This window comes from Carassius carassius, chromosome 36 (genome assembly GCF_963082965.1).
Source record: "Carassius carassius chromosome 36, fCarCar2.1, whole genome shotgun sequence".
NCBI lineage: Eukaryota > Metazoa > Chordata > Actinopteri > Cypriniformes > Cyprinidae > Carassius > Carassius carassius.
Window position 1 is genome coordinate 2021324 of NC_081790.1, and position 105699 is coordinate 2127022.

Below are 105699 nucleotides of genomic sequence, written 5' to 3' on the forward strand. Positions count from 1 at the left end.
TCTCTCTCTCTCTCTCTCTCTCCGTCTCTCTCTCTCTCTCTCTCTCCCTCTCTCTCTCTCTCCAACTCTCCCACTCTCTCTCTCTCTCTCTCTCTCTCTCTCTCTCTCCCTCTGTCTCTCTCTCCAACTCTCCCACTCTCTCTCTCTCTCTCTCTCTCTCTCTCCCTCTCTCTCTCTCTCCAACTCTCCCACTCTCTCTCTCTCTCTCTCTCTCTCTCTCTCTCTCTCCAACTCTCCCACTCTCTCTCTCTCTCTCTCTCTCTCTCTCTCCAACTCTCCCACTCTCTCTCTCTCTCTCTCTCTCTCTCTCTGTGTCTCTCTCGCTCAGACAGCGTTTCCAAGGCCAGAAGCACACGAGCGCATCATTAAGAGGAACAGAACCGCTGGGCTATTTTAAACACATAAGACTAGCATCATTACTGGACACCTGACACCAGAACCCTTCCACACGGCTCCAGACTCTCACTGCAGAGCTCATAACATTAATAACATCATATAGATGCACACCAAATAGAGCCGTTTGCCTCTTAAACATGAATCTGGATTATCATCAGTTTATGTTACTGCTCACATCATCTTAATATTTTCATGCATTATAGTTGCATGTCGTCAGATTAGAGCTGGTCGATAATATACATTTGGCATCAATATAATCATTCGTGCAATACAGTACATATTGCTTTACGTGACTCTACAGTATGCTTGCGGATAGAGTAGATTGTAATATATTTCCAACTTAACACCATGAATCACAATGAATATGAAAAAGTGAAAAAATGTGCCACCATAGGCTGAAACAGTACAATGTGATTTACCAGCCAAACACAAACAAACACTGATGTTGTTATTATTATTTATCACTCCTACACCTCAAACATTAAAAGTCCTGTGCTCGATTCAGGATTGCATGAACAGATAACACGCAATGCATGTCACTTTGGATGAAAGCATCTGCCAAAAGCATGGACGTAATTGTAGTTTCAGCCAAATGATCAAAGATGAATCTGATAGCATGCATGGCATTATATCATTTAGTATTTTATAATCTGCATACAGCACAGTTGTCAAGCCTCTGAGAGCAGAGCTGGGATGGAGACACACTGCCCTCTAGAGGACACCAGAGCTGCTGCACAGAGACAGAAGCCTTTCTTTCCATCCCAGTATTAAACACAGCCGGACTGTGTGTTATTCCTGCTCTCATGTGTCCGTATGAGCAGATATCCAGAGCGTGAGTACTGTATTACAGACAGAGGGAAGTATTAACAGATTAGACAAAAAGAGTGAATAAAGAAGTGAATAAAGGATGGGATTGTTCTCATTACTGTCATGTTAAGAAGACTGCATGACTACAACTGCACACAATACAGTTTCATAATAACAGGCTGCCGTTCCAAACCTTCATTTATTCAACAAAAAAGAAGAAGAAGAGATGACCCATTGTGTACTGACGGGAAGATTTTCATTAATATTCTTAAGAGTTTTGCTTGGGTGGAAAAAATACATTATGTTCATCAAAATAATACCAAATATCCTTGCACCTAAATATAACGAATGATATTAAAATTATTTTTTTTTAATCTTCTTTACACTCACACATACACACATTAAAAACAAAAGTAAATATTAACAGAAAATAGAATATAAAACATTTTAAACTTATTTTTAGTTAGTTGTCAATGCAAAACTTTTAATTTAGTGTGGTTTATAAAAAAACAAAATAGACGTAAAAATGACTAAAACCTTAAAAATAAAATAATGTAAATAAATAATGAATTATATAATAAAAATATAATTAATATTAAAAATATAAAAATACTATATATATATATATATATATAATATAAAAACTACTGTAATATAACGTACATAATTTTATACATTTATATTTATTCATTCATTCACTGTTATATAGAGAAAGATACAGAGAGAGGAAGAAATACATTTCTCTCAAAATATCCCTCTCAGATTTTGAAGACAGGTTTGGAGGCACATTTAACCGTCAATAACAACTGAGAATCCATTTACAGACACAATATGTGTGTACAAATAAAGAAAACACACACAAACACACACACACACACACACACACCAAAAGAACAGCTAATGGTCTGAGATTAAAAACACTCAAAACTGCAATCATTAATAGTTGGTTTATATTATCTTAGGTACTGCCCTTCTTTGTATTGTATTATTATCTATTTTGTTAAATTGTTTTCTGTTTTACACGTATTTTTTATTTATTTATTATTTTTTTTGTATTATGATGCTGTGTCTACCTGCCTAGGGACTACAGATGAAAATTAGCTCTCTAGCTAACTCTGGCGCATTTACATTTTGAGTGTAAAACAAAAAAATGTTAATTAATGTGCATTGTCCCTTTTAAATAAACAATGAACAGCAAATATAAATGAGTCAAACTCAAACACACGGAGCAGAGGACGATTCAAATCACACAAAATCACCATCAGAATGATTCAAACTCCCACGAGACGTCCGTCCACATTCAACCAAACCAGAACAAAACCACGATCTGACACAAACACTGGGCGGCGCTGAATGAGTGTGCAGAGCAAGAGAAGCATTCTTACAAGAAAAATACAAATATAACATCAAAACCTTAAACCTTAAAAAACTAAATAAATAAATACATTAAATATTTGGAAATTATATTTTTTTTAAACAGTGCCGTCAAATGATTAATCGTGATTAATTTATATATATTATGTATATATAAATACACACAAATGCATGTATATATTTCAGAAAAAAAATATATTGAATATATTTATAATATGAATCATATAAATATAGACATGTAAATACATATTTTTTAAATATATACATGTATGCATTTGTATGTACAAAATAAATATACAAAGTACACAAACATAAATTATGTAAACAAAAACTTTTATTTTGGATGCGATTACACATGATATAAATATAAAATATAATATATTTAAATATATAATTAAATAGATATAAAATAGAAATATCATAAAAAATATTTTAAAAAATTAGAAAACTAAAACTAATTAAAATGACAAAAGTACATAACAAAGCTACTAAACTAGGGATGCACCGAATATTCGGCCACCGAAAATTTTCGGCCGAAAATGGCCAAAAAGTGCATTTTCGGTTTTCGGCCGAAACACTTTTATTACCGAAACAACACGGCCGAAATGTTATGATGACGCAAACAGAAACCGCGACCTGCACGTGCACCTGCATAGCGCAGACCACGAGCTCCCCGCGTCATTCACTTCACACCAGTGGGTCTTAATAGAGAACATTCTCTCTATTCTTATTCCTTTATTCGCAGCACTAAAGCGTCTCCTAACAAAGAGATTGAGACGGACCACGAAGTGAAAACAAAGAAAAGTACAGTCTTATAGAGTCTGTTAGCACACGTCTCACTGAGATCTTTTCGGATCCTCCGCACTTCATCGCGAATGTGCTTGATCCGCGTTATAAAGACCATTACTTGGACGCGGAAATAAGGCAGCGCGCACGAGAAATGATCCAGGCCGTGCTGGATGCGGAGAACCCGCGTGGAGACGGAGAAGCGCCAAGCGCCAAGCGCAGGAGACTGAGATCAGAGCGCAAAAAAAAAAAGACTCGTCTCTGCATATATAATACACACACATATACATATACATGCATAATATCAGATTGTAGCCATATTTCTGCTAGATTTTTTGCTAGATTTCTGCTTTAATTTGATAAAAATGTTTATTTATGCCCTGGCCCTATTTAAATACACTCTCTCAAATATTTCTCAAATGTCAGGCAGATGACAAGCTCAACTGCTCAACAGCTAGATGGTTATCTGTCTGAAGTCCCCATCCCCAGAAGTGATAACAGTCTTGCCTACTGGAGAAGTAATGCACTTTCTAGTACTACAGAGAAAAATTTCAAATGCTCTTCACCTAAATGCACTTTTTATGAGAGAACAGTTAATTTTAAAACCTTTCTGCAGGCCAGTAGGTCTGTACATTATTATTTAATATACAGATGAGTGGGATTAAATTTTAGTTTGAATTTTATTTTATACTGTGCATTGTTGCAATGTGCTTAATAAATATTTGCATAATTTGTAATTATGCATTTTTATGTTTTTTTATAATTTATGTAATTGTAATTATCTTTGAAACTTTAATATTAATTTATGCAATTGCAATGTTTTAATTTTAGTAAAGTTAGTACACGGTCATAGCAATAAATGCAATGGTACTAATAATTGGGATAATTTCTTTCGGTGTTTCGGTTTCGGTTTTCGGCCTTGGTTTTCTCTTTTTCGGTTTTCGGTTTCGGCCAAGAATTTTCATTTCGGTGCATCCCTATACTAAACCTTAAATTAAATCAAAGTGAATTGAAATTAAAAGTCAATTCAAAATGTTACTAAATAGTATATAAACAATACTCCAATAACATTATTTTAATAATATATCAAAATAATAATATCGAAATAAACAAAAATTAAATGTGAAACATACTAAAAGTACCCCAACTTAAATAATATAATATAAATATACATGGAAGTATAAAATGCCAATTCGAAGTATTACTAAATACTATTAATATAAATACTAAAACAAGAATATTTAAATAATATATAAACAATACCAAAATAAACAAAAAAAAAAAACTAAATGAGTTTAAGTACCAAAATTAGTCAAACTAAATCTGAAATCCATATATAATTAAAAGTTTCATCATTAAAATCCTGCCTGACCAAGTGAATTTCATCACAACATTGTGAAACAATGTACACAAATTTTTTTCAGATGTGCTGAATATTACATTTACATGTTTATTACATAATCCATGTTTTTAAATATTAACGTAAAACATTAATTTACTTTTGCAATTCTCTCATGTGTCCCTGGAGCACAAAAGCAGTCTTGAGTCTCTGGGGTATGTTTGTAGCAATAGCCAAAAATACATTGTATGAGTTAAAATTATAATTGTTTTAATTTAATGCCAAAAATCATTAGGATATTAAGTAAAGATCGTGTTCCATGAAGACATTTAGTAAATTTCCTACCGTAAATATATCAAAATATAATTTTTGATTAGTAATATGCATTGCTAAGAATTCATTTGGACAACTTTAAACGTGATTTTCTCAATATTTAGATTTTTTTGCTCCATCAGATTCCAGATTTTCAAATAGTTGCATCTCAGACAAATATTGTCCGATCCTAACAATTCTGTTGGTTCTTGAGGCATCTCACCTTGTCGGCGTTGTCGGCCGCGAGCAGGTTGGTGGCGAGCGTCTGCAGCTTGTGTTGGGCCATGTTCTTGAGCGCAGCCAGACTGCGGCGGGTCATGGCCTGCTTCAGGTTCACCGCGGGGTGATTGAGGGAGTCCATAGCTGCGGGAACAACCTCATCACACGCGTTCAGTATCTCCACCGCCGTTATTCCCATCACACAGCGGTCCAGCGCTCCTGAAACACACACACACACACATTTTGTTTATTTGAAAGGACTAAAAAAACTAAAACTGAAATGAAAATTAATTGTAAAAAAAATTGACATTTTTAAAAAACAAAAAGAGCAAAATGAATGAAACGTTAACTAAAATTACATACAAAATACAATTAAATAAGTTTAAGCACAAAAGTTACTAAAACTTCAATTGAAAATATATATATATATTTAATTAAGAGCTAAATAGAAACAAAAAACATAAAATTCCATGCAAAATTAATGTATAAATAAAAATATATAAAAAATAAATAATTTTAAGTATTGAAATGATCAAATTGAAATCTGAAATAATATAATTGAAGCTATAAATAATACAAATAAAATAAATTAAGAACAAATTACTAAAATGATAACTGAAAAAATTATAAAAAGCTTAATATTAAATCAATTTAACCGACAATTTAAAACTGAATTTTTTTTTAAATGAAAACATAAAAAATATTGTAAAACAAAATAAGTTCAAGCACTAGAATTCCAAAAACTAAAACTGAAATGAATATAATTAAAAGCTAAATAGAAATAAAAAAAACTAATAAAAATGACAGACACATAAAATTACACTAAAAAACACTTACTAAATTTTCAATGAGTTTTTAAGACATTTATAAAAATGTTGTTTAAGTACTAGAATGATAAGACTAAATCTGAAATAATATAATTAAAAGCTATAAATAACATAAACAAAACTAAAATGAATTTTAAGTACTAAAATAACTGAAAAATAATTAAAAGCTAAATAGAAATATATAAAAAAATTTAACTGACAAAATCACGACAAAATTACTACAACTTAAAAAAATAAAGTAAAACAAAATAATTAGGCACTAGAATTCCAAAAACTAAAATTTTAATAAATATAATTAAAAGCTAAATAACATTTAAAAAAAATATATATATATATAAAGGGATTACAGGTGCTGGTCCTATAATTAGAATATCATCAAAAAGTGGATTTATTTCACTAATTCCATTCAAAAAGTGAAACTTGTATATTATATTCATTCATTACACACAGATTGATATATTTCAAATGTTTATTTCATTTAATTGTGATGTTTATAACTGACAACTAAGGAAAATCCCAAATTCAGGATCTCAGAAAATTAGAGTATTACTTAAGACCAACACAAAGAAAGGATTTTTAGAAATCTTGGCCAATTGAAAAGTATGAACATGAAAAGCATGAGCATGTACAGCACTCAGTTGGGGCTCCTTTTGCCTGAATTACTGCAGCAATGCGGTGTGGCATGGAGTCGATCAGTCTGTGGCACTGCACAGGTGTTATGAGAGCCCAGGTTGCTCTGATAGTGGCCTTCAGCTCTTCTGCATTGTTGGGTCTGGCATATCACATCTTCCTCTTCACAATACCCCATAGATTTTCTATGGGGTTAAGGTCAGGCGAGTTTGCTGACCAATTAAGAACAGGGATACCATGTACCTTAAACCAGGTACTGGTAGCTTTGGCTCTGTGTGCAGGTGCCAAGTCCTGTTGGGAAATTAAATCTGCTTCTCCATAAATTTGGTCAGCAGCAGGAAGCATGAAGTGCTTTAAAACTTCCTGGTATACGGCTGTGTTGACCTTTGACCTCAGAAAACACAGTGGAACAACACCAGCAGATGACATGGCACCCCAAACCATCACTGACTGTGGAAACTTTACCCTGGACCTCAAGCAACGTGGATTGTGTGCCTCTCCTCTCTTCCTCTCTTCCTCCAGACCCTGATATCCAAGGCAAATGCAAAATGTACTTTCATCAGAGAACATAACTGTGGACCACTCAGCAGCAGTCCAGTCCTTTTTGAAGCGAGACGCTTCTGACGCTGTCTGATGTTCAAGAGTGGCTTGACACAAGGAATGCGACAGCTGAAACCCATGTCTTGCATACGTCTGTGTGTAGTGGTTCTTGAAGCACTGACTCCAGCTGCAGTCCACTCTTTGTGAATCTCCCCCACATTTTTGAAAGGGTTTTGTTTCACAATCCTCTCCAGGGTGCAGTTATCCCTATTGCTTGTACACTTTTTTTCTACCACATCTTTTCCTTCCCTTCGCCTCTCTATTAATGTGCTTGGACACAGAGCTCTGTGAACAGCCAGCCTCTTTTGCAATGACCTTTTGTGTCTTGCCCTCCTTGTGCAAGGTGTCGATGGTCGTCTTTTGGACAACTGTCAAGTCAGCAGTCTTCCCCATGATTGTGTAGCCTACAGAACTAGACTGAGAGACCATTTAAAGGCTTTACAGGTGTTTTGAGTTAATTAGCTGATTAGAGTGTGGCACCAGGTGTCTTCAATATTAAACCTTTTCACAATATTCTAATTTTCTGAGATACCGAATTTGGGATTTTCCTTAGTTCTGTGTGTAAGTAATGAATATAATATACAAGTTTCACTTTTTGAATGGAATTAGTGAAATCAACTTTTTGATGATATTCTCATTATATGATTAGCACCTGTATATAAAAATAAAACCGAATTCTAATTATTAATCTAAACTACATTAGTGCTCTATAATATCCAATAGCAACCAATGTAAAATAAATTGACAAATCTCTAATCAAGGATAAATGAATAACTCTTGTTGTGACATCAGTGCTGAACCGCTTCACATTACAAAACACTTGATTTCATATCAAGAAGACGTTATAAATCTGATCTGAAACATAGCCAATATATTTACACATTACCTGAATTCAATATTAATGAACCAAGATGCACCATTGCTAGGCAACCGTTAACATGACCTCTGACCCCCGGGCCCAGGCTCACCTGTGTCCATCTGCCAGACGTAGACGGAGCCGTCGGAGCAGCCCACCACCAGGTAATCATCACACGGCCTCCACTTGATGACCTGGATGGGGAAGAGATGTCTGGACGCCAGCATGATGCACTTCCTCTCCCTCAGACTGAGCAGACCGACGGAGTGATCGCTGGCCACCGAACACACACAGTGCTGCACGCGCGTCTGAAACACACACACACACACACCGGCATAACTGCACACTCACAGCACTAGCCCTAAACACATGGACAAGCAGACCAGGGAAGGCAGGGCTTAGCAATGCAGGTGCTGCTTCTGATTGGTCAAGAATTTTCATGGAAGTGTATTCATTTAGCCGATGTTTTTTATCCAGATAGATTCACAAATGAAGAACCAGGGTTACAAAATAAAATTAAATTATACAAATATATACTGATATATATATATAAAACGACAAAAAAAAACACACCATTACTAAAATTTTAACTAAATTTAAAATGGAAATAGTAAATTATAATTTAAATACAATAATAGTATTATTTAGATGATACTAAAATAACACTAAGAAACATTATAAGATATTTTTCAAAGAGCAAAATATATTAACAATACACAATGGCAGGTTATATATACATAAACACATACATAACTAGATTAGTAAATATGCAAGTAGAAGTAAAAACAATAATAATGGGAGTAATTAATATTTAAAGCATTTTAAACTTTTTACTCTGTACTATTTATTCTATTCCTATTAAAGTTTATTTCAAAGTTAGTAATGTCACATGTCAGCTAATTTATGATGACTTTCATTATTAGTCATTTTTTAATATAATTAGTGTAAAACACGATGACATCTACCCAAGAAAAGGCGGGGCTTAGCAATACAAATGTTGTCTCTGATTGGTCAATCATTTTTCAAGGATTATTTATTCATTTAGCTGCCGTTTCTATCCAAAGTGATTTTCAAAATGAAGAAAATTACAAGCAATTTTTATTTTATTTTACAAATATTCAGAATAATCAGGTTTAAATAAAATTAAATAAAAATAAATAAATAAAATCAACGAGATTATTAAACAAGCTAGAGCAGAGATGAAATGCACAAAACAGGAGAAAACACACCAGCTGATTTATGGGTCATGATTTTCATTTGTACGAAAACATTTGATAAAATTAGCATAAAATATAATGACAACTGATATGAAACTGTGGGATGTGAGAATGGGCGGGGCCTAGCAGCTCAAACGCTGTCTGTAATTGGTCAAGAATGAAGATTCTAATTAATATTAAGTTAACATTTTAAACGATTTACTCTGCACTCAAAAAAATAGGATTTAGAATTTTCACTCAAATTGTTAGTTAATTCCACTGATAATGAAATTACAAGCAAGATACTGAATTAAACATTTTTCTTGTATATATTTAAAAAAAATTTTTTTTTTACTTTTACATAAAAAAAAAAAAAAAAAAAAAAAGTTTTCTATTCAAAGTCTAATAAAGTTTATTTCAGGTCCATTGCGTTTATTAAAGGGTCAAAATGCACGACTTTCATTCGTGGTAAAAACAGTCTCTCCAATCGATCCTGTCTCGCTTTATTCACACCGAAAAAAAAACCCGGCGAATCATTAAATGCCAACAACATCGAAAAAACACCTCAGAGAAGTCAAAAGCTGCCAACAATGAAAGTAGAAATGATATCAGTGCGAATCAAATTAAACTGGACGTAAGGTCACTCAGGGTCTGCCTTACAATACAAATCCTGCAGCAAAGGTCAAGCAGGACTTAAGCTTTTCCATGACAACAGCGCGGCCGGTTCTTCTGACATTTAGTGCAGAAAGTCTGTCTAATTGGTCACCGAGGTGAGACTCAGAGATCAGAAATTCTGCGGCCGTCGAGAGCCGGATGAACTTTTCAGTGTCTGGAGAGGAACCTTTAGGAGCAGTGAAGAAAGCCTGAACGCTGTCTGTGGTTTATGTTCGTGAGTAATAATGACTGAAGACTCGTAGAGCAACCTCACAGAGGCACAATGACTAATCTGGCTGACACTGGGAATAAATAAACAAATCAATACATAATGTTTGAAATAAACATTATCTGAAATTATCTTTTTAACTTATTTTAATTCAGATAGTTGCAAAGGTAACATTTAGCATTCTTCGTTTAGTTTAACTTAAAGTTCTAAAATAACTACAACTGAATTAAAAATGGATAAAAACTATATACATTTAAAAAAAAAGATAAAAGATAAAGTAATAAAAATTACATAAAGATATTTAATTTCTTTTCTACATATTAGAAATTAATTTCTAAAAAAAAACTTTTACAAAAAAATAAGAAAACATACAAATAAAATCTATTATAATATAATATAAAAATAAAAATGAAAATTATTTAAAACTATAATAAGACAACAAAATTACTAAAACTGAAATTAAAATGAAAATTGACAATCATATAGATAATTATAAAAAATAGATATATCATATATAAATACAAGATTCATTATACAAATTTAAAATGATAATACAAATTAACTAGATCTAAAATGAAAATCTTTATCACATTTTGCATAATTTTTTTTAAAGCAAACAAAAGGTGCTTTACTGCATTTGCTCATGTAGGATTTATGATTATTAATAGCAAAACATTAAATTATGCCCGATTCCAAAAAGCTGCTAATTATTTTTTTTGTATTATGGATACTTATAATACGGCTGATAATTAATATTACGACTGATATAATGTTTTTATTTGCTTGGTTAATGAAAAATAAAGCACTAAAATAACATGAATATTTTATATAAATATATAAAACAGTTTTTATTAATTATTGTTATAAATAATAATAATGATACAAATAATAACATTAATAATAATTACTATCATAACCATCATCATCTTAATAAATTAAACCCTACCACCGATCTTAAATATTTATTTAATGAAATAGATTTTTTTTTTGCTTCGTCTTTTTATTGTTTATATATATAAACCTTGCTATGTGTACTGCATTAAGCTAACTGAGACTTATTACTATCATCATTATCATAATTTTTTGGATAAAAGCGTCTGCTAAATGACTAAATGTAAATGTAAATACTGAATATATCAGTTCTTAAACACTAATGTTCAAAGCAATGTTTCAGGGCTGACATAACTATAGCTCCAGGTCTCCTAACAGTTACAGGGCATTATACACACTACACATCACGCCAGCATCAACTAAAAGAGCTGTGATAGAGTCCACATACACACTTGACCAATCAGAGGGAGTATCTGGAGCAAGAAGCCCCGCCCACTGAGTGCTGACAGCTATTATACAGTCTTTAAGTGTGTGTTGAGGAAGCTTACGCTGCAGTTCTCCGGAGGCACGATCAGTTGTGTGATTTCTCCTCCGTGAATGCAGAAGATGTGCTTCATCTCTCCGGTGAAGATGTCCCAGATGATGACGGAGAAGTCGACGCCGCCGGACACCAGCGAGCGCTGATCGTAACGCGGAGAGACCTGGTGAGGGTACAGCAGACACGTCACCTTGTGCCTGTGACCTCTGAGAGTACGGTGGGGAGGCCAGCCTACACACACACACACACACACACACACACACACACACACACTGATCAGGGTTTCATTTGACATAACACTCAGAAATGTGCTGGTTATTGTCCTGGGAAATAAAAAAACATCATCCAGTCGAAAACACTGCTGCAGAATACTGTTATAATAATAATAATAATATACATTTAAAAAAAAAATGTATTTAAAAATATGCATTTATACATACAATCATATTAATCATATATAATAATTCAACAATAATAATTATGTATTTTTTATTATTATTTCATATATGCATAATAAATAATAATATAAAATTAGCAATATTAAAAGAAATAATAGTGTGCATAATACTGAGAGAGCACTGTAAAACAAAAATAAAAAATACTGGTTATTATTATTGTGTTGCTGTATAATCGTCTAAAAACTGTTGCAGATAATACTGTTATTATTAATAATAATAATAAAACATATACATATATAAAAAATGTAAACATTAATACATTATATATATATAAAATATAAATAAAAATATAATAATTATTATTATTATAATAATATTAATAGCAAAAATAGTGTGCTAAATCCTGAGAGCAATACAAAACAAAATATAAAAAATTTGATTGTTATGTTGTAATATAATCCTCTGGAAAACACTATTGCAGGTAATACTGTTGTTATTGTTATTAGTAATTATAATAGTAATTAAAGCTGCAAGCAGCATTTACCGGGGTTCAAGCATTTAAGGCCTCTGAGGTAGTCACAGTCAGACACATGCACTGAAATTAAATGATTAAACTAGTTTTTCAGAGTTTAGATGTCATTTTCAGGTTTCACTGTAATCATAATGTGGCAAACATTTAAAAACTGATATATATGTATAAACAAAATGGAAAACTTTAACTCAATGAGATTTAAAATTTTGTAACTGTGTTTTTTGATTGTTTAGGCATGAATTAATGAATCCTTTCAACAGTACTGTTTAACTTAGCTGAATGAGCCCATTATTGGTCTTCCGCTGCCATCTAGTGGTTATAAATTGCATTTACTCAAACAACAATGTGTTTTTAAACATAACTGTTATAGTGTTATTTTTTTTTTGCCAAATCTCTCTTAAATTTTGCATGCTTGTTTAGAATGAAATTATGCATTATTTTACAGTTTTGATAATTTGTGGGCTTTCTTGTTTGTATTAATAGGCCTTTGTGTACACTATGCAAATAACATATTATAAAATTACTGGTTTATAGTTGTCCAAATCCAATTGTTCAACATGTTTTTGATAATTATTGACCTTCAGAGTCTAGAGAATTGTACTTCAGTGGTGTTATTGATTTTCAGCTTAAACCCTATCACTAGTTTGCCAAAGTAACTTTTTAAAATAATCTTGAATATTTAATTAACAGCTTTATTGACAACATTGGTCCCAGAGGCAAAGTTGTTCAGAATGAGGAGATCTATCATATGATATGAAGATCTAGTGTTTTTGAGTGAATATATGAGCATTTTCAAACAATTTGAGGGCATTTACCATATAAATCTTGTGTTTTGAGACCTTTTCTACTGTTATAGCGCCACCTATGGTCCGATCTTCATGAAACTTTGCATGCTTGTTAAGAGTCACCTGTTACATGATTTCACCAAGTTTCATAAAGTTTTGAGTTTTCGTTTAGGTTTTATAGGCTTTGGGGTGTGTTTGGCCACACCCCTTTTCTAAATTACCCCTTTAAAGCCAACCAAAGTACAAAATTCAACATTTTTTTGATAATTATTGATCTAGAGAGTCCACAGAATATTACTGCAGTGGTTTGGTTCCAATCGGACAAAAAACCTAGGACTAGTTCGCAAAAGTAGCTTTTTAACATATTTGTGAATAACAATTGAACGATTTGATTGACAGCAATGGTTCTTGAGGCAAAGTTGTGCATTATGAGGAGATCTATCAAATGATATGCATATTGTGTTGATATGTGAAACACCACGTGATTACAGAGCCATAAAACTCGTTAGCGCCAACTAGTGGCCGATTTCTTTCAAAATTCTTACAGACCTTAAGGTTCATGAGTCGAACGTACCCAGCGAGTTTCGTTCCGATCAACATCTGTTAACCCTTTCAAATAGGTGCCTAAAATTTTTTGGCCAATGGCGGCCATGTTTTTTGAGATATGCAAATGTCCTCATAGGTACTTGTGCCCCTTCAGACCAAGACACTGCATACCAATTTTCAAGTCGATCAAGCCAACAGTTGCCTAGTTATAGCTGTTTATGTGTTTTTTTCTTTTTATAGCGCCCCCAAGTGGCAGAGGTCTGCAATTTTTTTTATTTGACCAAAGTTTTAGCTCATAAAAATGTTCAGCAAGTTTGGTTATGATATCTCATTTCATTCATGAGTTATAGCCTGTTGCGTAAAATTGGTCCTCGACTTTCGAACATTTTGGCATCCCATTACAACAGTGAGTCGAAATTTCTACTTTTTTTTTGATAATTATTGATATTCACTGGCCAGAGAACATTTCTGCAGTGGTTTGGTTCAGATTGGGCGAAAAACCTAGGACTAGTTCGCAAAAGTAGGTTTTGGACATACGTCAAATTTGCGAAAAAACGAGGCCTCCTAGACCCAAAATCAGAGTGACCGTTTTTCATTTCGCATGACCCAAGGATTCCAGAAATGTTAAATTTTTGGCTCTATCACAAGCGCTTTAGGAGCTATTAGCTAAAACGCATTTTCGATCACTGTAGCGCCCCCTATTGGCCAATTGGGCTGAGACTTTGATAGGTTCTCCCCAAATTGAGCTCTATCATCTGACCAAGTTTCAAGTCTCTAGGCCTTACGGTTTGGGCTGCACGTTCAGTTTTAGGGGAGAAGAATAATAATAATAATAATAAAAATCCTAACAAAAACAATAGGGTTTCAGCACTGCGTGCTTGAACCCCTAATAATAAAAATCCTAACAGAAACAATAGGGTTTCAGCACTTCGTGCTTGAACCCCTAATAAATAAAAATATATTCATAAACATAATATTAATATAATATTTATATTTAACAATTCTAATAATAATATAATGCATATATTATTATAAAATATATTCATAATAATAAAAGTAATATTAAAAGCAATAATAGTGTGCTAATACTTAGGGGAAAAAAATAAAAATATAAATGCATAATATGTATCGCAGATTGTTGCAGATAATGTAATATAATAAATATAATATTAATATAATGAATGCAACATTAATATAATACCAAAATACAATATTAAAAAATAATAAAATATAAAATAAATAATAAAATACTATAATTACTGGTGTTGTAAATAAACACAATCAAAAATATGCATGATATTATAATGACATTTAATATTAATACAAAATGTAACTTTAATAATAATAATTATTATTATTATTAGTATTATTATTGTAAATAAATCTAATAAATTAAGGCATGTTTATACATAATAAATAACAATAAAATAAATATATTTATATGAAACCTAATAGTTGTTACAAATGATATATATATATATATATGAGATTATTATGAAACAGTAATCGGAGTAAGAGTGATTCACCCCTGCGCAGCATGTGTTCTCCCTGCAGCAGCTGAACGATGGCCGTCTGTGTCGCAGGAACCAGAACGATGCTGCCGTCTTCTCGTCCACACACCAGTCGGCCCTGAGACGGGATGTACACGCTCGCCGTCACCTTAATGGGCTCGTTAGAGCCGTGCAGGACGCTCAGCTGGTCAATGATGCCGGCCGGAGACGGCAGTAACTTATCAAAGGCCTCCTGCAGACTGATGCTGGCTGACACCTGCAGCTCTGGAGGACACAGAGGAAAGCCTGTCATCAACATAAAGCAGGACATGCATGTGTTCCTGTGCTGTTTGAGACCTCTCTGATGCAGGAGGCAGAATCCACGAGTGCAGTGTGTGTGATGCAGTACTGAACACACACAGCAGAGGGCTTTCAGATGCAGAGTCACACTCAACAGATCTACACCAGCTTATTACATCAGGCACAGTTTATCATGAATACTACCTACAGTACTTTAGATGCCACTATGATTAACTGAATATCAAAGATTATTAAGCTTCAGTGTTATTACTTGTTCTTCTGTTTTTCATGCGACCTCATTTAAGCACGTTTAACGGTTAAAATAATGATGCAAGAGACTCGGTGTTGCAAACTTCAGGAAACCCCATAGCTGCTTTTCCACACTACCTCTGTTGAAATGTATTTATTTATTTCTTACAAATGTTAAAAAAGTGAGAAAATGTTACAAGCAAATAGTTTCAGCACTGTTTATATTCAGAGTTTGCAAAGACAAATGTTAAAAATAGTTACAATAGTATTTATAATATTCAGTTTATTAAAGAATAGATACAATATTTTTTATAACATTTAGTTTATTAAAAAAAAGTTACAAAATAATTACAATGGTGTATAAAATATCTAATATACATAATTTGTGGTAAAAATAAATATAATATTTATAATACTAATAATATAATTGTCAGGTTGTGAAAAATATTTATAATAATATAAAAAAATGTATAGTTACATTGATGGTTATAATATATAATATTTATTAGTTCATGAAAAGGCAAAATACAATGTCATTTATAATATTACATGTTTTATTTTGTTTACAATATTCACAATTTGTGCAGAAAAGCTTTAAGTAACAATACGGTTTTAAAATTGTTACATTGATATTTACAATATTCCATTTGTTATATTCCATTAAAGTATTGTTTAAAATAATCAGTTTATGCAAAAGAACACTGAAAATATAATAATCAGTTTTTTAAAGAAGCTGAAAAAATTGCTACATTGTTTTTAATATTCAGAACTTTTAAAAATAGTTACAATACTGTATTATAATATTCAATTAGTGAACAAATGAAAAATATTTACAATTATATTAAATATATATTATATGTATTATTTATATTTTAAATTATAATAAAGGATATAATAAAGGATTTGTAATGTGTGAGAAGTATAATTTTCAGTTTATTAAAAAAAAATTATGTTTTAGTAATGTGTGAGAAGTATACTATTTGGTTTATAAAATAATAAGATTTCTTTATGTTTGTTAAACAGTTAAAAATTTGCTCTTTGGTTTATTTTTTTGCAACGAGTAAGCATAAAAGCATAAGATTAAGTTAATGAAAAACTTTGTTTTGTTTTGTAGAAGTATAATATTCAGTTTTTATAAAATAATTCGTTTTTTTTTGTTGAACACAGTTGTACCCGAGTGAACGCGAGTGTACCTGCGGCGGAGGACAGCGGCTGTGAGGGGGACGTCTCGGGGATGCTCCACACCGTCAGTCGCCCCGCAGAGTCGCCCTGGATCAGCAGTTTGTGGAACGGCTCTCTCCGTCCGAAGAAGAAGCGCGTCACAGGAGGACAAATCAGGAGCTGCAGGAGACAGAAACATTAATGTCTCCAGACAGATCCTGCTGAAGCGTCTATGAGCCGCTGCTGAACTCTGAGCGATGTGTGCATGGAAGCTGTTAAACATGAGCGTCATCAGGGAAATCATCAGCTCATGCAGGATCATGGCTGAGGAACAGATGATACGCACATACTGACGCAGAATGGGCACAATATGGAGTTGGTTTTTCACCACAATGAGTTACAGCTGATTTAAAGGGTCTGGGGACCCTCAGGGGCCCACAACGGAGTGATGGGGTCTCTGAAAACGCTTAGAGGGAAAGTGAATAAAAAAAAAAAATTTTTTTTAATTTATTAAATAAATAAAACTGGTACAATAAATTAAAAGACGATAAAAAAATAATAAAAGGTGCATTGAAATAAATAAATGATAAATAAAAATGTCAAAAGCAAAAACTGCATTAATAATAAAAAGTAGATTAAAATAAATAATAAAAAATTGTAGATTAGACTAAATAAATAATAGATTAAAATAAACTAATTGCTTAAAATAAATGAAAAATAGATTAAAATATATAAATAATAAAATTGATAAAAGTGCATAATAAAAATGTATTAAAACAAGTATTTTAAAGTAAATAAAAATTACAATAAAATAAACATCTTAACATATTAGAATAAAATAAAAAAGATTTTTTTTTAAATATAATATACATTTTTTACAATATAAATAGATTTTTATACATTGAAAATATATAGTTGTCTTACCAATTTTAGGTCACTTGCATGAGCATGATAATAATTGGAGGTTTGTGCCATGTAAAAGATTTGTTTTAATAATCCCTTATATAAATCAAAAAACTTAAAATGTGAAAGGAATGCATCGAATAAAATCCCTGCTAATAAAAACATTCCCAACCTATAATATTACATTATATAAATAAAATTGATTGCTTTAAATTAAATTGTTTTATAAGCAACTCTTTTTTTAAACACTGGAAAATCAGTACTGCTGTTGAAACATTCAAAATCATTAAGCTAAATCACTTGTGATATATGCATGGTCACAAAAATATACTGTCAATTATTACTGCTAAAAGTAATAAAAAAAACAAAAACAAATCACAATAAGGTTCTGTGCAAATTATTCTGGTGTGAAAAACTGATTTTACATTAGTCCATACATGATGTTTCAATGTAAAATTCCTCTTGGTGTTGTGTCATGTCATGTGTCTGAAGTGGCATGAAAGATGACCATTTTTAACTGACCGATGCATCATATAAATCTGATATATGTCCTCTGAGTTCTCAAAGCTAAATCCTGTATTGAGAACAGTGCAAAGTTCCACCGCTGAGCTTTCACTGATAAACACACGCTCACGACACACACACACGTCCAAACCTTCACGCTAAAACATGCTGAATACACACCCAAAAACACACAGAGATCAGCTGAAGACAACCAGAGAGCAGCACACTTCACACAGCTCTAATAATATCACGTTTAAGAATATAAAAAGACCTACGGAAGCCCTTTTCTGCCATTGAATAGAAAATAAAAAGGTGATTGTGACTTTTCTTTTCACAGTTGGGAGTTTCCATCAGTTTTATCTCATAAATGCGAGTTATAAAGTTAGAATTGAGTGATATAAAGTTGCAATTCTGAGAAATCAAAATTGCAAGATAACTGCTTTATATATTTTTTTTCAACATGGCACTAAAACGCCATCGTAATATATATATATATATTCTCTTTATTCTCGTAGTACAACGACTTCATTTTCGTAACTTTTCGACTTCATTCTCGTAACTTTTCGACTTCATTCTCGTAACTTTTCGACTTTATTCTCGTAACTTTTCGACTTTATTCTCGTAACATTTCGACTTTATTCTCGTAACATTTCGACTTTATTCTCGTAACTTTTCGACTTTATTCTCGTTACTTTTCGACTTTATTCTCGTTACTTTTCGACTTTATTCTCGTTACTTTTCGACTTTATTCTCGTAACTTTTCGACTTTATTCTCGTAACTTTTCGACTTTATTCTCGTAACTTTTCGACTTTATTCTCGTAACATTTCGACTTTATTCTCGTAACATTTCGACTTTATTCTCGTAACATTTCGACTTTATTCTTGAAACATTTCGACTTTATTCTTGAAACATTTCGACTTTATTCTTGAAACATTTCGACTTTATTCTCGTAATATTTCGACTTTATTCTCGACATTATTCTCGTAGTAAAATGACTTTATTCTCTAAACATTTCGACTTTATTCTCGTAATATTTTGACTTTATTCTTGAAACATTTCGAATTTATTCTCATAGTATAACATCTTTATTCTCGACTTTATTCTCGTAGTAAAATGACTTTATTCTCTAAACATTTCGACTTTATTCTCGTAATATTTTGACTTTATTCTTGAAACATTTCGAATTTATTCTCATAGTATAACATCTTTATTCTCGACTTTATTCTCGTAGTAAAATGACTTTATTCTCTAAACATTTCGACTTTATTCTCGTAATATTTTGACTTTATTCTTGAAACATTTCGAATTTATTCTCATAGTATAACATCTTTATTCTCGTAATATTTCGTAATCTTAGAATTTTTTTTTCAACGTGGCACTAAAACGACATCGTAATATATATATATATATATATATATATATATTATTTTATTTTTTTTCAATATTCTCAGAATTGTTAGAAAATACCTTTTTCTCACGATTGGACATTTATATTTTGTAATCCTGACTTCTTTTTTCAGATATAATTTAGCAATTGGTTAAAATAAAGTCAGAAATTTAAGAAATGTACTTGCATTTCCAACCTTTTTTCTCACAATTGCGAGTTTATACCTCGCAATTCTTATTTCCAACAAGCTATAGCGAGTTAAAAGTCAGAATTGAGATGTAAACTCACAAATCAGTTAAAAAATGTCAGAATTGTGAGAAGAAATGTGGAAATGCAAAAAGTCGGATTGCACGAAAAAAATGTCATGCTGTTCTGAGAAAAAATTCTGAACGCTGAAATATAAACTCACAATTGTGAGAAAAAGTTCTGAGAAAGTCATAATTAGCTTTTTTTTTATTATTCTGTGGTGGAAACAGGCTTCCATCAAGACCAAATCAACACCTTTTATTAACTGAATGCATCAGACTAAAACAAGCGACTGTAGAAGAAGCTCTGGGACTTTGCATGCATCTTCACTAAGTGAAGACTAATGAGAAAGGCCAATGATTGGTCGTTTTTAGTGGGAGGAGCATGAGACTTAGAGACTTAGCGAATCAGAGTGGGTGACTATTAGACAGACAGCAAAAGAGAGGCAGGAACGCCACAGGAAGCTCTCAAGACATCCAATCATATTCACACATGCGAAATATGTGATATTTTTTAACAGAACAGATAATGTCAAACTGAAATCTTGCATATTGTGTGATATTATTATGCGTGGAGGGCTTCCTCGCCCCTGCGTCTCGCTGTCAGCTGGGCTTACTGGTGCCTCTAGAGGCCGCTGGATGTATTGCAATTCAGGAGTGTAGAGCTCCGGATCACAAGCGCTGTCAGGAAGACGCACCACAACACATTGCCCTTCCCACCCCTCCTCCAGCTGGGCCGGGGCAACAACAGACAGAGAGCAAATCATACAGAAATCAAACATGGCACAGATTACACACAAACATATACAGTACACGAGGACAGAACACAAACTAAACACATAAACCACTGTTCAAAAGCTTGTGGGTTTAATTTAACATTTAATTTAGAATACAAAACTATTTTAACTATCGCAACATATAATCAGTCTACTGTAGTTAATAGTGTTCACCATCTGTTTGATTATGTCATTAACTAGCTGCATGATTTTACTTTACATTTCTGCCATATGGACATCAACTTGACAGTCAGCACTAAATATAATGTAGAAACTTTAAAATAGAAAGAATTTTATGTAGAAGAAAATAATTACGATTTGTATCTTGAGAAGCGCTATACACAAACTTGAAATGAATTAATTTAACAATAAAGTCTAATCTGGATGCATTTATTTAAAGTAAAATACAGTAAAAAAAATTTAATATTTGTACAATTTAATAGAACTGTTATATATGTGAATTTATGTTAAACTGTAATTTATTTCTGTGATGCACAGCTGAATTTTCAGCATCATTCCTCCAGTCTTCAGTGTCACATGATCTTCAGAAATCATTCTAATATGATGATTTGCACTACAAGAAATGTTTCTGATCATTGCGGTGTCATATTTTTGTGGGTTTGGGTTAAGAAAAAATGATTTAATCATTTAATCCAGCAAGGACACTTTAATTAAATTGACCTAAAAGTGACAGTAAAGACATTGATAATGTTACTAAAGATTTCTTTAAAATACGTTTCCACAAAATATTGGGCAGCCCAACTGTTTTCAACATTGATAATAATCAGAAATGTTTCTTGAGCAGTAAATCATCATATTTTCATGATTTCTGAAGATCATGTGACACTGAAGACTGGAGGAATGATGCTGAAAATACAGCTGTGCATCACAGAAATAAATTACAGTTTAACAGATATTCACATAGAAAGCAGTAAGTTAAATTGTAATAATATTTCACAATTTTACTGTTTTAACTGTATTTTTTTAATCATTCAAAATCACACCAACATCAAACTTTCGAACAGCAGTGCTTTAATAAAGAAACTGAACTTAAACACAAAGAACATTTAATGCACTATGATTGGCTGAGATCAACTAATCTTTAAATCAAAACTGACTCCATTTACTTTCTTAATTCACGTTCCTGATTCATCAGTGAAAAAGTCTGTCTTCTAAACTTTCCTTACAAATGTGAAAACTTGTACATTTGATCCTCTCAAGACACCTATAATGTCCACTTTCATAATCTGCCTGAATCTGAAGGCCAAGAATAAACAGACATGTCTGTAATGCACAAGTGAGTGTACAGTTGTTTCCTCGTGTGTGCATGTCTCTGACCTGTTTGTCGGCGTGGTCTGCTATGCTGTACACCAGAGGAGGGATCGAACCCTCAGACTTCTTCCCCACATTGCTGCGAAAGTGTTCGCTCGCTGGGAGACAGCTGAAACACACACAGACTGATTAGCAGGAGTAGATTAACACTTTGTAGCTGTAGACCTGATCTGAAGGCTTTTTAATGTGTGTGTGGTCATCAGCTGGAAAAGTGTTTCTCTGTGAGTTTAGTAATGTGTATGTGCTTTGTTGGTGTGTGTAATTTTTTTTATTTAATTAGTTACATGTAGACAGAAAACTAACTAAATCAGAAAAAAAATTATTATTATATTAAATATATATTTTTTATTTATATCAAATTTGCATTTGGGCTGCTCGATTATGCCAAAAATCATAATCCTGATATAAGTTGGCCATATGAGTGATTTATTTAAAGAAAGTGATAGTTATCGAATATATATTTCCTGTAAATAAGGTTGCTATGAAATCTACATTGTAGAGACTATTAGTAACAAACAAACTATTAGTAACAAACAAGCGTAAAAGTCCTTAAAATTACCGCCGTCAAAATAAAAGTCCCAGCTCGAACACATCGGCCAAGCAGAAAAACTTATCGGCTGATGCCGATATTTGAAAAATGCCAAATATCGGCCGATATTTCGGCACTGGCGATATACCAGTCAACCACTAGTCATCAGCGGGAATATTAGGCTGCTGTCACTTTAAGAGCTGCACGGATCTAATTTACCCTTACATGTGTATTTCATTCAAACTATTTACATTCATTTATTACAGGACCAATGAGGGTTTATGTGAATAATCACAAAGCATCACATTTTAACAAATTTTTGCATGTATTTGACCATTTATGCACGCACCTTGAGCTAAAAGCTGACTTTATATGTCCGTGTTTTGTTCAGTTTCTGAGCGCATGCACAGAAATCTTCCTGAGGAACAACGCAAGTTCTCTTTCACAGTTTTAAAAACATTAATAAATCTAATATACTTCCATAAACCAAGCATGTCCCATTTTGCAAGCATCATGCTACAAGATTTTAATGATTAGCAAATTGGAAATGGGGCGCAATGTGGCGCAATAATCGTTTTAATCTCAATTATTGTATTTTCATCATTGTTGGAGGCCAAAATCGAAATTGAAAGAGTTTTATTTATTTATTGCAAAGCCATCATTTACATATAACACAAATGAATGAAAAACACATTCTCTTAACTAAGTTATATTTATATCTTAAAGTCAAACAGTAGGTGCAGTATTGTTAAATTTAAATGAAATTTAAATCTTTTATCACAGGCTCTTTATTATTAGTCTGCTGTTATTAGGTATATATTAGGTATGTGGATATTTGTTGATAGTTTGTGTTTGTTTGTGTGCTGCACAATCGAAGTAAAAAAAAAAAAACAATTCTGATGATAAATTTAATTTACTTTTTTTTTTTTTATTATTATTAGTGTTTTTAAAAAGGTTTTGGAAGTTGGTTAGCCATGTTGCATTCTGTGCATGTTGCATTTTCTAAATGCACGTTATAAGTGACCCAAACTCAATTTTGTGCGGGGCAGCATTTACTGTGAAATGACAAACACAGAGCTGTGCTTCACCTAGAAACACTCACATATTTATTTAGATCACATCTTTTGAAATGCAATAATTGCACTAAGCCATATCAGAATTTTGGATTTATTTCGATGAACTGTGCAGCTGTAGTAGCATGTGTTGTTGCATTACCTGGCCGGTAGTTTGTAAATGTAGCTGCAACCATCTTCAGTCCAGATAATAACTTTATCAGCAGCGATGAATTCTCCTCCGACCCACGACTGATTGTTCTCGCTCGGGACCGAACACAGCAGGGAGAAATCACCCGCATCAAACACCTGCAGCACAGACCAGTGTATATAACGTGAAGCAAACATCACAAACTCACAATCACACACACACTCACCCTCCAGTACTTGGAGCACACCACCAGCAGCGAGAGCTGTGTGAACGTGCAGAACGAGATGCTCTGACAGCCCTGACAGTAGATGGGCTTCGACTCTTCCTCAAAAACAGGGTCCAGATCCTGCGGGAAACACACACACTTCGATTCTCTGTGACACACACATTCTGTCCAGAACGTGTGTTTAATGACATGTACGGTTGAGTTGAACTGTTCACCTGCATCCTGCTGACGTCAGCGGTGATGATCCACACCTTAAGAATCCCAGTGACAGACACGGCCACCACGGTGTCCTCTAAAACACACACACACACACTTTAACTGGTGAGAAAACTGACTGAAAGTCATCATGGCCTGTGGTTAAAGGATTACTTTGGTTTATTCTCAATTTAATCTCTATGGACACCAAATCTAAAAGTTGTATGGATTTTAAATGTGTAATTTAATTAATTTTGTGGGTAGATTTCAACTTTGTGGCCATTGACTAGTAGTTTTTCAGTGCTGTGCTTAGAATTGTTTAATGAATGAATATAAAATAAATAAAACCAATCTATATTTACATATAAATACATTTTGAAGAAGTCATTTGTAAATTAAAAAAATCGTGTTTTTAAATGTGTAATTTTGTTCAGCATTAATTTTGTTCAATATTTAAAGTTTTGGTCTATTGGTCTAAATATATAATAATAATAATAATAATAATAATAATAATAATAAAAATCACATTCTCTTATTCATTTCCATATAAATAAATTCTAAATAATTCATTTTTAAAATGTAAAAATTATAATTTAATTTTAAAATTTGTAATTTAATTTAGTTGGTAGATTAATTTAGAAAAAAAAATGATTTATTAATTTTTGCTAGTAGTTTTCAAGTATGAAATAACTTTTTTGGCAGTTGTGAAACAGTTACTTTCAATATAGATATTTAATGTATATTAGCACTGAATTTGCACTATTAAAAAAAATATTAAATATACAATATTTAATAAAAAAAAATGTTTATTTATTAATACATTCATTCACTTTTTAATGGCATGCAAGCATCAAGGCTATTTTCATGGCAATCTCTGAATAAATTATACAAGGTATTTTTTATGTATGTATTTCTTAAAAACTAAAATTGTAAATAGCACATTTTTTTTATTTATAAAAATGTATTTAAATTTTTAAATGTGTTTAGTTTAGTTGGTAGATTTTAATTTTATGGCCATTTGCTAGTAGCTTAAAAGCGTGCAGTGACTTTTTCTGGCAGTTTGACATTTAATTACATTTAATACCAAAACTATACTTGCATTATTATTTTAAACATTGAGAACTTCACTGAGTACATTATCTGTGCACATTCCCTTTTCTTGATATAAAATGAGAGGAAATTATTGTTAGTGGTTATCAACAGCACATCACAGATGTCAAAAACAAGCATTAGCTCCTATAATCCTGAAATGCATCACAAGTCAAAACAGCAGCAGTACCTTGTGTGCGATGTGAGCGAATGATGCTCATGGAACTGATCCAGTCAGGCGAAATCTTGGACACAAGCGAGTAAAGGACCTCGAGACTGGTAGCGTCCACTACAAGAATTTCTGGGTAATGTCCATGACACAGAAGACGGCCCTCCCTCTGTGTGCCGATGGTGAACTGATAAAACTGTGCAAAAGAGAGACAGAGTTTTATGAAAAATTATTCATGCATAAATTAAATTTATATATTTTTTCTTGAATATAAAAAATGTAAGAACATTTATTTTAAAAATACACGTTTTGCTTTAGTCTTTAACATTTATAATTATAATATTCTGAATAAATATACATCTTTATGACTCTTTGAGTTCTTTATAGCAGAATCTCTATTACTCTAATGCAGTGTTGATTCATAAAAAAAATTGTTTTATTTTTTCTTAATTCTATATATAGAATTATATATATAATATATTATTAATATAAATATATTATATAATATATTATCCATATAAATAATATATTATTATTTTTGAATATATTATTTTTGTATATTAAATGATATTGCAGTATATATATATATTATTTTTTTAAATACATAGGCCTTTTGTTAGCTGGTCTTATGATGTTGGAATGTTTTCTTTTTTTTGTGAATCTGCATAAAGTATGTTCTTATGTCAATAAGTGTGTGTGTGTGTGTGTGTGTGTGTGTGTGTGTGTGTGTTTGTGTGTGTTACCTGTATTCCAGTGTGTGCACAGGCCAGTTTGGTGAACTCAATACAGCGTCCATCATTGACGTCCCATAAACACATTTCCCTGATGACAAACATAAAAGACGTCTCAGCTGACACACATCTCTCTGTCTGAACACACTGTTATCTCACAGCTTTCTGTACTTAAAGAGCCCATGATAAACTCTCTCTCACCCGCTCTCAGAGGCGCTGATGAGGTATTGTTTGTCACTTCCTGTGCTGGCCTTGGACAGACAGGTGACAGAAGCCGTGTGTCCAAACAACAGAGCGCGAGGATTGATCTAAACACACAGACACACACAGAAACTCATCAAACAATACAGAGAGATTAATAACTTTCCTGACATTCCAGCCCATGGAAGATGACAAAATGTTAATTTTTTGAGTGCAAAACCAAGCCATGTGTGACCTCGCCGTGACCTCTCACCTCCAGCTCTGGGGTCATGTCCCAGATGCAGATCTGTCCATCATGGCAGCCGGTGATGATGGTGGTCAGATCGTCCATCACCAGCAGGCTGGAGATGCAGTGAGTGGGCGCATTGCGGCCCCACAGAACAATGGGTAATACCAGACTGTTTCCTGACATGTTCTCTGCGATTCTGAGAAGAAAGAGACGAGAAAAGAAAACAGCACTCAGACACAAATTAATGCATTGTTGGAAATTCCAGAAACACACAAATGAGGAAGTGGAATAACTGGCCTAGAGGAACAAGCAAAGGCCTGGAAAAAATATATATTTATTTTTATACACGGTATGATTATAGAATTTACAGTTATATATAATAAACATTTTCTAAAGAATCACAGTTTATTAAATACATCTCATATAATTCATTTATGTATTTTGTTATTTATGTTGAAGTGTTTAGTGACTTTTAATGATGAGACTTTTTTTGGTAATCAGGCTGTCAAAAATTATGTAAAAATGTGAATTTAGATAAATCGGCCAACATATTTGTTATCGGCTTTCATATTTAAAGAATTATCGGTTATCAGTTATCGGTATCGGCCAAAATTTCCATATCAGTGCATCTATAAAATAAAATGATTTTTATGATTATTGCTTGGAGTACTCCAGATGCTTGGAGTAACACACTAGTAGCATAATACTCATACTATACTATTCCTGCAGTATACATTATGCATACTATAACTTGTACACTACAGTATACATGCACAAAATGCATGAAAGAACAGAGAGCGCGTTTCTAACTGAAGCAAATGAGTGCATCATGATTGACAAACATCACAGATTTAACCTCAAACTGACAAAAAAAAATAAATCAAAATTAATATCCATCTCTTAAAACAACATGCAGAAGTGGTTAAGTACAAACTCTTTAATCTGATTCAACATCAGATATTATAAGTGAAATATTGTTTAATTTATGTCATTTATTTATGTTGAAGTGTTTAATGACTTTTAATTATGAAACTTTTTTTAGTAACCAGGCTTTCAAAAATTATGTAAACATGTGGATTTAGATAACTCTGCCAACATATTGGTAATCGGCTTTTACATTTAAAGAATTATCGGTATCGGCAAAAATGCCCATATCGGTGCATCCCTAAAATAAAATATGCTTTATAGTCAAGGAAAACCTTACAAAAATTATATACTGGTAATTCTTTACCCTAAAAATATATATAATAACGTACAAGTAGTGTTGTCAAAAGACCCGGTACTTCGGTACCAAGTCGGTACTAAATTTTTTTTAAAATGTGACGGTACCAGGTTTCTTTAAGAACCGGTAGTACCGAGGTCCCGTTCAAACCCGGTTCAGCGCTATGATTTCCGCGAAGGAGAAAACGAGGACAGAATCTCAAAATCCAGTCATGAAAATGAAACTTACATTTTAATATGGACAGTCATGAAATTTGTCAAAGTTAGCATAAATTAATCAAATCAAATCTCCATATGGACCAGTATCTGTAAATGTTAAGCCGCAAAAGTTGTTTGATATATGAATCCGTGTTCTGCGCGTCTGTGTGAATTAATGAATGGCAGAGACGTGCGGGTTTGTTTACTACATAGACTGAAGCGCATGACGCTTGCATTAATTTTAGCATCTGAGCTTCAGAGTTCTCTCTCCATCAAGCGATCTGAACTTTTCAGTTCATCTCAATGGACGCACAGCGCACCTGTATTTGATGCTCTGTAAACTCTTTGTGAAGGCGCATGACTCACCGTCGCTTTACTGATAGCGCTGTTTCTCACACATGCAAAGAGAGAGAGAGCGAGAGTCTTACCACGCTGAATCGACACGCTATATGTAAACTATTCTTTGTTGTCTTCTCCTGTTAAAATAATGGAGTTCATTTAGAATTATTCATATTCATTTTCGAACAAGCAGAAGACATACCGGTTTTTCCAGTAGTGGGCGGGGCTAATGCGCAAATGGCAATTTCATTGGCTGGCGCTGATCTCTTACCGTCCCTGTTTTGATTTCAGCAAATCAGTTTGACCGAACGCAGACAACGTGATTAATATTCATGAACCCAGCAGCTCAATTCATTTCATATCAATTCATAGTGCATTGTATATACATTAGTATGATAGTAGAATTAGTAGTAGTATTATCTTTTAATAATAATTAATATGATCTATTACTATTTTTTTACAGAAACCCTCAATGACCAAAAATATCTTAAGCATCACCACCAGTCTAGCAAATCCCCTTTATTTACCAAAAAATAAAATGTGTTTAAATTTCATAAATTAAAAGACAAATTAAATTTGGGTGAAACTTGTTTACTGTTTTTCATAATTATATAACTTGTAGAAAAACTTTAAACACAATTGTAAATAAGTATAAAGAATGGCATTGGTTTTATTTTTAGTGCAAAAAATTTTTTTTTTTTAATTAGCATATTTTTGTGTTTTGCTTTGGTACCGAAATTGGTACCGAGAACTGTGGCTTTTTACTGGTATATACTGAATACTGAAATTTTGGTACCGTGACAACACTACGTACAAGTAAACAAACATTGACCAATTCTGCATATTTAGAACCTTCCATTCATAACATATTCAGATATTTATGATTATTGACTCCAGATGTTTGGAGTAACACACTATTAGCATAATACTCATACTATATGAAAATAGAAAATAGAAAATAAGTAGTGGTGCCGATACAGGATGGCTGCCTCCGTGACGTGCTCTGCAGTTGTTTTTGTGTTTTTGTTAGTTTGTCCTGTCTTTAGTTATATTCCTGCAATCAGTTTCACCAGGGACGAATTGCTGGATATTCGGCAACACACATCTCCCGATATTTCACCGGTTTTCGACTATTCTGATGTTTTGCTGGACATTCTTGTCGGCGGAGCGGCTGCCCTGATCACACGCTTCAAGAGGACGCGCAGACGGGGAAAGCGAGCGGGAGCGCTCGTGAGACTCAGAAAACGCAGATTTCGAACGCCGTTGCCTAGCATCCATCTGGCAAATCTCCGCTCTCTACCCAACAAAACGGACGAACTGCTTCTGCTCTCTCGGACAAATAAAGATTTCTCTCACTCTGCTGCTCTATGTTTCACGGAAACTTGGCTGAATGACACCATACCGGACAGCGCGCTCCATCTGCCGGGCTTTCAGCTGTTTAGAGCGGATCGCGACGCAGAATCAACGGGGAAATCGCGCGGCGGCGGGACATGCTTTTACATCAATGAACGGTGGTGTACAGATGTAACTGTGTTAAAGAAGACGTGCTGCTCAAATCTCGAAACGCTCTTTATTAACTGCAAGCCGTTCTATTCGCCGCGGGAGTTTCATTCGTTCATTCTGGTTAGTGTTTACATCCCTCCTCAAGCGCACGTGAGCTCAGCTTTACAGAAACTCGCTGAGCAGATCACAGACACAGAAACCCAACACCCAGACTCTGTTTTAATCATTCTTGGGGACTTTAATAAAGCCAATCTCTCCCGTGAACTGCCAAAATACAGACAGCGTGTTACTTGTCCCACAAGAGACAGTAATATATTGGATCACTGTTACACAACAATAAAGGATGCATTTCACTCTGTTCCACGAGCAGCTTTGGGACGTTCTGATCACCTTCTGGTTCATCTTATACCGACCTACAGGCAGAAACTAAAATCAGCTAAACCTGTATTAAGGACTGTAAAAAGATGGACTAATGAAGCAGAGCAGGATTTACAATCTTGTTTTGACCTCACTGATTGGAGTGTTTTTGAAGCTGCTGCCACCGATCTGGACGAACTCACAGAGACCGTAACATCATATATCAGTTTCTGTGAGGATATGTGTATTCCTACCAAGACTCAACTAAATTACAACAATGACAAACCGTGGTTCACTGCAAAACTCAGACAGCTCCGTCAGGCCAAAGAAGATGCTTACAGGAAGGGGGACAATGTCTTGTATAAACAGGCTAAATACACACTGGAAAAGGAGATCAGAGTGGCAAAGAGGAATTATTCTGAAAAAATAAGGACTCAGTTCACTTCGAACGACTCCGCATCAGTGTGGAAAAGTCTAAAGAAGATCACCAATTACAAGACACCACCCCCCAGCACTGTGGAAAATCAACGACTGGCAGACGATCTGAATGAGTTTTACTGCAGGTTTGAAAGAACACCCATCACCTACCCTGATCACCTCTCCACACAACCATTCACAACTCCTGCAACCAACCCTGAATGCCTCTCCAAACAAACGTTCACACCATTCACAGCTCCTGCAACCCATCCTGATCACCTCTCCAATCAACCGCTCTCACCATTCACACCTCCTGCATCCCCCCTCTCCCCCACACCTGCAATAAAGATCAGCGAAGATGCGGTGCGCCAGGTCTTCCGGAAGCAGAAAAGGAAAAAAGCACCAGGCCCAGATTGTGTTACACCAGCCTGTCTGAAATCCTGTGATGACCAGCTGGCCCCCATCTTCACACAGATCTTCAACAGATCGCTGGAGCTGTGCGAAGTCCCTTCATGCTTCAAACGCTCCACCATCATCCCCATCCCCAAGAAACCCAAAATTACAGGACTAAATGACTACAGGCCTGTGGCTCTAACGTCTGTAGTCATGAAGTCATTTGAAAAACTGGTGCTGGCCCACCTGAAGGACATCACTGGACCCTTGCTAGATCCTCTTCAGTTTGCCTACAGAGCAAACAGGTCTGTGGACGATGCAGTAAACATCGGACTGCATTATGTTCTGCAACACCTAGACAGACCGGGGACCTATGTGAGGATCCTGTTTGTGGACTTCAGCTCGGCTTTTAACACGATCATGCCAAACCTCCTCCTGCCCAAACTAACTCAGCTCTCCGTGCCCACCTCCGTCTGTCAGTGGATCAACAGCTTCCTGACAGACAGGCAGCAGCTAGTGAGGCTGGGAAAATACACATCCAGCACCCGTACAATCAGCACCGGAGCTCCCCAGGGCTGTGTTCTCTCCTCACTGCTCTTCTCCCTGTACACTAACGATTGCACATCTAAGGACCCCTCTGTCAAGCTCCTGAAGTTTGCAGATGACACCACACTCATCGGCCTCATTCAGGACGGTGACGAGTCTGCTTACAGACAGGAGGTTAAAGAGCTGGCTGTCTGGTGCAGTCTCAACAACCTGGAGCTTAACACGCTCAAAACAGTGGAGATGATCGTGGACTTCAGGAGAAACCCCCCTGCACTCCCCCCACTCACCATCATGAACAGCACTGTGACTGCAGTGGAGTCATTCAGGTTCCTGGGCACCACTATCTCTCAGGACCTGAAGTGGGACATTCACATTGACTCCATTGTGAAAAAGGCCCAGCAGAGGTTGTACTTCCTTCGCCAGCTGAGGAAGTTTAACCTGCCACAGGATCTGCTGAAACAGTTCTACTCCACCATCATCGAATCCATCCTCTGCACTTCAGTAACTGTCTGGTTCAGCTCAGCTTCTAAATCTGACCTCAGAAGACTACAGAGGGTAGTCCGGACTGCTGAGCGAATTATCGGTACAACCCTCCCATCTATTCAAGAACTGTACTTATCCAGAGTGAGCAAAAGGGCTGTTAAAATCACTCTGGACCCCTCACATCCAGCACACTCCCTCTTTGAACTGTTGCCATCTGGTCGACGCTACAGAGCACTGAGCGCCAGAACGACCAGACACAGGAATAGTTTCTTCCCTCAGGCAATCCATCTTATGAACAGCTGATAATAACTGTGGGACACACTACACTCTTTATATTTATATACACTACACTTTTTATCCAACACACATACTTAGCGTACACGTAAATCTTTTGCACATAATATACATGTACATACATGGAACACACTACACTACTAATATTTATATTTATATACACATACACTTATTTATCCAAACACACATACTTAGCGTACAGTTAAAATTTTTCCACATAATATACATGTACATACATAAATGCTCATTTTAATATACCTGCCATACATTGTCAATTTGTATATTGTCAATCCTTACCCACCTATTTGTATTTTTTTGTATTTTTTATTCCTTATTGTGTTTTTTGTTCTGTCGCTGTTATGTTGCACTGCGGAGCTCTGTCACGAAAACAAATTCCTCGTATGTCTGAACATACCTGGCAATAAAGCTCATTCTGATTCTGATTCTATACTATTCCTGCAGTATAAATTATGCATACTATAACTTGTACTCTACAGTATGCATGCACAAAATGCATGAAAGAACAGAGAGCACGTTTCCAACTGAAGCAAATTAGTGCATCACAGATTTAACCTCAAACTGACAAAAAAATCAATCAAAATCAATATCCATCCCTTAAAACAACATGCAGAAGTAATTAAGTACAAACTCTTTAATCTGATTAAGGGTTCAACATCTGATATAAGTGAAATATTGTTTAATTTATGTTATATATTTTTGTTGAAGTGTTTAGTGACTTTTAATGATGAGACTTTTTTTGGTAATCAGGCTTTCAAAAATGATGTAAACATGTGGATTTAGATAAATCGGCCAACATATTGGTTATCGGCTTTCACATTTAAATAGAGCTGAAACAACGAATCGATTTAATCGATTAAAATCGATTATTAAAATAGTTGTCAACTAATTTAGTCATCGATTCGTTGCTAAATAACTTATTAGCCATAAGCGGCTCATTTCGTGCATATTTCAAATCTGCGGTGACCAAAGTGTGGCAGAGCCACCGGAGGTTTTACTCAGCCAGTATAACAGGAGAAGTAGCGAATAACCAATAAGTGGCCTTGTTTTATGTCACGTGCTTCCCAAACAGCGTCTCTGCAGCATTCAGCGGGATGTGGGAGTACTTTACTTTGAGCCTTCAAAAAAGAAGATTTTCCAAAAAAGCCCGCTTTTCCAGCCGCGTCCGCACCGCATCGAGTTAAAAACATTTCAACTTTTCAGAATGCGGCAAGCGCACCGCGGGTCATGTGACAAGAACTAAATAATCAGCTTCATCCTTTCCCGTAACAACGTTTAAAGCTCAGCCAAGATGAAGGAACAGCTGATCATAGCTCTATATGGATTGCCATTTTGAAATAAATTTAGTAGCAGAGCTACTGCAAGCGATTTTTGAGCTGCAAATCCATTTATCCTTTGCTGAAATTTCCGCGTCTTCAAGGAGAGAGCACGTCATGGTTGCTTAGCAAAGGCAGACGCCTCAGGGGCGCTTCTGCCCGAGCGCTTTGGAAAGGAGGAGAAAGCGGCGCGCCTAGCGTTTTCCACGTGTTTTTAGGCGCGATATGTGAACGGCCCCTAAGACTTTTATTTGTGCAGATTCTCCAGTACAATGTTGTTTGCAAATGTTTAGTCGTAAAAGCTGAGAACATTGTTTTTCAACAGTTATTATTTAAAGCTTTACAAACATGTTCTGTGATCAGTTTGTCGTTTACCAGTTCAAAATTCAGTCGTGCAGCCTAATTATGACTGAATGAGAGAGGTAAATGTTTAAAGATATTTGAAATGCACTTTTTTCTAAGTATTCACTGCTCTTTTTCACACAGCAGGTTTTTTGTGTGGGTCCGATTTTTTTTTTCTGGACAACCTTCTGATGGATTTTACTTTAAATTGTGAGTTCCATTCAGGTTTCATGCCATTGGCACTTTATTCGAAGGATTGTTTACAATTTCACAGCATAAGCTATAAAGCTGTTTCCCAGTACATATGCAGTATACATGCACAAAATACATGAAAGAACAGAGAGCGCGTTTCCAACTGAAGCAAATGAGTGCATCACAGATTTAACCTCAAACTGACAAAAAAATCTATCAAAATCAATATCCATCCCTTAAAACAACATGCAGAAGTGGTTAAGTACAAACTCTTTAATCTGAGGAAGGGTTCAACATCTGATATTATAAGTGCAGCACAACTATAAACTGAATTGATAATTAAAATCGCTCTAGAACAGAACTGAAGCAGAATTGAGATCGTCACAGTGCTTGTTACGTAACGCACAGATAAACAGACATCAACCACTGAACACTTCTGTAAGTGCAATAAAACACCACAAATCACGCTTTTAACATTAACCATTGCTGCCAGCTTGTGTTATGAAGAGAGAAATCCAAGATCATTTGTATAAACAACATAAAATAAATGATAAGACACAACATTACTGGATTTTCCAAAGATTGTCAGAATTCACCAATCGGTCGCACATCTGTATAGCTATAAATAATGCAGATTATTAAGAACACATGACTTTAAATCCTTCAAAGCACACACATATAGAGGAAAGCAATGCAGAAAGCGGACTGATGTTACCTGACATGCTTGTGTCTCTTCAGATTAAACCTGAGCCTGCGAAACACTCGTTTAATGTTCACTAAATGAACCAGCTTCATCCTAAAAGCATTCCTCTGCTGATTTAGAAAAAGTAAGACTGGTGTTTCAGCTCTGCCAGACTCATAACACAACAGCAGACGAATCGAATCAAACCAAACCCTTTCAGAGCAATCAATGAGCGTCCATCCGTACAGACAAACACAGATCCACTGACCTCTCGGAAAGTCAGCAGACATTACCAGAAAACTATCATGTGGAAACATCAGCCGCTTTAAAGATAAAGAGAATTTAACAGAAGTGAAACCTGTACATAAAGCATCCATTTTGGTTACAATTTCCATGCCATGTTTTTAAAAAAACAAAACAAATCACCAGTCAAATAACACCCTTAATAAAAGGCAATATCCTTAGTAAAATAAAGAAAACTGCTGCCAAGTGTGCAATGCAGTGCTAAATCGATTATAAAACCTATAAACGATGACCATGAGCAAGAGAAACAAAGCCAAATGGATCTTAGAATCAACTTCCTCAATGCAATCTGACACATAAGTGGCATTAATATCAAGGCCTACAAATAAAACATTTACCGTAAATAAATGAGATATACACAGTATCTAACATGCTAAACACTGCATGGATCAATGTGCATATATAAAAAAAAAAGAAAGAAAGAAAAAGCAAAGCAACAGCTGATCCTATATGCATACCAGTATACACAATAAAATGCATAGGCCTTGATATATAGATTATATAAAAGCAAAATAAGCATTGCTTTAGCATAATTAAATGTATCATATATATAAATTGCCATAATTGCTCTATATTATGTATATAATGCATATACAGCAATAACAGCTATTAAACCCATCATTTTGACCAGATCTATTCTAAACATTTGTAAATATAAACTGAAATTGAATGTACAAAATTCTTCACAGTCACAGTCTGTTTGATGCTTGTTTATTTCATATTGTGGTTCATTAGATTTATGCTTAAAAGCCAACCATAAATACAGTATTAGCCCTGTTGAACACATATAGAGATTGTGTCTGGGCCTGTCAATCAATGATGAAGGACTGAAGTGAACTGAGGAGATAGCTGAGGAGGAAACATGTTTCCAAACAATATTCATGTCTGGGCATCAGCAGTTGATATCATTCAGCAGAAATACTCTTATTTAGATTGAAAATCACCTGTCTGAATGAAAATTTTGAGCTGCAAAAATGCCATATGTGTGTGTCTGTGTGTGTGTGTAGTGTTCCTGCATCTGCGGTGTATAGTGCGTGTGTAGGTGTAGAAGAACATAATAAACATGTATATTATGAGTGTGTGTGTGTTTGTGTAAGTGAATGTTTGTTGGCTGTGTGTGTGTGTGTTTGTGTATGTATATTGACCTCTGTCCCGTTCATCTGTGTGTTTATCGTCATTATAATGTGACAGCGGGACTCTATCGGTGTCCAGTCGCGTGACAGATTAGATGTCGATGTGTTTTACTCACCGGAGCCGCTGTTTACCGTCTCATATTCGTTTTGGTTGTTGATTTTATGAAAATATCGCAGCAACGCGCGTTAATTCCGCAGCGGCTCACTGATCAGCTGATGGGGGTACGCTCGTGCGTCATGGCGTCACGCGGTGGCGTCATGGCGTCACGCGGTGACGTCACCGCCACAGCCTCTGCTGCCCCCCACTGTCTGCCTTTAATGAAATTAAATTGTATCCATCTTCGCTATCATAGCTGAGGTTTATAATAATAAAAATGTCATTATTCGAATGTATTTAAATCAGAATACACATCTAGTCGATATCAGTTTGCTATAGATGTAAATATTCTTAACTGCATGATTATTTTAATTATATATATATATTATTTTTATGAAAAACATGAACGCTTTATAACATTAGATAGTTGCCAGAGACAGATTAAAATGTGAAATGCGGTGAAAAGTTCTGCAATCAAAAAAATACTAATAAACAGAAATGTAGCTGATCATTGTTTCTTTATTGTGCATTTATAAAAAGAAGAATTGAATAACATAGTTTAAATAGTTGACTATTGTTTTCATTAGAGAACAAAACACCCAAATTACATTTAAACTTGATTATTGTCACAAGTTATCATACCAATATTTATTGAAGAAGGACAGTCAAATTAAGAGAACAATTTATGACAGAACCACATCCTAAATTTATATAGCTATAGTATCAGTATCAAAGAACAATGTTACACATTGTATGAAACACCCAAAATACACCAAAGCTTGATTACTGTCACAGATTATCATGAGAACATAATAACTAAGATGAAGATGAAGAATAAAGGCCAAATCTGAAAAAACAGCCTAGTTTTTAAAGTGAAGGAATAACTTGACATGAAAAAATGTAACTTTCTAGTAATAAAGTCATGTTAATAGCAAATTTTCAATATGAGTATAAATGACAAGTTTTCCAAAGCTCCTGATCTTTTTCAAGTAGTGGTATAAATGAAAGCTTATTTTATATAAATGTACTACAGACAGATGTTTTTGACCGTTTTTATACGTTTTGTGTTTTTATTATGATTTTTCAGCATCTTGCTGCTTTTTAGCATCTCGCTCATCAAGTACAAAAACAAACTGTTATAAACGTATTCATGTAAAAAGTTATTTTCCATTCCAGTGCACGGTGTCTTGCATTTTAAAAAAATTAAAAAATGTTTTTAAAATGATATAAATATAAAGTACTAAAATGATTACATTAATAATATGACAAAATAATTAATTTAATAAAAGTGAACCTGGAGCACAAATCCAGTCATGACATAAAGGTCTATTTTTTTAAACCTTTTTTTGTGCCGAACTTTGCTTGTCAAAAATAAAATTAATTTTTTAATTTTAATTTGATTACATTTTTAAAAGATTGAAAGGTCATTTTTTTATGCCTTAATTTGACTACTGCTGTTTTTCATAATAAATTTGAATTAAATCATAAATTCAGACACGTTTAAAAATCAGCACATAATTTCTGAAAAAAATAAAGCATTTCATATGCCTCTATTATTGCAAAAATGTCATTACATTTTTAATTATAAAACAAATGTTTTATGAAATAATTTGATTAGACATGCTTTATAAATTCTAGTTTAAGTAAACTAAAGTAAAGAAAAAAATATGTAAAAAATAAAAATAAAAATAAACTTGGAATTGATGTCTTTTTTGACAATAATTGAATTTATTAATAATTTGTTGTTAAATTAACTACGGTACTAACTACATGTATGTTTTATTAACTTATAATATCAGTTTCAAAGTCATTTGCATGGTAAACTGCTTCTAATAACACCAATTCCTTCCGATTCTTTCCTACCTTATATTTCAATTAATTAGACATGTTTTTATTGCTAATATGTAATTCAAAACAGAATCCATTCAAATGGAAAAAATAAAGCCGATTTATATGGCTGTATACACGGTTAAAAAGGCTATTGAAAAACCTTGTGCAAAACAATAAACAAATAAAAGTTATGAAAATCGGATGATAATATAGTAAAAAATTAAACAGATTCGTTAAAATTAAGTTAGAAGTATCTTTCTATACTTCTTCTCTGTGTTCTGTGTGAATGTTAATCACCGTCATTAAGCCGTTGTCTGTTATCAACCACCTGTCCATCAAAAAACTCATGAGGAAATAATAAACCTCTATGCTTAACATATGTGCACCAAGTTGTAAACAAAATAAAAACTACTAGAGAGTAAAAAAAATACAGTTTCATATTTAATTCACTCTTATTTCCCCTTTCTTTGTAGTTTCTGAATAGAAATAGTTTCAGTGCAGGTTACTCAAATTCAATTTCTTGCATTTGCTATTTTCAGAATGCAACATATTTTTTACTTATTTGTATAGTTTTATTGCTGGCTGAGGGTACAGCTGGCTAAGCTTAATGTGACGCCCTCAGGGCCCCCCTAGAACTCCTCTGCACCCTCTGGAGCTTTGGCCCCCTCGCTATTAAAGGCCTCTCTGTAATTCCGGCCCCCTCTGAATCTATGTGCTCCCCCAGTACTGTGAACCCTGTGATCCCCTCGGAAATTGGAGTTTCCCCTAAAATTGTGACCTCCCCTGAAACTGGGGTCCCCTCTGTTACTCTGGTCCTCCTTAAGATTGTGACCTCCCCTGAAACTAGGGTCCCCTCTGTTACTCTGGTCCTCCTTAAGATTTTGCCCACCCCTGAAACTAGGGTCCCCTCTGTTACTCTGGTCCTCCTTAAGATTTTGCCCACCCCTGAAACTGGGGTCCCCTCTGTTACTGTGGTCCTCCCTAAAATTGTGGCCCCCCCTGAAACTGGGGTCCCCTCTGTTACTGTGGTCCTCCTTAAAATTGTGACCTCCCCTGAAACTGGGGTCCCCTCTGTAACTGTGGTCCTCCTTAAAATTGTGACCTCCCCTGAAACTAGGGTCCCCTCTGTTACTCTGGTCCTCCTTAAGATTTTGCCCACCCCTGAAACTAGGGTCCCCTCTGTTACTCTGGTCCTCCTTAAGATTTTGCATACCCCTGAAACTGGGGTCCCCTCTGTTACTGTGGTCCTCCCTAAAATTGTGGGCCCCCCTGAAACTGGGGTCCCCTCTGTTACTGTGGTCCTCCCTAAAATTGTGGCCCCCCCTGAAACTGGGGTCCCCTCTGTTACTGTGGTCCTCCTTAAAATTTTGCCCACCCCTGAAACTGGGGTCCCCTCTAGGGTGGTGCCCCCTTTTAAAATTGTGTCCCCCTCTGGAAGTAGGGTCCTCCTTAAAACTAGCATCCCCCCTGGAACTGGAGTCCCCTCTGTTATTGGGGTCCTCCTTAAAATTGTGGCCCCCCCTGACGCTGGGGTCCCCTCTGAAATTCTGGCCTCCTCTGAAAGTGGAGTCCCCCCTGACACTGGGCCCCCCTCTGGAACTGTGGCCCCGTCTGTTAGTCTGGGCCCCCCTCACACTGGGCTCCTCCCTGGAGCTGTCAATCTTCTGGAGCACAGTGAGCCTCAGGTCACTCAGGTATTCTTGGGGATTGATCAGCAAATCGGAAACATTCCCCGGATCTGGCAGGTTGAACTGGGATCTGGAACACACAAAAACCTTCAGGAATTCTTGTTTTGGCTGAGAGCCAATGAATTCACAAGAGAAACAGGAAACACAACAAACCTTTGCAATGTGCTCTTAAAGTTCTGTAAAGACAAAGAGAAAGAAATTTTTTTTTGCTGAAAATGACATTCATGAATTTGCACCTGTCTTAATAATAACACTGGGATTCTGTAGATGAGCGTTCATGGGCACCTGCAGGAATGAATCATCTTCAGCCTTCATCTGCTGCTCTACGTCTCTGATCGCACATTTGAGAGATACGATCTGTTTGTTGGTCTTCCCAGTCTTCTCCTTTATCATCTGACTCTTCTGCTTCTCTTCCTCTTGCAGTACTGTTATTCTGGCCACTTCTTCGTTGCGTAGTATCTCTTGAAGTTCCTCGAACTCCTTCTTGATCTTCTCCTCTGCTTCTTCAGTTTGGACCTGAAAATGAACAGCAGATTATAATGGCCAAACTATATCTATAGCATCCAGAAGTACTTAAATCACACTGTTTATTTCCAACCTTATTAATGTCAGCAGTCTGATCCAATGTCTGTTTAAAATTATCAAATATTCCCATCTTCTCCCGTAAGTTTTCCAGTACAGCTTTGAGTTTCTCCTGAAAGAAAGCAACAGTAACACTTTAACAATTAGCTTCCATTAATGTATTAACTAACATGAATGAACAATATATTACAGTACTTATTCATCTTTGTTGATGTAAGTCGTGTTAATTCGCAGTGCATTATAATATTAACTAACAACTTTTAATTTTAACAATGCATTAGTTAATTTCGTAAAAATAACACTATTAATAAATGCTGTACAAGTATTGTTCATTCTTAGTTCAAGTTAACGGAAGTGGTTAACTTATGTAATAAAAACTTACTGTACAGTGATACCAAAGCAACAGAGAAATAGTGTCCTGGCTCTTTTGTTTTAATGATTTATTGCATTGTTTCTCTTTTATTTGATATCACAATGGAGGGAATGTGTTTGGAGGGAGGGAGGGCTGAAAATAAACTGAAACCAGTGACACCTTTTAACTAACTAACAAACTAACTCCAACCACTCCCTGTAAATTACAACACAACCACAATTCAGAAATTTTTTTTGATCAGATTCATGGATCGGATGCATGCAAGCCTATTTCTGCCATTGAATAAAAAAATAAAACAAGGTAATTGTGGCTTTTTATCTCACAAGTATTGCTTTTTTCCCTCATACCTGCGAGTTTATATCTCCAAATTCTGACTTTTCTCGCAGAAATGCAAGTTTCACTCAATTCAGATTTTTTTCTTTCACAGAATTGTTGCTTTTTCTGTCAGAATTGTGAATTTCACTCAGGTTTTATTTTTAAATCAGTGTCTAAAATGGACTTCCGTAGATTTAAGTTTGAAAACAAATGAGATGATAAAAGACATTAGCAAATGCTTTAGTGTGCTTCCAAATGGGCTTCAGCTCATTCAACATCTCATTTATTCTTCTGTGTGTATACTGTCCAAAACCTCAAATTACACACATTTGGTTGAATCAGTAAAATCAGATTTCTGACCTTGTTATTGTGCACGGCTTCATCTATGGGACAGAAGCTGTGGTCGGTGTGTAGTTTGGAGTCTCGACACACCAAACACACGGCCTGCTGATCATCCAGACAGAAGAGCTTCAGCTTCTCTTTGTGAGCGCTGCAGACGGCCTCGGCTCCTGAGGAAGGTCTTTGACTTCGCTCCTGCTGGAAGGTCTCACACAGGTTCTTCAATGCCAGATTTAACGGAGGATCATTCACTGTCGATATCTCTCTGCACATGGGACATTCCCTAATTCTTTTACTTTCCCAAAACGCCTGGATGCAGTTTGAACAGATGGTGTGACTGCAGTTCAGGACAACAGGATTTATGAAAAAGTCAAAGCACACAGGACAAGTGAAGTCCACCTCAGTAAAACCTTCAGATGCCATTTTACACGTCCAAATCTGTCTTAGACTAGTTTTTAAGCTTCACATCCACGGCAGAAATGCACATACAGAGTATGAAGCAAGATATGAGCTAAAACATCAGATGAGGTGTGTCTGTCTTTAAATCCAGTGGGAGGAGCTCAACACTGAGAAATCTGCTTCATTCTGTACAATGCAGGTAAACCGGATCCTCTCAGACTCAAGATCTATTCATTATTTCAACATTTTAAGTCTAAAGTCTAAATCTTTAGGCCATAATATTGCCGTTTATTATTAGTCTTCAGATGTTAATTCACAATAACTCAATAAGCCAAATTAAGGAATGATAAAAGCACCATTAAAGTGCTCTGTATGACTCATGTCTTGAAGACTTCAGAAGTCATGCACTCTTGAAAATAAAGGTTCTTTAGTGGCACTGATGATTCAACATGCATGGAAACTTTCCATTGCACAAAATCATTGTTTAAAATGTTCTTCACAAAAAAAAAAAAAAAAGTTTTTCTGGTTAACCAAATAATGTTGAAAGAATGGAAGGCACTTTGCATGAGGAACAGACTTGCATGTATGTTATCCAATGATCATTTGTAATTCAAACCTTTTGTAAAGGCCCGTTCACATCAAGGAAGGAAAACAATAATGATGAAGTTTTAATAACTTTCTAATTATAATCATAGCAGAGTCACACAACAACTAGAATGATAATGATACAGAGAAACACATTTTTTTTTTTCAGTTTGCAAACAATGACAACATTGACAGCCAATCAGAATCCACCTAGTGCACTCATCTGTCAGAGCAATGATTCTTGGCTGTTTGCGGCTTGTTTCTTGATTCCCCTCATTCCTGAAGAGTACTGGTACTGGAAGTGATGTAGGTGTGGGAGGAATGTAAATATTTACACGGATCAGCTGCTATGAATCATATTTCAACTTTACATTTGTCAGTCCTTACTTACCTGTGACAAATAGTGGCTAAATGTTTCCATGTTCTGGTTTGATTTACTGCACTGTAAATTATACTCAAAAAATGTAAAAACCATGAAAGTAAATGGTTTAAGTCATGCTTAGTATTGTCATATCAGAACCATTCAAAGCGATTGTTTATCGTTCATTATCAGCTCTCTGGTCACTAATACTGTGAATGAGTTAATAAACACAATAAGCAGACCTCATTGCTGTCTACATTCATGGGACTCACACATAGACACGTGTAAACCGCTTTAAACCAGTTTTCTGTAGTTCTGAAACTGAAAGCTAAGCTTTCCTTGAAAACAAAACTGATGAAACAAAGGCCTAATTTCCTGTAAAACGTCTCCATCACCATCTGTGCACTTTGTTCACTGAAGTGTACATCGAGAAATAAACGACTGAATTCAGGAAAAGGGATGTGCACCAGGACTAATCGCTTTACATTATAAATAATATACTATATATCTTATAGTGATCTACAGTACATGGCTACAAAATCGCAAGAAAAGCTTGATGTGTACCATCTATGCATTTAAGAGGATTCTATTTAACAGCAACTGAACGCTACACCATTAACCCTTATTTGGTCATTTTTGACTGGAAAGTTTTAGGGTAAAATGTGTTTTGGAAAATATAGTAAAGATATTGTTCATCAAAGCATGGTAACATTAAATCAACTCTTGTTTATTTGTGCATTGCTTTTCATGATACACATGCAGCAAAGCAGCTTCACAGAAATAGAATGTTATAATATATTATTAAACTATATAATGATAATTTAAGAAATGTGTTAGATGCCTTTTAAAATAGTTCAGATTAAGACACAAAAATCAGACATTAAAACATGTCAGAGTGAACTGATTTACAAATGCTCACAAAACAAACTTTCTATTTTAAAGTTAAAATCGGAGTCATCTCTACTCAGTAATTTCGTCTCTAAATGATTTCTTCAGTTGACTGGTAAGATCACCAGAGGACAGATATCACAGCGAAGACCAAACCATGGGTAGACTTTCTCAGTGAACTTCTGTGTAAAAGTGTGAATGAATGTGTTATTGAGAGGATCGATGAAGGACAGTTTTCCTTTTTCATAGTTCAGCTGAACTCTGATTTTCTGGAGTTTATTCTTGACCGTCAGTGGAGGCGACTGCTCTGGTGTAATGAATGCATAATATTCCCCAGAAGCGTACCCAAGAACCCAAAGTCCCTTCTCTGTCAGAATGTCACCCTTCCTCTGAGCAGATTCGGTCATCACACCGAAGGTCCAGTTTGTGAGGTCTCCAACCTCAACGTCCCAGCAGTGAAGTCCTGAGTCGAAGCCCTCTGAAGCCAGAACACACTCCCAACTGTCAAATCTCTGGGGATTATCAGGAAGCAGCTTTTCCTCATCATTGAATCGCACGCTGGTCAGATCATCAGACACCGTGAGATTACTGTGAGCAGTGTTGGGGTCCAAGGTCACCGGAGCTGAAGAGAGAGGACGCATGCACAAAAATTAGGATGTTTTAATGAAGTCTATTCCGCTCAGCAAGGCTGCATTTATTTAAATAAATAATATAAATTATATTACAAAATCAAACTAGACGAGTACATTTTGTGAATAAACTTTGAAGTTGGCTTGAGAAAGTCTAGCCTGAAAGTTTGAAGCAGTTATAAAAGCTTGAAGTTTGAATGATTAGCATGTTGTTAGCATATTGCTAGCATTTGTTGTTTACATGTTTCTAGCATGATTAGCATGTTAGCATATTGCTAGCATTTGTTGTTTACATGTTTCTAGCATGATTACCATGTTGTTAGCATATTGCTAGCATTTGTTGTTTACATGTTTCTAACATGATTAGCATGTTGTTAGCACATTGTTATCATTTGTTGTTTACATGTTTCTAGCATGATTACCATGTTGTTAGCATAGTGCTAGCATTTGTTGTTTACATGTTTCTAACATGATTAGCATGTTGTTAGCACATTGCTAGCATTTGTTTTTTACATGTTTCTAGCATGATTACCATGTTGTTACCACATTGCTAGCATTTGTTGTTTACGTGTTTCTAGCATGATTAACATGATGTTGTTAGATTAGCACATTATTTGTATGTGGCTGATTATGTTTGTAGCATGATTTGTCATGTTTAGCATGCTGTTAGCACATTGCTAGCATTTGTTGTTTACATGTTTCTAGCATGATTAGCATTTTGTTAGCACATTGCTAGCATTTGTTGTTTACGTGTTTCTAGCATGATTAGCATGTTGTTAGCACATTGCTAGCATTTGTTTTTACATGTTTTTAGCATGATTAGCATGTTGTTAGCACATTGCTAGCATTTGTTGTTTACATGTTTCTAACATGATTAGCATGTTGTTAGCACATTGCTAGCATTTGTTGTTTACATGTTTCTAGCATGATTAACATGTTGTTAGCACATTGCTAGCATTTGTTGTTTACATGTTTCTAGCATGATTAACATGTTGTTAGCACATTGCTAACATTTGTTGTTTACATGTTTCTAGCATGATTAACATGTTGTTAGATTAGCAAATTATTTGTATGTGGCTAATTATGTTTGTAGCATGAGTTATCATGTTAAGCATGTTGTAAGCACATTGCTAGCATTTGTTGTGAAAGTGTTTCTAGCATGATTTTCATGTTGTTAACATGTGGCTAGCATGATTACCAAATTTGCTAACACATTGCTTGCATTTGTTGTTTACATGTTTCTAGCATGATTAGTATGTTGTTAGCACATTGCTAGCATTTGTTGTTTACGTGTTTCTAGCATGATTAGCATTTTGTTAGCACATTGTTAGCATTTGTTGTTTATGTGTTTCAAGCATGATTAGCATGTTGTTAGCACATTGCTAGCATTTGTTGTTTACATCTAACATGATTAGCATGTTGTTAGCACATTGCTAGCATTTGTTGTTTACGTGTTTCTAGCATGATTAGCATGTAAACATGTTGCTAGCATGATTTACCATGATTAGCATGTTGTTAGCACATTGCTAGCATTTGTTGTTAAACATGTTTCTAGCATGATTAACATGTTGTTTGCACATTGCTAGCATTTGTTGTTAAGTGTTTTTATCATGATTATCTTGTAAGAATAGCACGTTGCTAATCATGATTTTAGCATGATTAACATATTGTTAGCATGTTGCTAAGATTTGTTGTTAACGTGTTTCTAGCATGATTATCATAATGTTAAAATAGCGAATGATTAGCATGTTGCTAGTCATTAAACTTTGCTAGTGACAGACAGCTTAAACACTCAAATCTCATTGTAAAAACTGTTCCCCCTCTTGAGACCCCCTCAATGAAAGTCTGTTGGGCTTTTGATAATCCGTTTCACAAAAATCATAAGTCTGATCAGTTAGAAATAGTAGAGCAACCCAAATCAGACCAGTCTCGAGATCGGACTCAAGTTTGGTGGTTGTAGCTTGAAGACTCTGAGAGGAGATGCAGTCTAAACTTGATCCAAACTTTCGACAAGTGTAAAAAGAGAAGCTTTAATAATATACTTACTGTATTTAATATCTTCCTGCATCTTCTGTAACACGGTGAACTTGAGGTTGCTCAGGTGTTTTTGAACATCGATGAGCGTTTCTGAAACGTTCTCTGGATCCGACAGACCATGCTGACCTCTGGGAAAACATTCAGGAGTCAGTTTAGTTCAGATCACAGAACTCAGATAACAAAAACAGCCTACAAACCTTTTCAATGAGTCCTTTAAGTCCTGTAACAAAAAAAGAAATACAATTTATTAAGCAACACTGAACTCAGTTTTAATCTCTGAAAATGAATTTGATATATTTGCAGTTGTCTCCAAATGTTTAAACATAATGAAAACTCGTTGACACCCGCAGGAATGAATCCTCTCCAGCTTTCATCTGCTCCTCTGTATCCCTGATGGAGCGTGTGAGATATACGATCTGTTTGCTGGTCTCCTCGATCCTGTCGATCATCTTCTGACTCTTCTGCTTCTCTTCTTCTCTCAGTGCTGTTATTCTGATCGCTTCCTCATCACGCAGAAGCTGGTGAAGTTTCTCAAACTCTTCTTTAATCTGCTTCTCTGTGCATTGAGCCTGAGCCTGAGCTCACAGAAAGATTTGATTAAACTCGGTCCATATCAAAGGGAAATAAAATATATATAGAAACATAATAAATATATAAGCTTCAGCATATCAAACCTTAATATGTTTAGCAGATTTATCCAAATTCTGTTTAAAATCCTCAAATTTGATCAGTTTCTCCTGTAAGTGGTTCAGTAAATCCTGGAGTTTTTCCTGGAAGAAATCGACAGAAAAATAGTCTGCTTTCAGGTTTTTGTTTATTTTCTTATTTCAGATTTTGCATCTTTTATTTCACATATGGATAGAGGAGTAAAAAGTTCACATAATACATTTATTCAATGATTTTTCATTACAAATGTTAATGTGCGAGAATAAATATACCAACTATTTAGAAACATATTAACAGGTTATTTTATTCACAGGTAGCTTTTCATTTCTCATAAAACCATGTCAAAAGAGATTTCTTATGGCCATAATCCAGGAGGCCAAGATTTATTAGGCTCAAAGTCTTGAGTGATTTGACTGTCCCTTTGTTAACACAGGATCTCAGTCAAAAATGTATGCATTTTGGTGGAAATAAATGCTGTGATGTTGCATAACTTTGTCAAAACAACACCACAACCAATATACTATGTTATCAAAGCTAAAGAGGGCTCATCATTAATTATTGCGATGATTTCATCAAATCATTTCTCTTACCTTATTATCTGTCAGAGCTTCATCTAGGGGACAGAATTTGTGGTTGGTGTGTTTTCTGGAGTCTCGACACACCAAACACATGGCCTGCTGATCATCCAGACAGAAGAGCTTCAGCTTCTCTTTGTGAAGGCTGCAGATGGCTTCATCTCCTATTGAAGATTTCCGTCTTCTCTCTTCTTGGTAGGCCATGCACAGGTTCCTCAAATTCAGATTTAATGGAGGCTCCTTTGAAACTCTTCTCCTGCAGAGTGGACATGCTCTATGTCCTTATTTTTCCCAAAACCTCTGAAGGCAATGTTTACAGATGCTATGAGTACAGGACAGAAGTACAGGATCTATAAAAATCAAGTCAAGGCACACTGGACAATTCAAATCCTCCTCAGAAAAAGATCTAGATGTCATTTTCAAAGTGTTGTGTCTATCCATCTCCAAAGTTTCTGTTTTAAGTGAAGTAATAATCTGGTTTTAACTCTCAGAAGTCTGTTTCCAATCAAAAAGCTTCATATCCACAGCCGATATTCCTAAAAACATGCAATATAACGTTAACCATCATCAGAAATAGTAATAAAGTATTCAGTGTCGACTGAACAAGATCATCAGATGTCTGTCTAAAGTTTATTGTTTTATATCAGCTTTTATAATGGTTTCCCTTTGAACTGTTCAGAGTTCATTTCATGAATCATGTTGTTTTATGTGCTTTCATTCTTAACATTTCATGTTCACTTTTTGAAAAGGCTTACATTCATTAGATTTCACTGGATCATTAGAAATCTCCATTTCAGGGTGAAAATCAGTTGAAAACGTATAAATCACTGTATCATTTCTTTAATAACGCGTTTCAAACCTATCTCCAAAGATTGCATGCAATTTCTGGTTACGGTTCTCAAATCTTCAAGGGCTTCAGTTTTGCATTATTGGAGATAAACGGTTTGGTTTATTTTTGCTACTTTGTTTTTTTTTTTTTAAAACAAAAAACCCCCACTCCAGTACACTTCTGTATAGGGCATGTGATATGAGCACAAATTCATATCTCTGTATTTTTTGGCCGATTCATGGTACACCATAGCATATATCTCCGTATTTTGTATTAAACAAATAAAGTGAATGTAAGCATGTAGGCAAATATTATGTGCTAAAAGGTGATCTATTAAAAAAATAAAAATAACAATCCCACACAATTACATTGTAACAGTGCAATCTAAAAACATACAGGTTGGCAGGTCTGGAAAACGTCCGAATGCAGACGCTGCGAGTATTTTCATGAGTATTTTTTGCTGTTAATTATTTGAATGAAAAAATAAAAGCAAAATTTCAAAAGTTCAACGTCTAGTAGCTAATGGTAATAATATAAAAAAATACACAAACCGTTCCCATGCATGTTTTTAGTTGAAGTAACTTTGACTGTGCAGAGCAGTACAGAGCCAGCAGGAGGCACAACTTCATCACACCTTCACCTGCTATTTTTTGTGGTGGTAGTGCTCTTGTCCTTTTTTGTCCCAGTTTTCTTTTAAATTATTAAATAAGACACACATTTTTTATATGTTTATTTTTAAATCTAAAATAATAATAAAAAAAAAGAAATTACTTGTGACAGAACCACAAAATAATTAGCAATGACTAAATATCCTAGTGTGGAGTATCTAAACTAAATCTGAACTTCATGGTTACAGATCACCATATCTTGAAGACTGAAGTCACCTCCCCTGAATGTCAGAAACTTCAAGTCCACTTGAGGATTACCCCCAAGTGAAGCATTGGTCGAAGCTCCAAACGCCAAATCCAGTGGAGAGGGAACACTCGTGCGCCTAAACCGCGATTTCAACCGAGGGGGGCCTACGACTAGTTTTTCTCCATAGTTCATACTCGTCATAATCTGGCTGCGGATGATCTGTGACACAGGAGGACCTCTGTGGATCATGGGTAGGTTGTAGGTTGGTTCTGTGGTGCTGACCGGGGCGGGGAATAAATCAGTGGCACAGTCCAGATGATCTGGAAACTGCTGTCGGTCTCCATTAGACCGTTGACCTCCAAATATTTTTAAACAGTTCCCTCCATCCCTCTGGAGGATCCCTCCTTTATATTCCTCTTGATTGGAAGAAATCTCCATTGCAGCCATATCAGATTGAATATGAGATGGCTTGATGAAGTATGAGGCTAAAAGAGAGAACACAGAGACATAATTATACACAATTAAAGAACCATGGAAAACAATTCCCTTGTCCAAATACAAATACGAACACATGCAGTCTTAGCCACTTTAGAGCTCGTGCACAAGACTATGCAAAGTCTTGCAAAGCCCAAAGCACAATACACTCTTGAATACCACTCTGGAGAATTATTCCAGGCTTAGTACAGGTTTTGGAATAAATCATGAGATTTTCACTGAGATCAAGAAAACCTTTCCAATGCAAGATAAATATAAATAGCCTAAAATAATTAGATATTACATGTTGTGGTGTTGTTCTGTCTTATTGGTGCAAAATATGCATTTACAACTGCTTTTCGTCACTTAATTAGAAGTGCCACAAATTAAATCATTCCATTTTATACCGAATATACATTTAGAAGCAGCCTTTAAAATGCCAAGTATTTAAATAATGATGCCACGTAAACTTGCATTTTTACAACACTAGAAGTGTGTCCAATCAGGTAATGAAAAGGTTTTACATGCACACGTATGGTCTTCATGCTTTCTTGGAGCAAATATAAGAAGTGAAAGTAGTGATCAAATGAAGGGGATGATATTCGGTCATGCGCACATTCACCAAGAGTGTCCTGCATCTTCTGTAAGACCGTGAGCTTCAGGTTGGTCAGGTGATTTGAGAACCTGATAGTCACTTCAGGAAAGGCTTCTGGAAGCGGCGGGTTACACAGAGCTCTGAAAATATAACATTCAGAAGTCAAGAGAGACTGCAGGGTTGAGTTCAGAACCACGGAGAAGAGAAACCGGAAGGACACAAACCTTTGCAATGTGGAGGTAAAGTTCTGCAAAGAAAGGGGTGGAGGCAAACGAATCAGAATTTGGTTTTGTTCACTGAAAGTGTCACTTATTTATAATTCATCGAGACCTGCAAGAATGAAACGTCATCACGTTTCATCTGCTCCTCTGTGTCTCTGATAGTTTGAGAGAGAGAGATGAAATCTGTCTGCTGGTCTCCTCAATCTTGTCCCTCATCATCCGACTCCTCCGTTTCTCTTCGTCTCTCAGTGCTGTTATTCTTATCGCTTCTTCATCACGAAGAAACTGGTGAAGCTCCTCAAACTCGGCTTTAATCCGCCTCTCAGCATGTTGAGCATTAAACTGAAATTTAAGACCGTTTATAACAATAGCCAAACTAGATCAAGCTTACATTTAAATTCCTAAAATAGAGTTAATGTTTACTTCAAACCTTGACGATTTCATCACGTTCATCAAAACACTCTTTAAAACTCTTAAATATTCCCCGCTTCTTCTCCAAGTGTTGCAGAGCATCTTTGAGAATCTCCTGAGTTGAACAAACCGTTGCCTTTATTTAATATATTACAGAGACAGGACAAAGTGAATTTCTGCTGATGCATTTTGATCCTTGATGTATATAAAACCAAGAGTGTCAGAATAATTTTAATTCTTTGTCTGACCTTACTGTCCATCACGGCCTCGTCTACAGGAGAGAATCTGTGGTTGGTGTGTTTTCTGGAGTCTCGACACACCAAACACACAGGCTCTTGATCATCCAGACAGAAGAGCTTCAGCTTCTCATTGTGAAGACCGCAGACACCTTCGCCTCCAGATGAAGGTCTGCGGCTCAGATTTTGTTGGTAGGTCTCACACAGGTTCTTCAAAGCCAAGTTAACTGGAGGATGTTCCTTTGAAGATCTTCTGCAAACTGGACATTCTTTACGTCTTTTATCTTCCCAAAACCGATGAACACAATCTTCACAGACGCTGTGACTACAGGACAGAACTACAGGATTTATAAAAAGGGCGCAGCATACAGGACAAGACAAATCCTCCTCAAAAGAAGATCTAGATGCCATTTCAAGTCACTTAAGACATTAATCTCAAAAGTCACACTTTCAGAAAAAATTTGTGCATCAGAAACATTAAATCATCGGGACCTAAAATGATTACCAATCTTTTGTCTGAACTACATGCTAGACACATTTCCAAACATCACCAGGGTCAGTCCACTGATTTATATATAGACTAATTACTGGATTGCTAATTGCTTTCTAAACTGCACACAGGTGGTGAAGCGACTAACACAGAATTAGATTTTATGTTATGTGCATGTAAATGAATTTTACTTCAGATGTTATCTGCAATAACTGCCATTTCAGGATAGTTTCAGATTTGGTTTTATTGACTAAGATTTAGGAGTTAGCTTAAGTGCTAAAACGCTTACTAATGATAAATAAGAAATACTAAGAGCAATACATTTAGTAGTCCTTCATGAAGAACTGACACGCTCGTTATTCTTAAGATGTTCTCCTAAATTGGCAAGTATGAGCTAATTTTAGTAGTGTTTTTTGTTTTGTGAATACGAGCCCTGTTTTATAAATGAAACAATCAAATCAAGGCTGATTTTTAAAGATGGAGTTTTATTCATGGTTGCCAAATATACAGTACCATGATAAAGAGACTTGTGTTTTTACATACAATTATTCTGGAAGGAAAAAAAGAACAGCATTCAACAGAAACTAAAAATGAAGAACAGCTGTGCAAAGGACTAACAACACAAGCTAGAAGCCCATAATGCCATGCAGTCCTTCAGCAAACGCTCGTGTTGTGGCTGTTAGTCAGACTCTATAGTGTCAAAACCAAACTCAAACTGCACTGTCAGCTTCACATTGGTCCAGAATTCCTATATGTACAAGCCAAAAGCTATTTGCAGCATCAAAAATGAAAGATTAGGTTAGTATTTCACTCCTTTCTGCGTGTGTTAAACTCAAGAGCAGTTTGTTACAATCATATTAGAGACCTGATAATATACTGCACAGGTTAGTCATTCAACAACAGATGAATCTCACGAAATCTGTAAAGAAACATGCAAGTCATAATTCAACGGCAAATCAAAAGAATGAAAATTAAAATTAATCCTAATTTGAAAACCAATTTAATTTCTTTTGCATATTTTCTCTCCAAAATAGGTTTACCATAATGAAAAATATATTTTCATTAGTTTGTATGAAACTTAAGGGTCTTAAAAATAGACAATTTTTAAATAGAAAATTGGGAATATTTAAATCTGGAATAAAACGTCAAACAAAATAATAATAAATATTCCCATTACTGACATGTATTTTTGCAAGTATATATATATATATATACACACAATATTTATTGCACTAAAATTTATGCTTTAATAAACAACAATTTCCATTACTATATTACAGTAATAAGAAAATTATATATATGCAAAAATAAAGGGTCCTTGTTTTAGTTTTATGCAAGCCTCATGTTTTTCCCCCAAATTCGTGCTGAATTATGAATTGTATGTTTCTTTGTGGGATTCATTCAGACATTAATTTTGAAGCACATTTCTTTGTGGTTATTCAGGATAGTTGAGTGAATATTTTCAGTGTTTCTAAATGAACACACACTGAGGAGTGTGTGTTTGTGAGCATCTGTATGAAAACACGCCACGTGTCTGTAAACCAGAACACACATATAATCAATAACAGCGGCTGTCTGCAACTTCAATAACAGAGTCTGTGAGGAACTACACAGGATGTTCAATAGTGTCATTTACAACAGTGTCATCAAGTTACTGATGTGTTTGAATGAAACTAAACAACCTAGAGCTAAAAAATAACTACATATATATATATATATATAAAAAAGCAAAAAGCAAACATTGGTGATTCATATTACGGCAGGGTAAAAGTCACAGCTAGTTTTAAAACAACATTTACATGAAGGGAAAGCGGTTTGTGTTTAGTACATTACAACAGGAGACGTTTAGATACAGATACAGGCGAATCTCACAAAATAATAATTTCATTGAATTTTTTCGTTAAGAAAATGACGTGTGAAATCAGAGAGATTTTGCATTACATTACTTTCATAGCACATTTTGACACCAATTCTCCTAGAATTCGTGCTAAAAAACGTGTATTTACCAGAGAATTGGGAGGAAAGTGTGCTTCTTTTTATGAAAATATCACAATAAAGGCTTCATTTCCTTAAAAGAAAATTGAAAAATGGCTTCTTTGCTTTGACTTCGGTATGAAATGTGTAATTAACAGGTTTTGTGAGATTCACCCATTTTAAAAACTCATTCGATTTCCATCCGAAAACAAATCTGCGCTGATCAGAATATTATCGTAAGCTTATATTACACTGTGGCCAGATGAGATGTTATGATTATTTCACTCCAGGTTATTTCTATTTTTTAAGATGTTTATAGATATGATTTGAAAAATCATAAACATGCAGCAGAGCAAAGATTTTCAGCGAACAGCAGAAGGAACTCTTTCATTAATTCATTTCCTCTAACAATTACATCAGATACATTTCCGAGACATTATAGTGGTTATTGGTTTTCAGATTGCAATTTTCTTCATAAAAACAGATGTGTGTGGAACATGCTTAACGAGCTGTACTTCAGCCAGCATTTATTAAAAGAATAAAACAACATGAGGCTTTAATAAAAAGATCGGCACACTAAATGTGAACACAGTACAAAAGCAAATCGATTTAAAGAAAAGGTATTGTCGAAACGCCGGAGCAAAGCTTCCTCACTGGGTTTCAGACTTCTTTTTGTTTTTCTTTAGGAACGACGGGGTGCGAAACTTCTTCTTTTTCTTCGATGGGGATTTGTTGGGCGATTCGTCGCTGCCGTGATCACCAGCCGCATCGTCCCCTGCGACAGGCTCCTCCCCCTCAGGCTGAGGGGCGGAGTCAGCCTGTCCAGGGGCGGGGTCTTCTGCAGGGAGGGCGGCGACTTCTGAGGGTTCATCGGGGGTCAGATCAGGGAGGGTCTGTCTTAAAGTGGCGGCGTCACTCTCGTCTTTGAACGTTTGTTCCTGTTGTGCCTCTGTGGAGGAGGATGGGAAAATATAATAGTGAGTTTGTAGATCAGCTCAAACCGGCCAGGGGAAAATCCAGCGCTCAACGATTGGCTCTTAATGCATGAAGCGTGAAAACCTCTGACAAACAGACCATCCTGCAAAACTACACTGATGTCAAAATACATATGCTAATCTTTAGCTTTAATTATCAAATTGCCAGAGCATGAAACACTTGGAACCCAATGCATGTATCTAGTTAACCAAAACTAACTACAAACTAGTACTAAGCAAACACAACAACCAGTTTGGATCATGAAAAACTTTGCCTAGTTTGCAAAATTAGGAACTAGATTCAAGCAATTGTAAATATTAATGCTTTAAAAAAAATACAGGACTCTCAAAAATAATATTTTCTTACATATTAAATAACATTATTTATATTATTAAATTAATATATATTTAACAACAATTTAAATATCCAAGTGCTACAATTTAAATCATTATTGCAGTATATTTATGCTGTACAAATACATTTTTGACACAATGTAAATATTAGAAAATAAAGAAGTACTTAAAATATTCAGAAAAGTGAAAAATGTAATATAATATTCACTTACAAATGTGTTAATTGATTAAACTATTAATCAAATTAATTATTACTTTTAAATTTTATACATCTCAAACTTTAAAATAAATATACCCAAGAATCAAGAGGACTATCAATAATTTATCATTTCTATTTTATGTTTTACAAATGAATTTAAGACAGATAAAATCAAAAACATATTAGTTAATATGTAGAACAATTTAATGTTATATTGATATAATATTAAAATAATCACGTTTCTTTATTACTCATTACTTGATTACTCAACTCAACTGTGTTAATCAGTTATATTAAAATCAAATCAACTTCTTATCTGCAAACTGTTAAAGGCCAGGCAGATTAAATCGTTTAATACAGTAACCTGGATTATTTTTCTGCCAATCAAATCCTAAAATAGCATCAAAACGGATTCAATCCGAGCTCTTCAAACGCAAAACACACACATTTATAAATGAGACATTAATATTTCCAGAGACATTTCAGCTCTTACTGTGAGCAATCAACAAAGACATACATAAACAACGCTCACTACTATCTGATTTCTACAGAGATGAACCTGCCACACGCTTTAAACCACGCATCAATCATAAACAGAGAAAGAGATTTTTAAACACTGTGGATCTGTATAGAGAGCCAGACCAGAAGCATAATCATACATTACCTGCTCTGCTGAAGCAATACTGGACTGCATTTAAAATGCATATTAAAGATCCTTGATTGTTATTGTTATGCAAGTTAAAAAGAGGAAAAATGCAGAAGTTTCTAGGGAGAGATTTGTTGCTAGCATGATCTCACCGAACTCCAGGTAGTTTGAACAACATCTTATTATAATAATATTATAATTATATCAATCAAGTGTTTGACCAATAAAATGACATAAAATTAAATCTATAATAAGGAAACGAGTCTTTGGACTTACATTGCACAATTCAACATGTTATTTCACAAATAAAAAACCTTACATGGCACTTTATGATTATGACAGAATAGCATTATAATATGCATCTAATCACTGTTACAACTTTAGTATATTGCGTTTAAACTCATGACAACCAATCAATTTCTGATATAAGGAATATGCACATTTTAAAATGGATTTTAACTTACAATTATTTCAGAAAAGATATAATGCATTAGACGTAAGGTTTAAAATGTTGCCAAATTTGTTTGTTAATAACTTCCTCGTATGAACTAAAAAAGATGGAAAAGTAAAACAATAATGACTAACAGGTCTAACTAATCCGAACAAATCCTGATAGATAAAAATCTGTCACATTAAAGAAGTTAAAATGTTATTTTAATGTGGAAAAAATAGGTGCTTTAATAAAATGTTACTAACTAAATAAAACAACTTCCAGCTCATACAGAAAATTGAACTTTGAAAACAAAGAACTGCTGTGACAGTACAGAAAAGAAAAATGAATCAATAAGGTAAACAAGGTTTACATCCAATCAAATCCTGATAAAATCAGTCACATTACAGAAGTTAAAATGAGTTTCAAATGCAGTTTTACGTTATGAGAAACGCGGTTTGCAACCCATTTTACTGCGGTAATGGACCGCATGACTCTACTGGAGCGGACCGGTGCAGATCATCCCTCACAACAAATGAATCTCAGAGGAAAGTGAGGACAGAAGATGAGTTAGACAGCAGAAGAGTGAGCTGAGTGAAGCTTTGCAGCAGGAAAACAAACACAGGCGTTGGGGGGGTGAGGTACTTACTATGGTAACAGGTATTCTTTTGCATTTCCATCTCCTGATTGTGACGCAGCCACGAAGAAGAAAAAGCACAAGTAGAGAGAGTATGTCTATGCAGATCAAATCACAGCCACCGGGTTAAATTAAAAAGAAATGAACAGAAACCGTAAAGAGATACACAGACCACCGGAAGTAAAGAATGGTTGCCAAGCCATTCTTAAAGACCCCAGAGAAATGAGCATGAAGGGTGAATGAGAACATTTAAGACGGGCGATTCGGAAGACATTTCTTAGATCGGATTACACCTGAATTTATTTTAGAAAAAGTCCTTTTTGAGGCCTTAAAATACTACTGTTGCATGGTTTACTAGTGACTATATCAATATTGGATAAACAAGCAGAATGAATGCGATTTGTCAGAAAAAAACCTAAAAGTTTTTAAAATGTTTATTTATACATTTTAGTTTAGTTTTTGTTCTATTTGTTATAAAACGGCATATAGTGAAGATTTATAATAATGAATTATTATATTACTACTAATAATAATTTCACTAACTAATCTCACTCTTTTAAAATCATTAAAATACAGTTATTGGTATCAATGTCAAAAAAGTGAAAATGTTGGTGCATCGCTACCTATAAAGCATTGTTTATTTTATAATATCAATATAACAGCTCATGTTTTAATAAGAAGGGTGTAATCCATCGTAATAAAGACCAAAAGGGTAAAAAAAAATTAAATATTAAGATTAAAAAAAAAAGCTTCTCAAAAACAAAACTAAAGGGTAAAATAAAAGACAAAATATTATTATTTTTACTTTTTTTTTTAATAGATTTTTCCCTAATCCTCCAATAAAATGGATTTAAATCAGTTGTCTGAAGTTCTGCACTGCTCTAACTGTACAGAAACCCCGTAAAAGTGTCAGACCAGACTATTTTAGAATTATGGGGAAGGGGAACTAAAACAAAACATCAGTGATGCCCTTTGGTCTGTTATTACGAACAGCAATAAATGTCTAAAAATGTTAATTAACAAACAAAGACACACATTAGACACCTAGAACCGGCTCATGCTCAGAGACGTTGTCAGATCGGATAGACGTACCTTCCTCCACACGCACAGGTGAGCTGGGAGGAGTGCAGGTGGTGCTGGGAACTTTCCCCTCTTCAATCTCCAGTGTCTGACCTGGAGAGAAAACACGATCATCATCAGAGTCCAGTCTGTAAACCTTTTCAAATGGACAGATCTGACACCAAAACACTATGGATAATAACCACGACCACATGGAAGTAGTGCAGTTTTTACATTGATTGATTAAAAAAAAAAAATTAAGGATGCATAATGTTGGATTTTGCCGATATCTGATATACCGATATAAAAAAAAAAAAAGATTTTAGACTATAACTGATGCCGATACCGATAATGTACATATTTGCTTTACTTTGGAAACAAAATCAAGTCTCCCCTGTGCAGAGATCTTATCGCCAACAGACTCTGGGCACACGAGTTATACGTCTTATTGGCAGAACAGAAACGTTAAAATATCGATTCTGCTCGGAGTGAACCGATTGAATTTTTTTTTAGTTTGCGATAACGTTGTGATAATATTGTGCATCCCTGATGTAAATATGGTACAATGTGTCAAACTGAGGGGAGTAAAATAAAAAACAACAATAAAAACATTTTAATATCCTATTCATAAAAATAGTATATTAAATGATACTTAAAACACACACAGGCAACAAAATTGGTAAATAAATGGAAAATAATTAATATAAAAACGGATTCAAAATATTAATTGAAAAACATAACTGAACACTAATAATCCTTTAAAAATTAAAACAAAAAATTATTTTTTATTTTGAATTTTACATTTTGAATAACTAATTCAAAAACTACAGTAGTATATTATTAATGATACTAAGAACTCCAGTATCAGCAATATAGTATTGTATCAGATTGATTCTATCCAATTTTACAAATCACTAGATATTATAACAGCACATTATATAATTATATCATACAATAAATCACATTCATCTGCATTATAAAGTAAAAAAGGTAAAGGTAAGAACCAGAAAACAACGTTTGTCAGATCTCACACATCAGAATCAGAGACGTCCATTAGAGACACCACAGTGAGGTTCATTAACACAAGAACATAGAAATAAACCCCAACAGGAAGAGCAGCGAATCCCACTTCAGAGGACAGCGAAGAGCCCGCAGTCCAGGATTAAGATTACAAGAGCGGACGAGGGATACGCAGTCTTTATTAACAGATCCAGAGCAGGGTGTTTTAGGACGGGACGGGATGGGTGCAGACAGGCGTGTTGGATCACCAAGGTTTGAAACCAGGGACAGCGAGAGACAGGAAGAAAGAAACAGAGCCCAGCAAAGTCAGAATAAACCCAAAAAGAGCGGTCTTCCGCAGGCAGATGGCAGGCGATACCTGCAGACGGCCCGTCACGCTCAGACTCGGCGTCACAGCCCAGAGCTTTTAGCACAGCGGAGTGAAACTCTTTATGAGGGGATTCCCGATCATCCTCCGGGCTGTCCTGACCCGACGCGAGGCCCGATTCGATTGTGGAGGGTGGAGGGGTGACGGAGGCCTGCGGATCCTCATGTTCCTGCGTGGATGTGACGTCTGGAGTCTGGACTTCTTCAGGGGCCGAGGACGACTCCTCAACCTGTGCTAGATGTAATACAACAGTTTCTCTCCTGACCTGCGGTGGGCACTGTTGGGCTGCAAAGGCTTCACGTGCAATAAATCGAAAACATCTCAACGAGTTTGTTTGGCTGAAATTACTTGTGCTCATACAATTACTTAAATAATTCCCCAAAAAATGTATACACACAAGGCTGTGCTTAAGTTTGAGGTTACGTTTTTTTTTTTTTTTCTCATCAAGGATGCATTAGAATGATCAAAAGTGATTGCTAAGACATTTAAGATTACTATTTCAAAAGCTGTTCTTTTGAAGTTTATTAAAGAATCCTGAAAAATAAAATGCATCACTGTTTCCCAAAAAATATTACGCAGCACAACTGTTTTCAACACTGATAATGATCAGAAATCACAATCAAGGATCATGTGACACTGAAGACTGGAGTAATGATGCTGAAAAACACAGCAATGGATTACATTTTAACACAGAAAACATACATAAATGTAAATATGTAGAACCTTGTCAGGATGACTTGAAAGCAGTATCACATGATGTTTTTAATCACCTGTGTCAGTTTCTGCGAGGAGAAAGGTGTTGATTCTACATTATTTGTGTTCTTACCTTCTGGGCCCTTCTGCTTGAGCTCCACTTCCCTGCGATACTCATCCAGCTCCTGGTCTGTGAGCTTGTTGAAGGGGTTTGGTCCAGTTTTACTGACGATGACACGTGGTTGGTACTCCTTCTCAATGATAGCTTTAGATGCAGTCACTAGCTCCCCCTGCAGGACAAAAAAGGAAAGAAAAAAAACAGTTTATACACTGTTATCATGCTGAAAATGCACGACAAAAGGTGGTATCAAAATGTTAAAACGGGGGTAAATACAAGTGGGACACTTCACGTATAAATGTCATCCAAAAAGAGTTTAGGATGAACTTGATTCTCCATTTATATACAAGTATCCCATTTAAATTTGTATACAACTTATTAGAAAAGCCTTGTTATTCATTGTTATTTTAGTAAAAACTCAAAATCCCAACATAGATCTCAGTCAAAATACACTTATTAAAGCACAAATGAAAACAGACTGTGAGGGACTTGTTTGTCATGCAGCTGATAAAATCTACTTTGTTTCTCAATGCCTTGTCTTTTTTGGAAGATTAATCTGCCATGATTAAGATCAATAGAAAACTAATAAGAGTTTTGAATTCAGCAATGACAACTCATCTTTTTAACAAAAGGCCCTGAATGTTATTGCCTGATACAGTAGTATTAAAACTGTGTGTGGTTTGATGTTTCAGACATTACAGTATTATCGCAGGATGTACCTTTCGGATAGACCTAGAGGGACTAAAGCTCTCTGAAGGGTCAATGCCATCAATAGAGTCCGTACAGTCAGAGAGAGGAGCGTCCTGTAACAGTAGAGCCGGTGAGCAGTGCACAACCCCACCACAATTACTGACCACACACAAAACATAATCCTACACGCTCACTAATGATGCAAGCCAGAACCAATGCATGAAAGCAGAAGACCTTCCTCTCACTCTTACACACACACAAGGGCTTCAAGTTAACATGAAATTAAAAATCACCTATTCATTTATTTTCTGAACACATATCATTGAGCTTATCCTGAACAATTCATCTGTGCAAAAAAAACAAAAAAAACATTAAAAAACACATACATTTTGAAAAATATCACTTTGGATAAAAGCAACCACAAAATAAAACAAAATGCAATTAATTAATATAACAGCTGCTTCAACAGTAATTTTGATAACCGTGTCATATTTATTACTCAATTTAGTTTAGCCTATTAATTTCTATAGCACATTTAAAAACAGCAATTGTTAATCAGAGGCCTTTAGGCCTGACAGTAACAACAACTGCTCCTAATAAACTAAAACATATAGGCTATAAAATATTAATACTTCTCACTTTTATTTAGTTTACCTTGAAGTACTACAATGGCTAAAATGAAAAAAAAAACAAAAAAAAAAACTATATACTCATTAAAGATGGCGAAAACAAATTACTGAAACTTAAAAAACTTAAAATGAAATTGGAATGACATAAAAAGCCATTTCGTTATTTACATTTATTCATTTAGCTGACGCTTGCGACTTACAATTGCTATATATGTCAGAGGTCGCACGCCTCTGGAGCAACTAGGGGTTAAGTGTCTTGCTCAGGGACACATTGGTGTCTCACAGTGGATTCGAACCCAGGTCTCTCACACCAAAGGCATGTGTCTTATCCACTGCGCCAACACCACCCATGTGATGTGCGTCATATGTGAGTTCGTGCTACATTGTCCTATCAAAAAAAAAGAAAAAAAATGCCACAAATAAATTTTAAAAGAAAAGAAAATGTAACATTCAAATTAAAACGAACTCACAATATAAATAAATCTGTAACAGTATCTCAGCCCTAAGGCACACAGCCACTCATGACCCAAAGACACACACACACACACACACAAACGCTCCAAACATGCAGAAAGCATTTCCTAAAGAAGCGTATGGGCAGGCTGGAGTGAGACGTGAATTCATGGCTCAGAGTCATGCACTGCAACACCAGAAACCAAACATATGTGTAGTCAAACCACACACAGATTCATACTGCTGCTCCCAAACAATAACAAAAGGACCATGGGACTGCATATAAATAATGTTCAGATGAAACTCTATTCAAAGGCCTGGAGTTTTGGTTTGCTTTGTGTTGCTGCACTTGAGTGGATTAGATGAATGATCTGATAGTTATTAGCAAACACATTTTTGAGCAATCATGTTTTAAAGCATTTAGATTATTTTGAAATGACTCTTATAGAAAGGAGATATGTAGATATAGTAGGGGTGGGCGATATGGAAAAAATAACATCACGATTTTAATTCTTTGTCATGTTGGTTTTACTATTTTGCAAGTTGTCTGAGCATTACAGCCAAGCTATTTTCCATATAATAAAGAAAAAGCCTTTCAAGGTACCAAAAAAAAAAAAGTATGGCAGATATTTAGGCCAAAGTGGGTGAAGATAAAAATCCTTGCCATTATTTTATTTTTATTATAAAAAAAAAAGAACAAAGTGACACTTTACACCTACACATAATATACAAATAAATCTGAAGATGTATTTAGCAGGAGCATTCAAGAAATTGAATGAACACATATAAAAATAAAAGACTATATAGATTGATTCCTAAAGCAGCTGTATTAAAGTTCTTTAGTCAAGAATAGTGAGTGATTTTCTTCTTTGTGTTTTGTTGTTTTATTAAAGTTAAAGAATACTTCACCCAAAAATAAAAATTCTGTCACCTATCTGTCAGTTCTGTCATAGTGTTTTATTTTTATATTACTATAATTTACCGAATCAGAAGTTGTTTTAAAACTAAATACGTTTTTTCTTCTGTTGAACATAAATGCCATTTTGAGGAAAGTGGAAAAACAAATAGGATTCTCTTCTTACTATCAAATTCAATGTGGACCAGCAACTGTTTGGTTAGCCACATTCTTCAAAATATCTTCTTTTGTGTTCAGCACAAGAAAGAAATTAATACAGGTTTGGGATACTGTGACAGTGAGTAAATACTGACAAAAATGACATTTTAGGATGAACTATCACTTTAATGACAGTCGGCAGCATATTCAGTACTGTCCCTTTAAGACCTGCACGCATCTAGTATACAGGAACGTGTCCATTTTTTTTCTTACACTTGTTTACTTTCATACTAGACATAACCATAGTTTATATGTAAACCTTGTGTGTTTTGACAGTATTAGCACAAAAGATGGCTTTTTAGTCTGCATGCTTAAGGTGTAGGCGCTCCAGAACAGCACATGAATGAAACGTTTAACCAGTAAGGCTTTAAAGCACATGCAAATAATGTACTTTTGTGCTTGCGAATAAGTGCAGTGTCCTGTGAGACACAGAATGTGCACTGTAGCACAATACTACAAAATTTCTTCAAAAGCCGATTGTGGAGACATTTTTATCGTCCACGATCAAAAATAGTCATATCGCACACCCCTAGATATAAGTAAAACTGCCACTTCCATACCGAAATTGTTTTTGGCAAAAACATATAAAGCTATAAAGTCTGATCTAACATAAACTCTGGCTTTAAAGCAATGGTTTATGCTTTCCGTTTAAACCATTTATGGGAGTAAGATGTTTAATAGACGAATTACAATAGCGAACTATTTAAGAACTAATGGTATGTTCAAGCATATCAGCATATCTGACATGTGTTTAAAGGAAGCTTGTTTCTGCCACAGGATATATAAATGACAGAAACAGGCTTTTTTTTTAAATAATAAAATACAAAAGAGTAAAGCATTAGTTATACAGACACAACTGGTCAGACTAGCAGCTCAGGGCGGCAAATGTCATGTGAGACATGCAGAATTATTATTGCATGTGTTATGAAAAATTACATTTACAACAGTATCATCCTGTTTAGTTTCTATTACAGTTAATGAATCCAACAAAATAATGAAAGAAAAAGGGCAAACATGGCACTGCAAACCAATCAAAACAAAAGAAAATGGACACAGCTCTGCTATGCTGGTCGTGTGGTTTACTTACATGCCATATAGTCACTCTCTGGGGTCAAAAGACACAATTCAATGGTTACACAGACTGGAAAAACGCCAGGGACAGAATATGTTGGATCAACGAGGAGGAACAGAAGTGTTGATGTTCAAGACTCACCTGGACATATGAACGGTCCACCATGGCACCTGTGAGCACCTGCGACTGTGGACCTGCCGTCTTTTTGTCCTGCAGATTCTGCTCACGGATCTGAGGGTGGTAAAAATCACTGTTAATATGAAACTATAACTACTGAAATATGATTAAAAACAGCAATGTTTAATATACAGTTTAAAACATCACCCAGAAATGATAATGTGCTGAAAATCCTCAGGCTATCCAAGAGTTTGTTCATCAGATTTGGAGAAATGTAGCATTGCATCACTTGCTCATCAATGGATGTTCTGCAGTGAATGGGTGCCGTCAGAAGTAGAGTCCAAACAGCTGGTAAAAACATCACAATAATCCACACTTCTCCAGTCCATCAGTTAACATATTGTGAAGCCAAAATCAGTAAGGTATCTTCATGTTTGTTGCTTCCAGATTCCAGGTCTATAATCCATAATTAACTGTTTGGACTTTAACAAGAGACAGCATTAATATTCTGGAGCATTTTGATGAGAGGGGACAATAGGAAATGGCTCCAGTTGTCCTTTCACATGATAATGCACCAACATATTTGTTTTGCTCTGTTTTGACTTGTAAACAGTGCTTGATCTGTGCAGATTTCTCTCCTGATTCAGATCAGACCACTTTTTCACTAGCGAGAGAGCAATATTTTCAGTTGAGGACTCATATTTTAGCCAGAAACAATAGTTTGAAGTTTAAAATGTCTTGATGGATTTGTCTTCTCCAGATGTTAAATGATGGACTGGATTGATGTGGATTGTTTGTGGATTATTATGATGTTTTTATCAGCTGTTTGGACTCTCATTCTGACGGCACCCATTCACTGCAGAGCATCCATTGGTGTGCAATTGATGCAACATTTCTCCAAATCTAATGAGAAACCAAAAGCATCTAAATCCTGGATCCCCTGAGGGTGAGGAAGTTGTCAGCAAGTTTTTATTTTTGTCTGAAGTATTCCTTGAATACAGTTTTTGCCTTTTCATCATCGAAATGTGTTTAATCTAAATGATAAAAAGGTTCAGACCTTGTTGCGCATCTCTTGGACTTCTTTGGGGTTGGTGTTCATCGGGACAAACTGATTGGCCACCGCTGCCTGTCGGAGACTGTCCTCCTTAGTCCACTGAAATTATCAAAGCAAAGCCATTCAAATAAACCAAAACTAAAGAAAATGTTTAATAAATCAAATAAAATATATTTAACAAAAGAAAAAATCATGCCTCTCAAACAATACCAAATAAACACAAATCAGATCTATAAAATAACTGGTCAATTATAACGGTCCACCGAGCGACGAACCAATGATGATGTTCATTTGAAAATGTTTAACTCCTTGTGCATCAATGTAACGCACAAAAATTCTAAATACTGAAAATTCTATATTTCAAATTCAAAATTTCAAAAGAAGTTTTAGCTAACTTAAACTTGTACCAAATAAAATATCATATTCTACCACTGTCTGCATTTATTGACATCCACCAGAATAAGTCTGATTAGCACGACCCTCATCATCATTGATTCTGCTGTTGGGCGTATAGTAAGGACAGAAAAGGCTAAAAAGAAAAGAAAGAAAAGAGCACAGACAGAGAAAAACTGAAGATTTAAGAGGATGATAGACCACGAGGGAGGCAGGTGTGAGGTGGGGTGGAGAGGCAGAAGCTGTTCTTGTGTTTAGGCAGTGGACAGAGGCGTGAGCGGACAGCCAGAAAATCACACACACACACACACACACACACACACACACACACACACACACACACACACACAGTTCAACATTAATGCTGCCCTGGACAAGCACAAAAACAAAAAATTAGAACAATACACTAAATACTGCCCTGTATTACACATTACCGCAATATTTTTGTCTGACGCTGCTTTGAGACATTGTGAAAAGCTCGTTTTATAAATACATTTAACTTCACTTTGGGATTACACAACAAACTGTGATAAAATCTGCAACTACACGATAAACCAGGATAAGTGAAAATGTCAAATGACATTACAGAAAAATATATTAAGGCATCCTTTAAATGAATTGATAAATGTTGACTTAATTTATTTTCTGTAAAATTGCCTTGAGACAGTGTGCATTGTGAAATGCAGTACATTAATATATTTCACTTATCTTATTATATTACACAACTTAGTGGGATGCAATTTGCAAACTAAACGGACTGTTGATTGAAGTTACAAACGAATAAATTAAAGCATAATTTTTTTTCTGAATGATGACCTATTTAAAACACTATTAAACATTATTCTTAAAAGAGTATTCAAAAGTATAAGCAATATATGGGAAGCATAAATGTCAAACCCTGCACAAACCCACTGTAAGAGAGAGAAAAGCACACACACACACACACACACACACATAGACTCTGTAAGGAAGGACAGAATTACGCCCAACTTTTCTTAAAACACATGTAAATGTTAAACTTCAGTTTGTGAAGTTTAAGCTAAAGGTTAGGGAGGTTAACTCCAAAAGAGCTGATACATGGCATTAATGGTCTGTAAATTTCAAAAAAAGATGAACAGCAAGTACTAAATATTTTTGAAGCAAATGTAGTTAGCATTTGACCTGGGTAAGAATGGCATGAGTAGCCAATGAGTTACTTGCTTTTTACCAAAATTAAAATAATGATTTCAGCACGGAACCAAAAGTCATGAGGAAGGGTTTTCGTATGGGCGCTGGAGAAACGGGGCACATGGGATGAACACGTAAACATGAAATACTCACTGATCACGATTAGAGCCCCACAACACAACACGCTCTCCCCCAACTAGAGACAATTGTTCGGAGAGTTAACGAACACTCATGAACCAAAGTTTTATTCCTTTTTTTTTTGGATGGTTTTGAAATTTTAAAGTTAAAATACACTTCATGCTCAGGAAGAGTTCAGGAAAGGTAAGTCCAATTCAGGAGGAGGTAAAGGAAACTCATAAAAATAGAGAAGAGAAATTTAAAAGCAAACACAAAGGTTTTTAAGCAGTTTAAGGAAAGAGCATGGAGTCATCAAACGGCAAGCCATGACTCCATAAATATAAGCAGCCGAGCGATTTCTCCCACGGAGATAGAGCTGCTATATCTCTGATATTCCTAGGTTGCATTTTTATCAGTAGCCCTACATTTAGGCAAAAACAGTCAAAAACATTTCATATTTCACCCCAAAATGGAAAGATTCTAATCTAATTAATTTAAGATCTTAGATCCAATTAATTTAATGCCATTCCAGCTATTTTCATGGCAGAAAAGATGATCAAATATAGCAAAACATAAAAATGTTAATAAAATACAAGCGGTTTATAGCAATTATCTTTAAAGAAAATTTTTTATTTAACTAAATCAGGTCATTAAAACTCTCATGAGTTGATCAAATAAAAAAAAAATAGCCCTATAGGAGTTAAACCATAACAATCTACCAAAATATAAAGTTAAAAACTACATTGATCAAAATGTTTTTCAAAATAGAAAGAACACGTTGCATAAAGAAAATTACGCCTGTTTTCAGAAAGCTTTTTTTTTTTTTTTTTAATTATGACATTAATTTCATGGCAATTAAGCAGCACATTTGCTACCAAAATGCAATAAAATGGGGCTTAACTGTCATTAAAATAATGTCACAAGGCAAATAATTGATGCATCTTCATGGCCCTAAAATTCGATTTTATTTTCTCTATGCAAAATACAATCTTATATTTTCTGTAACATGATTTTTGGGTGAATTACAACCATTTTTGGGGGGATTCTGTCTAATGCTTTCTGATGTTTCTGAAATAAGACATGGACACAGGCTTTTAGCTAAAAAGCACTTTTTTTTCTCTGTTTCCGTTTTGTCCACAGGAAGTACATTAGCTACACAAATGCCTCTTTTCAAGGCTTCCTGTGATAGTTACTCATTTTAAAAAGCTCTGAAGAAACTGTTTAAATGGAGTAAAGTCTCCAAAAAAGAAACGTTTGCGAAATAAAGCAATAACTGAAATAAACAAGACAAACGGGGGAAAATCCACAGCAGCAGTAAGAATTAGCCACACCCACTTTGCGCACATGCCACACCCTCCCGGTCCTCCAGGAAAAGATCCACAATGCATCTGATCAGTCATGCAACACAGCATGCTCTGAGCAGCCGGAAAGAACCCTGACACCCCTTCGACCAATCACGAGAGAGGGGGAGGAGCTTGCCACTGTGATTGACATACCAACCCGTTTAGAGAGGAATGACAGCAAGCAATGAAGAAACTTTGTTCCCCGCAGAACAGAAAAGACAGTTATGAGTAATAGGTTGGTTAAATCAGCAACCAAGCAATCAAAACCAGTCTGAATCTTAAGACAAGACACGAAGGAAAAACTGGCACTGGTCATTATTGTATCATTATTATCATATCGTGCCGTTTCAAACTAGTGGAAGAAATCCAAAACACTCTTTTAGTGTCAATTTGTGTTTGTAGATTTCAATTTCATTACATGTTCCAGTATGTTTTCTGATTTCTAACATTTTATTCCTAAAACGTGGTGAAAATCAATTTTTTTCTGGCTGTTAACAGTATTTTCTGAGTTATGTATGGAGTGATAAAAAGAGAAATCCAAAATCTGTCAAAAAATGAAATGAACGTGGAAATGTATGCAAATTAGTGCATATTTCATTAGATGATGTGTATTAGATATTGCTATTTAAACATAACATTTAAGAAAACTTATTTTTTGTTGTTGCAATTTTTAAATGTAATCAATCAACCATAATAGATTGGTGTCAGTGCTATTTTGGAATCATATTGAATCAATATTGAATTAATTTTAATTATTACATTTTATGTTTCCATTTTAATTTGTCAAATTAATTTTAATTTGAGCAATTTTGTTGTGTTTTCATTTCTATCGTTTATTTTTTTTTATTTTTTAGTATGCCTATTTTTTTTATATATATACATTTTCATGCAGTTTTATTTTTAGTTATGAAAATGCAACTAACAAGGCTTTTTATATTTTTTTATTACAGTTTAATTTTTTCAAGCTTTTTTATGTTTTTAGTTTTAGCTAACTATAGTAATTCTGTATATGCTGGTATCGATTAGTTGTTTTAATCCTATTAACCTGAGGTGTTTTGCCTTAAGAAATCAGAGGAAGGAAAAAAAGAGCAATATATGCAAGAGGAACTGACTCTACAGTTATAAAACCGCAGACACACCCAAAGCCGCTTGGGTGAGGATGTTTTTGCCCTGGTGTCAGGGTGCTATCCAGCTGCTCTCTCTAGCTCTGTAGCAGTACGTTTCTAAACTATGAACAATAAGGTTGGCACAGACCAAGCAGTTGGTAATACAGCTTGGCACGCAGACACCGGACGAGAGAGACTGCAGCAAGGGTTTGACGTGATCGTGTGTTATGTTCGTCCACACCTTAGTCTTCGCCTTGGGGCTACCGCTGCCGTCCTGCCCCTCTTCTGCCGATTCGTCGGGCCGCCCGGCAGCTAGCCAGCGGGTCTTGTCCCGCTGCTGCCGCTGAAAGCTGTGCTTTAATGGGGAGCGTGCACCCGAGTCACTGTCCTCAGCGTATGAGTAGCCCGTGGCTGACGGGGGAATCTCAACATCACTGTACTTTTTAGCTTTATCGCGCAGCGCCGGGCAACGGTATGGATAACCAGTCCTGTAGCCCTGCCAAAAGAGACGGCCAGTCATATGCTGGGTCAAAAAAGATGCAGTAAAGAAGAGTTTGGTCCATGCCTACCAGATTATCCAGCATCCTCATCAGAGCCTCAAACTCCTGCTCCCCGATCTGCCACTTCGGGTGCGAGCTCGACCCGTCACCAGCCGGCTCGAGGTGGCGTGGGCGGGATTTATACTTGCTTGGGTCCAACATAACCAGGTTGTCAGGACCCCCTGCACTGGCCAGGGTGCGCACCTGCAATTTCAGACCGGAGAGCATATGTTAATGATCAATGTTACACACTCAATCTAATCCATGCCTTCTGTTGCATAATTGATAGTTTTGACAATTTTTTAGCAAGTAGATATGATTGTACAAACATTTACCTTCTGCTTGTGATTAATGTGCCTTCTTTGCTGTTAAGTCTAGACTGATTTTTCTAAAGTTTATGTAAGAATAACTTTGATCACCCTTGATTATTATAAAGAGATTTGTGGAAACTGGTTTAAGTGGTTGTGATAACCAATGTTGTTTGGTTTTATACTTATGTAAAGACCAATTGTATTATTACTTAGGTAGTTATTTATTTGTTTATTATTTATTTTTGTATTATTCCTACAACGATAATGTCCGTTTGTAAATGTGTACAATATTGTAAAGTTCACCTTGCATTTTATTTTTGTTTGATCTCTTTTTAAATTGTCTATCCTTATTAAATTTGTTGTTTTTGTAATTTTATTTTAGTTTGTTTGTATGTTTATTTTGGCAGTAAGGGTCATATTAGGGGAAAAGTTATTACCTTAATTGTATAAAATGCTCTGTTAAAGCTTTATCATTAATAAATACAATAATAAACAAATATTGTTGGTAATATCTCCAGGTGAACTCTTTCTGGACTGAAGCAGCTCAGCTTCACTTGATTCTCCATCAATCATGTTTTAGAGTCTCAAATCTGATCCTCAGGATCTTTAGAGAAGCGTTTGTTTCCAGAAGTTTTACTTTCACTGTTCCTCAGCGGAGGAATGATCTTCACAAGCCTCCAGAACATCTCACATCTTCTGAGGAGCCTTGATTTCTTCAGCTCTCAATCATTATTATACTGCATAGCGTATTACTGGAAATAGAGCGAGTATCTTCTAAACTGTTAACAGATCTTTTATACTTTTTGGCCATAAAAATAGCATCAGCTGCACCAAACTGCATATTTTTGCTCAGTTTGAGTAAATTTTCCTCCATATTTTCACTTTATCAGACTATATGAGCCATAAAAGCCTGATGGATCAAATATGATACTCTACAAAAAACACATAAGAACTTTTTTTTTTAACAGGTTCAAAATAATTGATGGCATTTAAAGAAAATCCATGTTGGAAAAAATAAGAGATTTTTATGACTAGTAAATATTTTAGGCCCTACAGGAGGTTTAAACCCATTCATTTCACTTATGAAAAGTTCTCAACTTTAAAAGCAAATGAAAGGTTTTATAGGTGTAGATGGTCACCTGAATCTCACAGGCTGTGACCAGGTTGTGAATGTAATAAAATGCCTCTTCGACTGTTTCTCCAACAGACATAAGACCGTGATTCCTCAAAATCAACACCTGCACACACACAAAAAACAATTATTCATTTAATTATTTAAAACCATATCAGGAACAAAAGTTACATTAACGGCAAACTCAGAGTTATAAAATTTAAAATAATCATAATGAATTACATTCAAAAATATTTGGAAAATTTTTATTTTTTTTGGTTGATATATGATATGAAATGCATACATTTTCGAGAAGCGTTTAAAAGATTTTCAACTATTATTTATACACAAGTCTTGTGCAACCAATTCAAGATCTTGTATATACAGTATTTCTACTTTCCCTATGGTTAGACTTTTTATTTATAACTAGACTTGTACAATTTGTTTTGGACAACATTCATTCTACACTTTCTAGAAATGCATAAGGTGTGTGAGTTTAACATCAGATGAAGTTTTTTTTTTTCAGTGCACAGATTTACACAATATAAAACTGGATAAGCCTGAAGCTATAATGTGTGTGTATATGGTACCTTGCTCTTGGGACCCAGGTTCTTCTGTATGAGGACGCTCTCCTCCTCGTCCACAAGGATACCGTGGTAATCGTGGTACGCCACCTCGCCCAGCGCCAGAGCCTCGGGTGAAATGGGCAGCAGACCACACTTCATGGCAGACACCTGCAGACAAATCATTCAAATGCTTAATATTTATAAAACAGACTTCATTCAGATATAAATACCATGAAATAAATTTATCATGAAATCTTTTAATGAAATACATTTTGCACTATTTTCATTTTACATACATTTTCAGTTGCATGTCATGCTTCATTTTACTGAACCTAAATTAAGACAATTAACTATTTATTATGCTCATATTTCACTGCATTTGTATTCATGGATTTATTCATGTAAGTGTATTAAACTGAAAAGACAAATGAAATGCACCTCAAAATACAACAGTAGCCATACATAAATTATGAAATATTACATAAAATGTTGCAATCTGTATATGACAATGCAACATTTTGCACCATATCGCTTATTTTTAATCAGTTAACATCTTGCATTATTTATTCATGCTCTCATTTCATTCTATTTCTTTCTTGCAACATTCCATATAATACTTTATAATTCAATTTGCTCCACTTTTAAATATTGAGGTGCACTTCACGTCTAATTTTAATAAACTTAAATGAAAAAATGTTGCACTATTTATGCACTGATTTCACTGCCGTTTTATTCATGAATCTATTCATTTATGTTTAATTCACTAAACTGAAATGAGACCCACATCTCGAAATATAGACATGTGAACATTACTTTTAATTGGTCACAAATAAATACATTTTGCACCATATTACTTTTAATTAGATGTTAATTAATTAATTAATTGTAAAGGTTTGAAGTGAGATGAGTGTCCAGCTTGTACCGCGGCACCGGCGGGCGTGTGAATGTGCACTATGCACTTGACGTCCGGTCGGGCAGCGTAGATGGCAGAGTGAAGGGTGAATCCAGCCTGATTTACACCCAGATTAGTGCTGCCTCTGTCTACGATCTCCGCCTGCAGGTTAATCTTGACCTGAAGACACAGACAGCTGCTAAATACTAATATTTACCTCCAAGAAGTAGTGCACTACATTATATTACACTAAATCATAATATCAGATGGCCGAGAAAAACAAAGGCAGGGTTACCAAACTGGAGGCAGTGACTTCACTGTACAGAAGCCCGAAAGGGACAATCAGAAAACGCTCCTGTTCAGAGTTCAGCCGGATCTGAGGAGAGAGAGGAAGACATGTTTGACTGAAAATCCACATTTAACATGTCCTGCTGAGTTGTGACTAACTCACCGTCAGGTGGTTGTAGATGAGCTGAGACCAGCCAAAAAGGTCGGCAAGGCGGTAAAACGCAGCAAGTTTACAGCGTAAGAGCTTCTCTCCTTTCTCATAAGCGATGGAGTCTGAACCTCTCAGATCATTCACTGGAGTCACCATCCCCAAACCTGAACACACACACATCCAACAACAGGGTTATTATCATTAATTAAAACTAAAACCCAAAATATTTTAGATACTTAAAACATTAAAGGAAATAAAAATGAAAAGGTTAAAGTAATGAAATAAAAAAAAGACAAACAACTAAAATTACTAAAATTTAAAAATTAAAATAAAAACTAATTAAAATATTACATCTATGAGAGCTGTTTTGCCATTTATTAAAGATAAAAAAGTATATTAAAAAATAAAACTTTTTATTTTAGTTGGCAATTCAACATTTTTTTTTATTTAGTTTACCTTTTAAGTACTGAAATAAACAAAAATAAGTAAATAAAAACCATATACTAAACAGTAAGTACACACTAACCCTGACCCTAAAAATAAATTACTACAACTAAATAAAATGCAAATGGAAAATATAAAAAAAGAAATAAAAACAAAAACATTAAAAAATCTTTATCTTAATATAATTTTTAGTATATTAGTGATACTAAAGTAAGTCTGCTCGCAGGACAGTCCCACACTCACTCATGTTAAGGGCGGCCATTCCTCCCTGTGGGGCGGCGGGGTACACGGTGGGGACGCTGGTGGTCATGAAGTCAGCGATCTGCTGCAGTGCTAGTAAACTGGTGGGGGTTTTCCCCTTCTTCATCTGATCCTGGATCAGAGACTCCAGCTCATCGCAGAACGCCTGGAACACAGATCACACAATAACAACCAGAACTACACAGTTTCTAGGGTGTTGTTAACAAATCAATACACATTCTAGATGTGACTAAACGTGACTCATAATTGGAGGAAACATTTGTGTCTGTAGCATACACTTAGTAAAATTTATTAAGACTGCTTGGTGTTACTTATATCCTTACTTCTGCATTAGCATGACTAATTACTTTAGATAGGACTATAAAGACCACTAGCTGGACAAATACAGCTCTCTATTGTGTAAGGGCTCTTAAGTCAATACTAAAGTGCAACTAATGTTACAGCAACATGCTGAACACACAACAACCCCCTCACTGCAGAAAGAGAGAGAGATAATGACACAGGCTGGCACCGTCAAGCGCCGGGCATAATTTAGGAGTGTATATTAACAAGAACATGAATCTGGAGTCTGAACGCAACCCACACACCAGTGACTTTCTCATCGTGTGGCTTATACAGTATTTAAAAATCCACTTTAAATACTGTATTAATTCTTGAGTCTCAAACTGTGGTATCAGGAATCTAAAAACTCTCAAAAAAATTATATATGTATATATCTAGAAATAAAATACAGAAAATTATTAAAATTAATATACATATAAAATCATCTTGCATGATAAACCTAAATAAATAATAAGTATAAATATTAAAATATGTACTTTTTACTACTCAAGATTTACTATTTTTATATTAACATTTTATTTGAGCAATAAAAAACTAAATATTCTTAATTTAGTTTAATTTATTTCAATATTATTTATCGGGAGAAGTTCTAAAATATACTTTAACCTGCACAAAAGGATTTTCTCAATTCTGAAAATTATTAGAGGGAACTCTGAAGATGGTACTTGACTGAAGATGGTTTCTCTCATTCCTGCAAGCACTGAGTACATGAAGAGTAAAGGAGGGGTAAATATCAGCTGCCTTTCTGTGTCTCCCTCGATTTCTGCCCAGATAAAGACGTCTTTATTCTGTCTGTGACTGTCCGCTTGTATAAACAGGATCCCTTCTGTACTTACACACACATGCAGACAGACATATGATCACTAAGCATATTGAGACGTCAGTCACGAGGGGGATTACTGACCGAATAAACGCTCATCAACACAACCAGATTTACAATCCAGAGACGGTTTCAGTCAGAAGACGTGCATTATTATTAAAAGAAATAAAGTCTTTTAATGACTGTTCATAAACTAAATAAATGGATCTTAGACAATATGACATCATAAATTACTATTTGCTTTCTTAATATTGTTGGTATTATTGCAAATAATCAGTGCATGTTATTCTGAAGGATTTCTTTTCTATTTATAACATTTCATCAAAATATAATAACTGTCCATCTTTCTGCTGATTAAATCAAGGTTACGCAAGTGCAGAAAATATAAAATTAACCAATAATATCATAGTTTTAAGAACAAATCAATCCATATTCTTATTCAGTGCATTATTATTAATATTTAATTTTTATATTTTCTATGTGAATAGCTGTTAAAATGTAATTTATTGCTGAGATCAGCATCATTCCTCCAGTCTTCAGTGTCACATGGTCTTCAGAAATCATTCTGATATGATGATTTACTGCTCAAGAAACATTTCTGATTATTATCAGTGTTGAAAACAGTTGAAACAGATTCACAGATGAAACGAAAGTTCAAAAGAACAGCATTTATTTCAAATGGAAATCTTTTTTAACATTATAAACGTCTTTACTGTCACTTTTGATCATCTTGGCTGAAAAAAAGGTGTTAATTTCCTTCTTTATTTAAACCTTCTGCAAAAAATATGGAGTTGTTTTCAACAATGATAATAATAAGAAATGTTTCTTGATATCCAAATGATTTCTGAAGGATCATGTGACACTGAAGTCTGGAGTAATTACATTTGAGTTATTTTAAACAAGTTAAAATTTGTTCACAATTGTACTGCATTTTTGCTCAAATAAATGCAGAATGCTGTGGATAGGAGAAATCTTTCAAAATCATTCAAAACTCTAGAGTTAGTGTGATATCAGAAGATTTATCTAAATGTGTGTGTTGTGCTCTCACTGGACTCTGCAGGATCATGGAGACTCTCTTGCGCTGCTCCATCATGTTGAAGTCCTGCCTCAGATCCGGCGCCATGTTCCTCTCTCTCTGGTACTCCGGGCTGCTCTCGTCCACGCGGTCGAAATAACGCTCCTTATGAGGGGGATTGGTGGGCGGGGGGGCCGTCACCACCCCTGCACCTGAGTCTCCGTTCATCACACACCTACAACACAGGTCAAAGGTCAGGGGGAATTTGCCTACTTCAATAGCACACTGAAATACATTAGAGATGCACGATATTATCAGCCACCATATCGGTATCAGCCGATAAATGTGAATTTTTCTGTTATAATTATTGCACCGATAATAGGATATGGTCGATATATTAGATATTAGATTTATCGGCCAACATATTGACTTTCATCTTATTTCAGATTATCAGCCAAAATTATCAGTTATCGGTGTATCCCTAAAATACAACAGAATATGCTTTAGTTTGACTTTGAGCAAAATGTATATTTTTTCCCATTTGATTTTGAATTGAAAAACAATCCAGACATAAGACTCACCCACTAAAAGCCATTTTAAAACTGTTTAAAAGGGAATGAGAGACAGAATGCTGCACAGCAGGAGTGTGTGAGTGGTTATAGCAAACCGTTTATTGTTGAGTGCTCTGGACATAATGCGCTTTTCTCTGTCCATTAAGAAGAGACAAACATGACGTTCAGGAGAGAACAGAGATATATATTTATATATATATATATATTGCAACTGCACCATCATTACCAGCCACACAGATGCAGCGATTAGAGTAATGAAATTAGTTGAGCTCGATGTAATGCATTTGTGATGCTGTTAAATATCATTTACATTTACATTTAATCATTTAGCAGACGCTTTTATTCAAAGCGACTTACAAATGAGAACAATAGAAGCAGTCAGGTCAACAAGAGAACAACAACAGTATACAAGTGCCATGACAAGTCTCAGTTCGTCTAGTATAGAACGCATAGGTAGGTTTTTTTTTTTTTAATTAAAAGACAAGAAAGGGAAATATCACAAAAAAATAAATAGTAGGTTACTACGACTCGCAATTCTGACTTTCTCTGAATTTAGTTGTTTCTCTGAATTGAATGACATCTTGCAATTTTTTTTTTTCTTTTTTGTTTCCACCATGTAATAAAAAAAGGTAACTGACTTTTCTTTTCACAATTCTAAATACTTTTAAATACTTTTTTTCCTTGCAACTGTTAGCTCATATTTTACCATTCTGACTTTTTTGTTGAGATTTTTGTTGCAATTTTCTGAAATCTTGCCATTTTTTATTTAATAATAATCTAATCTTAATTTTGAGATAAAAACTCAAATAAACACCAGATTTGATTTTGAAGTGTTAATTTGTAAAACAGCACAGTTTGGCCATAGATTTGGTAAATATGCATCAAAATGACTCTAACACAATAATTTTATTAATAAATAAATTAGTAAACATTTTAAAATAAATTTTAATTCATATTATTTATTCAAATAATCTTTTTTCTAAATATTAAACAGTGAAAATTAGCATTTGGAATATTTCCACTATAAAAATAATAATAAAGAGTATTTTACACAAATTATAATAATGCTAACATTTTATGACCTTAAGCACTTAAAATGGTAAATGACAAAACTGCAGCTCATGATTAGAATAAACAAAATATTACCATTATTTTAAAATGCATAATATAATAAAAATGCACCTCATAGAATTGACTTTTTCATAAATATTATTTATTGACATTTTTATTTTGCCTTTGAGCACATACAGAGACTCTCCATTTCCTAAGGTGAGCTTATAAATTTTCAAGCACTTCTAGACCATTGGGAAAAGTTTTATGCAGTTATTTATTATATAAAAATAATAAATCAATAAGACATAATGATATTACATATTTAGCTATAAAACATAAAAAAATAATTATAATAATAATGGTTTTAAAGAGCTCAGGCATTCAAAAAAGTGAACATGCCTTTAGTGTTTGTATTTATGCTCTAGAGTATTTGCAGCAGAATAAATGACACTGTCGGGAAAAGAGAGAGCTGGAAGGGAGTCAGTCTGTCTGACTCAGCATTATTGATCGTCTAATGCCATTTGTGCATCCAAGTGGTTTGTTGCTGATTGTAAGCAGATGTTTCAAAGCCATGAACACGGACCCACTGCTACAGAACATTTACATCTATCTCAAAGCAAAGCAGAACCTACAAAACAATCAACCCAGAGCAACCCAGAGTATTAGAGCATGAAGTTGACATATACTGACTGCTCATTTCAGCCCCGAACAGACCCAGAGCAGGAAATAACTGCAGCATTGAGTAATGAAACCCTGTAGCTCCGGACAGCTGCTCTGCTCTCAATCCACACACACACACACACACACACACACACACACCACGAGCTCTCAACACCAGAACGAGGAGATTCATTCTTCCTCTAGAAACAAATCACTTCAGCTCAGAGCCTCTAAATGAGTGAGACTAATAATCAGAACAGAATCAATATCAGCAGTTGATTAGAAACTACTGAAAACATGCTTTCTGACAAAGACAACTGAATGTACTGATTATAAACTTTAATAAGAGTAAAACACATTGGGCTTCTAACCTTTATTACAAATAGAGCTAGTTTAAAATTAGGAAGAAAGGGTGTGGGTAGGGCTGATAGATTTGGGGGAAAAATAACTTTCTGGTAAGTCAAAATGTTTTTGTTTCTTTCATTAAAACTGCAGGTTTTAGCACAATCTGGAAAAACAAAAATACTAAAAATGCAACACTAAGACTGCTCAACTTGGGAAAGGGGGCAAAATTAAAAACTGAAAAATTGTGACTATGATTTTAACTTTAATAAAAAAAAAACAGGTTTGCTATGCTTGTTTGTAGGGCTGAAAAAAAACAGAAAAGAAAAAAAAACGAAAAATTGTTTGGCCAAAAAAACAAAACAAAAAAAACAAGTGATTTTGGCTATTATGTCAATATAACTTTAACAACAACAACAAAAACTACTACATTATTATTTATATTATTTTCATTAAATACACAATTTTTAAAGATAAATATTACAAAAGAAAACATTTCTTTTTTTTATATGATCACTATTATTATTTATAATAATAACTATTATTTTTATATGTATTATAATTATTAAACAAATAGTAAGTCTAGAAATGGGTATTTAAGTATATAATATAATAATAATAATACAGTACAACTTAAATGCCTTTTTAGTTTATTTAAAAAAAAAATAACAACAGTAACAGTAACAATATGATATTTATCAAAATAATTATACATTTTATTTTACAGTACAGTTACAGTAAAATGACAGCAGTAATATTTATGGCTTATTTTTATAACTACTAACTAACTATTAAACTACTATTTTATTTTTATTTCTGCAAAAAAATCTAACAAACAAACAAAAAACTTCTCTTCTGTTGACAAAAATCAGCTTACAGATGTATCTCACTAGAAGTTTGGGAAGATGGTTGGCGCATTTTGCTTTTTCAAATGCACATCATAGTGACCCAAACTCACAGTACATTCAGCATTTACTGCAAACCTCAACGTGTAACTCAAAGATTAGTGCTCAAGACACCACAGCATCTCTCTCTCTTTCTCTGTCTCTCTCTCTCCCTCCTTCTCCGTGTCTCTCTCTCTCTCTCTGTCTCTCTCCCTCTCTCTCTCTGTCTCTCTCTTTCCCCGTCTCTCTGTCTCTCTCTCCGTCTCTCTCTCTCTCCGTCTCTCTCTCCGTCTCTCTGTCTCTCTCTCCGTCTCTCTGTCTCTCTCTCTGTCTCTCTCTCTCTCTCTCCCTCTCCCTCTCCCTCTCCCTCTCCCTCTCTCTCTCTCTCTCTCATGATCTCCAGAGTTTCCTCCCACTCTCTTTCAGGATGTGAATTACAGCGCAGCCCTTCTGTCTTCATCTCCTTGGTAACTGAGACACTGAAAGATACTTCGGTTTCCACTGCGATCATATAATGGCCTCGGACGAGTTCAGGCACAGAAGCCTCTGTGAAGAAACACTGGGATTTGAGCACGAATAAAAGTCCTCAGAGAATAAATTCTGTTTGCATTCTGCCTGTCACTTCCTGTTGAGACAGAAATACGATGATACCCCTCCCAGAGAACAGACAATGATTGGAAACCCCTCCTGTCTCAGCTCGAACCAAAATAATCTTCTGATAACCTGCTGTGACTATCAACACCAAACGTCCCATGAAAATCCAATCACTTTGGTCCAGTTTTTCCTGCCAGCTGGAACATTAAGTGCAGCTATTGGGTTTTCCATTGTGTTTTTAATTGATTTTAGCATTAGATTCAGACAAACGCAGTGACCCTTTAGGACTGAACAAAGCTTTTATCCCTAAATGACCAAGAGTACAATCAAAATCAGTCACAATAACTGTCTTCGTACATAAAATCAGACCATCAGCAAGGAAACTAAAAACAGTGAAGCACAATTTAAATTGCAATCACATTCATCACATTTAGCCGGTTTCTGAACTCCCTTTAGATCAGATTTTTGGCTGCTCGAACACGACCTCACCCTGGACAAATATTATTGGCCTTCATCATCTGGTCAAATGTAACTTTCTATAGTAGAAACACACACACATATGACACTTCCATAAGGAAGCATCATATTCAATTCATTTCTATTGACTTTTAAAGAGTAAATAATGATCTTTATTAATGTTAGAATGTGATTTAAATTAACAATGCTTAAACATTTATTAAACAATTGGTTTAAAAAGATAACAACTAAACAGAGCATTACAAATGCTATTATAATAAATACAGGATTAAATGGACATTTGTTTTTCTGCAAGAAATAAAAAAGCAATTGGACTTGCAATTATGCATTATATTTTTGAGAATATTTAACATTTTTTGCATGCACAGTAACAAATGTGCATTTTTTTTACTAACAATTACAGGAATTATATTAATAAATATCATCATCATTAGTAGTAGTAGTAATTCACAATAGTAATATTAATAAAAAAGATTAAATAAGAAATGGTTTTTCTGAAAAATTTTTATTTAAATAAAATGGTATTTAAATAATAATAATAACAGCCTAATAATAATTTATTTTACAGTACTCTAATAGAACAATATTACTCTTGTCTTGACAAAAAAGCAAAGGTGTGATACTTTTAAGTGTAGTTAACATTTTGTGCATGCACTCAAATTTGCATTGTAGTGCAACTTCAATAACTAGTTTGAACCTCATAAATATGTTTTTTAACAGTAAACAGATCAGTTAAAGCAATGGTCTCTTTTGCCTGAAAAAGGCATGCCTAAAACTGTGGACAAAGATGGCATTTTCATGCAAAAGACAGACAAACTTTTGGTGCATACCTAAATAAATTATGCCTAAAAATCTTAACTTAAGGAAAGCAATAACCTCAAAGCATTTTGCGGAGTTCATTAAACAGTAAAATGATTATCATGACAGACAGACAGAAATGATGTTTATAGCTCAGATATTTATGCAGTGTTGTATTAATCTCTGCAAATGTTTTAAGCGCACAGAGAAGTGTAGGCATGACTGTATTCACTATGGAAACAAAACAGATTTCTATGGAAACCTGTAGGATTATGTAACAGTATTCGGTCACTTGTGTCCTGTTTCCTGCCCACTTACTCCTGAATTCTTTCATGCAGCTCAACTGGAAGATTCGCTTCATCAACATCTACGGTTTTATTATCTCAGACTATTTACAGTTTCTCAGCTTTTACGTTCACTATATCTTCAGTTTTCCCTCTAGCCACGTTTTAAGATCGCGGTCTCGCTGAGAGAAACATCTGGAAAGTTTCATTATCAAGCATGCAAATGCTCAACGATATCAATTACAACAAGCTAAACGTTAAGACAAATATGTATTTTCCTGCAAATTCCATTGAGAGCATGAGAAACTGAGCATGCTGTTTACTAAGAAGTACTGTAAAGCCTTTGTAAAGCAGCCAGATCTCGCTGCATGAATTTCCTGCATCAATAATGGCTTCTTGACAGTTTCTGAATGACAGTCAAATCCAGTTCAGCTCAAAAGCAGGCTCAGATGAAGGCCAAAGCCCATTAGTCCGGGCCAAAACCCGTTCCAGAACTCACTGGCAGTCGTTAAAGCGGACAGCAGGCAATCAGAGAGAGTCTGTCGTGACTGAAAGCAGCCAAACGAACCCAGTGATCGGCTTATAAATGCATACAAGACTGGGACACCTGCAGAGCTGGAGGAAGTGTGTGACCGTTCATATACAGAGAAAGACAGAAAAGATAGAAAGCTTGAGATAACGCAATCTCAGAGCGAAATCTCTTAATGGCAGCAATGTTTAAGTCGACAGGTTAAATCGATTATCATTTAGTGCCTGTCTGATTCACATCTTAAGAAGAAGTGGTGAAGAAGAAGAAGAAGAAGTGAAGTGACATTCAGCCAAGTATGGTGACCCATACTCAGAATTTGTGCTCTGCATTTAACCCATCCGAAATGCACACACACAGAGCAGTGAACACACACACACACACACTGTGAGCACACACCCAGAGCAGTGGGCAGCCATTTATGCTGCGGCGCCCGGGGAGCAGTTGGGGGTTCGATGCCTTGCTCAAGGGCACCTAAGTCGTGGTATTGAAGGTGGAGAGAGAACTGTACATGCACTCCCCCCACCCACAATTCCTGCCGGCCCAGGACTCAAACTCACAACCTTTCGATTGGGAGTCCGACTCTCTAACCATTAGGCCACGACTTCCCCTTAAGAGTTTCTTTGGATATTAAAATAAAAATGGTTGTTAAAATTGTATGGTTTTGTTGATAAGCACTAAAAATGCATCCATTATTTATAAAACAAGTTTACAAAAATTCACTGAAATTATTAAAATCACAAATTAATAATTTCACTGAAAAAGAAAATTCTGGTTAAATAATTACTAGTAGTTACTAAAATATATAAAAATAAAAACTAATTCAAAATATCGAAAAAGCTATCATAGTATCAATGATGCTAAAAGACAACATAAAAATGTAAATCAGAAGTCACTCAAAGGATTAATATTAGGGTCTGGTAAAGTGTTGAATCTTTATGTAAACTGCATGAATTTGCGTCTTATCACTAACTCATGAGGAGCTTCCTTCATTGACCTACTTTCCAGAAGAGAAGTGTGTGAATTATCTCAGCTGTAACACCAGACAGATGTGAGGGAGGGTGTGTGTGTGTTGAATGTTTATGGGGGTGTGATCATAAGTGAAACGCTTGGAGAGTGATGTTATGTTTTAAAATGCAAAGATTAAAAATGCAAAGACTTCCACAAACAAATAATCAAAAATTTATATAATACACACTTCAAGCTCTACAATAAGAATTATAATTTATATCCACCAGCCCAAAATCTCTAGACTGGATCTAGACAGGGGCAAATGTGCTATTAGATTAGGTTAACTTTATTTATCCCCCAAGGTGGAAATTCAAGTGTATTAAAATTTATATCTACTATAATAAATCAATTAAAATATATAAAATTAAAGCCTTCTAAAATTTTATGATTTTACATGCTATCACATGCTAAATAAACTTTAAAAAAAATTATTGATAATAACTGACTAGAACATTATTGATAACTGGGATGATGAAATAAATAAATAAATAAATAAAACCGCCAAAGCAACATTTAGCATTTTAGTTTACCTTAAAATAACTAAAATTGAAATGTAAAAAAATATATAACTACTGACATATTTAACAAAAATAACAGATTTTATTTTACAAAATATGTAAAAACATAATAGAATTTTCTGTAAAGTCGTGAATCTTGCAGTGTAACTGCAAAATGTATTGACTGATAAATCAAAATCCAAAAATCCAAAATCCAAAAATCAAAACCCAAAAATCCAATTTAAATAGCTGCGAATTACTCAAACTTGCTTTTAAATGTTTCTATGTGTACATTAATAAAGTTTGGTCAAATGAAGACTATGGCCATGCCACACAGCAGCTGTGTAACATCTTAAACGCTGTGTATCTGAGGAATGTCATGTCTGCTTTATTCCTGGCACACTGCGGGTCTAAATGTGGTCCAGTAGATCAGAATACTCCACATAAACCACATAACTCACATTCACCGAATGCAGAGAGATGGACCCTCCATACACCGGATATCACTTCTGGCTTGCTAAAATAACTAATATAAACATCTGATAGCATATTCAACAAATCTCGAATCAATTTAGAAATACAAAACACTGAAAATCTCATTCATTTTATGCTGTTCCCCTCATACACGGCTCATATATTAAACATTTATTTACGCTATCATAATAAGCATTGCTTTTTTGGTACTGAATGAATTTTAAGTATATTTATAATCAACATTTCTCTTTCTAAATCCACCATGGATGGATTTTACGGAGTTTGCCGCAAAGCATTACAGGATTTATTTCTCTGTGATATTTCTTTGAAAAAAAAAAGATATTATACTAATTATTATTAAAACTAAATATTAATAATACTTTTATTTGACAGCAAATCTCTCACGGAACACTATTATTATTGGAAAAATACAAATATGTATGCTTTTTAGTATGTTTAACATTTATTTCTTCTTTATCTACAAAAAAATGGAAGAATTTTTGAAGTTGTAAATAAAATATTACCATGATTACTAAGCTTAAAAAATTTAATTTGTCCAAATGCACATGCAATTCTGCCTTTGCATTTGGCAAAACGAAATAATTTTAAAGCAGCATAAATCACATTTCTAATAGCTTTTGTGCCTGGATCTTGCCAACGACGCTTCGAAATGCTGCCTGTGGAGGTTCAAGCAATGAAACAGATCCATTTCAGACACTTTTTACTGTGCTAAACAAACAAGAACACACTCAAGACTGTGTTGCAAACAGCTGCTCAAGCGACACAAAATATGTTCTGTTTAAAGCAACTCGGCACTGCACGTATGAAAATCTGTCAGCAGAAAGGGAGGAGAGGAAGAAGGGAAAGAGAGATGAAAATGAGAAACATATTTTCGATCCCTCTAGAGGGTCATGGGCGTGGGACGGGGAGAGAGAGAGAGAGAGAGAGAGAGAGAGAGAGAGAGAGAGAATAACACTCAATCGAGGGGCTTTACCATCACACCGTTACTGAAAAACCTCTGAAACTGAACAAAAGTTGTTGATAAAAGTGACCATTTCAACTCCTAATTAGCAAGCCACATTTAAATAATTGTAATATGTCCAAAATGCATTAACATGCATAAGCTTGAACAACTTTAAAGATATTACAGAACTACTACTTGACAGAAGAATTGATTATTATATCAACTTAATAATTATTGGCTTTTTCTATCATATTGCCACAGATTTATTAAAGCAACAAGCTGATAGAAACCCCATGCAACCCTAAGGAGGATAACCAGTGAGGAAAATAGATCAACAATCAATCAGAAGCAGGTTTTGCACACAGATCTGTGATGGTCGTATGGTAAAACCATGAGACAGACGCTTCAGTCTTTCTCTTTCTCTGACTGACAAGACACCAGTGACACACACATGAGCGCAATCTGTGATAAAAACACACACATCCCACAACACAACAGGCCTAATGATACTAGTGATAAACAGATACATCATGAAGCATGAATGGCCATTTAGTGTCTATTCTAAGTGAGCAGTCTATTCTTGTTCAGTGAGAACAAGTTGAAATAATTACAGTGCAAAAAAAGATCATTAAATTTAATTCAAATAAATATATTTACACGCACACATATATAGTAAAATGTATATCAATCTCACTTTGTGCAACTAAGAAACAAAACGAGTCTTTAATCAAATCTAGGCTATCATATCAATAACAAATAACGTTAACACTTAAAACCAACGAAAATATCCTGAAAATAAACTAAGATGCCGACATTCTCTATAAAACCACACAAATGCAACAATTTCACCACATGATTTTGCAGATTACAAAATATTTCCAACTTTATAAGATGCACATTAAAAGACTTTTATTTTATTTAGAGTAACGTAAGCAGTGGCCCTCGCGCGACTGTGTCCACGTTAACGTTACACCTAAAAATCGTTACAAAGGGCCACAATCGTGTCAGAAAACGTCCTAAATGACTTTAAAATCACAATAAGTGTGAAAAGATACACGACAAACGCGTTTGTCGTGCAGATAGCGTACGCTAACGGCACTGGCGTAGCGTTGAGGCCGCGCTACTACAACACTGAGGAGAATATTCCAGAGAGAACATAAATTAGAAACAGAAACTTACGCTTATGTGGGTCTAGTTGTGCGGCTGGAGTGGACAGAGACTCTGGGACAGGCGGGGAACTTTAGGTTTTTCTCCGTTAGAGGGATTTTGGACACTGTTTCTTTCTGCAACCGTTTGTTTCTGTCGGTACGCGTCTCTGGGGCGCGGCGCTCTGGAGTCGCTGAGGCGAATAGGCTTGTGATTGGTCCGCGTCACACGAACTCCCGCCCACTTCGCGAAACAGATCCTTTGATGTGAAGCGTCCACAGCAGTGATGGGCGGGGCTTATACGTGCGCTTATAAACAGCGAATGTAATCTGTTGTTTTGAAAGACTGGTGGGTGGAGTATATATGTTTTTCAGTATATAAGTATATTTAAAAGCATAAACTTTTCAATTAGAATTGTTTAAACCTGCATATTCTTTATATTCTGACACATACATATATATAGTTATGTAATGATTCAAATAATGAAAAAATATGCCACATTTGTCAGTTCTCAAGTTCACCACATGAGGTCGCCACTTTAGGTTTTCAGCAAGGTATTAAATTCCCTTTGTGGTCATTAGTCACTTGTGTGTAAATTGTACATTTCAGTTTTGAGATGCTTATATGTGACCCTGGAGCACAAAACCAGACATAAGTAGCACAGGTATATTTTTAGCAATAGCCAACAATACATTGTATGGTTCAAAATGATCTTTTATGCCATAAATCATTAGGATATTTAGTAAAGATCATGTTGCATGATCATTGAGTAAATATATCAAAACGATTTTTTATTAGTAACATGCATTGCTGCTAACTTCATTTGGACAACTTTTCTCAATATTTAGTCTTTTTGTGCACACTCAGATCATGGCCAAATATTGTCCTATCATTACAAACCATACATCAATGGAAAGCTTTTATATGGCGTATAAATCTCAGGACTTGTTAATATGGATTTGAAATTTGAAATCGGTTTTGCATAAGGACCTCACTAATGCTGCTGAGTTAGTTTTAGCATACGAAAGTTTTTGTTTGTTAGTTTTATTTTGATTTTGCTCATTTTAGTGCAGGTTTGTGATTTGTTATGTTGATGGATTCCAGCCATCAAGATCTGTTGACATTGACACTGAATTCCCCACTGAGCAAACTTGAGATCTGGATTATTCAGTAGAGATGAGACACACATGCAGTATAACAGTAAATCATCCTGTAAAGGAACAAACTGAATGCAAATACTATTAAAAATATGTTTTTGATGTGCTTTAGTTATATTGTGTAAGCTAAATCAGCAGTCGGTCCATTGTTTGACCTAATATGGGATAAAATGTCTTTATTCTTGCTATGGCCAAACACTGTAATGAGATCTCATCATCAGAGATTTGCATCATCAGTTATTGTAATGAAAACAACAAAGACAAGATCTATTTTAAAAGAAAGAAAAGAGGCGAAACCAGTTCAGGGCAGGCATTTTCTCCAGTCGCTTCATGCGTCATAGAAGCGGATAGACATATTTACTCACACATTTCCTGCTCGATTCTGGTGTTCATTCTTTGCTGTGATTACTGGAGGTTTGACGCTTCAGTAGCTGCATGCTTCAAGGATTTAAATTAAACATAAATCTGAAAAAAATGGAATAAATATTTCCAGATCTGGATTTAGGTGAGTGTTGTATGGAATGATTTGCATTTCTAGATCGCATTCAGATTGCATAGTTTTGATTTCAAACATTTGTATTGCAGAATTTGACTTTTGAGAAAGTAGAAAGATGTACATTAATTTGAGAATGTCTTAATATATCGCTCTTTTTTTTTTTTTTTTTTAATGTTTCAAAGGTCATCTTACATTCTTCTGTGCAAATGCTGCACTCTTTAGGAGTAATCAGTAATCATTCATTTGTGTACATCTGATTCATTCTATCTAGTGAAGAATGTTAAAAATTTCTTCTTCATTGAATGCAATTTCTTAGTTTTACAACATCAAGTATATTTTCCAGGTGAATGACAATCTCAGATTTCCAGACTTTTGTCCTGCACTCTTTATATTACTCTGTTATACTAATATTTGTTCAGTCAGTGATTTCTCTTTAACAGGGATGCATGTTTTCTGTGAATATTTGTGGCAGTAGGATGACAGGAAAACTAAAAGAAATGCCAGTAAGAGAACAATATACATCTGAGGAAAAGGAAAAACAGAGAAAGGAAAGTGCTATGAGAGACAGAGGCAAACCTGCGCAGAAGGAAACAACAATAAAGAGAGGAAAAGAACATGCCTGTGGATTCAGAGAACACCTGAAAGTGCACCAGATGAACAGTCTTGACGGATATTGACCGCGCTGTAAGAACGCTTGAGATGAGTTTCAGTTTTGAACTCAAATATATGAATATCTCATGATGTGGACGTTTACCAGAAATAGGTTTTCACTAAACACTAGAACATTTATGCATTAAAGAAGAAAGTTAATGATATGTTTACCCAACCATTTTAATTTGTGGAATTTTTCTCACCCTCAAGTCATCCGAGATTAGGATGAGTTTGTTTCTTCATCAGACTTGGAGAAATGTAGCATTGCATCACTTGCTCACCAATGAATCCTTTGCAGTGAATGGGTGCCGTCAGAATGGTGGTGTGGATTGCTTGTGGATTATTGTGATGTTTTTATCAGTTGTTTGGACTCTCATTCTGACGGCAGCCATTCACTGCAGAACATCCACTGGTGAGCAGGTGATTCAATGCTACATTTCTTCAAATCTGATGAAGAAACAAACTCATCTACATCTTCAATGTCCAGAGGATGAGGCCATCTTCAGCTAATTTTATTTTTGAATAAATAAGTGTTTCGTTTAAAGCATGAAGAAAATTGAATGCAATGGCAGTTTTGAATTTGGGGTGGAATATGATCAGGAAGGTTGATGTGATTCACTCTTTGTTTGTTTGTTTTCAGTCTCTCTTCATCCAGACTGACCTGCAGAAAAACATTTTATGTGAGAGATATTCAAAGATGAGGTGAGAGATTCACCGCTCATGTTTAGAGAATTGATCTGTTTTGAGTTCTAACATTGTGTTTTTCTCTTCAGAATGAAGCCGTCTTCTCACCTAGAGTGTTCTTCACGTCACTTTCAGTCAAAGATTCAGAATGAGACTGGAATACAAAACACCAATATTTTTGAGTTCAAAAGTAGATGACTATAGGTGTACTGTGTACACAGGCTTATATATGTGTCATATGATAGTACTATGATCTGTTAGTGCTAAAGCAGTAACACTGAAATCAAATGTTTGAAATGTTTTGTACTATTTGAACTGTAGCTCTACTTAGTTCTCATTTCAGACTATTGAGAACAATGACTGTAGAACAATAGTTGTTCCAGAAATGCCAGGTCACTCTTTTCCATGTGATCTCAGTGAGACTGGAGATTTCCTAAAGCTTCATGGTTTGGTTTGTAGACACATTGTCTAGATTTTAACTCCTGTGACTTCAGGCACTTTATTCTGGTGTGCAGAAGATGATTATTCTTCTTTAAACGTGTCTTTAGCGTTCTCGTACTTTCTGTTTAGAAAGTGTTTTTATCTGAAGCATCTAGTAACCGGTGTCAAGTGTCTCCTTCAGGTGCACAATGATCTACGTTTTTGAAGTTTCACGGCTGATTGAGTTTCTGTATTATTTTGGTTCTGTTCACTTTGTTAATGGTTATGAAAGTGTCCTTATTCCTGAACAGCTGTTTGTTTTTAGTCATTATGATGACTATCCAAATCTGTCCAAGTGTCTGTTGCTTTGCAATGCACAATAAATATTTCACTTCAGCCAACAAATATGACCTTCTCAATCTTGACTTATCACATAGAAAGATATAGAAAATCTAAAGTGATCAATGAAAAATATACCTGCTTTGCTGTCAGTTTACTAGTGCAACTAAATAATTGAAAAAATACGTGCATTTTATTAAATTATTTTCAAAGTTAAAACAAATATTGGAGAACATTTTCTAAGAAATACTATTTAATTCTTTGTTCTTCAAAAATGCACATTTAATACATTTACATTGTCATTAATTCTTAAATGTAGTCCTTTCTGGGTGAAAATTATTTCAATATTTTTTTTCAGTCTGTTGAACACTGCCTTATCATTCAGATTAGATTTTAAATAAATGACATTTAAAATAATTATTAAAATACAACTAAATATAATGGAATATGAAGGAACACATTTAATATGTTACGTATACACTATATGACTTAAATAAATATTATATAGCTTGCATTTTTTTCTTTTGAATAACATTCACTGATAAATCCCCTTTTTTAACTAGATCAGGAACATGAATTAAGAAAAGAAAAAAAAAATCATTTTCATAATGCTGCCTCACTAATAAAATAAAACGGGTAAAATATTTGACCTTTAATTAGTTACTCTATGCTAAATCCTTATTTAATGCATGAGCTCATGCATGTTTACATTAACTCCTCTACTGAACAGTGACTTAGCAAACACAATGGAGTATTTTAATACTGGTTTTACAGCTCAACCTCAACACAAGGTCACTTCCCTGACATTTGCATTTGAACATTAAGTTGATTGTGTTAACCAAGCACTGTAAGATTATAACTTAAAAGCTTCACTAAAGAGATATGTTTTGAGTAATTTCTTAAAACACTCAAAAGACAGAGCATTCCTAATAGGAAAAGGCAGAGAATTCCACAACATGGGATTAAAACAAAAGAATGACCTCCCACCCATAGTTTTGAGTTTAAAACGAGGCTGGTACAGAGTAAGAGACCCAGCAGAGCCGAGAGAGCGAAATGATATATAGACACTGTGACCAAATTACAAATATACACTGGGGCCATCCCTTGTACTGCTTTATAGGTTAAGATAAGAACTTTAAAATCAAGTCGTGATTGAACTGGAAGCCAGTGTAGTTGAGAAAGCACAGGTGCACGAGCAGCTGAATTTGCACATATTCCAGCCTCTTAATCGTATTTAACCCTGCACAAAGAGAACTACAGTAATCAAGCCTGGATATTATAAAGGTGTGAATAAACCTTTCTGCATCAGGCATAGAGAGAAACGGTCTTATATGTTCAATATTCCGAAGATGATAAAATACTACTTTTAAAATGAGTGTTAATGGTCAGCTCTGCATCAAAAATCACACCCAAATTCTGCATCATTCTCATCCACTGTAAGCACCAGTTGAAGTGCCAATCAGAAGAACTTACATTTTTGAACAGTTCAACTGTAGGAAGTTCCGTTTCATCCAGACCTGTATTTCCAGTAAACAAGCATATAAAGTTGAAAGTGTTGATGTAACATCAGGTTGAGTATTAATATAAATCTGGGTATCATCTGCATAGCAATGATAACACAGATCATACATTTAAATAATCTGCCCAACAGGCAACATATAAAAGCTAAAAAAAAAAAAATAGGACCCAATACCCACCCTTGAGGGATGCCCTGCCACAATGGAACAGTTTGAAATCTGTTTGTACCAGAATAAACAAATTGCGTGCATTCGGAAAGATATGATTCAAACCCTTTTAAAGCTATACCAGAAAGACCAATCCACTTATGTAATCTGTCCAGTAGTTAGTGTGACAAATGGTATCAAATGCAGCACTGAGATCTAACAAAACCGAAATGCAACAAGCCCCAGAATCTCCTGCAACAAGGAGATCATTCATTACCCTCAAAAGGGCAGTCACCGCACTGTGTCCAGACCTAAACCCTGACTAAAAAGGTTCTAGTAGTCTGCTCGTTTACGTTACATTACAGAAAGATAATGTTTGATGTCAGTTTATTACTGTTTTTATGACTTAAAGCTTATTGAGTAACATACACGTGTTTAAGAAGATGATGGTGTTTTGTGGCACTGAATTGCCATCTAAAACATTCACAAAAACAATTTAATGCGACTGACAATCATGCATGAAAATGTAAATAAACTACAAATTGAATTTCATCTTATCATTTTAGTTTTACTGCAGAAGGTGACAAGGAAGCTCAAGCGTTTCATTCATGTTTGCTCACTATATCATTGCCACATCAGAGCTTTGACTTGGTATTTTTCACGTCAATTAATCTAATCTTGAACAGTTGGCCTACAACATTTGAACCGCACCCTCTCTGAAGCACATGAACCAGATAACCACATATACGTCATGATTTGATTTGTCATTCTGCATTGCATGAATGTTTTGATTTTACACAGTCTGAAAATGAAGTAAACTTCCATGCAAATGTTGTTCCCATGTTGTTCTGACGTGAACAACATGGAAAATTTATGCTAAATGCAAATAATCAATTTCAACCAGCCAAATAATTATGCTATAATAATTGAGCTATTTGCTATTAACTATAGTTAAAGATAAAATACATTCAATAAAAATTATAAAATAAATTAAGTAGTGGAAAGTTAAGTAATGTAGCCTATACATTGGGAAAAAAATATCTGAACATTCAAAGAATATTCCAAATTGATTGTTCGCAGGCTATAGCCTAATGTTTTCAAAATGATAAAATGGAACGTTCGTATAATCGAAAAATCTTAGGTTTTTCAAAATATTCTAGAAACTGTATTCAGAAACATTCAGAAATAACGTTTGCATAGAGTTCTTAGAACGTATTTCTTTTACCTGGGTCTCACTTCTGATGTGGTTTATGGATTTATAATATTGTCTTTTTTTAAAAAAGTGTTTCACCTGTATTTTAAATTTTGCACTGCATTGCGTTGTGGTTCAGAGTTTGTGAGTAAAATGAAAGTTTAATATACTGGCGGAAAATGTGTAGCTTACCTTTTATTTTTTTACTTGCAGATCAATGTTTTTTTAAAGACATATTATCGTCAGTGAGAAGTTACAATTTAATTTTTTCTGAACAAGTGTAAATCACAGTGACAGCGCAGATCTCACTGTTTCATTATCCGAGTGTTTCTTCTCTCGGAGCTCTTGTTCTGATCTTATCATTCATCAGGGTGATATTACAGGATTTTTATTCACACAGAGCTGATGTGGATGTTTCTGCTCTTCATCAAATCACTTTTTACAGTCATCAGACGGTAAATAAAATACTTTCATCTTAATGTGTTTGTTAACATACCACGTTTACACGCTTAAATAAAAATCGTTGATGTTAAAGTTAAGTCAAATGGCAATCATTGCATTTGACTTCTAGAGGACATTGCGAAGGGAAAGTGATATATGACAGATCGCAGTATCAGAGAAAAGAGAAAAGGGCATTAAATAAAAGATGAACAGCAGAGAAAAAGACCCAAAGTCCAAAGAAACACGAGAGAAAAGTCAACTTAAGTATATTCGCAGAGACAGCATGCAGCAAAAAGTAGCAAAAAGTGAGTAGTTTGTTTCCACTTTGCATTATTATTAGCTACAGAAAATGAATGCATTGGCTAGTTTTATTTCAGTAAATATTCCTCAAGAGCTAAATTATTTTAAAAAGACCTAAAAGCCTTTATGAGTTAGGCCTAGTTAATATATAGCAGTGATTAATGTAAGGTGGGGTTTGTGGAGGCGGAAGATAAACAGCTGATAGTTTCTATCTATAAGTAAGAATAAACTCCTCCCAAACTTACATTTCGATTTCCTGTTCATTTAACATGTTGGTGTTTGTACGAGGTAAGCGGTCACAGCAAAGCCTCATTAAACAGGTTTTTCTTACAGGCTATTTTATCATGGGCTTTTTAGCACAAGGTATAGCACACATGCATATAATCGTTTTAATTTAAAAATGATATTTTTTGCATTTAAAATGTGTAACAACTCTTTAATGTATTCCAGTGTGTCTGGATGCAGACGGACCTGAAGAGCTTCGTTCTGGTGAATTAGAGACAGACACAGATGAGGTGAGAGACTGATAGATTGTCTAGAAGAGGAGACAAAACTGATGTGTGGAACTGAAATAAGAATGAAATGTTTTTTAAGCATTGTAAACAACCTAACAACCACCCAGAACAATCTAGCAACCGCTAAAGCAACATAAAGTTTGTTTTGCAAAACTAGTTTAAGTGTATTATAATTCCCTTTTTTTCTCTTTAGGTCACTTCAGTTCATTCAGCTTGTTTTGAGCTCTTCAGCTCCTTCATCTTCATCTTTATCAGTCATCCAGCAGTCAATAATGTTACATCATGTCTCTCTCTGCTGGACACATTTGTGTAGCACAAAATTTCTGACATCATTTACTCATCCTCATGTTGTTCCAAACCTGTATGAGTTTCTTTCTTCCCATAAACACAAAAGAAGATATTCTGAAGAATGCAGGTAACCAAACAGCCATTGATTTCCATAGACAAAAATACCATGGAAGTCAATGGCTGACGGCAACTGTTTGGTTACAACATTCTTCTGAATATTTCTTTTGTGTTCAGGTGTGGAACCTGTGTGTAAATCATGACAGATTTTTTTTTTTGGCTGACTAACCCTTTAACATTTATTAAGCCCTGTAAGTTTGTTTTAAGTGAATGACAGCAGCAGTTTACTGAAATACGGCCTGATGTGAGTGTTAAGCTCTCTAGATCATCTGCAGTATTTTAAAGCATCTCTGCTTTTCTCTCATGATGTTTGATCTGAAAGACTCAGAAAACATTTCACCAGTATTTTGCACCTTGTTTGCTGTTCTCCTCATTTGACTTGTTTCAGAACCTGAAGAAACTTAAGACATTTTTGACTGTTCACTGTAATATCGCTGCAATTGTACTTCTTTTATTTTTATATTTGTTTATAACTTTTTATATAAAAAGAAGAAACCTCAGTGAGATGTGCATTACATCTAATAGTAAACATCTGTCTGCCCTTTGTGCTTGTGTGGATTTGTTTAATTACATTTGAAAAATTAATTATATTAGAGTGCTGCAGGTACAATGTATTTTTTTTTTTTTTTTTTTTAATACATGCATTTTTTTCTCAAATATAAAAAGATGTAAAGAACACATACATTTTGCAATAATGACTTAGATGAACCCGGAGTATGCATTAAAGGGATAGTTCACCCAAAAAATGTTAATTATGTCTTCATTTAATCACCCCCATGTTGTTTCAAACCAAGTATGAGTTTTTTCTCATGTTGGACATAACAGAAGATATTTAGAAGAATACTGTTAATCAAACAGTTCATGGTCCCCATTGACTTCCATAGTATTTCTTTCCCTATTATGGAAGTTAATGGGGACCAACAACTGTTTGATCCTTCAAAATGCTTTAAAATATCCCATTTTGTATGCAACATAAGAAATACATTTTTACAGGTTTGGGACAACATGAGGGTGAGTAAATGATTACAATTGTCATTTTTGAGTGAACTATCCCTTTAAGCAAAAACAGAATAAAAAGAAAAACAATCTCAACTGAAAAACTTTAGAAATTGTTTAATGTAAAACCAATGTTTGATGGTCAGTAAAGCTGAATGGTGTAGATCATGTTACTGTGGTTGTGAAAAGAGAAGCTTGACAATCTCCAACAGATTCAAGCTTCACTACTAATCTTAGCAAATCACCCTCTTAGATTACTTTATTCAATCAAATTCCATCTTTTTCTTAATCTGAATGTCAAATAACTTGTAAGTCATGCATCTAAATGTGAACTTTGCTCAGTTAAACGACTTCGGACCATGCTTTTTCTTATGATGAGACGTGAAGAGCACTGTTACAGCTTTTCTCCAGTGTGAACTCTCATGTGTTTCATAAGGTTTATTTCATCTCTGTAACTCTTTCCAAACTCAGAACAGGTGAAAGATCCGTTGACTCCAGTTTGTTTTTGTGTGAAATTCATTTGAGTCTGAAATGACTTCACTTCCTTCCTTCTTCATTTGTGAAACGATGAGGTTTTTGAAACTGGTGTTGTCTGTCCTCTTGCACTTCCATTGGGTCTAAAATCGACATATAACATTATCAATATTCAAATAAAGAAGGACAAATGAAAGCACAACATATAAAGTTTCAACTCAATTATGGTCACAATCAGTCATTAAAGAGAATGAAGAGAAACACAACCTGTTTGTTCCTCTGGATCTTCATCTCTCATTCTGCAGGGTTCTTCCTCAAACTCCATCTTTCTAATAGATGAGTTAGAAAATAATGTTTTTAAAACAAAACTGAATAACATGCAGAAAAATGCATGTTACACAATTAATAATTTAGGATTCATTTATGACTGCTAAGAAGCGTTTTAGGTTCACTAAAACAAACCGGATCATAAAGTCGTTTTTCGTAGTCAGAAGTCAAATTTATGACAACAAAAGTAGATTTAGTTTTAGGCTATCCTATAAATAATGCATTTACTCACAGTCTGATAAACAGCAGGTTGAGAGTTGTTTCGTGAACCACGATGGACTCATAAACTCTGTGTTTGAAATTAAATCAAATGGCAACATCTAGAAGAACATAGATAAATATATAATATATAAGAAGATGCCTTATTTCTATGGGCCGCAGTAAGCCGTCCGGCTTATTGGAAAGGTCAAAGCATGTCTGTGAACACCTGAGAGTGAATTTGTCTGCAAACATACTGAAGACTTTAGGGACTTGTATGAATATCTGTTTCTGAGATTTCAGCAGATAATTTAACTAAACAAGACATCGAAGGCGCAAGCTAATTTATTTACAAGTGTTGTACTGAAATAAGCAAAGATAAGAACATGAAATCAAGACTTAAACAAACTGTTATTTTCACATTCAACCACTAGATAGCAGAAGTTCATTTGAGAGCAAACTCATGTCTGTTTTATTGAAGGTAGCCTAAAACCTGAGATGATGCAACTTGGAAAAAACAATGCAGTGCAAAATCAAGGCTTGCTATTTTCTCTGAGGAGCCTATGTTTAATGATTTGTGTGTGTGTGTGTTTGAGTATTTACTGAGTAACTTTAGTTTTATATGTAGTTTAGGATTTGAATGACAGATTCACATTCAAACATCTATATCAAGAATTCGGATCATAAAATTTACATTAAACAACTTATTGATGTAATGCAATCCAGTTCAGGTTTTCAAATTAATCTATTTGGGTGTGAAAGTGCAAATTGCAATGTTTGATTCTGACAATGATAGGAAATAATTTTCCCTGCCATATTTATTCATTCATAAACATATAGATTACATGTGTGGGGGATTATGAAAGGTTTCAGATTTACACACTTAGGTTTTCAGATGTTGAGTGTAATGAGAAAGCTACACATATATTTGAAACTTTCCAAATGTTACAGCACAGCATAGGACCCTGAATGTTTACGACTACAGTTTCACGCTTCTCAACTTTTTTTTTTGGCACACTTCACTCCTCTCTGCTCACAAGATCTGCCAACACCTGCTCACTACGTGCCGGAAAACACGTAGACCCTAAACAAAAAATAAATAAAAAAACAGGATTGTTATGCGGCTGCTGAACAGATAAAGATTTTTAGGAAATAGTTCTAGATCACGTTATGGGACGTCCCAAATTAAGTAGGCTAGGTTTACTATTAAAGGAGGTAGTACACTTTTTCCCCCACAGATTAAATGTTGAAGTGCTCTGCTGGATTTAGTCGAAAAGTGTCTTGCTGTGGACATTGCTTTAATCTTGGATCTTAAAGCTAATTATGCGGTGCTTATTCGTAAGTTTCACTGTATTTAGTAACTGCTTTGTGGTTTTATTTTTAGGATTTATAAAGCTGTAGCATCTTCTTAAACTGATGCAGAGACCGTTCGACAAACTTATTGTTTAAATGTTGATATCTGAAAGACCAAGAAAGACTGGTATTTTAATGTAATGTTACGAAGATTAAAAAAACAATGCCCCGCAGTTTATTTACTGCAGTTTGTTTGGGAAAACACAGAAAAGAAGGGAACATTAGAAGAGACAAATGGAGAGGAGGAGGGATGAACATTCACAAGCCAGCGGATCAAAACCAGCAAATGTGGAGAATCTTGTTAAAAGGAACAGTTTGGATCGTCTTCATGTGAATCTGAAATGTGAGTATTTAATAGTCCTGATGAATCCTTGATGAATAGATTTAGGACTTGCACAGAAATCACAAAGAGTCATATATTAAGTCACTTTTTAGTTGCGTGTGGTGTTTTGTCTGTCATTGGAGAAACTTGTTCAGTCAGTGATAAACTTTTTTATTGTCAACATTTTCATTCATCTCTTCTAAGATGCAATAATTCATCCAGCTTTTAAAATCTATATAGGATAAAGATAAATAAAAGCAGTATTATTTTGTGTTTTCAGTCTCTCATGATGCAGACAGACCAGAGAGACATCTCGATGTATCAAAATCAAAGACGAGGTGAGTGATGCAGTTCATATACAGAGACAGACTCAAGACTAAGATTGAAATGATTGAAGATGTTTTTCTTTAATCTTACTGAGAGTTTAGCTGATCTTCAGTTGCTCATATCTCCAGCAGATCATCTGAACACCAACCAGACAAAACTCTGTGAATCTCTCACGTTTCTTCAGATGGAGCTGAAATAGTTAATTGTTTCCAGTCCTGGCTTTGTCCAATCAGGAGCTTCTTCAGCAGCTTGGGTTCAGAAATCCACCTTTATGTAGATAGTTGAAAGCATGTAAATCTTGCCAGTTTACTGTTTACTGTAAAGGAGTTTTCCATATTGATTTTTTTTACAGGTGTCATATTTTGCAGTTATATTTTGTGTTTTAGGGTTAATGGAAATGTCTGTAAAATTAATGGATAACATCCTAGCAGAAAATTTAATATTACAAGTATATTTTCCGTTGTTGTTGAGCACATATCAGACATTACTGAACTGATCTTAACTGAGTTACAATAAAATGTCTTGAATGTAACTAGTTGGGAGAAAAACCAGAGACAACAGCTTTATAAACCTGCTGCTGTCTTGTGTCATTAATGTTTATTGAAAAAAAAAAAGCTTTGCATCAATTTTGACAACTTCTTTATGTTTAAAAAGGATTAAGCTATATTTTATTTATTGTTATAGTATTTCATATCTGAATACTGAACAGTTTTTCTTTCATTTGTCTCCTTGTTCAATTGTATTTATTTGCACTATTGCTTATAATTTGGTCATAAATTATTTTATTTTAATGCCCAGGGAATGTTCATTGGTCCTACCTTACATATATTCAAATATATTTTGTATGTAAATATTGTGTATACTGTATGTACTGTCTGCTTTAGAATTATTATTTTTTTTAAATATGATTCAGCCAAAATTAAACTCTTATCATCATTTGCTCACCCTCATGTCCTCATTGTTTCAGTATTGCTTTGCCACACATAACTAAATGCCTCAATGTTTATATGGTCTCATATTTAGATTTTAGAATGGTAGAAAAAAAATATTTTGAACCTGGGGATTAGTTTTGAGTTTTGAAACTATGTTTTTCTTTGTAGCGTAACCCTATGTGTAGATCAAGAACATTTATCAAGAGACCAGCAAAGAAAGAACAATCACATCCAGTAAAATGAGAAAACTTCCCCTGAAGCAAACACTTCTGGATACAGTAGACTGTCTAACACTGAGTGAAGTCCATATCACCTGCTTCAACATGTTCCTTCCTTGGAGAAGACAAGAAGGCTAAAGAGACAAATGTTTATGTGTGAAAATATTTAGGAATGCGAATCAAACCCAGTATCCACACACACACACACACACACACACACACACACACGCGCGCGCGCACACACACACACACACACACACACACACACACACACACACACACACACACACACACACACACACACTCCCGCACACACACACACACACACATGCACATACACACACACACACACGCGCGCACACACACACACACTCCCGCACACACACACACACACACACACATGCACATACACACACACACTCCCGCACACACACACACACACACACACACACATACACACACACACACACTCCCGCACACACACACACACACACACACACGCACATACACACACACACACTCCCGCACACACACACACACACACACACACACACACATACACACACACACACACACACACACACACACACACACACACTCCCGCACACACACACGCACACACACACACACACACACACACACTCACACGTGTGTTTGTTTCTGTGAACTGAGGGGACTTTCCAAAGACTACTATTACTTTTATACTGACCAAATGATATTTTCTATCCCCTAACCTAACCCTAACCCTATTTGGATTATAAAACTTTCAGAAAAACATAATTTAATACTAAAACCAATAGCCTAAAATCTTCAATTTGTTAATATTTAAAATTGCATATGAATTTTGCATCAACATTTTTTAATCATTTTATCCGTTTACTCGAGCTTGCTGCCTGCAACATTGTGAATGAACAAAAATCTAAGGTGTGTTTAAGTGGAATTTCAAAAATTTGCTTTGCGTGAGAAAGCAGGATTATTATTATTATTTATTTATTTAGTCGATTTTGTTTTGCATTAAACACAATGTGATTCACGTCAGTCGAGGACTTGCAATTCTCTGAGTACACTTCTCTAAGCGCTTCGCTGAATTATCTCTAAGCTATCTCGTGCGTATCACATGCATGCCAGCAAACCACTGAGGATGCTCCACAGTCCTGATGAGTCACAGCAGCGGAGCCCAGACGCTGTGAATCTGTTTATCAGGAGAGATGGTGGTGGGGGGGGGGGGTGCACGTACAGTATGAGGGCCAATTACATTTGGTTTGCAAATAAATAATTTGCAATAAATACATAGTTGTTCAAACATTTTCCTACATTCTCTAATGACAATGGATCAGTTTATTATCAGTTACTCATTATATTCTGTAGGGACAGTGGGGCCCAACATAAGACTTTTAGACTTTATCAAGTTATGATATAAACTATATATAAAAAAACGAAGTTTTATGTGCAGTTTGGGATTTGAATGACAGATTTCACATTCAAATGTGCATTGCAAGAGATCAGAAAATCAAATTCACATTAACTTTACATATCTTAAAACTAGTATAGATTACAATTCAGGTTTTTACATTAGCTCAATCTAAAACGACAAACTGAAATGTTCGATTCACACATTAGAAGCTCATTTCACTTGTCATATTTATTCTTCATAGGTATAAACAGGCCTTTAAATATGTGTGGGGGGTTTTGAAAGGTTTCAGATGTACACTTTCATTATTATTTTAGACTCAGTCCAGAATCAGAGGTGGAGAAAGTCTATAATAAGCAAGCTACACAGATATTGGAAAAGTTCCAAATGTAACACACGGGGCACAACATACCCTCAATGTTTACAACTAGCCTACATGATGCTTTTTTAACTTTTTTGGCAACCCATCTGCTCCCATAAGAACAGCCAACTCTTTCTTGCTACGCGCTGGAGAACACGTAGAGCAAGCACGTAACTAAACAGATAGAGATACAGTTCTTGATCAAGTTCTGGGATAATGTCCCATGTTAACTAGAAGTGTTTAAACACACTTTTTGTTTGTGTTGATTGAACTGTTGACATGCTTGCTGTGATCACAATAAATCTGGATTTACTCTAGACGAAAGTGTATTTCTATGGACATAGCTTTATATGGTGTTTTTAAGTTATAAGGTGTTTATAAGGTGTTCCTCTTCAGGAACTCGAGCTGCGTCGAAACGCTATGGGTAACGCGTTTAGCGTGAAAGACTCTGAATATCATATGTAATCTGTTTTATAGAAGAGCGTGACGTCACGGACAGGGTGACGTAAGCGACCAGGAAACTATAAAGGCACAAGCCGCGAAGCCAGCATCAGCTTCGCTTCTTTCAGCATCTTTCTGTCTTATTTACTGTTGTTTGTCACTATTAGCTCCTCATAGAGTAAGCAATAGTCAAAGAGCAAAGCTAAGACGAGACATCTGAAAGGCTAATCCAGGCAACCAGGCTGAGTCAACGCGTGTATTACATCATTTTCAGTTTTGATGTGAATCTTACCAAACCAGACCGTCTTTACTCGTCTGATTGGTTAACTGCATTTATTCAGAGGAATTAAATTCAGTATTTATCTGACTATGAGAAGTTAGATATGAATTATATCAAAATATGTGTTTATTCGTCTGATTGTTTGATTGCATTAAATTCTGAGGAATATAATGAAATTCATCTCACTCTGAGAAATTATATATACTGGAGGGGCTGCTGGGTGGGAGCAGTGCTCTCAGTCTTTCGTCAGATCATTGCCACCTGTGCTCCCCCGCGTTGGGACCGGAGGCTGAAGCAACACTCTGAACCAGGGTTTTCCCAGCCTAAGGCGGATCTGAGGGCCCTACTTCAGGCTCGGAGGTCCTCAGGTAAGAAATCCTGACACGTTTCGGTCCCGACTGCAGATGGCGGCACAGCGGCCTCCATCGAGCAATGTCCTCAGTATTTTCCACCTGCGCGCGTAGTGGAGCTGAGATGGTCGCCGCCCCTTCGGGGGCCTCTTACACCAGAGGTCAGTCTCGATTATATTGACGATTGGTTTAGTTTAGCCCAATCAGAGCAGATGGCGGTTCGACATTGAGATGTCGTTCTCGCACATATGGGGGAGCTGGGTTTGAGACTGAACGCCAAGAAGAGTGTAATTTCTCCAGTTCAGAGAACCACCTGTCTAGGCGTAGTGTGGGATTCGACCACAATGCAGGCACGGTTGTCCCCTGCTCGTATAGAGTCAATTCTCATGTCAGTCAAGGGAGTCAAAGAAGGCCAGTCACTCACTGTCAAACAATTTCAGAGATTGTTGGGTCTGATGGCAGCTGCGTCCAAAGTGATACCTCTTGGCCGGCTGTACATGAGACCCCTACAGTGGTGGCTCATGACCAAGGGATTTTCCCAGTGGGGCAATCCACTTCGAACTATCAAGGTCACGCGGCAATTCCTCCGTGCCTTGGAAATGTGAAAGAGACCTTGGTTTTTGATTCAGGGCCCGGTGCTGGGAACTCCTTGTCACCGTGTAATACTAGCAATGGATGCATCCCTCACTGGTTGGGGTGTGGTCATGAGTGGCCACCCTGCCCGTGGTCTGTGGAGCGGCCGCCATCTGACATGGCATATCAATTGTCTAGAGATGCTAGCAGTTTATTGTGCACTAAAGCACTTCCTCCCAGACCTGAGAGGTCACCATGTGTTGGTGCGTGCTGACAACACATCGGTGGTCTCTTATATCAACCACCAGGGAGGTCTGTGTTCGGCCCCTTGTACAAGCTGGCACACCAGATCCTTGTGTGGTCCCAGGGCAAACTCCTCTCACTCAGAGCAGTTTATATTACTAGAAAATTAAATATGGGAGCAGGCACACTGTCGAGGCAGGGGCCGAGGCCCGGGGAATGGAAACTTCACCCCGAGGTGGTGAAACAGATATGGAGAATTGCTGGTAAAGCTCAAGTAGATCTCTTTGCAACTCAAGAGACAACTTAATGTCCCCTTTGGTTCTCTCTAGTTCCTCCAGCTCCTCTGGGACTGGATGCTATGGTACAGACCTGGCCAAGGCTTCGTCTGTACACCTTTCCCCCTATTGCTCTGTTCCTGGGAGTTCTGGCGGGAGTACGCCGGGACGGGGTCCGTCTGTTGCTAGTAACCCCATTCTGGCTTTAATGGTCCTAAATTTATGCAGGGACCTTTTGACATATTTATTGAAAACATAAATACACATAGATACAAAAATGTTTTATGTAGTAATGTTCACAGAGATAGAGAGAAAAAACAATGCCCCACAGTTTATTTACTGTGAAAACACAGAAAAGACGGAAGAAGAGGAGAGAGATGATGAAGAGGAAGATGAAGGAAAATTCACAATGCTCGGATACATCCCTGAACAACACATGAAATATCTCAGTACTGCACATCTGTAAATAACTAATCCTTCATCTGTAAATAACTCATATGCACATTCATGGACATGAACCAGTGTAAATGGTGCATTTACTGCCAATAACATGACAGGAGTGTGAAGCATTGACTGGGAATAAAAATAAATAAATAAAAAATTATACTAACCTATGTTCTGTTGAAAAATCCTATTTAATACATTAAAATGTTATAAACCCTTGACCCATTCTGTGCTTTACAAAACATATTTACTACTGACAGGTCATTAATTCCTACATGGCTTCGGGAAATCATAAACTGAAGTATTTCACTGTTATATTTTTTACAGTGAATCAACATATGCTCATCTGTTTCTAACTCCTTGATTCAATATGATGAATATAAATGTTAAAGAGGATTTCGAGGATAATCGTGACATCATGGTTCTCCTGATTCCAAATCCAGGCGTTTAAGAAAGGTATAAAACAGTAATGCATATTTTAAATCATGAGTTTTGACACTTGCGGTATGTTTTATTGTAAGTTGGGTAACCTTGTATTTGTGTGCATCAAGAATATTTTGTTAAGGGTCATGCAACGAAAGAGAGATGTAAGGTCCACGCACTCAGTCCAAGGAAGGTATCCGGTGCTGGATGAAGGTTTCTTGTGTGTTCAGTCTTTTCAGCGCACAGGGTTATTCAATTAAGGTACAACTCAAATCTGACACCATTTTATTATTTAATCTGACTCCATCATAGAATGACCTCAAATTTAGGTTGAAAGACAAATAGGTTGTTTGCCTGTCTCTAATTTTTTATTATTTTTATTCTGACATTTGATACACCTTCACTTAATCTACTTGAGAAAATAATTTCAGAGTAAGTCAGAATAAAATCAAATGTAACAATTTAATAACAGTCAAGTAAATATGTATAATGCCATTTCCATAGCCAATTCATAGATATCAAATCAATACAAGACATCAAATTCTCAAAGATGAATCTAAGAGTAAAAGATGCATACCTGACTTTTAGTGAAATACACAGTATGAAGTGTGTGAACACCATGGGCTCATTCTGGCTACAGAAGGCCCTGATACTCTTGCCACATTCCCTAAGTATCTCAGAGCAAGAAAAACATCCCCCGAGATGGAGACAGGAACTAACAGTTGGAATTTGCATTAACTCAGGTCCCAAA

General features: G+C 35.1%; 4 protein-coding genes and 2 long non-coding RNA genes across 20 annotated transcripts in view; 2 read left to right on the plus strand and 4 right to left on the minus strand.

Annotated features, from left to right (window-relative positions):
* Positions 1-36766, minus strand: part of LOC132116886 (WD repeat-containing protein 7) — a 119162-nt gene extending 82396 nt beyond the window's left edge. For both annotated transcript variants that reach the window (XM_059525753.1, XM_059525752.1), the window contains exons 1-14: positions 36630-36766; positions 26801-26972; positions 26548-26654; positions 26359-26437; positions 25637-25811; positions 24378-24454; positions 24163-24282; positions 23949-24094; positions 22211-22313; positions 17088-17235; positions 15382-15630; positions 11605-11825; positions 8259-8454; positions 5238-5452 (exon numbers count right to left, since the gene is read on the minus strand). In XM_059525753.1, coding sequence (XP_059381736.1) covers positions 5238-5452; positions 8259-8454; positions 11605-11825; positions 15382-15630; positions 17088-17235; positions 22211-22313; positions 23949-24094; positions 24163-24282; positions 24378-24454; positions 25637-25811; positions 26359-26437; positions 26548-26654; positions 26801-26959 — 1995 coding nt within the window. In that variant the 5' untranslated portion in view covers positions 26960-26972; positions 36630-36766. The remainder of the gene's footprint in view (positions 1-5237; positions 5453-8258; positions 8455-11604; positions 11826-15381; positions 15631-17087; positions 17236-22210; positions 22314-23948; positions 24095-24162; positions 24283-24377; positions 24455-25636; positions 25812-26358; positions 26438-26547; positions 26655-26800; positions 26973-36629) is intronic.
* Positions 36767-39069: 2303 nt separating this feature from the next.
* On the minus strand, positions 39070-42212 carry LOC132116526 (E3 ubiquitin-protein ligase TRIM38-like). The gene is made up of 5 exons (XM_059525411.1): positions 41759-42212; positions 40727-40822; positions 40414-40644; positions 40282-40304; positions 39070-40198 (listed from the first exon to the last, which is right to left on the minus strand). The coding sequence occupies exons 1-5, from the start codon at positions 42158-42160 to the stop codon at positions 39070-39072; spliced, it is 1881 nt and encodes a 626-aa protein (XP_059381394.1). The 5' UTR covers positions 42161-42212.
* A 1759-nt stretch (positions 42213-43971) lies between these two features.
* LOC132116527 (E3 ubiquitin-protein ligase TRIM39-like) lies at positions 43972-51922 on the minus strand. The gene is made up of 11 exons (XM_059525412.1): positions 51511-51922; positions 51282-51398; positions 50990-51193; positions 50658-50877; positions 49756-50046; positions 47893-48158; positions 47311-47406; positions 46981-47211; positions 46834-46856; positions 46646-46764; positions 43972-44592 (listed from the first exon to the last, which is right to left on the minus strand). The coding sequence occupies exons 1-11, from the start codon at positions 51907-51909 to the stop codon at positions 44075-44077; spliced, it is 2484 nt and encodes an 827-aa protein (XP_059381395.1). The 5' UTR covers positions 51910-51922; the 3' UTR covers positions 43972-44074.
* A 2039-nt stretch (positions 51923-53961) lies between these two features.
* add1 (adducin 1 (alpha)) lies at positions 53962-86941 on the minus strand. 13 transcript variants are annotated; one of them, XM_059525761.1, is made up of 19 exons: positions 86770-86941; positions 76488-76689; positions 74260-74422; positions 73585-73736; positions 73429-73509; positions 73164-73313; positions 72266-72409; positions 71704-71802; positions 70284-70457; positions 69863-70210; positions 65592-65687; positions 64559-64648; positions 64433-64450; positions 61179-61262; positions 60475-60631; positions 59640-59882; positions 58295-58375; positions 57215-57248; positions 54788-54911 (listed from the first exon to the last, which is right to left on the minus strand). In XM_059525761.1, coding segments are annotated over exons 2-19 (2310 nt in total). In that variant the 5' UTR covers positions 76683-76689; positions 86770-86941; the 3' UTR covers positions 54788-54910. The 13 variants fall into 13 exon arrangements, with proteins under 13 accessions (XP_059381737.1, XP_059381739.1, XP_059381738.1 ...); XM_059525754.1 differs by lacking the exon at positions 57215-57248 and having other exon boundaries at positions 53962-54911; positions 86770-86940; XM_059525756.1 differs by lacking the exon at positions 57215-57248 and having other exon boundaries at positions 53962-54911; positions 69956-70210; positions 86770-86937.
* A 6673-nt stretch (positions 86942-93614) lies between these two features.
* On the plus strand, positions 93615-95544 carry LOC132116621 (uncharacterized). Of its 2 annotated transcripts, none has more exons than XR_009425662.1 (3): positions 93615-93794; positions 94531-94595; positions 94789-95544. It is a non-coding gene; the product is annotated as an uncharacterized LOC132116621 (long non-coding RNA). The 2 variants fall into 2 exon arrangements; XR_009425663.1 differs by lacking the exon at positions 93615-93794 and adding an exon at positions 94339-94368.
* A 2499-nt stretch (positions 95545-98043) lies between these two features.
* On the plus strand, positions 98044-99368 carry LOC132116622 (uncharacterized). The gene is made up of 4 exons (XR_009425664.1): positions 98044-98333; positions 98556-98691; positions 98951-99008; positions 99126-99368. It is a non-coding gene; the product is annotated as an uncharacterized LOC132116622 (long non-coding RNA).
* Positions 99369-105699: the final 6331 nt, after the last annotated feature.

What these genes read in the sequence shown, in the direction of transcription:
- LOC132116526 (XM_059525411.1), bottom strand. Translation starts at nt 42,160, where the DNA reads ATGGCATCTGAAGGTTTTACTGAGGTGGACTTCACTTGTCCTGTGTGC. An exon ending in AAGCCGTGCACAATAACAAG is followed by an intron (nt 40,823 to 41,758) that starts GTCAGAAATCTG and finishes GCTTTCTTTCAG; the next exon opens with GAGAAACTCAAAGCTGTACT. An exon ending in AGACTGCTGACATTAATAAG is followed by an intron (nt 40,645 to 40,726) that starts GTTGGAAATAAA and finishes GTTCATTTTCAG; the next exon opens with GTCCAAACTGAAGAAGCAGA.
- LOC132116527 (XM_059525412.1), bottom strand. Translation starts at nt 51,909, where the DNA reads ATGGCATCTAGATCTTCTTTTGAGGAGGATTTGTCTTGTCCTGTATGC. An exon ending in CAGAGACACAGAGGAGCAGA is followed by an intron (nt 50,878 to 50,989) that starts TGAAACGTGATG and finishes CTTTCTTTGCAG; the next exon opens with AACTTTACCTCCACATTGCA. An exon ending in GAGAGGATTCATTCCTGCGG is followed by an intron (nt 46,857 to 46,980) that starts GTGTCAACGAGT and finishes TTTTTGTTACAG; the next exon opens with GACTTAAAGGACTCATTGAA.
- add1 (XM_059525754.1), bottom strand. Translation starts at nt 76,682, where the DNA reads ATGAACGGAGACTCAGGTGCAGGGGTGGTGACGGCCCCCCCGCCCACC. An exon ending in AAGTCACTGCCTCCAGTTTG is followed by an intron (nt 73,314 to 73,428) that starts GTAACCCTGCCT and finishes CTGTGTCTTCAG; the next exon opens with GTCAAGATTAACCTGCAGGC. An exon ending in TCCAAGAGATGCGCAACAAG is followed by an intron (nt 64,649 to 65,591) that starts GTCTGAACCTTT and finishes TACCACCCTCAG; the next exon opens with ATCCGTGAGCAGAATCTGCA.